Source organism: Crassostrea angulata, chromosome 3 (genome assembly GCF_025612915.1).
Source record: "Crassostrea angulata isolate pt1a10 chromosome 3, ASM2561291v2, whole genome shotgun sequence".
Lineage (NCBI taxonomy): Eukaryota > Metazoa > Mollusca > Bivalvia > Ostreida > Ostreidae > Magallana > Magallana angulata.
Window position 1 is genome coordinate 55,034,445 of NC_069113.1, and position 122,770 is coordinate 55,157,214.

At 33.4% G+C, this 122,770-nt stretch overlaps 4 protein-coding genes and 1 long non-coding RNA gene across 13 annotated transcripts; 3 read left to right on the forward strand and 2 right to left on the reverse strand.

The window, feature by feature from the left end:
• Positions 1-16,169: 16,169 nt before the first annotated feature.
• LOC128178068 (sulfotransferase 1 family member D1-like) lies at positions 16,170-31,595 on the forward strand. Of its 2 annotated transcripts, XM_052845065.1 has the most exons (7): positions 16,170-16,506; positions 17,096-17,311; positions 28,763-28,896; positions 29,000-29,186; positions 29,295-29,401; positions 29,971-30,151; positions 30,412-31,595. In XM_052845065.1, exons 2-7 carry the CDS (start codon positions 17,140-17,142, stop codon positions 30,522-30,524), a joined length of 894 nt encoding a protein of 297 aa, XP_052701025.1. In that variant the 5' UTR covers positions 16,170-16,506; positions 17,096-17,139; the 3' UTR covers positions 30,525-31,595. The 2 variants fall into 2 exon arrangements, with proteins under 2 accessions (XP_052701025.1, XP_052701024.1); XM_052845064.1 differs by lacking the exon at positions 16,170-16,506 and having other exon boundaries at positions 17,017-17,311.
• A 14,648-nt stretch (positions 31,596-46,243) lies between these two features.
• On the forward strand, positions 46,244-69,090 carry LOC128177238 (carbonic anhydrase 2-like). 8 transcript variants are annotated; one of them, XM_052843871.1, is made up of 9 exons: positions 46,244-46,338; positions 48,532-48,694; positions 65,195-65,308; positions 66,545-66,739; positions 66,891-67,009; positions 67,450-67,545; positions 67,649-67,763; positions 67,852-67,958; positions 68,081-69,090. In XM_052843871.1, exons 3-9 carry the CDS (start codon positions 65,281-65,283, stop codon positions 68,183-68,185), a joined length of 765 nt encoding a protein of 254 aa, XP_052699831.1. In that variant the 5' UTR covers positions 46,244-46,338; positions 48,532-48,694; positions 65,195-65,280; the 3' UTR covers positions 68,186-69,090. The 8 variants fall into 8 exon arrangements, with proteins under 8 accessions (XP_052699831.1, XP_052699830.1, XP_052699832.1 ...); XM_052843870.1 differs by lacking the exon at positions 46,244-46,338 and adding an exon at positions 48,061-48,137; XM_052843872.1 differs by lacking the exon at positions 46,244-46,338 and having other exon boundaries at positions 48,523-48,694.
• Positions 69,091-74,184: 5,094 nt separating this feature from the next.
• On the forward strand, positions 74,185-83,588 carry LOC128178458 (carbonic anhydrase 2-like). The gene is made up of 8 exons (XM_052845626.1): positions 74,185-74,377; positions 74,784-74,894; positions 76,323-76,517; positions 77,432-77,550; positions 78,077-78,169; positions 79,664-79,778; positions 81,310-81,419; positions 82,624-83,588. Exons 1-8 carry the CDS (start codon positions 74,293-74,295, stop codon positions 82,735-82,737), a joined length of 942 nt encoding a protein of 313 aa, XP_052701586.1. The 5' UTR covers positions 74,185-74,292; the 3' UTR covers positions 82,738-83,588.
• A 13,201-nt stretch (positions 83,589-96,789) lies between these two features.
• LOC128177864 (uncharacterized) lies at positions 96,790-106,855 on the reverse strand. The gene is made up of 4 exons (XM_052844761.1): positions 106,517-106,855; positions 99,147-99,575; positions 98,853-98,915; positions 96,790-97,144 (listed from the first exon to the last, which is right to left on the reverse strand). Exons 2-4 carry the CDS (start codon positions 99,283-99,285, stop codon positions 97,032-97,034), a joined length of 315 nt encoding a protein of 104 aa, XP_052700721.1. The 5' UTR covers positions 99,286-99,575; positions 106,517-106,855; the 3' UTR covers positions 96,790-97,031.
• A 3,126-nt stretch (positions 106,856-109,981) lies between these two features.
• LOC128176409 (uncharacterized) lies at positions 109,982-111,590 on the reverse strand. The gene is made up of 3 exons (XR_008242786.1): positions 111,477-111,590; positions 110,932-111,154; positions 109,982-110,048 (listed from the first exon to the last, which is right to left on the reverse strand). It is a non-coding gene; the product is annotated as an uncharacterized LOC128176409 (long non-coding RNA).
• Positions 111,591-122,770: the final 11,180 nt, after the last annotated feature.

Sequence of the window (122,770 nt, forward strand, 5' to 3'; positions counted from 1 at the left end):
GTTGGATGGAGTGTTCCATGCTACAAAAAAAATAACTTAGCTGGAACTGGTGAATGTTTTTTTTTTTTTTTCTAAGTGACCTAAGTCACCTGCCCCCCCCCCCCCCCCCCCCCCCCCCCCCCCCCCACACACTAACTTTCAAAAACGTTAAATGTTATTTCAACATTAGCAACCTCTGCAAAGAAAATGAACGGAAACTGTTGATAAACCGACAGACAGCAGCATATTCTCTTTTGAGAGGTGGACAGGCATAGCCTACATCCAGTGGATGTAGGCTATGCCTGTCCACTTCTCAAAAGAGAATAACAGCAGCAAAGCGTTATATCCGAAGGGGACAAAATTAAACATCATTTAATAGTATTTTAAAATACACGTATATTATGTTGTCACTTTATGAACTGAACGCTGTTGTGAACCGTATTTCCTTCGGAGTTAATGAACTAGTTAATCCGTGCAGTTCTATGTTTGGCCCCCCGCTGGGTAGTTCATCCACTGAGGAGGTAAGAAGCTTAGTCTGTCTGGGTCTCTGAAGAGGCTCTCTATAAATATCCTCTCAAAGAAAGGCCAGGGACACATTTAAAGATTCACGACGATCGTCCACGGGCACCTAACGTTATAAATTTGTCTCATAATGAAAATAAATACACTATACATATTATAACGTATATATTTATTGTGAGAGAAAATTATAACGTAAGGTGCCCGTGGATCAATGTGATCAAATAATGGCATCACCCATCAACAGTTTTGTCTCATAATGAAAATAAATACACTATACATATTATAACGTATATATTTATTGTGAGAGAAAATTATAACGTAAGGTGCCCGTGGATCAATGTGATCAAATAATGGCATCACCCATCAACAGTTGTAATCATATTTCTATCAAATATAAAAAAAAATATACTGAGCACGAAAAGTGTGAAATACATTGGAAAGTATTTGTTCAAATTAAGGTATATGTAAAACATCTTTTTAATATGCATCTTATATTGATTATTCGAATAACACTTCTATTTCGAAGTAATACGTGTGCATTTGAATTTAATCCGAATAAGTGATTCGTGTGTTTTGCCACCCCCCCCCCCCCCGAAAAAAAAAAACAACAACCCAAAAACATGGAACTTCTTTCAAAATTGATGTTTTAGAATATCCCATCTATACACGTGATTGTATACATTGTATAAAGTACTTGTCAAGAGTATCATTCAATGATGCCATTGGATTTTTACAGATGCATATCCATTAAATCTAAACACATGGCGAGAAATAAGATGAGGGCACTGACCAGCATTGGTCCCTCTCTTGCGAGACCGTGAGCCCGTTTCCGTCCACTCCGGGGGCAGAGGGGGGTCGACGGGAAGTGACCGGGCTATGTACTTAGTAAGTACTTGCAATCTGTAGGCATGGCCCCGAATTCTTGTGGCCGGGGGGGGGGGGGGGGGGCGAGGGGGAATGCCCCCGCGGACAGTGACCCGGCATTTTCCTCCCGATGTATTGATTAGTGTCGCGACCTCGGATGACTCGCCGCGCTAGTCCCGTCGTTCGATGCTTCTTACGATGATATAATAACGCCAATGAGAAACAATTAACATGCTGAAGGAATATACCTAGCTACGTTTAAGGTAGGACTATCTGTAATTAGTAAATGGAATTGAAACAGAAAATTGAAATTGAATTGAAAAGAATGATATGAATTATAAGTACATGTATAGATAAACAGTGATTACATTTAAAGAAGAGACAAGCAAAAAAGGAAAGCGATCACATAAAAACCCAAATTAAAACTTGTGAGAAAACAAATGCTGAAAATCCTGGACGCAATTGTGAAATTCATGCAATTTGTTATGTACAGTTGTTTTTGATATAGGGAAATCACAAATGACAACAATCTGTTGAATTCAAGGATTAAATTTCGAACAAAGTCAATGTCATAGTTATAGCTTGTTGACTGCTCGTGTTCCTCATTTAAATCCATTACTTTCAAAATAAAAGTACAAATTAAAACAAGACATTTTATAGCTACAAAGGCAATCGTGCCACACACGAATTTTACGCGTAAAGGACATTCATGTACAATTGAAGCGATTTTGTGTTTCGTACATATAAAAGTGCATTTGATACATGTATATATATTTGTTATATTTTGCACAAATACATTTTAAATGAAGTCCAGTTCGTTTTCGCCCCTCTGAAGTACATGTAGTTATTTACTATACTTTAAGGACGCTGGGTGGGCAATAGATTAACCATCAGATCGTCTTTGAATTCTTAGAAATAATTTATTTAGCTATATCCTTTTATTTAGTAAACAATTTTTTTAAAAAAAAATCATAGTTTTCAAATTTGATTTTTTTTCCAATCTCTTCTTCTTGGAGGGATTCCTATAGTCTGGAAGGCTTTGACCATCCAACCCTCTTAATAAAGTTGGCAGCTTACCGAGGACATCGCTCTTCACGTGACATTCACGTGATTTAATTGCAATATGACATGAAGAAAATCTAATAGTAGATTGATTAAATCGTAATTCTTTGTTTAGTGCTCCTGTCATCTTGTAAATTGTCATGTTGTAAATTGTGTATTTACTCCCCCTAAATTGGAAATAATACATGTATTTATGATCATTATGTAAATTTTGAATTTGTAAAATCAAAATTTACAACATGACAATTACTTAATCATTCATTTTTTTAAACATGCATTTAGTATTCTACTAGTAAACTACAAATATAATAATATTGTTTCAAAATATCTAGTTTTCATTTCATAAATACTGATGATTACGTTTGGTAAAAAACAACCCAAGTCGACATACATATTGTATAAATAGTGCCTGTTTACTGAGGTGAAATTGACACCCCGAGAAAACCAGAGGTTGAGAATGATTTTCGAGGGGTGTCAATTCCAACTCCTATCCTCTTAAACAAGTACTATTTGTTTTATTATATTGAATGTCTTAATTTTGAAGAAAACTTAATGCCTTTTTTATTACTAGCGCTCTCGAGCGCTCGCAACTACGTTAGTCTTTTTCACTGTAATACGCATGCTCGACTCAATAGTAAGGGATTCTGGGAATACTGTACTACTATAGATAAACTGTACCATTTGAATTTCGTTTTATAATCTTCACAAGAAGTTTTGTGTTCTATTGTAAATGTCAGAAAGTGACAGTAGCTTAAGTCTTATAATGCAAAGTTATTTTAAATATTATGATAAATAGCTAGCTTTATTCCTTCAAGCTCGGAAAACAACCTCGGATGTTTTCCGAGCTTGTCGGAAAGGCCCGAGAAGATACGATTCGTACAAAACAGTCTCAATATGGTTCTTAAAAATTTTCACATAGAAATTGAAATTACAGTAGATACATAATGATTAAGGCACAGTCAATGAGCTATGTCATTGCCGATGTAAAGCTCACTCTAGACTCAATTCTAAATTAAGACCCCACTCCAGCACAATTTCAGTACACCACTGTGCCTTCCTATTGTTAATTAATCGATTCAGAAATTTAAACCAATGTTTTATAAATCTACTTATGTGTTTTATGATGGCTACAGCGCTAGCTCACCAATCTTTTTAAAAGTTAAGCTTGTATGAATGAGTGTGAACTCTATCATGACGAACAGTACGCGCATGTAACATTTCGTTTTATTATACTTTCATGTTAAATACTGAAATCTGATTCAGACGCAGTTGATAATCAGACGCAGTTGATAATCCGTTCTATTACCCTCAGCGTTAGTAACACACTTGGCAACGGGTAACACAACGAATTGTTACATGCGCGTAAGTTATGCGCGTACGGTTCGCCGTAGAATTCACGTCATTTCTATATAAAAGCAGTAAAAAATTCTCTACAATTAAGACATTCAGTAAAATAAAATTAATAGTGCCTGTTTGGGAGGATAACATTTGAAATTGACACCCCTCGAAAACCATTGTCAACCTCCGCTTCGTGTCGGTTGACAATGGTTTTCTCGGGGTGTCAATTTCAACTGTTACCCTCCCAAAAAGGCACCATTTATATAGTGTTACCCGTTGCCTAGTGTGTTGCTAAGGCTGAGGGTAATAGAACGGATTATCAACTGCGTCTAAACCAATTAGATTTCAGTATTTAACATGAAAGTATAATAAATCATAATTGTCAATGATTCGCACATATTGCTGAGAGGTGATAACAAAAAGTACTAGCATGTAAACATAATTTCTTTAAATGTCTATAAATTGTTAAAATAAACATCCATCATTTAAAATCAAACTAATTTCAGTGATTGATTCATTATTGCCTCCAATTATTAAGTGACAAGTATAGGATTTCGCGAGATAATCAAAGTATTGAAGCACCGAGAAGTTTTATTCTTTTTCAAGCATTTTCAATGTTTAGAAAATAATACAACGAAAAGATGATTCGAAGGTTTTCACAATCAATCCAAAATAAATGATTTGCCAAATACATGTCATTCTGGTTGAATTCATTTGAATTGTAGCATACCGATGAAGAAAACAAAAACCCGTGTTTGTTTTTCTTACTTTATAGTTTTGGTTAACTTAGCTTTTCTTTGCTTTGTTTATTTTTTATCAGATTTAATATATTTGATTGAATCGATCAGATCTGTCAATTTTTGCGTGTAAAGTCAAACACAGTTTAGCTTTTATAGTACCTTTTGTCAGAGTACATGTATATGGTCTTAAATAATTCTCATAAAATCTTTTTAAGTATCATTCTCAAAATGCATTTTCCGCAGACACTTCTTAAAATGTCAAATGTTTGAACACAGCTGTAGTCTCATAGTATTTTTAACTTGGAGTGAACGATTTGTTCAAATATTTCGATACATTATTTAAATACAATTTAAATACGTACTCCTATGGAATTAATTGTGTGGAATAACTGTGGGTCTGGACTGGGATGACCGTGTAGAATACAAATTATAGTCCCACCCTTGCCCGTTGTTCTCCCCATAACCAATGATATGGGAATGGCATTGGATTTACTTTTCTCCTATATAACATGTATCAATTAACTCAGATCCAAGCCTGCTTTCTTCTTACATTTGGTTACACACATGTATAATTTCAATCATAAGGGGAGGTTAATAACGCTGACTGATTATGAAATATATTAAATGCAGTATTTTTTTTTTAGATGAAGAAAGTATTTACTTGATATATACATCAAAGAAAATCGAATAAATACATGCATAAAGAAATTTTTTTCTTAATTATTTTTTTCTCAAAAGGGTATGATCATATATATATATATCTAACACTTTAGAAAAAAATGATGTGGATAATGCAGGGAAGACGCATGGTATCGTCATCAGGCACATAGCATCGGTTGGAGGGGGGGGGGGGGGTTATCGTAGCAACTATAATTTTCTTAGATTCATATATAAAAAATTGAATAATCATGGAGTTGGCCCCCAATTTTTTTGTAAGCATGTAAAAATTGGAATGAAAATGAAGAGTGAAATTAAAGCTAAAGATATACTACGCCAGCCCCCCCCCCCCTTATGAGCAGAAATATACATCATTTAAACTGATTGGGGAACCAGTTTCATGGGTTTACGCACATAGCAAGGGCTATTGTGAATCTAATGTGCAGGGCTTACGTACATCATTGCAGGGGCTGCTACGCAGTGATTATAGTCAGCCCTCGGGCTGATTAATTAAGTTGTGAAGAAACATCAAATGCGCTTGCGTAAATTGGAATTCTGGGAAGGAATTACTAGACAGTCCGTGTTTGAGAAATTCGAAGAAGTTATATGAAACTCGTCAGTTTTAGGTCAAACTGCGCATCGTCGCATTGTATAGTGTACACTGCTACACACTTGTCTCCTCACATACAGTTATAAAAATATATGTGCATCCGCATATTATTATTCAAAATATTTTTATCTTGTGTTTTTATAGATTGTGTAGTCTCTTGTCACCTAAAATGTATATTCCAGTGGCAAAGTTTCTTAGCTTTTAAAAAAGCTAACCTTGTGAGTGCATAAACAGAAGCTGGAATGTAGTAAAATCAAAACGACCTGTAAATTGCCATATGTAGTTCACGGTGTTTGCCGCTTTCCTCACAGCACATATATAAGGAACTGACTAAACAATTTAAGTTTGTATCATAGATCTCATTTGTGTGGATGTATATATACCATAATATTTTACGTCGCTTACATTTGTTACTTAGACGCAACAACTTACCAGCTAAATGCAGTACATATGCACAAGTAAATTCAGAACATCAATTATAATGGTCAATGCAATGCATTTATTTAAAAAAAACGCGTAGAACGACAATACAAAAGTGCAAACATTAGACAAACAATATAGCATTGAATGATTTATTTTTGACGTTGTCGTGTCAATAACTGCCGCCAGGTGAGCAGACAAATTGAATAACGCGCGTTAGCGCGTTATGATAATTTGTCTGCTCACCTGACGGCAGTTATTGACACGACGACGTCAAAAATAAATCATTCAATGCTTATATTAACATTCCCTTACTGAAGAAATCAATTATTTACTTAAATAAATCGATATAAAGTGCAGATCACGGAGGGAGTGAATAAGTAACAGCAAGAACAGCTGTTTTGTAAAACCGGTTTAAACTGGTTTTCACATAGACTGTTGAGATGAGATCCACGAGCATGAAAATATAATCCACGATAAATAACTCTTGAAATGTTGCTTTTAACAATAAAGTCAAATTTTTTGTTGAATAATTATAAAACATGGTGTTTTGACAACATTTATGAAATACATTTTTTAACCGATAACATAGAAATCACTGTTTGAGAACTACTTATGTAAATTACTCGTATATTCATACGCAGTGAACAGGTGTTGCATTTACAGGCATTTAAACATCACAGAATTTAATGAAAAAACACAGTAGAATGTAGATATACGTATTTAACACGTCGCACACAAGGTACAGATGTAAAATAAAGTGTAACAAAATCAAAGGCTTTTATAGATCATGATTCAGGCAAGTGTTCATTTACAAGTCGTGTTCAGCTTTGATTTCAGTTAACTTTAGTGTATATGATAAATCATAATACACATGTATGTTTAAAAGAAACGTAATTTCGACCAAATTTTCTTAACCAAAATTAAATTAAATAAGGATAATTTTTGGAGAGTACATCTTCAACGCCATTTGGCACATCTGACATTGGATACTTTTAAATCATATTAATTAACATTATGTCAATAAGTCTAATTTCTAACTTAACTTGTACAAAGTAAATTTCCTCTAGAACCAAGCTAAGTTAGCGCTCTTCAGTACTTTGATGTTTGTTTTTGCTTGTCAAGATCTTTTGGATGAGTCTACTCCCCCTCCCCCACTTTGAGAATTCAGAAACGATGCCACGTGCCTGGTCATAGATATCTAGGTCATCATATTGTACATTGATAGATCAATGTTTGTATATTCAACTGCCGACTACGCCTAAAACACAAACTACCACATATGAGGGATAACTGTATCAATGGCCTAGATATGTACCATATAATCTTATCATGAACACTATAACAGTAAAATACTAGGGTTGATCCAAAAGTAATGTCACATTATGGACCAGTTTCACGCTGGCGCTGTATTGTATAAAATGATACATCAAAACTTTCCATATCAAAATTCTGATTTAAAGTAAAATTTTGATTAAATTTCGTTGTCACTTAACACTTGTTGATGTTTGTAGCATGATACCGGTATATACGTGACATCGCTGCGTCATGAATTAACGTCTTTCTAAAGGGGCATGGTCACGATTTTGGTCAAAAATTCTTTTCGAATTTGATGTTTACAATGCTTCAGTAGGGCATTTTTAATATACAACCAAAATTTGAGTGTCATCTGATAAGTTATAAGCGAGTTACAGAGCTTACAATTCTTCGCTATGTAAACAAAGCGTTTGTTTACATTTCAAATGTTGAAGTGAAACTTCTAGTTTTAGACCTAAAAGAAATGTGTTAATCGTTAGGAACTGTTTATTTATGCTTTAAATGAATAATAAGATAGACAAACCAGCTTTAAAAGGATTTTTCACTGGTATATTGAACCTATGTAAACAAAAACAGGGCACGAGCCTTGTTTACATGACGAAGAATTGTGAGCCCTGTATCTTGCTTAAAACTCAACGACTGGCACCCAAATTTCATTTGATCATTAGAAATGCATTCCTAAAGCATTGCAAATAATAAAAACAGAAAAATAAAATTTGACCAATATCGTGAACATGCCCCTTTAAAGGTCTGTACTTATGCATAAACAACATGCTTCCAAAATTTGAAAAAGACAAAAAAAAACCACGATATTTTAAAACAGATATATCATATACTTTATCTAACTGTTTTTAATAATTTAGGGACCGTTACCGTCCATTTCGGACATCTTCGCAATGCCTTTTGTCTCTAGATCAAGGAATAAAATACTGGACATGCGAATAGTAATACGAGGCATTTTTTGCCTCGATGGATAGAATATAATTATTTAATGCTTAAGCAGTCAATAGACCAGAATTTTTTTCTCGAGGTGCAGGGGATAGCTCAGTATGATCTATTTGCCCGAGGCCAACGGCCGAGGGCAATAGATCATACTGAGCTGTCCCCTGCACCAAGGGAAAAAATTTTGGTCTATTGTCTGTTCAAGTATTAGATAATTGTTTTATTACCTAATTCCTTTTTTAGTTTTCCGGGTTTACAATTTGCATATTGCAGATGGTTTTCGTGCTATTATGCAATATACTAAGATTTTTTTTTCATCTTTTGCATTCACCAAACCTGTTGCATGCATTACAACATCTCAATTTGATATTAGTTTACACAAAACCCATTGGATTTTAAATTCTTTTACTTTATATGAGGCTTTAAACTGTTGATTATTTGATACTCCATATTGATAACATTAAATTCGATTTCACCAAGTACTAAAAACAGCGTCTATGTAATGGAATATACATTCCCTGAGAAAGGATGTAACATTATAGCACACACGCGCTGATATACATTGCCGGTCCAATAGATCACAGTCTTGCATATTGCAGATGGTTTTCGTGCTATTATGCAATAAACTAAGATTTTTTTTCATCTTTTACATGCACCAAACCTGTTGCATGCATTACAACATCTCAATTTGATATTAGTTTACACAAAACCCATTGGATTTTAAATATTCTTTTACTTTATATGAGGCTTTAAAACTGTTGATTATTTGATACTCCATATTGATAACATTGAATTCGATTTCACCAAGTACTAAAAACAGCGTCTATGTAATGGAATATACATTCCCTGAGAAAGGATGTAACATTATAGCGGCAATCGGTTTTTAGAACGCAGTTCGCAGTTCGCAATTGAAAAGTGAACTGCGTTCTATCTAGAACGCAGTTCGCAATTCAAACTTTAGAATTCATATTCGCAGTTCGCAATTGAATAGTGAACGCAGTTCGCAATTCAAAATTTAGAATTCATATTTGGGGCCCGATTGCCTTATATGCAATTGAATAGTGAACTGCGTTCTATCTAGAACGCAGTTCGCAATTCAAAATCTAGAATTCATATTTGGGTTCGATTGCCTTATATGCAATTGAATAGTGAACTGCGTTCTATCTAGAACGCAGTTCGCAATTCAAAATTTAGAATTCATATTTGGGGCTCGATTGCCTTATATGCAATTGAATAGTGAACTGCGTTCTATCTAGAACGCAGTTCGCAATTCAAACTTTAGAATTCATATTCGCAGTTCGCAATTGAATAGTGAACTGCGTTCTATCTAGAACGCAGTTCGCAATTCAAAATTTAGAATTTATATTTGGGGCCCGATTGCCTTAAATGCAATTGAATAGTGAACTGCTAGAACGCAGTTCGCAATTCATTTTTGGGGCCCGAAATTTTCAGGGGCATCTACTAGTGGTATTTCACTACCACTGTGAAAATATGGTGATGCAGTTATCTATAGTTTTTGAGATTTGTATGGTGTCCGGATAGGGCCATTTGCATTAGCGCGACATCGCGTTCAAATAAACGAGACATCGCGCTAACACATGTACACAACACACCGTCGTGCTAACGCAACTTTGCATAACACGCCATCGCGCTAACACACAACACGCCGTCGCGCTTACACAACTTTGCACAACACGCCTTCGCGCTAACACAACTTTGCTTAACACGCCGTCGCGCTAACGCAACTTTGCAAATTTCACAGTCTAGTAGGAAGTCGTGTCCGGAAATATTAGACTGATCATGCTGAAATTTGTAGGCCTGCATGCAAGCATGGATGAAAAATAAATAATTTAATTCTGGTTGTAACGCGCTTTCTGATTGGCTAAAAAATTATTTTATATCGTATAAAGAATGTTGCCTACGTCATAGTAAGACTAACGTAAAAAACGTATCAATACGCCTGACGTTACGTTTGAATTCTGTACAATTTTACGTCATTTTAAAGGTCAAATGACCGTTTTTATCTACAATGAAGAGTAAAAAAATTAAATTATAAGCAATGAATTCAATATTTATTAGTTTTATACGATATAAAATGGTTTGAAACAGTGTTTATAAAGCGTAAACTGTCCCAAACCATTTTATATCGTATAAAACAAAAAAATATTGAATTCATTCCTTAAATAAAATGTACTTTGAAATACATATATTATTTTCAATTATTATCAATACATATGAATAAAAATACTATGAAACTTGCAAAGTTGCGTTAACGCGACGACGTGTTGTGCAAAGTTGCGTTAGCGCGACGGCGTGTTGTGTGTAAGCGCGACGGCGTGTTGTGCAAAGTAGCGTTAGCGCAACGGCGTGTTGTGTGTTAGCGCGACGTCTCGTTTATCTGAATGCGATGTCGCGCTAACGCAAATGGCCCTATCCGGACACCATACGATTCTCAAAAACTATTGATAACTCCATCACCACATTTTCACAGTGGTAGTGAAATACCACTAGTAGATGCCCCTGAAAATTTCGGGCCCCAAATATATGAATTGCGAACTGCGTTCTAGAACGCAGTTCACTATTCAATTGCATATAAGCCCGATTCTCAAAAAACTATAGATAACTGCATCACCATATTTTCACAGTGGTAATGAAATACCACTAGTAGATGCCCCTGAAAATTTCGGGCCCTAAATATGAATTCTAAATTTTGAATTGCGAACTGCGTTCTAGATAGAACACAGTTCACTATTCAATTGCATATAAGGCAATCGAGCCCAAATATGAATTCTAAATTTTGAATTGCGAACTGCGTTCTAGATAGAACGCAGTTCACTATTCAATTGCATATAGGGCAATCGGGCCCCAAATATGAATTCTAAATTTTGAATTGCGAACTGCGTTCTAGATAGAACACAGTTCACTATTCAATTGCATATAAGGCAATCGAGCCCAAATATGAATTCTAAATTTTGAATTGCGAACTGCGTTCTAGATAGAACGCAGTTCACTATTCAATTGCATATAGGGCAATCGGGCCCCAAATATGAATTCTAAATTTTGAATTGCGAACTGCGTTCTAGATAGAACGCAGTTCACTATTCAATTGCATATAAGGCAATCGGGCCCCAAATATGAATTCTAAATTTTGAATTGCGAACTGCGTTCTAGATAGAACGATTAAGTACAGCACTAGATACAGTTTAATTTTAAGAATACAAAACAATTATTATTTACCAGTTTACACCATTATATTTCAAATATTAAAGAGAAGTGGAATTTTATATACAAAATTTAGTGATAAAAAATGAATTATAAAAGAAATATGTCTTAGGGCAGAATTACAAAAAGTATAAGTGATGCTTACTTCAAACTAAAAAAAAACAAAAACAAAAACAAAACAAAAGAAAAGAAAGAAAAAAAACTACATTGTCTGATAGTTTGTGAGATGTCTCAGTGTCCGGTTTTATATTAAAAGCTAAAAATAAATGATATTTAAACTTACAATACATATACAAATACAAATGCAAATATTTTATTGGCACAAACACAATTACAATAATTGGCAAAGGCCCAATGGATATATAGGAACATCATTGTATGTTTACAATAATTGCATGTACAGTATATATATTTTTACTGATCTATATAGATCAGTTTAACATTTCATTAGACTAATTGACATCTGTGTACAAAGCAGTCATTAATGAATTTAACAGTAATTTTTAAAATAGTATGTATTTCACTATTTAAACATACATGTAAAATGTATCTTTCTTTGTCCAAGTTATTGGCAATATTTATTTTAATTATCTTATAAAAATTACTAAAATAGTTGTTCCTTAGATGAGAATATGCTTTACATGTACATGAAGTAAAAATTCGAATGAGAATTTTATACAAATTATCAGTCTGGGCGTCTATGAAAATGCATTATATATGCCCAAAATAACAAACGATTTTTCTATATGTAACATTTCAAAAATAAATTCTATGTATTTATATACAAGGGTTGATCCAAAAGTAATGTCACACAATGCACTGCATTTAACTCTGGCGCTGTATTGTATAAAATGATACATCAAAAATTTCCTTATCAAATTTCCAATTTTAAGTTATATTTTGATTAAATTTCGTTGATCACTTGACATTTATTGATGTTCATAGCATGATATTCGTCTTTTTTTAAGGTTTGTATTTATGTATACAAAACATAATTTCGAAATTCGAAAAAGACCCAAACAACACGATATTTTGAAACAGATATATTATAGACTTTTTTCTAACTGTTTTTAAAAATTAGGGAACGTTACCGGCCATTTTGGACATGCCTATCGATGGATAGAAATCACATGAAAATGTACTGAAATTGATATATTTACCTTAAATTGAGAGCGAGTGAACAAGATGCCCTTAACATGGCTCCAATATTTAATAAAAGCATATGTCATGTTTATAAATAAATTAAACAGACAGAAGATATACGCCCTGAAAGAAAGTTGAAACTAGGTTCTTACGTCATGAGCTGTATCATAAAGCTACGTTCATGACTTCTTGAAGAGACATCGACAAACTGATCGCACGTTAAATAATATCAAATATACTACCCTATCAATTACAAAAAGAGTATTTAGTTACTTTATTAAAATGAATAGGAAATAGAGCACCGTGGCCAATTTTTATTAAATACTAAATTACGAAATTCTAGCAGAACGCCAAAGATCCAAGAAATGACGTCGCTAGCGTTCGGCGACTATTCTTGCTTCACGCTCTGTAAAATATATTATCTTCAGAAATATTCATAATGCATTAAAATTTTTAGATCTGAATTGAAATAGATAGATATCTTAAAGCACAAGTTTTTGTCTTTTTACTCGGATTTTTCACGATTTTATCGTATCTGTGACATTACAACCCTCGTACATACGTACAGGAGCTTCTTTTGCTGACGTTAATCCTTTAGATTTTTCACTATTGTACGTGATTTATCATATATATCGCCATCACGAAGTGTTTTTGGTTTGTTTTATTTCTTTGCATGTGTTACTTTATTTTTTGCATTCATAAGAAAACACAGCAGTATCATTGTATCCAGCAATGAAATACATGTCGCATGGTTAAGAACTCTTCTTTGACAAATACAGATTAATAAATACAGTCGTCACTTTTATTATGAAAATTCACCTGATGAAGCGCCGATATTGGATATCAGTGCTTACCATTTATTTTAAAATCATTTACCTTAAAATTTTAGATATGATATTATTAGTCATCAGCTTTTACTTAGTAAAGGAAATTTGCCATTGTTTTAGCTTACATTTCAATATTTTTCTAACAGGTACTTTTATACAAGATCTTCTTTCAAAGGAGATTCATATAATTTAAAAATGATAGTGTCCATCCAGCCTTCTTAATACTCTTCTATGTTTATTCATTGCGGGATATCAGTTATTTTAACTTCAGTTCGAGGATTAGATCTAAACCTAGTCCAAGATTAACCTTGAACATAGAAACCCCAGGAACCCGTTGTCATTTTTGTTTTGGGTACGTTTTTTTTTTATAAATAAGAAATACGTCACCATTATATCCCCATTTTGATACCTAGTCTACCAAAATAGGGCCCCTAGGGTCTCTTCTTTCTGTTTGACCCCTGACCCTCCTGTTTATATGGATCTTTGTAAGCTCCCGGAGAGAGCGAGCAATCGACCTCGGTCTCGGCGTATACTGTCCCCATGTTTACCGAGTTCCGGCCGATCACTCCCTGTATCCTTGAAATTCTAGTCCACCCAATGACCGAATTAAACAAGTTGTTTACTTTGTCACTCTTCTGTTTAGTTCATTCCGCAATGCCAGAGAAGCTTGTAGCTGATGTCGAGTGTATCTGATGTCGAGTGTATCTGATGTAGAGTGTATCTGATGTAAGGTGTATCTGATGTCGAGTGTATCTGATGTCGAGTGTATCTGATGTAGAGTGTGTCTGATGTAGAGAGTGTATCTGATGTAGAGTGTATCTTATGTAGAGTGTATCTGATGTAGAGTGTGTCTTATGTAGAGTGTATCTGATGTAGAGTGTATCTGATGTAGAGTGTATCTGATGTAGAGTGTATCTTATGTAGAATGTTGCTGATGTGTAGTGTATCTGATGTAGAGTGTAGCCGATGTAGAGTGTATCTGATGTACAGTGTATCTGATGTAGAGTGTATCTAATGACATGGTCTGTGTTTTATATAAGTTTAAGCATTGCGTATGATTTTTCATTATTTTTTTTCTGGGGGGGGGGGGGGGTAACAAAGTTATTTAAATACTTCTATAGATCTAATTTCTTTTGTAGAGAACATATGAAATTTATTTCAGAGTTTGTGTTCCAATATTTACCTGTCGCTATAACCCATTTATTGCACTACATCTTGTGTATTTTCTGAGGTCCCACCCACACAGTGTATTGAGCTTTATAATGACCTTGACCTATGAGCAATGTTTCCTTGTTTACGTTTTTACCACTTTTTCTTATTTTTCATAACATAAAAGCAAATCTAAAGATTTGCTAATTCCATGAAAATTACTTTAAACAGACTGAATTCCCACAACACGGTGCGTCCGTTTTGTGAACTTGATGCACACATATTCAGAACACTTAGCGATTTCTTTTGATCTTAGGAAAAGCTTAGAAAAATTCCGAATAAAATTATGGATATTTATTTTCAAATAGAAACTAATCATTGAACCCCGGTACCAGTTTACATTAGCAAACGGTAACGATGAAAATGGCTAGTTACAATAAATGAACTTTTTCCTGAGTGACATTAAATGTTTGTATCAGTATGATAAAACAATACTGTATACCATTGAGGGACTTAGCGGGATTCCAGTTCTCCTCGAGCAAGCCTATTCCCTTAGACAATAGGCTCGCTCTTGAGGAACTCAGTCGAGTCTTGTTTTGACTCCCTCAATTGTATTCTTTGATTGTATATTAACATAACTAATAGCAATTTGTTTAAAAATTTGGCTGCCTAACCCGGGCGTTCCTGCTTCATTCCTGGAATATGGATGACATAAACAAGTTTTTCCTACTTCACTCCAATTTGTTCAAAAGACAAAGATGTATTTTCAACATTATGTTACTGTATATACTAGGCTCTTGGGTTTTCTATGAAATGCGTTTCATCAGTTATTGTTTCTGAGTGTGTGGTCTCAACTGTTACAGCACATTAACTGGTTCAAAATACATAAGCGTTTATAAATTGAATGCATCAGTCTCCAACTGTAAAATATCAAATTAACAATACATGTATCTACTGTAGAAAAAGCCGCAATTCGACCGGCAGGCCTTTCATTCCTTTGATTATTGTTATGTCACCCTGACCCGGCTATTAATAAGACTGTACAATTCCCTAAAGGAGCAAAGTGACATAAAATAATATTTTTTAGTAAATTCGTTGTTAACAATTACATACATAAATTCAAATAACAAATAAAAAATTATTAATGATAAAAATGTTTTGATCCAAATGTAGGTATACTGTTCGTATATATTAATTATCATATTGTATGTCATCATTTGATATATATATGATCCTGAAAGCTTCTCTTTGGACCCAGACAGCTTTTGTTTGTATTCGTGACCGCGATATTGCCATGCAGTTGACCCAGACCACACTGGGCTTGAAGGAGGTTACCAGAGAACGTTCACCACCTGTCATGCCGTATACAAACAACGCAGAGTGCGAAACCTGAAATTCCACTCATTGTTTTCATAATATTTATTTTACACATTGATGTTTTTAAAAATGTTGTGTAAATACATTTAACTATGTGAGAACGCACCGATTGTTAGCAGGAAGAGTAGCGCCGTATAAATGGACAATATTCATACATGTTTTAATCATTGTGTTTAGATTTTTTCCCGTATGAAATATATTTTTCCTCTTTGAAGATGTATAAATTTCACGTCATCAGTGTTTACCTTGGGAACTTTAGTAATTGTAGTGTGTTACAAATCTACCCAAATATCACAAGAATGGAGAAGACTGTTCATCTTTGGATTAACGTTTAACAGTAAGTAAAATGTTTTCTTATCTTTGAAAAATTCATTCATGCTAATAACATGTAATATATTTATGTCCGTAATTAATGGAAACGGTTGAAGTTCAGATGGAAGAAATTCCTTAATATATCAATATTTATTCATACCTAAAAATAAACGTATATTAAATCTATATATTATTGGTATGTAAAGATCAGAAATAGATAAAGTTTTATGTATCTGCATAACTAATGTGTAATATTTTTATTTAATTTTGTTTTCTATCTAGTTTTATACTGCACACTACTGGCACTAGTATATGTAAAGGCTTATGATAAATATGTGTATGCATGGGCACGTGTCCTTATTGAGTGTAGAATTCTTCTAATGATATGATCCGTTAAATATTGAGGTCAGAACTCTCATTATCCCATCCAATGAGATTCTTTTAATTTCCGATAGACACGCCCACTTACACACCATATATTTCATTCATATTTTTTATGCAAAGTGATATGCTTTTAAGAAGATTTAAGATAGGTTTCAATGACACATTTTTCATCAGTACATTTACTCGCCAAGGAAGAAAGTCATAAAAGGCACTGCATTCTGTATTACAAGGACTGTGTTTGCCGATGCTAGAGCCAGGGTACGCATAGAGAAGCATGGAAGTGTACGAGTTTAGCGTGGAGCCTGACCATTTGACCAGGGTCAAACTTTACGACCACTTCAGTTTTCCGTACGCTTTTCCCGGAAACGTCAAGGATCACCTGAAGAAGATCGCCACTGCTCGGATCAGGGACACCGACGTACTGCTGTCCACCTACCCCAAGTCAGGTAGGTAGATTTACCTTTGTACACCCCCCTCCCCGGTTCCCCGGTCAGGTCATTTTTCTTACCTGTAGACCCTATAGAGTCAAGTCAGTTAGCTCTCCCGTTTCATAACTTAATTGTCATTCCATATCCACGTATCCAAAAATATAAGTTGCGATACCTGTGTAACTACCCCCCCCCCCCCTCCCCCCGCGGTAAGGTGACTTGTGCTACCCGAGTACTACATGTATAAGTCAAGTCATCAAGTCATCTGACTTACCGTGAGTGCCCAAGTCGATCTGATATAATCTGGTAACGGGGATAATTTTATAACAAGGTTATGTTCTATTCAAAAAGCGAAATAAAAAAAATGAATATGATATTTTGGGATTTGTTTTTGGAACACTTTTAATTAAATTAAACTGTTTAGTATTACCATTATAAAGCTATACTTTTTTAAGTTCTCTGTCTTTTATTATTTGAAATACATTTAATATTTATATATATCAGGACTTCCGTAAAAAAAACATTATTAATTTTTAACAAGGATATTAAAGGTTAAAATGCATGCAAACAGTAATGGGACCCAGTATAGTGTCAGTGACTCTGTTTAATCAATCCATCGGCGGCCCGTGCGGTACGGACGTGCACTAGGTCTGGGGGTTGTGACACTGGCCACTGGCCGCTACAGCCACCGCTCCTGCAGGGGACACTAAGAGTTCACAGTGAACTGACCCCGCGGCCTGCCGGTGTATAGGTCAGTTACAAATAAATATTTTCTTCATTCCTGACGGGATTGGTCCTTCATAAGCAAGTAAACAAAAACAAGAGAAATACAACCCCGCGGGACGCCCCCTCCCCAGTCAATTATGATGAAATCGCTACAGGGGACAAACCTCAACTTACGACGCGGAATCACAATGGTAGTACAAGTAATGGTAGTACAAGTAATGGTAGTACAAGTAATGGTAGTACAAGTAATGGTAGTACAAGTAAGATCTCTACAGAAGCAGGTAGCAGTTTTATCAGTGTCCTTTACTTGTTCCCCCACCAAGCCTCCATGATAGTATTTCTCGTCTGAGTACCATGAACGCTATCTTACATTGATGGATTTTATATGACATTACATAAAGCAATATTTATGAGGAAAAATGAATTCCTTTTACATAGTCCATTTTATGATATTTGGACTTGATAGCGAATATTGCACTATATTAGATATTAATTTCATAATCAAAATCATGCGCGAATCGGGGGAGGGGGGGGGGTGTCCCGCTCCACCTCCTCTTATGAAAAAAAATCAAACTTTTTAAATTCATATCGTAAAATTACCAAACATTAATAGACATCGGGCCTCAATAGAATTATTCTTTGTAACCCTATTAAAAAAATAAATCAGGCTCCGCTCATATGATCAACGTGCAATCGTCCGTGAAGCATGCATTAGAGGTTATTTATCGTTTATTTAAAGTATTACGCAATTTGTTTGCTAATAATCCACGCGATGTCTGTATTACAAATGTAATTCTATTTTAATTGTCAATAAGTCAATGACTAAGGAAAGAAAAATTAATCTTAATTGGCAGACTTCTTAATATACTCCCACTTTTTACATTATACAGGATATATATTCACTTATATTAGAAATATATTGTACCTACAATGATACAGAATGTGTCTTGTTAACCGCTGTTAGATACCGGATATCACGCGTCATTGGCTTGAATAATGTATTGTATCTACACTGAAAAAATCATATTGTATCCTGTAAATTACTTTAAAATACCAGATATTTTGATATGTCTGTGTACTGCAAAAATATATTTGTTCATACGGATAATGTATTCACATGTCAGGCACGTAGCATCGTTTTTGAAAGTGGGGGTGGGGCAGACTCATCCAAAAAATCTTGACAAACAAACAAAAAAAAAGAAAGGGAAAAGAATTCAAAATAATTACTTTCCAAAATCCTGAAAATCCTAATCCTTCGGGGGTGGGGGGGGGGGGGGGGTGTGGGGGTTTACCTTTTCTCTTCAATTTCATTGTTTATTTCCTTATTTTCAATTCAAATTTTTAACATGGTCCCATAAAAGTGGGCGGGGGGGGGGGGGGGGGGGGGACTCAATTCAGTTCATTTTTTTGTATGTAAATTTAAGAAAAATCTTTGCTGCACAAAAAGTGGGGGGGGGCAGCCCCCCCCCCCCGCCCCCCTCGGATGCCTATAAACCATGTGGTTTTGAGCTAATAAACTATACTATACCTATCCCGTGATGCAGTGTCAATTATCTCTTTGATTATGTATTTACTATACTATACTGGTCATGAAACACGACCGCTTTTCTTACAAAACAAATCAAGTAAATACTTCTTAAAGCAATCATTGTTACAGTACAATGTACCTACTAAAGTATTTTTCTTCTTTGACGATGTTTGAATTTTTTGTTATTACGGGGTCAACTTTATCACAGTTCAGTTCATTTATTCTCTCAAAACCATATCAAACATATGGTACATAAGGACAAATCTACATGTAACATTAAAATAAACATATAAATTGGGTCAAAGGTACAGAAGTATAAACTTGTATAATTATAAGTTGGGAAAAGTTATTTAAGTTGAAATTCACGGAGGACAGACTACCTATCTTTGTTATGAACACATACACAATTTTCTCAACAATTTCAAATTACATGTTGTCATAAGGTAGGAAATTTAAGCACATTTGGTCTAGCCGAAAATGTTTTATGTATAAACTTTTTCCGGACTTGTGATATTGCATCACATTCTAAAATATAAAGAAATTTAATCGGCTCTACGTTTTGTGTTACAGAGAGGACAATATATAAATAGTGCCTATTTGGGAGGGTAACAGTTGAAATTGACACCCCGAGAAAACCATTGTCAACCGACGCGAAGCGGAGGTTGACAATGGTTTTCGAGGGGTGTCAATTTCAACTGTTATCCTCACAAACAGGCACTATTTATTTTGTTATACTGAATGTCTTTTTTAAAATTTTTATGAAAACTTTACTGCTTTTATATAGGAATAACGTGAATTCTACAGCGAACCGTACGCTCATAATTTTCGCGCATGTAACATTTTTTAATGTTACCCGTTGCCAAGTGCGTTGCTAACGCTGAGGGTAATAGTAAATATTATTAACTGCGTCTTAACCAATCAGATTTCAGTATTTAACATGAAAGTATAACAAAATCTTTTATTTAATGGGATACCTTCCCATCTTCCCAGTTCAACTAGTAGATAGTGATTTGAAGTAAGAAATTTCACAAGAATTTTTCTAAATTTCAGGGGTTAAATATTTAAGTATTTTTCATATCCAAAATTTGTTTTAAAATTTTTATATGTAACTCCTTTTGATGAATTATTTATATCAGCATGCCAATTTTGAATAAATTGATCTTGTAATCTCTGTTTAACTGCCGTTAAACCCATTTTTGGTTAACAATATTTAAGAACTGACTATGCCAAACATTTTATAAAACACATGAGTTAAAAATATGACGTATACAATCAATCCAAGGGTTAGTACTGGTTGTATTTTCAGTCTGATCTAACAAGTACCGGTATAATATATTTGTAATTATAGTATTAGTACTAGAAATTAATTTACACCAGTGTGATACCATTCTAGTAAATACAATTACAGATATAAGGAAAACGACCTGTTTCTCCGTAAATCATATAATTTGGAGTACAACTTTTTTAAAAACATAAATTGTGCTTTAAAAACCTTAAGTAAACTCGTTCAATACTATCAAGTTTTTCAAAACCCACATACTTCGCAACCATATAGATATACAGGTACAACCATATTATCAAAGATTTCTAACTGACATGTAACTGGCAGATTAAATTGTCTATTTTTTTTACGACACCATACATTGCCTTCTTGGCTTGGTTACATAAATGTTTTTTGGCTTTTAAAAAAGAGCCAGATCTTGAAAATATAATGCCAAGGTACTTAAATTCTTTAACAATTTCTAAAACTCTGTTGTTTAAATAAAAAAAAACTCTTTTACACATAGGTCCTTTGGAAAAAATCAATACTTTTGTTTTATTTCTATTAACATTTAATTTCCACTCTTTACAATAACTTTCAAACTCATTCAGTGCGTACTGCAAATCATCGCCAGACTCCGCCAAGATAACAGTATCGTCTGCATAAAGAACTACAAGCAGTTATATATATACATGTATACACAAAATTCATTTTCTTTTAATGTGAAAAGCTTTGCAGACCAGTAACATTTTTTTTTCAACAAGGCTACTTTCTAAGTCATTGATGTACAATGAAAACAAAAATGGTGATAAATTTTCTCCTTGGCGGACTCCACATTACAAGAAAAAAAGTCGGATACCGTGCCCTTCATCTTGATGAGTGATTTAATTCCTTTATACAGAAACAAGGGCCTGTGATTTATTGGTAGATATTTCCCTGTACTATAATAATAACCTATTAAATATTTTTAACGTCAATTGCCTGTTATTATTACAACTTGATTCGCATTTTGTAATTATGTAATTCGTATATATATTAAAAATGAGCAAAAAAGTTATGTTATGATTTATGTATGAAAAAAAATAAAAGATTAGAAGGAAAACTGAATTATTAATTATTTTAATTTACCATATCTCTTTTATCACGTACAAAGATACTAAAAAAGGAATATATTAACAGCCACTACGTATTTCCTCCTCTATTTCTATAAAAATCGATTGTAATATTTGCATATATTAGGCTATATAGAAATTGACAAGACTGAAATCTTCACGATTTAGTAAAACGATTTGTCCGCGTATAAATAAAACACATTCATTAAACGGATGAAAACTGCTCTCAGCTGCTTTGAACTTTTTTCGAACCAAAAGACATTAATCTTATACTGTATGTAAAGCTGTGCATAAAAATAAAGACCATGAGACAGTCACATTTGCATCCCACTCGTATTAATTATGGTAAACAGAAAAATTATCAATTCCTTACCACATAACTTTCAAGGTTGTATCAATTAATATCCATTGGGGCAAAAGGAAAAGTCATTGTTATAACCCAACGTTGTATTAGACATTTATGTACATATCTTATAAATCAACAAAAGATACACATGATTACTTGCCTTTGTATAGTCATATTTGAGATAGAACATTTTCAATATTTCTATCAATCTCAGCTGGAAATCTTCATGATTTACAATAAATCATATGATAACAAGTGCTGTGTCGAACCTACATATGCGATATGATTTCACCTTGCAACACACCGCAATGAAAAAAAACGATTTGACAATCCTGCAGTAATGCATATTGATTTCTATTCGCGTATGTACTACACGTATTTTATAGCAATTCAAATAATTTTACCTGCATACCTTGTTGAATTAATTTATAGCAAACTATATCAATTAAATTTACACAATCAAATGCTCTCTGATAGCTATTTAAACTTTCTTTTATCTTTTAATATGATATTGTAAGTCACTGTAGACCCAAAATGGAATGAGCTGTATTGGCGTCTAATTTGAAACCAGTTTGTGCATCATTATAATAATGTCGATGTTATCCTAACGATATCGTGTTTATCTATTACTCAAATACTAGTTGAAACTTTGGCCAAATACCTTTAAAAAAATTATAATATAATACCTTGTCATTAGAGTTCATTTTTGTCAAGACTTACATGTAGTTTGGACAATACCGCCGTTTGGCTTTCTTTGGAATAAAAAAAGTTATTGAAAAGATTAAAAAATAAATACCCACAATTCTTTATAAGTTAAACCATTTATCTTACTAATACTTTCTTGCTTACACTTTAACATATAATGAGAACATTAGGAGAAGGCAAAAACAGGCTATGCCTGCTGCCCAATCATTTAATATGTTATGCTGAATAAGATATTGTTAAAATTAATAAAAATAAAGTAAACATGATAATGTGATATAACTGACACACACAATACCTTTTATAGTTGAAACCAAAAGCGAAATTAACAAATACAAAATAAATCTTAAAAAAAAAATGGTATGAAAATTAGCTGCAGGTCTGTAGCTCCCGGTCTGAAAAAGTTCGGATGGACGACAATGGAGCTACAGTGCCGCCCATTGAAAAAAACTGTATATTTTTTGCGCACAAAAACGTGCACTAGTTTTGGACTGATTAACCTTATTTATACGCAAATTCCAGGTCGTCCATCCGAATTTTTTTTAGACCGGGAGCTAAAGACCTGCAGCTACTTGAAAAATGTGATTTATTGCTTCACTTCATGAGCTCTATTGAGTTTTTAGTTTAGAAATTCACGCGACGAAAACAAAAACACATGAGAATGACGTCATTTCTCACCTGACATGGCAGCCCAAGCGGCCCCGGCCGTTGTGAAGCCCGGGGGTCAAGAGCACTGTGCGCCTACAGCCCTCGTGTAGATCGTGTCGTTAAAATTGTCTTGTTCTTTCATATCTAGGAATAAGTTAGGGCGTCTTTATATATAAATAAAACGCACATCTTCGTCGACTTCCTGTAAAAATAAAACTTAATAAAATGATTTATTTTGAGTTTTGATTTAATCTTACTTTTGTAAAATTTATTGATTAGGTACATTTCACGTAACTTCTTTTTACGTGTTTATATAACACTGAATAAGTAGCAATCGCTGTACACTGTGTATCAATCGCTGAAGTCGCCTGATTATGATTATTTTAAAATTATTTCCATGAAATGAAATAAATGTATGTTAAAACGTACTACCAGTAAGAAAAATATCACAACCTTTTAAAACGAAGGCAAAACTGCCTGGTTTTTTAGGCCTTTATTATTCTGTTATGAAACTTATTTTTATCTGAAAAAAAAACTCTATTCAGGAAAGCAATGATTTGTAAACTGACACAAATTACTAGAATTAAATAAAATGATAGTCCAATTTTATTATTATTTTAAGCATTTCTTTGCATTGAATGCTTTACCACAAAAATGTTACATTACATTTCGTGGGTAAACACTGAAATAAAACTATTTTAAATTCCTAGTGCGAAACGTGTACTTTAAAACTAACCATGCATATCGAACATGTACTTTTGAAATAGAAAACAACAAAATAAAATGCAAAACAATTAAAACGTAAATGTTTCACAAACAAAATGTTGTATTTTGGTTCGTGTTTTTTTGGCTGATACAATGCGCAGGTAATCGATTGTCTCTTTCCCTATATCCTACAGATTATGTGATTATGAAGAGGCCCAGCAAACTGCTTAATCCTATTTCTACTACATGATGTATTTATCAAATGTTTAGATTTGATACTATGGGGGCAGAATTAGTGTACATCAACATGGTGTCACATAGCAAGTGGTTGATGTCCTCTGTATATTTGTTGGAATTTAAAAGAAAATGGGCGAATAAAATGCAACAGACGCCTTTTAAATCATTTCCATTTATGGTAGGTCTGACACTACATGTGCCAAAGTGGACGCTGACATATTTGAAGGCGTTAACCACAGACGTAATGTACGCTACTAACTACATTTCCGGAATAGGCCAGCGGTCTACACGGCGCGTATGATAACATTCCTTAAGGATAAAGAAATATCCGTTTCCTTGTGTGTTTTTTTAACCTAAACGCGAAGGTGCACAACGGAACGCTAAAATCAACGTAGCTCTGAGAGATGCGTGTACAATATTTTATTGAGTCCGAAAACTTCTGGCCTAAAGGGATCTCCTGCAGACCCTGGCGTAGCAACAAACAGTGGCAGGACAGAATTGCGCGTTCGGACGATGCCGAACCTGTCGACGAAGACAAGGGTTGATTAAAGAACGTTTTTGAGTCTGTTTTTCTGTGTATTTTATCAACTGTTTTACCCATGTCTCATAACCCCAGCATCTTCGCACGGAATGTAAGAGGGACTATGTTCTCTTCATTATGTTTGCCAAATATGCATGAATATATTAAATGTGATATTGCTATAGTGTCTGAGCATAATCTTAAGTACATCAATGTTTCATATTTGGACTCCGTCCACCCTGACTATCTTAGTTGTAGAACCTACTGGTACCAACACATCTATACAGTGCTTATGCTATTTGGACTCCGTCTACCCTGACTATATTAGTTGTAGAACCTACTGGTACCAACACATCTATACAGTGCTTATGCTATTTGGACTCCGTCTACCCTGACTATATTAGTTGTAGAACCTACTGGTACCAACACATCTATACAGTGCTTATGCTATTTGGGTAAAGAGGGCATTGCTATTATGTTAAAAAGGAGCTTGAACTGTCTATATGTTTGTAAATAAATTTAGATTCTACTCGCATCATCGGAATAGAACTCAGACAGTCATGTGACCGATCTGTGTTCATTTTTGGGGCTTTTCCCCCTCTGATAATATTATTTAGCCATTTGTATCAGAACTGAATATTGGGGGTGATTTTAACGCTAGCTTTTATGAAGAGGACCTTCAACGTACAAATTTGTACAAATCAAAATTGTGACATTGAAATTTTTTTTCTGATCTTCATTTTATGTTACATGACGCTGCATCCACAACAAATCCAATTTCAAAATATAAACTATACTTGAAAACCGAACAGACACTAGAAGTTAAGCATTTCCACGATTTCAAACGTCAGTACGTCAAAAACGCAGAATGTGGATAAGCGAAGGACGGCCCCGTGGAATGTGTCATGAACCGTATAAAAACTACAAGCGTGCTTGAACAGATTTTAGGAATTAATTTCAATCTGCACACGACTAATTCATGACCAAAGTCTTCAAGGACATGGACGAAGCTTCTGAATGCAACGTTTGACTCTTCTGGAAGTTGATCAAGCGCCAGGTAGAGATATAATTCGCTGGTGACATATTTACATATTCTAGTGATATTGCTAACGCATTTGCACAACATTTTAAAGATGTTTACAACCCTAAGAACAACGACTCATTCAACCCTATTTCCCCCAATCTGTTGAAACATCGTACAAATCCTTAAAAACCGAAATGATGCTAAGTAACTGTTTTCAGGAGGTGACATCAGTATGGACGAAATATTCACACTTAATTGAGATCTGCAACGCAGAAAAGCTCCTGGATTTTTTAAAATCCAAAATGAACACATCATTTAGGGCGTCTAAGAACTAAAACTCTGTCTGCTTCATTTATTTAACTCTACTATATCAAAATTGGCAAGATCCAAGATTCTTAGAAAAAAGGACATTATTGTTCCCATACACAAAGGAAGCAACAAACCAAAGAAATCATCAGACAGCTATAAACCGATAGCTTTACTCCCTTGTCTTTTAAAACTGTTTAGAAAGAATTTGCTTACTAGAATCCAAACCCATGTTCTATCCTCAACCGACTTTTCTAACACTTAACAACAGCGATTTCAACCCAAACTCGGCTGTCTCACTGCCTGTTTTAACCTAAAACAAACTGTTTTTCACAACGGTTTACGTTGCATTTCGCGATACTCAAAAGGCATTTGATACTGTCCGGGAGCACCATGACGGTCTTATGTACAAGCTTCATCGTCTTGGACGGTTATGGATTCGAATTGACGACCGCCATACTGGTACATCATGTTCTGTCGTGGTAAACTACACCAACTCTGTTTGGTTCCCAGTCTCATGGGGAGTTCGCCAAGGAGGTAAACTCTTAACTTCTCTCTACCTTGTGTCGTCAATGTCCTGCTCTAAGAAATCCAAAGTCAATGTTCAAGTACGCGAATCTACAACATCGTAAACTCCAACCCTACACCTGCAGACGATATATCATGCATCGCTTTGACTCATGTAGCCATCCAAATCATCTTTACTACCGCCTTATGGGTACTCAACAATTTGGAGATACAAATTCAATGAAAATAATCCAAGCGTTCCTGGATTCTCCTCTTTATCAATGCGAAACATATCAAATCCCTTAATGACTTTTTGGAAATGAACCTATCGTGTTATCGAAATCATACAATCCCTCAGGAATTCTCCTGCAATTTGTCCAATATAAAAAAAATCGAAAAGACAATCGTATTTCGGTATCAAAATACAGGAACATACCAATCCCGACACTATATCTCGACTATATAAAAAAGTTGTCACTCTATCTATTCTATACGGATGAAAACTCTGGTGTGACCTACAGCAACGAGATCTCCAAGCACTCAGCACGCTCCAACACTTCATTTGCAAAACCGTTATGGACCTCCACAGACTACAAGATCCGACATTTGTGAATCTCTCTTCGAACTTCTTCCCATATCATCCGAAAAAGAAAAACTGCTCTACTTCGATCGGTTACGTGATCTTGATACTAAAACCCTTACCATACAGATATTTCTACATCGGCTGCTTTCCTACGTACAGTCCCCCAAAAGCAAATAACTTTGCTTTATTCACGACATCATTACTCTCATGCTAAAGTACAATCTCCTTCCCCACCTCACACCTTCAAGCTGGCAACTTTTCCCCGAAACTTCTTAGGATCTTCGACATTGACCAGAGACGCCAGCGAATGCTTTTTACCAAGATTTTTACGTTTTCAGTAAAATAAACGCAAGTAGGCCACCTTCTGCTATCAAGAAAATCCCATCCAATATTTTCAAAATTAAACTTAATAAATTTAATGTTGAATTATTCGTGTGTAGCAACCACCTTAGCGACGTCTTTGATCACATCTCTAACGCTTGTCCAGGGATGGCTGCATTCCGAGAAGCTTAGTGGGTTACAGTCATCGAAGACTTTGACATCTGTCTTAGTGCTGAACTCAGTGGTCTCTCTCCATGTGACATCTACCTTTTTCTGCTCGGGCCGATGCTTATCTTAAACGTTACAGCTAACTTTGATTTACGCACCTTGCCCATCCTCAACTTCCGCTTCCTGAGGGACACTGCAGCATGGTATAACAGATACCTGCGTTCTATTCAAAACACCATGTAAAAATACCCGTACAATAGTCAAGAAATTTGCTACACTGCGCACGTTGTTATAGCTGTACGTTATATCAATGTATCCTCAAATGGAGACACCTATAAATGTATATATGTTTTTGTTTGATTCCCCCCTCTCTTTTCTTTGGGCCCCTTTTCCCTTCTCCATTTATTGTAATTTTTCATCTGCCAAGTAACGATAGGGTAATATAGCTTTTGTGTATTGATGTTTATATTTTTTCGTTGTAAAATTTCATACTACAATCTTCTATGTGGGAAATAAATAAAGAATGAATGAATGTCAACGAGTATACAGATTATGACCATTACAACATTAAAAACAAGACAACACAACAAAATAGTATTTCATAAAAACAGCACAAGAGTCTATCTAACGTTACATGACTTGTTTTAAAAATAAAATCAAACAAAATCATCTTGGAAGATTCTGCAAGGTATCACTATATACGTGCCTTGGTTGTTGTGTTATCGACAATACAGCCATGTAAAAGACTTTAAGTTTGGCAATATTTTGCTTGCAGGGACGCACTGGGTCCGGGAAATCGTGTCCATGTTGCTCCGAGGGAAAGCCGAGTACTCTAGCGATCCCCTACACTCTATCGACTTCTACGACTCCAGTTACATAGAAAAACTACAATCCCCAAGAATTCTACAGGTTTGATAGAAAAACTACAGGTGTCATACTTACATCTCATCTGAAGACGCAAAAGGTATTTTAGTTTTGTTGAAGATTTGACTCGATTTTTCTTAACTTGCAGTCGCACCTACCGTTTCGCTACCTTCCGAACGAGATCAAACGACAAGGGCGGATAATCCACGTGTCAAGGAATCCGAAGGACACGGCGGTGTCACTTTACTGCATGCTGAAGAAACTCACCTACATGTCCGGTAGTTTCTCGGGATCCTTCCATGCCCTATTACAATGTATATTCTACAGCGACAAATGTAAGCTTTTCCATTTGCGATTAAATATTTTTGAAAAATTGAAATTGGATTTTTTTAAAAAGAGAAACACTCCAGTCGTCTGATTTATATAGAAAATTTATTTTTTAGTTTCGTATGGAAATTGGTTCGACTTTGTCAAAGAGTGGGATAAAGTTATGCGCCAAGAAAACAGAGGTTGTAAAATACTTCACTTGGAGTTTGAGGAAATGAAGAAGGTAACTTCAATCCCAAGAAGGTGTTGTAATACACAAACTCCCTGCAAGGAAAGGAAATAAATCAATAACATAATTGAAGAAAAAAGAAAAGTATAAAGTAAATAATTTCATCGACAATGGATTAAAATGGAACAACGACTGCATGTAATTCTAGAGAATAAAAAATAATCGGGTGGATTTTTCAAGTGTTACAATTTGAAACTAAAATTAACTTTAACACACAAATTGAAATTCATGAGTTGGGTGTGACTTCCTTTTAACATAAATTGAGACTTAAAAGAGCAACATAAGCAATATTAAGACTTTTAAAGCGCTTTCATGAAGCAGACTTATCGGCTTTGCGTAGAATTCTGTACAGTCGTTGATCTTTGTTAATTCTTGACTTCTGCTTAGAACTCGGTGAAGAACACTTGCACTAGCCTCTAAAATACCACATCTACAGACATCTCAACCTGTCGATGAACTCATGTTTACAACTCCCCGATTTAAATTACTTACTTTTGCAAAGGTTTTGTACCAAGCTTCCGGGGTTATGTGCATAAATGTTTATTTTACATTTCATTATTTAGGACTTAAAATCCAACGTGAGAAAGGTAGCGGACTTTTTGAGCGTCGACTGCGATGAAGAATTTATTAATATGGTAGCTGAGAAGTGTACTTTTAAAAACATGAAAAATGGCAAAGAGGCAAATCCCCAACCTTACTGGAAAGACTGCACCTTTGATGGAAGGATGCCCATATTCAGGAGAGGTACGGCAACAGGTTTAATATTTAGCTAAAATTAGTTAAATATATGATACTCAAGCGTGTACCTCATGAAAATTTCCCTAATAAATAGTAGACTGAAAGCTGTTTTACAATCAATTTAAACTGTTATACGGATATTTTCCAAGAAAGCAAAATCTGCGTCATATCCTTTTTTTTAACGACGAAAGTTTCAAAGAAGTCTCTGATCACATCCAATGCAACACTAAGTAGATAATGAATACCTATGTCTATTACCTGCGCAGGTGATGTGGGTGACTGGAGGTCCTGGTTCTCCGACAAAGAGAACGACAGGTTCGACAAGGAGTACGCTCGCCAGATGAAGGACCAACAGATTAGCTTCCGCTATTACATTTGACGGACGAGCTTCCGGTATTTCATTTGACCCCCCTCCCCTGGTCACACTAGTTGACTATATTTGACTATATTAATTATTGTTTGCAGAAGACTTCCTGAATTCTGTTCAGAAGTAGAAATTTTATTTTGTTTGACGGTAGAGCTTCTGGAATTCTATCTGACTTTCAAAATACTGCAGTCTGTTTCTAGCAGGTTTACAGGTCTATTGTGTTAAATGAAGATTTGTCAGACTAGGTCACTATTATACGTACCTTGTTAATTGTAATTTATTTATGTATATCAATTACCGAATATACATGTATATTTTTTAACATTTTCTAAAAACTGTTTGTAACCTTTTCAAACTTGGAGTGGCCTGTACTTCAGGAGGAGGCATTGTTTGGGTTTTGAATAGACTTCATATTTATTATAGAAAGCCTTTTCCTAACATCTGTTCTGTCCAAATCTAATCATTCATACCTCGGTTTAATTTCCTTTGATGTTAATGTAAATCATCAAAGTTAATTAAATCCAGTTGAATAAGAATGACTCCGGTGACAGATTCCGTAATGATATGGTTATATTTGCGTTGAGCCCTCCGCACTAGGTGTTGTGATCTAAAGTCTTCAGTGGATTGTTGTTACTCTGAATAAATATTTTTTTTTTAGCATTTACCTTAAATCTACGTAGAAAACGATTTTTTTAACCTTGCAATTACTATTAATTACTTGATTAATGAGGTAAAATACGTCAATTTCCTGACAGAAATACAATATTACATCACAGAGTAACACCTTTTGATTATATTTCATCTCTATCAAAGCTAATGTTTTGTCCAGTCGCGTATATTCACTGCGAAAGATTATAAACATGATCATGTTTCATATTGTTATACATGCACACACTTATCATAACAGAGAGATGGACAACTAGACAATCAAATGCATTCATGAAGATTTGTTATGTTGATTTGTTGAATAGATTTTATTACATGTACTGCGTTACTTTATAGTGACCTTATTAAATGTTATTGGTTATTTGTGACGGTAATATGAGATTTTGTGCAATATTAAATAAATCGAGAATATTTTTCTCTGTTAATTTTTTTTAGATTGATATATGTTATATCAGGAAATATTTTTCATAATCATCAAAATATCAATAGCCGAAAGTTTACTGCATGCCCCAGTATTCATGGAATCGTGAGATTTTGATTGTTTACGAAAAAAGTTTTGGATTTCTTGGATTTCTTGGTCAAGTGCATTGTAATAGTAAAGTCATACCTTTTCAAATTTGGGTGGCGATAAAGCACCATGAGAATAGGGAAACCACGCCCCCTTTTTAATAATAAAAAAATAAAATCTGGTTGAACAATTTGCAAAAATGTTTTTTGAAAGCAGAGTTTGGATCATTGTCTTCTGATCAATCAAAAAGGTTTAAACGAGTTTGACATCTAATCCAAAGACTGGTACGTGTATTTACAATTTGCTAAATATAAGGTTTCACATATTTTTAGTGCAGAAACCATCAGAAATTTTACTCTGGTATTGAAAATTATAATAAATATTCCAGAGAGAGAGAGAGAGAGAGAGAGATGGAGAAGTTTATACTTACCACAGGCAGCTAGCAAGTTGTAGGAATAAATTAGACGATTGTTTATATCTAGATATGACAAAAATACGACTTGCGTTTGCCTCCTTGAAATCTTTCAAGACAGCTTTCTGTAAAACAAACCGTGAATAGAAGATCCATGTAAGTAATCATTGAGAGATGAAATGCTTTTGTTCTTTGCTTTTTAACGTAAAGTTATATTTTCTTCGAAAGATTAAAAATATCGATGAGGACCCGGAAAATAACTACGAATGTGACAATGTTCTTCAAGCTACTTCAGTCGTATTATTGAGTCTGAGTTTTTTGTTTTCTGTCAACTCACACGAGGTGAAACAAACTTACGGAGATATAAAAAGGAAAAATGTTTAATTCTTTTGGCATTCAACCTAATAAAAGAGAGGAAAAATATTAAGATATTTTTTATTCTATCCAAAAAATATTGTTTTATATAAGACACCATTCTAGATCAGATTATCACAAGACCCCAACCGTCATACGTCAACTAAAATATTCACCGAATGCAGTATACTATCCAGCAGGACCTTCCAATGTGAAATATCGACCAGAGAAACCTTCAGTGTCAAAAATCGACCAGCAAAGCATTCAGTGTCAGATATCGACCAGAAAAGCCTACAGAGTCAGATATCGACCAGAGAAACCTACAGGCTCAGATATCGACCAGAGAAGCCTACAGTGTTAGATATCGACCAGAGAAGCCTTCAGTGTCAGATATCGACCAGAGAAGCCTTCAGTGTCAGATATCAAACTCCCCGCAAGCGGCCTCCCGAAAGGAATAGATCAGTAACATAATTTAAGAAAAAAGAAAAGTAAAAAGTAAATAATTTCATCGACAATTGATTAAACTGAAATGAAGACTACCTGTAATTATAGTGAATAAAAAAATAATCGGGTGGAAATTTGAAACTAAAATGAACTTTAACACAAATTGAAATTCATGAGCTGGGTGCGACTTCCTTTTAACATAAACTGAGACTTAAAACAGCAACATAAGCAATATTAAGACTTTTAAAGCGCTTTCGTGAAGCAGACCTATCGGCTTTGCGTAGAATTCTGTACAGTCGTTGATCTTTATTAATTCTCGACTTCTGCTGAGAACTCGGTGAAGAAAATTTGCACTAGCCTCTATAATACTGCATCTACAGACATCTCAACCTGTCGATGAACTCATGTTTACAACTCCCCGATCTAAATTACTTACTTTTGCAAAGGTTTTGTACCAAGCTTCCGGGGTTATGTGCATTATTGTTTTTTTTTTTAATTTTCATTATTTAGGACTTAAAATCCAACGTGAGAAAGGTAGCGGACTTTTTGAGCGTCGACTGCGATGAAGAATTTATTAATATGGTAGCTGAGAAGTGTACTTTTAAAAACATGAAAAATGGCAAAGAGGCAAATCCCCAACCTTACTGGAAAGACTGCACCTTTGATGAAAGGATGCCCATATTCAGGAGAGGTACGGCAACGGGTTTAATATTTAGTTAAGATTAATAAAATATATGATACTCAAGCGTGTACCTCATGAAAATTTCCCTAATTAATAATAGACTGAAAGCTGTTTTATAATCAATTTTAACTTTTATAAGGATATTTTCCAAGAAAGCAAACTTCCTCTGCGTCATATTCTTTTTTAAAACGATAAAAGTTTCAAAGAAGTCTTTGATCAACTCCAATGCAACACTAAGTAGATAATGAATACCTATGTCTATTACCTGCGCAGGTGATGTGGGTGACTGGAGGTCCTGGTTCTCCGACAAAGAGAACGACAGGTTCGACAAGGAGTACGCTCGCCAGATGAAGGACCACCAGATTAGCTTCCGCTATTACATTTGACAGACGAGCTTTCGGTATTTCATTTGATCCCCCCCTCCTCTGGTCACGCTAATTGACTATATTTGACTATATTAATTATTGTTTACAGAAGACTTCCTGAATTGTTTGATTGTAGAGCTTCTGGAATTCTATCTGACTTTCAAAATACTGCAGTCGTTTCTAGCAGGTTTACAGGGCTATTGTGTTAAATGAAGATTTGTCAGACTAGGTCACTATTATACGTACCTTGTTAATTGTAATTTATTTATGTATATCAATTACCGAATATACATGTATATTTTTTAACATTTTTTTAAAAACTGTTTGTAACCTTGTCAAACTTCGAGTGGCCTGTACTTCAGGAGAAGGCATTGTTTGGGTTTTGAATAGACTTCATATTTATTATAGAAAGCCTTTTCCTAACATCTGTTCTGTCCAAATCTAATCATTCATACCTCGGTTTAATTTCCTTTGATGTTAATGTAAATCATCAATGTTAATTAAATCCAGTTGAATTAGAATAACTTCGGTGACAGATTCCGTAATGATATGGTTATATTTGCGTTGAGCCCTCCGCACTAGGTGTTGTGATCTAAAGTCTTCAGTGGATTGTTGTTACTCGGAATAAATATTTTGTTAGCATTTACATTAAATCTACGAAGAAAAAGATGTTTTTAACTTTGCAATTACTATTAAAAGGTTATCTTGATTGATGAGGTAAACTACGTAAATTTCCTCAGAGAGATACCATATTACATCGCAGAGTGACACCTGTTGATTGTATTATATCTCTATGAAAGCTGTTGTTTTGTCCAGTCGCGTCTAATTCACCGCGAAAGATTATAAACATGATCATATTTTATATTGTTATTCATGCACACACTTATCATAACAGAGAGATGGACAACCAGACAATCAAATGCATATATGAAGATTTGTTTTGTTGATTTGTTGAATAGATTATATTACATGTACTGTGTTACTTATAGGGACCTTATTAAATGTTATTGGTTATTTGTGACGGTAATATGAGATTTTGTGCAATATTAAATAAATTTGAGAGCATTTTTCTCTGTGGCTTCTTTTTAGTTTAATATATGTTATATCAAGAAATATTTTTCATACTCCTGAAAATATAAATTGCCAAAAATTTACTGCATGCCCCAGTATATATGGAGTCGTGACATTTTGATTGTCCACGAAAAAAAGTTTTGGATTTTTTTGTCAAGTACATTGAAATAGTAACGTCATACCTTTTCAAATTTGGGTGACGATATAGCACCGTGAGAAGAGAGAAACCACGCCCCCTTTTTAATAATAAATAATATAATAGATTGACTTACATGTAACAAGTATGTTCGATGTCATCAGAAACCAATTTTTATAATCTTTATCAAATCTAAATAGAATTTTCCTTTTAATTATTTGTCAATAAATATTTGATTTTTATCCAATATTAAATTTTTTTTTTTTAAAATGTCTTCCTAAAAACAGGATTGAATAATTCAATGAAGGGGGCACGTAAAAAAATCATACATCATAAGTTGCTGATTTGATAAAAAAAAAAAAGTTTTTAAATGCTCTACATTTGTATTAAATTGGTTGAACAATTTGTAAAAATGTTTTTGAAAGTGGAGTTCATTTGATCATTGTGTTCTGATCAATCAAAAAGGTTAAAACGAGTTTGACATCTAATCCAAAGGCTAGTACATGTATTTGAAATTTGCGAAATATAATGTCTAACATATTTTCAGTGCAGAACCCATCAGAAATTTTACTCTGGTATTGGAATTTGTAATAAATATTTCAGAGAGAGAGAGAGAGAGAGAGAGAGAGAGAGAGAGAGAGAGAGAGAGAGAGAAGGGGGGTTATACTTACCACAGACGGCAAGCAAGTTGTAGGATTGAATTAGACAAATGTTTATATCTAGATATACGTTTGCCTCCTTGTAATATTCCAAGACAGCTCAGTGTAAAACAAACCTTGAATAGGAGACGACGTAAGTAATCATTGATAGATTAAATGCTTTCGTTCTTTGCTTCTTATCGCAAAGTTAGATTTTCTTTGAAAGAAAAAAAAATATTGACGAAGACCCGGAAAAATTACTATAAAGATGACAATGTTCTTCAAGCTACTTCAGTCGTATAATTGAGTCTGAGTTTTTTTTTCTGTCAATTCACACGAGCCGAAACAAACTTGCAGTGATATAAAAAGGAAAAATGTTGAATTCTTTTGGTATTCAACCTAATAAGAGAGAGAAACTATAACACTGTGCCGGATAATTATGCCAGTGGCAAGGTGGCATTTTTGCACCCGTTTAAGCTGCATATGCCATATGATAGACCATAATTGCTTACAGAGTTAACAACCACCTTTGTTATCATTGTATCTCACCTTTCAAAACAAATTAACCTTTAGGAAAATAATTTTTCCCATAGGAAAAACAATATTCCTATAGGTAATTTGAAATCTCCTATCACAATACAAGAACTTCCTATATAAATTTTAATTCCGATAGGATTTGATAAAATCCAATAGGAAAACTTAATATCTTATAGGAAAACTACATGTCTGAATCAAATTCCTACAGGAAATACCATTCTCCTACAGGAAATATAATTCCTATAGGACTTTTTAAAAATCCTATAGGATTGTCAATATTTCCTGTAGCAGAATCAATTCTCCTATGGGAATTATCATTTTCCTATGGGATATTAATTTTAAAAGGTAAATATCTTACCTGTCATGTTAAATACACTAAAAACAAAAGTGGTTATATACTCTCCAGACAATGGTCTATCATTTGGTATAAATGGATTTTTTCAAAACTGCATCTTAAGCGGGTGCAAAAATGCCACCTTGGCACTGGCATAATTATCCGGCACAGTGTTCTATACAAAGGAGAAATATTGAGATATTTTTTATTCTATCCAAAAAATATTGTTTTTATCCAAAGATATCATTGTAGATCATAAATCAACTAAAAGATTCATCGAATGCAGTATATTATCCAGCAGGACCTTTTAATGTCAAATTTCGACCAGCAAAGCCTTCAGTGTCAGATATCGACCTGAGAAGCCTTCAGTGTCAGATATCGACCAGAGAAGCATTCAGTCTCAGATATCGACCAGAGAAGCGTTCAGTCTTATGTCATGTTGTAAATTTTGAATTTACCGGGTGGCAGTAAATACAAAATTTACAACATGACAACGTTGTCATGTTGTAAATTTTGTATTTACTGCCACCCGGTATATTCAAAATTTACAACATGGCACTTAGATAACGACCAACAAAACCTTCCAATGTCAGATATCATCCAAAATGACTTAAAATGCCAGATATCAAAGTGACATCATATCTTATTTCTGCAATAAGATAAGTACATATCATTTTTAATAAAAAAAATTCTTAATCTTTCAGAAATATCTCTAAATGTAAAAGATGCATTTCTGAAAAAGAAGTATTTTTAAATCAAAGAAATAAACATTAAATTATAGTGAAGTTATTGATTTAATTTAAAATAATACATGTACTTTGAGATATGCAGAGGCATTTCATTATTATTAAAGTGATTTTTATTACGTATTTTGTGACTGACATTTTAAAAAGAGTATTCCTCGAATGTTATATCAAAATTTAATATACTTTAGTAGCAGAAATATAGATATAACAGATTTAGCACAATCAACGAAACATTGCATAAAAAAATTGCAAGAGATTTTCATTTTGACAAACAATTTAACCCTAGAATCTGGACATGTACTTATTCACTTATGACGTGGTTTCCTGGTTTCCAGACTCATTTTGAGGTCACTGAGTTAATGGTTACCGACCTCGTTGGTATTATGATCAGCATTGATTATTTTGTAATGTAAAAAAAAATACTCCATCATTTCGTACGTTCCTTATTTAACTCGAAAATTTGATTAAATTTGGAATAAAGAACTAATTTGGGTGAATTAGTAATGTGACAGCTTTGTTAAATTCATGTCGTTATATTTACATCCACTCAGTATATGTTTCGCTCTATTTCTAACGTAAACTTCATTGTAATTCAAGTACGCATGACAAGACAGAAGTCCACGAAATCAAAAAACACGACCTATAGTTGTCAGCGTAAAAATATAAGTATTCTTCTAATTAAAAAAAAAGAAAACCCTGTTATATATAGATGCGTTGTTAAGCTTTTAAAATTTGAACTTTAATTCAAGTGGCTATAATTGATAATTTTGATAATTTTTGCATCGTTCATTGTATATTCTCTATACATTTGCAGCTTATTTGCGTTGACTGTATAACGAAAGTTTTATTGAGATGACAAACTCTACAGACATGCGCGGACTGACTTTCAGTAGCCTGTAGTGGTCATAGCAACCTTTACACACATGGAAAACTGGTTGTTCCTTCTTATAAACGTTTTTAAACGACAATAATAATAATTAACCTACTTTTACTCATTTTCTTTGGATATTTGTCAAAAGGCAAATTTAAGTATAACAAAGAAATGCTTTCTTTGGTGTTTCGTTCGGGTTATGTATTTGTTTCTGCAATGCACAGGCACGTAGCATCGTTTGTGAAAGGGGGGCCGACTCATCAAAAAATCTCGACAAGCAAAGTGGGGCGAGGAGGGGGGGGGGGGGGGGGCTGGCGTAGTATATCTATAAATTCAATTTCACCCTTCATTTCCTGAATTTCATTCCAATTTCTTACATCCTCCCAAAAAGTGGGGGGGGGGGGGGAACTCCATAATAAATCATTTTTTTTTTTTAGAAAATTCGATGAAAAAGTGATGGTACGTGCCTGATGCAAGCTAACTTCATACCTGCAAGGAGCAAAAACAAAGATTTTATTGTTTAAACATGGATGATAAACAGCTAGCTAGTTATGATGATGAATGGTTGACCACAAACTAGGGTGACAGTGGCAATGCCCCAATATTCAGATCCCAATAATTGTAAGGTAAATTAATTGACACAGATAGATTCATTTGTATTTTTATAATACTGTAGGATGACACCGGACGAATATAAATTTTACAGCAACAAATTCTTGGGCTGGTCCCATTCCACTACTATAAAATTATGGCTTTAACACTTTATTATTAGCTGACCTATGGTATAAAGTAACTTGCTTGACATTGAAATTTTGCGCAAATTAACAGGTTTTTTTTTTATTGAATATAACGCATCTTTTTTTTCTGAACATGGTAGTGGTTTATAAACCAAAAGATGTCCCAAATTGTGTTACAGCGTATAACACAAATAGGAATTAAATTCATTCCTTAAGAATCGTGTTGAGAGTAAACAACTGACGACTTGATGGAATAATAAGAGAAGTCAAAAACAAAATATCATTAACAAAACGAACTCTTTTCGCTTATGTTGAAAAAAGTTTAATATTTGTACATTGGACGTATTATTCAATAAAACCCTAGATTCAAGTATCATCCAACAAAACCTCTCATGTCAGTTATCATCCGGTAGATTCTTTATCTAACAGAAACTTCCAATGTCAGATATCTTTCAGCAGGACCTTCCATTGCCAAATGTCGTTCAACAGGGTCTCGTAATGTCAGCAGGACCTTTAATTGTCAAATATAAACCACAGAGCCTTTCATTGTCATATATCATTCAACAGGACCTTCATTTGTCAGATAATGATTAACGGAACCTTCCAATGTCAGATATCATTCAGCAGGAGCTTCCTTTGTCAGATAATGATTAACGGAACCTTTCAATGTCAGATATCATTCAGCAGGAGCTTCCTTTGTCAGATAATGCTTAACGGAACCTTTCAATGTCAGATATCATTCAGCAGAATCATCAGTTGTCAGATAATGATTAACGGAACCTTTCAATGTCAGATATCATTCAGCAGGATCATCAGTTGTCAGATAATGATTAACGGAACCTTTCAATGTCAGATATTATTCAGCAGGATCTTCAGTTGTCAGATATTAGTCAACAGAACATTTTAATACCTTTTTAATACCGGATATCAATCAGTAGGACCCTATAATATCAGGTATTATTCAAAATGGCCTTTTAATGTCAGATATTATTCAGCAGGACCCTGAATTGTCAGACATTAATCAACGGAACCTTTCCATGCCATATAAGATTCAGTAGGACCTAATAATATCAGATATCATTCATCAGGACCTTGCAATGCTATATATCATTCCGCAGAACCTTCCAATGTCAGATATCATTAAGTGGAAATTTACAATGTCAGATATCATTCAACTGGATCTTCTAATATCATTTATCATTCATTAGAACCTTACAATTGCAGATATCATTCAGTTGGACAGAACAATATCAGATATTCAGCAGGACCTTCCAGTGTCAGTTATCACTCAGCAACATGTTACAACGTCAGATATCAAACAGGACCTACTTTTGTCAGATATTATAAACCACGATCTCCCAACGTTAGATATTATCCAGAAAAAAGCAAATGTTTTGACAGATCTCTTGCAGCAAAACTTGCCAATTTTAGATATTTTTTAAGTAACAACACCACTTGGTGCTGCATTCACATATTACTTTCTATATAAAAAAACATCTTTCACACATAAATTTAAATTAAAGCGATGCATCGTTATTATATCAATGTATCTCTATAGTATTTGATAATACATCTTTCGTAAACTCTGAGATTTGCAGATTTAAGTATGTTTTAGTACTTAAAACTACTTAAAACTTTTCCCTAAATCCGTCTTTGGCGGGACTGAGTTCCAAATAAGAATGCAATATAAAATATTTTTCTTTTAAGTCAGTGCGACTATTTCTAGCTCAGCCAGGTTAAAAAAGCGCAAAAAATTATGGTTTGTAAATGTGTTTACATGGTTTATTCTGACAAAGATTCCTGTTTTCTAGAAAATTGTTAAAGTCACCAAGTTCATACTTGCCGAACGTTCTGTAATGTAAATAATGTTTTATTATTGCGTTAATTACTGGAATATTTCTACAAATCTTTTTGTAGAGCCAACATCATGTGACTGCTTTGTTTAATTTATGTCGTTACATTGGTGATAAATAGCTAGCCCCAATAATGTATGGGTGACCACAAAATAAAGTCACAGCGCTCCAATATTCACATCACACAATATTTGTAAGGTTACTGAAATGTGATTGGCACAAATAGTTTTGTACTTTCTTACAATACGGAAGCGTGATACGAAACAAATATATGATACAGCAAGAAATACCTGAAGTGATCCCTGCGTCCCAGTGCCGACATGATGGAATAATTGATTTTAAATTTAAAAGAAAGAACTATGCAACCACTCTAAACTTAAAACAAGAGGCTTAATGCCACTTCGCTCACCTGAACAAGAGTGCATGTATCATTCTTTTTTGAAATTAAGGGAAAAAATTGTAAAGCTCACAGCAATTCTCATATATTCCAAGAATTGACCATACATTAAACAATGCATAAAAAGTGGTATAATTGTTTGGACATCACATCCTTAGATCTAAATTGCAGCAACTGACCTATCTCATTATCCTCTGCCTCAACGTATCAAAGAAAACAACTCGAAAACTGTATAAGAAACCATGAATGATTATTAAAAGTCTGGGAAAATCACTGTGACCTTAATATGAGGATATGAAAATATCTAAGCATAACATTGTATTTCTTGAGAGGATGATTTTAAAACCCTTTTCCTCTATAATTCTATATTCAACTTTGAACCCATCTTGGGATCCAAGTATTGATTCAGGGGTCATGGATTTTACGATTTAGAATCTTCACTTTATACACGTCAAGCTTTGGTGTATATTTGGCATTTTTAGAGCATTGATTCTTGAGAAGAAGATTTTTAAAGACACACCCTATTTTCACTGTTTCGAGATTATCTCCGCTTTAAATGGCTTTCGTCCTTTATATCAAGATTTTGGAATCCCCATAACATAAAGATGTTGTCTACTAGAGAAGTATGTCTGTCAAAAATGTGAACAGTTTACAAACAGACGGACGAACGACGCACAACATATGCCTTGAACCTTCGGTTCAGGCCAGCTAATAAATCAAAATTGAAATAGAACAATTTTTGATCGCTGAGAGGATCTCACGTGAACATTTTCACCGTGACACTAAAATACACCTGCAATTTATGTGTAAAATCATGTTAAACTTTCATGAATACCATTACTGTCTGCATTACTAGTAAATAATATTCATTACTGGACGGCCGCATAAGCTTATCTTTTAACAGGTTTGGGTTTATTTTCTTTGCTTTCAATGCAATAAAAGCTATAATAAACATCTTGACATTACAAGGCAATAAAATACTATTGAATAGATATAAACTTCTGAATAAAGAATTGTGAAAGAGTTGCACCCCCATACTTTTTTTTGGGGGGGGGGGGGGGGAGGGGGGGGGGCAAATTGTAGTGAGAAAAACAAAAGGAACGTAAACATAGAATTTTATTTTAGAAGTTCTAATCCCTTCTCCTCCCCGGAATTAGTTTTTATTCCTTACTTTAAATTTTGTTTTTCTTTTGCTCGTTAAGATTTCCAGATTTTGTATAAGTTTGGAACCAACCTCCAAGATTTAGAAAAAAAAACGATTGTATGTGCTTGTATGATAATATTTGCTTGTCTACATTAACAACAATAGTTTAATGCTGTTCTGTGGCATGCTCACATAAATCTAAAAAATCTGGGAAACATTAAAAAAAAAACCAACTTTTGTACAACATTAGAATGGGTCAGGTCCCAGTAGACATTTCACGGCATCACACGGCATTGACTAATTAAATGTATTCTTTAATTTAGTCAAGTGTAGTTCGAGCTTTTGATTCAACAATTTACTCTTTTCACTCAAGTCAAATGGTTTATTAAATTTCCCTTTTATATTTTACTTTGTGTATTTCTGACAATGATGTTCCATATTTATACTTTATATTCAAAATTGAATATTATTTCATTTAATGGACAAAAAAAATCCTTTTTAGATTCTTGCATCGAAAGAAAACGGCTTTTAGTATTTTTTTCTTACAACAAATAGATAAATTTTATTTTTCCGGAAGGTTTGTCCAATTAAAACAAACTTGTATAAATTTATATCGTTTGTTTCCTTGTTTTTGTTTATAAGTTTATGAATGAATAAAAAATCAATCAAATAAAGCGGTATTCAGTAGAGAGACACTGGTTCACGTTCACGTATGCAACACTGAGACTCAGGAAAGCTAACTCGACTTTCTCCTTTTTCGTTATGTACAATGTTATGGATGATCACTAGCCATATTGACAAAACGATCTGAAACAGTTTAATTGTGCTTTGTCATTTCTTCAGAGAAAGCAATGCAAGATCACAGGTCAGGTCCACTTTTTATAAGAACTATTTGCACTGGTTGATAACCACGTGTATTCTAAAACTGACTAAGAGTTATTGGTCTTTCTACGTATGGCCAAATTGAATTGAGCTTAATGCATTAAGAACCTGGGAGAATAAGCCGTGGCATATGCCCACTAGTGGTCACAACCCAATCACTACTATGTTTCAAATAACGATCACGCATTCAGCAGAATAAGTGTATTAATTTCAAATATTTTTATTCCTGTGTCTACATATTTTCAGAGAATTTATTTGTGCGTGTACGTAGATTAAAGAATTCCAATCTTTTGTCCTAAAGTCCATAATTTGTACCCCTTCAATTTAAAAAAATAATACCAAAGATAACTTATTTAGCAGTTAACTAAAAAACCATAAAATGATTAAGTGCATGTAATTCATAATAACGCAATTTTTACTTTCTTTACGTCAAATGAATTTTTCGAATCTAAACAAAGTAAACAAAGACATAAAAATATTACGATACATTGGAATCGAACACCTATTTCATCATACTTATGTTACATGAACTCCTCGCTAACCTCTACATCAATGAATCACATGTTTGAATCCATTTAAATAACAAACTCAATTTATTATTGTGCAAACATAATTTTGTTATATTTTATGAAAGCATTTGCATTCAATATTTCCTAAAACTTCAAAAATTGACTTCAAATTTAATAATTATTTGAAAAATAAGCATTCAGTACTTATATTTATATTCATACTGATGTCTGTTTGTAAGAAATATATGTTTATCGGAGCTGTAAAGCCAATATTTACGCGCTTAGCCAGGCATATGAAACATACATGGAACAGCCAATTAACATGTTATTTAGTTCGCTTCCGCGACTAAAAATATAGCGCCGGAAACCGGCTTGATGGAGAAAAATATTTTTTATTAACGACCGGATATGATTTAATGATTATTTTTCATAAGTACTTATCAAACTGTTTATGTAAGATTGAAAATTTTATTTAATCTTACAAAAATAAATATACTCAAACGCGGGATGACGTCTACATTTGTGCTCATAGCGCATGAATTAGCTAAGTGCATTCAAAGAAAATCAATTGTCGCAGATTTCCAATGCAAACATAAGGAGAAATATACACACTAGACAAAATCGATAATGCACGATTTAAAATAAAATACTTACATCCTAAAATTTCTTAAATATGTATCTAATATTTAAATAAGTGACCTTAATGCCCAAACGGATAAATGGATACAATGTTAACTGAAGCGTAACTGTTCTTTAGAAATGCTCAAATCGTGCTCACACTTTTTTTGGAAAAATAAATCTTTACTTTCTTTTTGTGTTCTTATTATTGATGCATGCATTACTAAAACCCCACAAAAAGCCGACGGGGTATGCCGCGTTTGACCACAGAAGAGGGGACAGGGCAGTTGGTATGGTCTCTGCAGGGTGCTCCTTTACAGAGGCTAACAAAAAGTTAATAATTCAACAAATACCGGTGATTTTGGCTAAAAAATGATGCAGCATGCTTATCTAGTAAAACAATTGCAAGGTTTTACCGGAAATATGAACAAACCGGAAGTGTGAGGGACACAGCAAGATTTCAAAAGCTTCGCGTAACTACTAGGCGACAAGACAGACACATCGCATTTACCCGAGCAAATGGAGGCCACGCCCGATCTTGATATGTGAATCACATAATGGTACCAATGTTTCATAAACAGGGTTCAAAGCAACTGGTCAATACGTTTGCAACAAATGATGTATTTCCCTATTATAATTAACTAAAATAATATACTAATCAGTCTTTTTGCGTTCAGATCTAAAACAATCAAAGAAATAGTAAGTGGTGCGTTAGGAATTTTGCCTAGTGTACACTGAATGTAAATATATAATATTGAAATTTAGTTCAGTTATAGTCTGCCCGAAGTTATTGCTTCCGCGCTTTTGATGATTTAAAAAAAAACATACCTGTCAATGGAGTACATTTCAAATCGATAAAAGGGGGAAAATCCAAGATTTCTTCAGTGATACATCATCTGGTTTTACCCAGCGAATTTGACAGGAATGAAAACAAGCTTCGTTCAGAGATTCAAAATAGGAAATGTTTACATCTTTTCTCCATTCGGAAGTACTCGGGGCACCTCACACAATTTTAACGTTATCATCCGGGAAACTATCTTGTCATTTGCAATACAAAATCCCCGTAGCCTTTAAAATTTGGAAAATGTACATCTGCATCTATTCCTTCTTATATGAACCCACCTTCAGAATAGCAAGAACGTTCAATTTTGTGTTACTGTAAACGTAAAAACACAGTTATATGAACGATTTGCCTTTACCAAACCTAAGTATACGTAATTAACGGCAATTTAAAAATTTCATCGGGATATGAAGTTGTTTGGTACGTGACCAAATCTCCGAAGAAGCCCTCGTGCTTCACAGGATTTGATCACGCCACCAAACAAGTTCATATCCCAGTGAATTTTTTAACATTGCTGTTTACGTTATTTCTAAACTGTGTCATCAAACCTATAATAAAGCAGTAGACGGAGCGTTTCAAAACAGATGATCTAGACTTTTTTTCATTCTAGTGAATGGTGTTTTTTGAGCACAAAGGTATTCATGATAGTCAAGATATTAACAAAAATAGGTGGAGGAAAAAACTTGGGACAGCTAGAGTATAGTCGATGCTTTCTGTCTGAAATGACGTCATTTTGCCATAGTGACGTTGAAAAATAACGTCATTATTTCGTTCAGTTGTTGGTGTTTTATACATCGAAGTCTAACCATGTGGTAAGTCGTGACTGAAGTTTAAAATTTTAATATATATATTGTTCATTATAAAGATAAAATGTACCGAAAACTGATATTTCATTTCATTGTACGGCGCATTAAATCCGATAAATAAGATTTCCCCGATCCTTGAGCGCTCTGTTATCTCAATACACTACACACACACATGCATTACTTTCCGCTATATAGCAGAGACTTGGGGATGAAGAAGATTGTATTGACCGTGCTGACTGGGGAGTTATGAGGGACACATGCACTGGTCATCTCACGTAAGTTCTTACTAATCGTAGGTAGTAGATTGTACACATCACGTGGTCTGATACAGCGTTTGTATGACGTGGCTGGTACATCCTATTCAGAATACCGCTGGAATGGTTTCAGTAGAACGGATAATGACCCCCTAGACTGAAAATCTATGGCCAGTCTATGAACACTGTATTGAGTATCTGTATAGATCAACCCCTCACCGCAGTGTGTGTGTGTGTGTGTGTGTGTGTGATTGGATACACAAGCAATAACGATCGGCTGCTGATTGATGTGTTGGCGCTAACCGTGATAAATTCAGTGTCTGTAAACAATTAGCAAAATAACAGAGCTAGGGTGTGCCAATGCAGACCATACTATTTGATCGGTTCAAAACTCGAATACTTTGTAATATATTCAGATATACAATGCAAGGTCAATTCAATAACATTGTCTAAATCTCATTATTTTTATCCCTTTTTCAAGAATTTGAATGATTCTTGTTTATGACTCAATTTCTATAAGCTTGAAAGTTCATAAAATTGGAGAAAACACCATTTATAGTCGATAATGCGGCTCTATACGTGTACTCGACTTCTTCCTTAGCTCACTGTAAACGCATCTCTAAGCATTCACATATACATGTAGCTTGTAAATACATTATGTAGTATTTGTAACAGCTGAAATTTCAGCAAGCAGTAAATAGTTTACCAACCGGAATTGGAGTCAATTTAAATCTAAGACACACAGCTGTTTTCAGTGAACATGAATAGCTTTCTTACTGCATTCAGTCGTGGCAGAAATTGTTTGTATCGAGAGACCAACTTTTGGTGTATGTTCAATATCATAGAATGATGCAATTTATTCTTGTAGACCGGGAAAAAAACTTTGTTCCAGCCATTATATTCCGTCGTCGATTTAATTCATAATTACGACAAAAATGGTCGATTGTTTGTTACTTAGATGTTATTCATGCAGTGTCTGCTCTGTACGGAAATCAATATGCTGCTGGAACCGAAAGGTTTCCGAACGAGGAGCGATACAAAGGAAGGAAAAGTTCTAATCGCCGCAAGGTCTCTCGATTAAAGTACCTTGTAGCATAATTGTCTACAAGCTTTGTTGACACAAGTGTAATTCAAACAAAGGAAATTAATATAATAAAAATAGGTTGACAACTGAAAGCGAATTATAGAATTATTTGCTTAGTAATAATCTAAACTAATACAATATTATATACGTTCAATGTGACCCTCTCAATATGGTGTGTATCGATCCAATTGTTTTATCAAAATCCGATTCAGGTGTTTTTAACAAGCTCAGCATTCTTCTACAGCAACATAATGTGCTTTGCAACATCTGTTGTTTTTATACTTTCAATTATCGAATGGACCAAGAGAAGCTGATTTATAATTGTCGAATGTTATTTGTGTGGATTACTTCTGATCCCCTCGTTACAAGTAAACCGACACGACTTCACCGTTCATCATTTTTTCCCCGTATGTCGATTTTAGGGTATATCATCTTGGCTTAAAAAGCTTTCATTTGTTAGTTTACTTCCCTGGTGAATTTTAAAGAATTCGGTTTTAGACATTAAATCAGCACGTGTGTGGTATATCTGATTAAATTACCCATTGTGGCCTGCTGTAGCTAGCGTAACACTTACAATACGTTTGTTAATTTCTTCCTGTAAAGAGAGATTGAAATAATAGCTGTAGTTATTTGGAAAATGACGGGAAAAGGCCCTTGAAACACTATACGACCATCATGATTTGACAAAATAAGTTTTTGTATGACGTCTGGGGCACCACGACAGAACAGAAACAATGTATGTTGCTTTCCTAAAAGTTTCTAAAAATATTTACTCGTTTTATTTTTTAAAGAGTTGTAAGTTGTATTTGTAAAAATGCAAGTACTTGATGGTTAACATATAAACGTACAAACTCGTACGCTTTAGTTTCATTTCAATCTCTCCCCCCCCCCCCCAAAAAAAAAACATCTCAAAAGGAGTGAAGTGAACCAATAAGCCCATGGTTAGCATGTACTTTCTGTATGTATATTGTGTAAACTAAAAATAAGTATACCAAAGTCTGTAAAGGTGAGGGATATGCAATTGGATGAATATTGTAAATTGGTGGCTTTGGAGATTTTCTATTACTTGGTCCGGACATGCAATGACAATTTAATATTTGGTTGGTGAAATCACAGTTTCCTTTTTGCAGGTGGTGCTTCTAGAGTAGCCTTCACCTTTGAGCACTGGGTGGGGTTACATGGATGTGGGAACAGTTTAGCGGTATGCCGATACTCTTAGCTGTTATATAAGAGACACGCCATTGTTGCCAAGCACTGTCGTCATCAGCCGAAGCAACTCGAACACTGTCTTACGTGAGTACTATATATACTTTAGTAATAATGTTTGAACTTTAGTTAATGTATGAACGGATGACGGTCTCAATGATAATGAACTTTATAAACTGTTTGAATAAAAGCATAGTTTAAGGTATAACGATGATAATTTTTCTCATCAACCGTTCTCGTATGAAGAGAGTGCTTAGAAATGGATGTACACCATTCACTAATGTCTATGGCGCTGGTGATATATAGGATTTGTCTTCTTCTAATCTTTTTCACTTAATTATTGATGTGTTAGAGTTGTATTACAAAAGATAATTTCTCTCTTTATTCGATATTTTATGAGAAAGTTACATAAGAAATGATGTACTCAACACACCATGTCAATTTTTATCAATGGTTTTATCGCCAAATAATTAGTGTATGACTGAGAAATATCGATTAAAGTTTTTTTCTGTTCTATGTGAGTTGGGAGGTAATGAGCAGAAAAGATTTATTTGTCTGCAATGGATATGAAGCAAAGATTTGTTCAACCAAGTGAATGCATGATCAGCAATAAACATTTCGGGATTTTTTAAAGGAATGTTTTTACCAGTGGCCGCTCTGTTCGTATCCTGTGAGATCAGATCGCCTCCATTACGATATCTCCATCGTACATGTACATGCAACAGATCATACATTGAGCAGTGTTTGGCACCAGGCGCGCTAATCTTTTCTTTTTACTCGGCGTATAAAGTTATCCTGATTTTCGAAGTTTTTTCTGGGTTAATATTAATGGTGAGGTGCAGGGCCACTGAACGTTGGGTTCCAAACCTAACCGAACATTCGGTTTGGAAACTGTGCATTGAACTTGTGTTACCTATCAGTTTTTTACTATGATCATTTCTTCATCCCATGTTAGCCTTCCATCTTTACGGCTTATTACGGAGTTAATGCGAGAGTAATCTCCCGTGATGTGCTTATCGCCACTTCATAAAATACATTCTTCATCTGAAATATTCACTTGCTCTACAGGCAGAGATCCTTCAAACTAAGTGTTTAACACGACTTACCCACTCGAGCTTTTCATTTCTAGAGAAGATCCGGCCCCACGTATTCCTTTAAACTCTCTATTAAATTATTCTAGATTAATTAATGTTACATTTAAAAGTTTAATGATATTATGTATGCATCTAAATAGAAATGTCTCTAGTTACATGTAATCTGGATGCGGTCGTATATTGCAGCGTAAACTATGTGTGTGTTTTCATTTGATGCAAAGAAGAAGTTGGATGGATCGAGATATCGTAAGGAGTCGATCTGATCTCACAGCATACGAACAGATCGGCCACTTGTAAAACATTAGTTAAAAAATCACAAACTGTTTATTGCTGAGCATGCATTCACTTGGTTGAACAAATCTTTGCTTCATACCCATTGCAGACAAATGAATCTTTTCTGCTCACTACCTTCCAACTCACATAGAACAGAATTTTTTAAATCGATCTTTCCTACTGATACACCAATTAATAATGTATATAATGATAGAATATTGATTGAAGAGAAAAATAATCTTGGTAATCGACAAATAAGATATAAAAGAAACCGATCATTTAATTCAAAATAAGAAAATTTATGAAAAAAATGATATGATCCAATCTGCCAAGAGCAGATTCATTGTTTGAATTCCTTTATAAAGAAATTCCGGTCCTCAAATAATTAAAAAAAAATAAAATTATGGAGCATTGAGATTATTTCTGTTTGGCGGTGAAAAGTTAGCTGCTGTCCAGTAGGCTGATCCTAGGACACGCGGTGACCGTGGGTCTGTGGGAGTACACTTATAGAGTATGCTTTGTACGGGTGTTAGACACAGCCAGGATCAATACAGGGTGATACCTGCTCTCTACCACAGTCTGCAAACATGTCAGTGTTGACCTGAGACGACCGGTCACGGCACTGACCCAGTGACCCAGTGACACTGATAAAGACCATATGACGGGGCAGACTGCAGTGTATTGGGGGTTTATGGGTGAATGTTGATGATGTGAGAGGAAATAGTAATTCAGTATACGTGGAGTACTGTATAGAAATATCGTTATTCATATTACGTGATAAATTTTAACAGTCATCGACGAATTATTTTTGGCTAAAGCTCCTTTGAAATGAACGAAAATGGTCAAACTAAGACACCATGCATTTGCATAGCCAAGGACGTAAGCTTGCTGTTATATTATATATATACTGATAAAAGCACAAAGGTACTAAAAATAATGTCATTTCCAAATAACGTACCCCACCATATATATATGTATAACACAGAAGCAGAACAAATTAAACCTTTAAACGACACCCCGCCAAACAATCGGAAAGAACTCATTGCATTACAGATTAAACTTGTTTAAAGGTGAACATTACAGGATAAGGTACCACGGCTATCTCAAAAACACGGGGGGATACCGCGGGATATATATTTCATGTAATTAAAGATGCACATCATCTAGTAACCTTGAGTGGCGATAACATACCCAAGGTCAAATGATTATGTATGTGCATTGTGTCTTTATACCGACGCCGGATATAGGATAGGAGTAACGACCTAATTACAATTACTTGCACAAGGCCGTGAAAATAATATGGCAGTGCTGCTGGCCCCATTAATGGACTACAAGCTAGCAGAAACAGTGGTTAAACTCTAGAAAGAGTAGGATTCACCGATTGTATTCAAGATCTGCACTTTCATCGTTAGACTGGTGGCCTTGATCTTAAATGGTCTTTTATTTACAATAGGTCATAAATCATTTTTTAAGGAACAAAGTAAACCGGCTTTACTCTCTTCCTTTTCTCATATAAAGATAAAAAGTATACGTTCTTACGGAGTGAAAATAAGCCTATCTGTGGATAAAAGAAGTATTTTGATAGACAGACATGATGTAACCTTTCGTCCCATTCGTTTGACATTCAGACAGGAGTTGGATTGAACAGTTTGACTGTTGCGAAGAGCAAGGATAAGCTGCTTGGAATTTTACAATTGTTCTGTCGTAAATCTTGTCACAGTGGGCTATTTACTTGTAACGACCTGTCGGGTGGTTTTAAAGGGTTTAATGGCGCCCTCTTGCTGTGTGCACCAATCTGACAATGGCAGTTATCCGGCAGCCTGCGATGTAAGCACTCTTGTACGTATAGAATGACATTTCTAATCTACAAAAAAGTAGTCTCTGTTTTAAACAGAGTCGACGATACACGGCAGTTTTTTGCACTTCCTACACTTGAAGTTGAACTGGAAGGTCTTGCAGAATTGAGCAATCAGCGATAAATTATCACAAACGACGTCTACTGCATATATACACTCTAAGCCCGCAAACAAATATTTAGTTTATTCAAAATTTCAGTTACAAAATTTCTTTGAGATGCAATGGTTTTGTTTGTGTTATCATTCTAGGACCAGTCAATACATTTGCTTTATTAGGATGCAGCCAGAAGGTTCAAACACGTGCGTAGCTAATTTTAACAACAGCCTAGACTAGCCGAAGAAAGGTATAGTGTGAGTCATTGCCAGGGAACAAAATCCAATTAAAGGAACTAGTTTCAGTATGTCAATTAACGATGTGTGCCAAGACTGGCTACTTATTTTTTTGTAGTAGTCATTACCTTTGATAAACTGCAGCAATCTGATTGGGTTATTGATCTTGCTAACCATTTATTCAATTTTTGATTACGATCGTTTTCTTTTAACATTTAAGCGTTACAACATTAGGATTTCAAGGGGTATTCTGCACATCCCTATTACAAAATTTCTTTTAAAGATCTATGCTTTTAATAGTGGATTCCTACAGTTAGAAACAATTATCAAGTAACAAATATCACTGATATCTCTAAATAAATTATGGATACTTTTTTCAAGTTTTGGGTAGTATTTATTTTCCTGGATTTTCCCTGGATTTTGCCAGCCTTACTTTGACTTATATAGAACACCCAAAGCTATGTCAGATTAATCATAGTTGAAGACAGGAAGCACTAAAGCTGTGTTGAATGATTTTAGACATCTTTTCATTGCGTTTTGGTAGCGTTTGGCACTGACTTACAAATCCAACCCTTGTTAAATGACGGAAGGGGGGGGGGGGGGGGAGTGTTGGTGTTGGTAGTCTTCTCCAGAAGTGGATGATACACAATTTTTACTGACTGAATTTGTTAAAACTTTAATGAGGCCCCATAAATATGTCATTTCAATTTAATATTTAATATTTATCTTTTTAGACAGCGACAAGACAAGAATAATACGTAACTATGTATTACGGTGCTAAAACCACATTTGAGACATTACGTAATTCTTTGCAATGAATTACTGGCGCTCTTCAAAATCTCTTTTATTTCTGGTAATGAATTACAGGGGCTCTCAAAATCTGCTTAACGTAATTCTGTGTAATGATTTTGAAGCATTCAAATATTTACCTTGATGTAAAAGTGTGAGAAAGAAAACTTTATCCTGATTTGATCGAAGAATACGTTATTTATATCCGTATAAGGGGGTGTAATAGTCCATGTTATGCGTTTTAAAATAACCATCAGTCAATATCATACAGGGCTCAAAATCATCTTGAAAGCATTTTAAGTCTGTAAAAGTCTTATCAGTATTTCTATAGTACCGCCACGTTGCAGTTTTTTGAGTGCGCCGTTTATCCGAGGTCTCATTTCGTCGCTGTGGGTCGTACGGGGTTCAACAGTGATACTCAGGTCAATGACGTCACTCCCTACATCCGGGCCTATCTTAGATTAAAGAGTTTTGAATTCAAATAGAAATTTGACCAAGCGTAAATCAAATGTAATGCATTAAAATTGTATATATGTTGAACGTCTGTCTGCATAACCTGAGGGCTATCAAATAAATGCTAATCAAGTGGAAAACTACGAAACTTCAATTAATTTTTCTCCTATCTGTGCATAAATGTTCAAATTACGTGGCTCTCTTCCTTATAACATGCATAGCATTGACATTTAATGTCTGCGCATGCATATAGAATGGATTAAACTGTCGACGTTCTATAGTAGCAATCATTCTTGAAAAAACTCACAATGCTCGAAAATTCACGTTTTGTTTTGTGCGACTATAATCATAATATTTCAAAGATTTACTTTTATTGCTAAATGGTTCAACGCAGTCTTAATCTGATGATTAAGTTAATATAATTATACTTATGCATGCATGTTTGATTTCCTCATGCTTGTGTTGAACTATCTCAGTATCTGTGACGCCTTTACAAATGTTATCAATATAATAATAACTTGATGATCACTTTAATCTCAAACTCTTTCTCGTCGGTTTTTAGTACTTGCTGTTCTTGTTTATGAAAGATAAAATATGAAATCAAAACACCCCATAAATATATATTTTGTACACACGGCTGATATGGTTACGATACTGCTACAATGAAGACCGTTAGTTTTCAATTGCGATCTCGTCATTTTGTCAAAACAACCAACCAGAATTATGCAATCGGTATAAATGGACAGGTAGATGTAGATGGCGCATCAGTTGTGGCCACGGCGGGATTTAATGTCACTCACCAGTACTGCAATGTTCCGTGCGCTACTGGGCATTGCAGCAAACACGGGACGAGTTGTGTGTCGTGTTGATGGAACAGCCAGAGCCACTGCCGTCCACTACACTGTGAACCAGACCGGTAAGACAAGCTTTTGTTGCTGACCCTCCTCACGGACACACTCAAACCCCGGTAGAACGCCTTGCCCACGTAATCTCATTGTTATGAAAGTTTAGGAAGTTATGAGAAAGAATAAATTGTAGATGTGATCACTCTATTTTTTTTTGTTTACTTTTAATTAATCTACAGATGGGTTTTTTTTTTTCAAACAAAATATTTTTCACGAAGAACAAATCACTATAAGATCATCGGTGATTGGTTCAATTTTTATTAAAATTTCGTTAACAGTTGAATATACTTAATACATACTAGTTCTCAAGTAACATTATTCTTGAGCGTAGTTTTGGCATAAAATTTTGACTCAGAATTTAAAAATGAGTATGGTAAAGTTTCTTGTTTTTCAAATGTTTGAAAAGTTTTTATAATTTTAAATAAATGTTAATAAATAAAGATTATTTTACCAAAGGATGTTTCTTTTTAGAAAAATAAAATTTAAAAAAGACAGTCAAGTATATTCTCAGTTTAGAGTCAATGTGGCATGATTTTTTCGGTTAATTAATATATGCCATTTGTATATCGCGCCTTAACCCTGTCCTGACGAGGAGCACTTGAGCAGACGTTGTAAAAACTTGCACTCATCCTAATTGTTCACGGACATTCTAAATCTCTAATGGTGACAGAGTTACAATGCAATTACACTCAGCGCCCCGACTTAAACAGCCAAATTATGAGCAGTCTCAATTTGTCAGGTCTACAGAGAATGGTTTATATGTCAGAGCCTTACTCTTTCTCTATCCATGTGTCGTTTATTGATTTTGATAGTGTGTCGATTTTAAAACAATTTTGACAATATCCTATTCAAATACAGTATGAAAGCGTCTATAGGTTTGCCACCTAGTGTCGGTAATCAGAAGATTGCAGGTAGCAATCGAATGAGGCGATGAATTAATTGAGTGTCAAATCCACGCAAGGACCCATGAAGTGCTGATTCAACAGATCGCTCTCCCTAACGAGGAGATAACGGAGATTTTGTAACAAGATAACCCAAGTATACAGAGTATACCGTCACATGTGTGTGTTAAGACTTCATGTGTTAAGACTTCTTTTTGGTAGTCCTTTTAGGATGTCATTGCAAGTTTCTACCAAAAAGAAAAATCCAAAACCAAGACAAAAACCACAAAACAAAAATCAGAACCAAAATACCATATATATAGGTACATGTATCGGTGATAGCTCCGAGAAAGACGTCATACAAATGTACATAACTACGAGTACTTATAGTTAGGTTAAGATGACCATTACAGTGTGTATTCATTAGTACCCCCCCCCCCTTTCTGTTTGCTGAGGTTACTGAGGTATTGTCATTGGTTCTGTTGTCCGAAGCTGAGTAAACTCACGTCCATAGATCGGTTCCGTAGCTTCGTTTCTGTTTTACTAATGATATTGACAAGTTCTATGTATTGAGTGTAGAAATGTAACTTGGTCCGAGCGAGTGTTTTATCTCAGTATTTGGAGAGTCAATACTAGCAGGCACGGCGGGGTCAGGTCAAGGTGAGAATTGTAAACTTTATCAACGTCTGGCCCCCTCCTTACCTAAAGCAAGGTAAATACCCGCCTGCCCCTCGCAATACACTAGTCCTCATTTGTCTGCCGGAAGCTATTTACTCAGGTAAGGAAGGGCTAATATACTAGGGTTTTAATACTTAATTTAAAGTGTTTTTTTTTTTTTTTTAAACTTTAATGTTTTTGGATTATACCGTTTGAATATTTCATTTGAATATTTCCTAAATCATGATTAATCATTTTAATAATATCCATCATGCTTTACACCTTTATTAAAAAAAGTTTTTCCCTAATGCCTTTTTTAAAGAAAAAAAACCACACGCACAAGCAAAACAAATAGAAAAAAAAACCCCAAACGACGATAAAGATAAAAGAAAAATTCTATTATTGATTTATATAAAGACAAGTTTAGTATCACAACCCATACATCGGATAGTATGTAAATCTGTTATGCTTGCTAATATCAGACAAAGGTTCAAATAAAGGGTGAAACGTTCAGGAAATATTTTTAGATGTAGACCCCTTATTTGTTCTCTAAATGCAGCAGATGTCTGAAATTGAGTTCATTACTGGAGCCGATTTCATTTTGCCAATTCAGTGTCAAACACCAGGTTTGTGTAGGAAACATCATTGCTAAAAACGCAATTTGGGACTTTTTGTACCTGTATCTTCTGAAATCGGAAGTATCAAATATCGCCATTATTGTGAAAGAAACCATCGTTATTATCATTCAGAATTCTTTATCAATATTACTTAACCTGTTCAGGCCAAGTACTCGTGGCTTATACATAACAGTCAACGACCTACGAAACGTCTATATTAGCAAGAAATCTAAGACTTTTAATTGTTGCGAATTTTTTTATGTCATTTGTGAATATGCAGATATATTCCTAAGTGTCAAATTTGTGCATGCGATTAAGTACAGGTTCTGTCTGTATATATTGCGAAAGGTTTGTCAAAACGCATTATACGGCGATGAGTATAAGGTGCAGACGTCTTGCAAAAAGCTGTCAGCGACGGCCGCATACAACTGTTGTTTCCGTCTCTGGCTTTAATTAACAGCAGATAATGACAGAATGTGCGTTACAAAAGCATGCAACACTTTTTTTTATAAATTTAAATCCAGGTTAAAGAATCAGGGGAAATCAGAAACACAGGAACACATCACATTGAACTTGATAGCGCAAGCTGTTTTAAAATTTTGTTAAAATTTCAAAGGCAGATATTTTTAGGTAATGCTGACTAGGTGACCGTCAAAAAGGCAACACGATGTTTTTTCATAACGTGTGTTTTGCTGAATCAGATGACAGGTACCCGGTCCATTTGACCCCTGTCTCTTTAAACACCGTGGTTAACCCTTCACCGTAAGATAAAGGTGACATCAGGGGTTCCATTCAAATTGGTCTCAATGTCCTGATTCTCCCAGACTCCTTCAAGTGACTGTTTATGTAAGTTACGTTTTATACCCTTTAGTTCAAACAATGACGTTTCTCCCATTCAGGCTTTGGTTTAAAAATTCATTTATAACTATCATAATTTTCAATGTGTAATCGCGAGGTGCTAGCTGATTGGTTGGCTCCGATCTTGTAAGAGGTTTAAAACATCCCTCGTATAGCGCCCTTGTACTGCCACTGCTTCGACAGCTTGCATTTCATCTCCTCGGGTAAGCACAACACGCTTTTTTCATCGCTAACTTGTATTTATTACTTCATCGTATGAAAAATAATATATTAATTTTCGTGTAAAAAGTAAATGAAAACAACATCTAAAGAAACAATAATAAAAGAATGTAAAACATATCAAAATGGTTAGATATTCATTTTCTTTAAATTCCTATTTTTAAAAAAGTATTTTAATAGCATTTAATAACTAATTTTATTTACATGATTTTTAATTTTAAAGATTTTTTTTCAATTTCTTAATGTGTATCATTAAGATTTATCGAGCAAAATTAAACAGTTTAACATCAGTTTAAACTTTGAATATACTTGGCTGTATGCAGCTGTTTGTGCCTGTGCAAAACGTTTTGTACAGTGTTTAGGGTACAAAGACAATAAAGTTTTTAAAACACCGCAATGGTAAATGACCTCGTAGATCAGGGGGAACCCGATAACTAAAGTCTCTTTAAAAACCAAAATAAATCAGCTGATAAAGAATTTAAAAAAAAAATGGATATCCTTGCTTGTTTCGAGATTTGCAAGTAAGTTTAAATGTTTATCTCTAAAATTAAAAAGATTCTAAAGCAACCACATGGTCCAGTGATATATAATTTTCGAATAGAAATAATTCTTTGCCAAAAAAAAAAAAATATGAAAATTTTTCTCTGGATGCCCAAAGCGAACTTCCTGTTGCGCATGTGCAGCAATTGTTGTACTTATTGAAACCTTTTGTAAAAATTGCCGAAGTTAGACTGAGTCAAATAAAATGAATGGCGTGATTCACATTGTAATGGTCTTTGGCGTTTCAGTCAAGAAGCTAATCACACATATGTGTGTGCAATTTCTTGTGTCGAAACAATTTCGAATTCGTGTCAAACACGCCGGTTTGTTTATTAATGTTTTCAAAGTGGCGAAGTCCTTGTACTAAATTAGAGGACATCAGTTTCGTCCGCTCTCAGACAAAAGAGGCGCACACAAGGTACACACAATATCGGCAATATGGGTTGAACAACATATCGCGCTTGTATACCATACTTCTGAACTACAGGGGCTTTCTTTTTAAAGTAAAAAAGTATGTATATTTAATAGTTCAATGAGGGTTTCTTATCAGCCTAATATTTTTGCGGTGTGCTCAAGTCGAAAAGAATTAGATTTTATCTTTCTTATTCTTCCAGGTCTGCAGTCAGTAAGCAAAGATAAATTAGAAATAGATTTACCTTACTAGAACTGCTTTATTCGAGAACTTCAGACTTGAAATCAGTGGTTTTACCACCGATAAAATGTTTAAAATTACACTTATATTTCCGTTAAAAAATTGTCATTACCAGTCTGAACACTTTTGAAGCATAATTTATTGTCGTGAATGATTGAAAAATTGCTTCTTAATTTTTTTACTCTAAAAACGCAATAATTTCTATTTCGCGCATGTTTTCTGCGCATTAATTAAGAGAGAGCCAACGAAAAGACGACAGAGGCGGGGCTGATGATATTACAATGCTAGACTCGTCTCTTAATTAAATAATGCTTCTCCTGCACATTTTCCTTTGACATTTTCGTTCATTTGCATGTTAATTTGGATTACATTAGCATTTCTGTAAAGTTTCTTAGACTTGATAGACATCACAGAGTGCTCAGTGAGTCACCGACATGCTTGTTCTATACATGTAGCTGTAAGAAGAAAGCTTTAAATTGTGTCATTTGCATAAATGGCCACAGCACTACGAAAGTTTTGGGGTCTCCTTCAAACGGACATGTTACATAGCAACCCTGCATCATTTACATAACTTCACATTAGAATTTGTTTAATGCAAGTCATTCCAAACAAAGTTTATTGATTGTTTTGAGAACAAGAAATATTTTATAAAGATTGACCCATTGATTGATAAATTTAAAGTACAGCCTCTATATGTGTGTCATGATTCCAGTAAATAGCCATTGTGTTCTTCTTGGGTGGTGGTCGCAATTTTCATTGACAGAAATATATGTTTTAACATTTTTTTGAATTTGTGCAATAGGTTGTACCTTTCTAATTTACTTGAAGACAGATGGTAGAGGGAGTTGAACACTCACGATATACAATATAGAACAATAGCCCTCCATATTCATTCTACACTTCATACACCACTTTTACTATGTATTTTTTCTGGTTCTTTGCAAATCAGCATCGCTTAAAAAAGATCATAGCCTATTGTTTGTACATGGATATGAGGTGCATGAGTTATCTTTCATGGACGCTATTGTATATACTGAAATAGTATTTGTAGTTTAGGAGTGAACATTTTTAAATTGCTGTCTGATTAAAGTAGTACACGCGATGACTTAAAGACACCTGTAGACCGAGATGTTCTCGCCATGCAGACATAGGTCATCGACCTCTCCCCCGCGTCTATGGATGGAACAGTCTGAGTTAATTATAGCTATCTAAATATACAGCAGCATGTACATTTTTTTAATCATATACACATGTCACCTTAACTGCTCTTATTGTATGTGGAAGTGTGTAGGAGGGTTGATTGGGGGTGGGGTGTTAATCAAACTGGTTCTTTTTCAACGTCAAGAATTCTAGATACATGTATAAAGTATTCTTCAATGAATTTTTGGTGCACTACCGGTCGTTAAGGATCGAGTCTTTTCCATTCATTTCATGTTTAGTTTCAATCAAAATCAAAGCATATAATGACACAGTTTATAAAAGATTAAAGAACACTATAAATCTTTCATAAGATAATGCAAAGTGCAAAGTTAGGTCCATTGACTTCATAATGATAATATTAAATTTTTAAACATAAATGATAGTAAAGGTTAGTATTTGGTTGGTAGACAGCTTCTGTCGATCCACTCTGGGGTTTTTCTATACATGTACATATTGTACATGTATGTGGTAACTTCATTCAGATGTTGACAACCAGGACTGACCCACCGTGGGAACTATTCAAACACGTGAACTTTTGTACAATGGTCGAAACCGGGGTCAAACCAGACGGGGGGGGGGGGGGGGGGGGGAGGGGGATGATACCCCAACCTCCCAGGGCGCTATCAGGTACAGGTACACGAAGATTATGATCATGGTCTTGGGGATTTTCGAGTGTTTCCTGACCCTTGCATGTCCTGTTGTCTGCAATTGGAAATGAATTACTTCTCAGTCCACCGCATGATAAATGAGAGAAAGACAATCCGTGATGACTAAGATGTGCGGTTTATTTTTTTTTTACACACTTTATCTTCAGTTTTAATGCTTAGGTTTAATTTGGAAACAGCACTTACACTTCATCAAAATTATTATACAGAATACCCAAATCATCTTATGAACATTTTTAGTTGACATTACTTGATTTGTATGTCTATAATTCCATAAAAAATGAAGACTTTTGCACGTGCAAGTGCACGTATGCAAATTACGCATTATGCATGTTTCTAAAAAAAAAGTTTAAAAGTCACTGCGTGAACACGACAGTCAATGCTTTGGGCAATATATCTCCCCCCGTGACGTTTGACGGGACCTTTTAGTGTACCGAAAATTTGATACGTACATTTTTTACGTCCATCTTGTTATGAATTTGTCGATCAACAAATGTCGTCGGTCTATCTTCCCTCCTAGCCCAATTCACCGTCCTGGTAAAACGGAATTCATTAAGCGTTTCTAATTAGTGTTATGCGATGACGTTTTATTGATGCAATCGTTTATGCATATGAATCATTTGTATTAAATGTTAATGCATTTAGGGAATGTCTATATTGATTAAAAAAGATGTGTCAAGCATAAGACATAACTCCTGCAGATTCTGTTTGTGTTCCTAATTTCAAAGATATAATATATTTTTTTTAATTTATAGAGGAAGCAACTTTTGAAATTTAGCTTCACCTTTACAATATGTCAAACTGCGCTCTCAATATGTATTTATATGGAATTATTAATTGACCAAGCACACCACGGCAAATACACAACCCTAAATTAATCCATGCTCTTTTGACAAATTAACAAGTGACAGTAGCCTGTCAACTTTTGTCAGCGTGCACACTTAATGAGACAGGATTATTGCTCAGCTCATGAAAACTCTTAGAAGAAGAAGAAGATATATAGCTTGTTAATTATTCACACTCATCCCTCTCATTATAGTTCTAATCTGCAATAAATCCCCCAACTCGGAATGTTGACCATTTCGGATTTCCGTCAATTCTCTCTTGTATTTTTACATTTGACATTCTATGTACAGTATCTTGTTTAAGTATATATGAATATAATATATCTGCTATTTTACGATTAATTGCTAAATTCTATGGCACTCACAGACTGTTCCTTGCTTTAAGTCCTCACAGAAGATTAACCCTATTGGGGAACACCCTCGTCTCCAAGGTTTCGAGTGCAAGAAGGATTAGATTCACGCGTCAGTGGCATCTTGACTGATGTCACCATTTCTTTTTGTGTCGATCAAATGTCAAGTAGTCATAAATAAGATCTCTTTTTTATATGCCAAATTGGGGAAGTTATGGAATAAATTATTAGAGCAGTTAATAACTAATCACTAATTAAATATCAAGTTGCTGCTGGGGAGCAGCTTTTGATGAATTTTTTTTAAAAAAGTAGTACCTAGTGACATCATTATTTGACAAAACATTTGCATTTGAGTCTAAAATTGACACCTAGCATTTATGTAGGCTACAGTGCCATCATACTGACAATACAATAAATAAGCTAATTTCGTCATGAATAAAAAAATTAATAGTTTAAATTCCATACCTTGAGGTTAGAAAGGTGTCGTAATTCAATGATATTGAAAGGAAAATTAAAACCTGTAGTTAACCCTTTACAAACACGAATGTGTGCTTGGTAACATTCTGGTCTGATGAAGAAAAATGTTGGCGTCAGAAAATGTATATACAGGAAAAATTATAATCTGAGAAAGCATACTCGAGTCTTTATTATAGGACAAAATCAATCCATTACCACACACTAGAGGACAGATATTTCAGGAGGGGAGGGGTGATATGAATCATATGAATCAACTGAGACACAAATACGTAAATAAAAAATATATCATTAACTTCTCAAACTTCTTTTCACTAAGACAACAAGTAACGGATCGAAATAAACAAACAAACAAACAAATAAATGAGTCACAGAGTTACAGCGGTATAAACCGCTTCTTGTTAATTAATAGATGAAACAGTTCAAATAGAGCGATTTCTCTGGGTCAGTTAGAGATTTCCAGTCAAAAAATTGTCAAAAAAATATTGTGAATGAAAACAATCGTTTTGTAAAAAAAAAAAAGAAAAAAAAAAAATTACGTACGAGTTCATTACATTCAGTTAATAAACATCTCCTTTCTACAGTGTATACATCCTAAATTTTGAAAAAAAATATCACTTGTTGAGATATTTTTAAAACGCCGTGTTGACTGACCAAATTTAAATTTATTTTTGCAAAGCACTTGTTACCTTCACCGCCGGTGGTGAAAAAACATCTCTCTCTCTGTATAATTAGAACTCATGGCTGATTGTGATTGGTCAAAAGTTCTAAAGTCCCTGTCAATCAAAGCAGCGACGTTTTGTTGGTTGATCTGAACTAGTGCTCACCTTTAAATATGAGTAGTTTTCTCACTTGACCTTCAATCGATACCTGGACAACTGACCGACTGGACGCTTGTCCCTGCATTCTACTTTTTTCTTCGTCTTTGGTGACTCTGTCAAATCGTCAAGATGGGAATCGGGAATAAGAACGAAAAATACACCATGGTGGTGGATATTAAAGGTATATATAAGAAAATTAATAGACATAAGCTGATGTCGGTCAAAATTTGAATATGCGCTGAAATGCCATTTCTTCAAAAACACATTATTTCCTCAAAATTAAAGATTAGTTCTATATAATTGCCTATCTGTGTATATCATTTCTATAAAAAGCACTGCAAATGAAGGATTGTTGTATTTCTTTGAAAAAATGTTTCAAATCTAAATATTACCTAAATTCTGAAAGCATTGACTTTGAATTAAAGAAATGACCGAATAAACTTGTAGAATCGCTATCGATCAAAGATTTCTAAGAAACATATCTCTTGAAATGAGTATTTAATTTTCCTGTATGATTTCATAGGATCGATCGCTTTATAAATATTTACCCAAAGAAGTGCTTATTCTAAGCTTTCAAATGAATGCAACTTTAAAACATATATGTCTGCACTTAAATATTCGACATTGAAGCGCATGATAAAGCAATCTAATATATAAACGATTCAAAATTGTTCATAGAATGATCTTTTTATCTTTTGTCAGTAATTTTAAAATCCAAATTTCTTTTATTATGAAATTACAATAATGCCACGAAAAAGACGTAAAAAATAAATTATTTATTTTTACGCAGTGCAGTTCTCATCTATCTCGAAACTTAAACTCATTAGTAACTGTCAAATGGCATTAAAAACATGCATGAGCGCATTTAATTATCTCTTGTTATTCAGATTAAGAATCACCCGTAACATTCTATCACTAAATCGGGGATTAGTTGTGATGGGCTCGATTATTTCAATTATTTCAAGATTAAGACTGCTGGAGTTCCCCTTAAAAATAAATGTCGTTATTTTCCCCCTCCCCCTTTTGCGGGATGAACTAGGATTATCACAATAGGAAATAATCTGCTAACGATAATCCCTACAAAAAATATAATATTTCATATAATTATGCAATACCTTGAATCTGCAATTGATTAATTAGAATTGGTGTAAATACAAATTAACTGTGACTATAGAAGTAGTTAAGATTCCTTTAATTAGCATGCTATCAATATATTTTAATTCATTACAAACTCCGGAAGTAATTGCTCTAGGCGATGTTAATATCATGTAAAATTCGATAGCGGCGACCGCGCTCTGCAGACAGCGTTTGCAACATAAATTTGTGTTTGGCTGTTGTCACCGTATTTAATGTCAAAGAAAAGTTTTAAAAAAACACCGACACAAAAGCTTGAACATCGTCACACATAGAGCACAATATGATGCAAATATCTTAAGAATACGTCAATCTCACGTCTTTTTAAAAAAAATGGGATAACCAAATAATAGAATTTTTTAAACTTTTTTAATTAAAACACATTTCTCATCATTTTTTGTTGGCTTCAGAAAATAAACAAAAACTTGTTTGGCTAGTCCACTATTAAGATAAAGAAATTATTCCTGAATATTAATTTTATTTCATTTATTGATGTATTTCCTTTACACAGCAAAAATTCAATATTTATTTTAAACTTCGCATCATAAAAAAGAATTTGATCTGTTTCGCACTTCATACAAAAGTTATAATAATACACATAAATGTATTAATCTGCAAAGGCTTAAGAATTTAAATACTCCAAGACCAAGTACCGATCTCTCAGTGTGATTTTGAATCGATCAGACGTTCCACTGTCGATTTTAAAACATGGAGAGGTACAACTACGAAGTAGGTAAAATATCAGCAAAAAACCTTCAAACTGCAACGTTATGCAACAATAACTTCTTACAAACATCCGTATTCCGATACGAGTGTATAATGGCTGGAATTTCGACATTGAAAACTCTAAAAGTGTGCGTTCCAAAGGTGTGCGTCTCTGCACCCGGCGTGGGTCGATGTGGCCTCGGAGTAGAGCTATGGAGTCCGATGTGTTTTCCATGTGTCTCATCGTTATGTTTTCCTGTTTTTTGTAGAACGGCGGAACTTTGGAAGTATCCGCAAACTCATCGACCAATTTCAGAGGTACTCTGTGTCGGAACCCACCCCTCAACCAACCAAAATGAGCTGGGGATACGAGAAGAACAACGGTACGGTATTTCAGCCTGACCCCCACACATCTTACCCCACCCCAACGCTCACTCCCACCTGTAGGTCTGGTAGCTATGATGAGTCAGTACAACTAGCTTTCTATCAAAAGATGCTTTGTAATACATTTAACATGTATCATATATTACTGTATACTGGAAATTGAGGACAGTCAAAATTTAACTATACAGTAAAGGGAGGGGGTATCACTTCTTACAATTAACTTTTCGTGTAAATCTGCTTCAAAAATGAATGACTGGAAAATCTATAAAAGCTTCACGCATGACATTGAAGAAGTCAAATATGGATTTAAAAATGAAAAATGTATATTCATAACATGGCCGTTTAAGGTGAACAATTTGTTTACTATAGGAATCGCTGGTTATTTAAATTCTGAATACACGGCTTTCAGTTCAGTCAGTAGGCTAATGTGAACTGTTACCCAACCATAACGCAACTGTGTAATTTTATAAGAATAACATTGAGATCATATTGAGATACGCACAATCTGTGTGGCAAAGACATTGATTATATATGCACATTTACATGTAATAAATCGGTCAGATCAAGATAGGTGCTTTTTTCTTTCGAAATTATCCTCAGCCAATGTAAGTAAACATAAAACAACACACAACGTAAAATTCATCGTTTTAGTATTCATATATGAGATATGCGTTAAAGGGAGACAGTACATGAATTTATGGTACAATGTCTTATGAGATACACAAAAGAATTGAAGTGAAATATGGACCTCTTAAAATATCTAACAAGAGTTGTTTAGCGGAAAAAAGTAAATTTTACATAAGGAAAGAGGGTTGTACATGGAAGAAATGCAGCGCAGCATAAACCCCTGCTGGGGAATCCCCGCTCACATTTCGTCTTTATATGTATAAAGGGACCAAATTTATGGTAATTTATGGCAATTGTGATTGATTTTTAAGAGAATTTGATTTAATTATCAACATTGGCTGTTGTTTACTATGCAAGACAAATTGGGTCCTTTGATGAATGACACATGGAGAACCTGCATGTGGATCTAACGGAAGTGATTGAAAGCTTTTAGTTTTGGACTTGTATATTGATTCAAGAATGCTCTTCTTAGAAAAAAAAAGTGTTAACCTTAGTTGATGTATTTTAGCTCTTTTTAGAAAATCAACTTTATAAAAAGTAAATTCTTATCAATTAGCCTCTACCCTTCAATGATCTCGCATTGACTTTGGTTGCTTTTTATCCCACAGGACCCGCCCTCTGGCACGAGAACTTCCCCGTCGCCAAGGGAAACCGCCAGTCGCCTATCGACATCAGTACCAAGGCCTGTCAAGTGGACAACCAGCTCTGCTCCAAGCCTTTCCAGATTAACTACTCCACCGAGAAAAACGCAGAGGTGTCCAACACCGGCAGTTCCATCAAGGTGCAGATCAAGGAAGTCTCAGGTAAACAAAGCCCCTTAATCCATACTTCTTAATGTGACTCTGTAGTTAAAAAGTCAATTCATTGATAAATTACGAACGATAATGTACATAAAATGGTAAGTTCAAATTATATGAACGATTTGAGTCACGTATTCTATTGGTTGGATTACAGAGATTAAAGGGGGTCCCCTGGAGGGCACCTGGCGCCTGGAACAGTTTCATCTGCACTGGGGCTCCAGCAACGACCGCGGCTCCGAGCACACTATTGACGGCAAGACTTATGCTGCCGAGGTAAGCAACGCTTTGTCTGCAACGATCGAGAACCTGACATCGACGGAAACCCATGACCAGTCTCGCCTATTAATTCTGTGGGACAACTCACTGAACTTTTCTCGTTCTACTGAATAATTCAAGTCCCATCCCATTGGCTCGTTCACAATATTATGAAGGGAAACCCACCAATCGCGGTAATGCTTATGCATACATTTATTAATAGCATCATGTTTTCAAAACAAGATTTTTTTAGCCTCCAAAAACTAGTTATGTTCATTGGAAGATTGAAAATTTCTTAATGAGTTGGCACTCTGCAAATAAGCTTAAGGGAAACTGGCCATGGGTTTCCGACGATGACATTACTTAATTCAATACAAGTAAACTTACTCCTAACGTTCAGCACTCCCAAATGACGTGTATATTTATACTCATACATGTAAGTTTTTCTCTTTCCTCAGCTTCACTTGGTTCACTGGAATGCCAAGAAATACGCAAGCTTTGGCGAGGCAGCGGACAAACCCGACGGTTTGGCCGTTCTCGGCTTCATGGTCAATGTAAGAACCGCCATTTTTCTCGCACTATATGAAATGTTGGAATCATAGACACACAAACCTTGTTGTAATTGTTTGTTCTTATATCATGGTTTTATTCTGACAGGTAGGAAAAGAGCACGCAGGATTCAAAACCATCACCGATGTCTGCTCTAAAATCCAGGAGGCTGGTTCATCAGTCAAACTAGACAAGGACTTCAACCCGTCCTGCATGCTCGGGAGTAAGCAATTTTAACACTTTTAAACTCAATTTCAATTTTTTTTTATATATATATTGATTTTAATCTTTGGAACATTGAATTTTTACAGAGCTTGACCATTACTGGACCTATCTCGGTTCATTGACCACACCCCCTCTCTTTGAAAGTGTGACGTGGACACTCTTTAGTGACGTCATCGAAATCTCACAAGCTCAGGTGCGTGATTTCACACAGTCAACTAAATTGGTTAAAATACTAATAATAATAGCACTTTTAAGTACAGTTACGCAATTATATCATTACATTGTTGATAGTATTTTAATGTGTTTTGCTTTTAGATGGACGCACTTAGATCACTCAAATTCAACAATGGGAAATGTATGATGGACAACTATCGACCCCCATGTGCTCTGTGTGGCCGTTCCGTCAAAGCCTCCAAGTAAACGGCGGCAGCTCTCTCCTCCCTCATCACCCCGTATTCATCGAGTAGTGCAATTATTACTGACTTGCCTTTAGCAATTCCAACTACTGAACCATCAGTACCATGGGAAGATATTGGTTTTAAGATTTTCTACATATATATCTATATTTTTTTTCTATTTATAAATGAATAATTTTTAACACATTATTTTTAATGATATCATATAATTTATTATGATAAGATTAATGTATATTAACATCCTACTATGGTTATATTATACCGTCTTTGAGGTGTCCTATTGCACTAAACACTGTTATTCTTTTTTGTTTGAAATGTATTTGGTCTAAAATATTTAAACTTTATTCAATATTACATAGTTGGTAGCGTGCAATGAAACTTTCTTACTGAAAAATTAAAAACTGAGCTTATTGAAAATAAAATTAATTTCACCAGATTTTTAAAAGTAACATCAGAAAGTTGGATTCATGTCATTTAATTCGTCACTCCTCGAATGAAGTCATCACCATCATCATCATCATCATCGTTGTATTTTTAGTATTACAAAGTGATCTAGAAAACCAGATTTTAAAAAAAAGTTTTATGTATATTATGTTGTAAATCCTCATTTGTATCTTACAAAGACTTCAGTGTGACTTTTGACAAATTTGTATATACATATATAATTGCTTCACTTAGTGCTAATGACGTCAACACACCGTCAGCGGATGTGTTGATTGTTTTTGAATATGCATTGCGCATGCTTAGCTTTATTAGCACTTAAATGACACCACTTCTTGCTGTTGGTTAGAAATGATCACAGAGTGTATAGATGAAGGTTTTCGTCCCGAATTCTGTTAGTATTTTGTATATATCACCTTTGTTGTCACAAGTTTGATAGAACAAATAAAATGTTTTAGTTTCAATAAACTCTTTGTGATTCTTTCAATCTGCTTATTCCCGAATACGGCAACTAAACCAAAATCCAACGCTTTCCAGAAAGAGTTAATCTGCCAAGGTATTGCAGAAATGGATTTTCTTGGACATCGTTCCAATGCTGTATGTATACATGTACCGGCGGACCGAAAGGTCGTTAGGATACAGCCCCATCAACGCCTGCAGTTTGCGGCGCACTTAACATTTTTTAAATATAGTTTTAATTTTCTATTTCCCAGCAAAATCTGTGAAAATATCTGATACCAAATTTAAGATACCAATACTTTTTTTGACATTTTATCCATGTGTCGTATATCTTATTGCTTAAGTTCTTTAAAACAACCTCACAAACGAACTGAATTGGGGTTGGTTTTGTTTACAATTAGAACAAATGCGCAGTCAAATTTTTATTAGATAGAAACTGCTTACAAAAAAATATACTTCTCTTTTATTAGACCAGCCTTAGAATACGCTGATGTAATATGGGATAATTTACCGGAATATCTTAGTCTAAAAAATAGAAAATATTCAGTTAGAAGCGGCACGAATAGTGACGGGGGGGGGGGGGGGGGTAATAGAATGGCGTCCAATGCATTTTTATACAGAGAAACAGGTTGGGTGTTACTTTCAAAGCGTATGGAAAACCATCGACTCGTTCAGTTCTTTAAAATGTTCCATGGCAAAACTCCAGAATATCTTTCCAATATTTTAGAAACACAAACTTCTAAAGATGGAAAACATAATACAAGAAGTAATGTTTCCGTACGAGAAATTTTCTTACGAACAAAACTATATTATGAGTCATTCTTTCCAAGTACAATAACTTAAAGGCTCTGGAATATACTACAGGTCTAATGAAATACAATACAAGCCTTCTTTAAGCAATTTCAGAAAATATTCAAATCGTAGCAATATAAACATTCCCGAATATTATAATTTTGGATCCAGAAAAGGACAAATTCTACATACCCAGTTAAGATTAGAGTGCAGCGGCCTGAAACTTTATATGTTCCGCAGAAACCTCTGCCCCTCCCCATTATGTACATGTGGTTCAATTGAAAGTAATGACCACTATCTTTTATATTGCCCAAATTATAATGTAATACGTTGTGAAACAATTAACAAAATTTCGAGATTCAACAAATGTCAACCTATTACTCTTTGGGTCTCCCAATCTTAGCGATAATGACAATAAATACATTTTTTATATGGTTCAAAAATTTATCATCGACAGTAAACGATTTTAGGGTACCTAGTGTAACCTCGACACTTTTTGTACTTAATTATATTCTCTAAATATGTAAAAGCATCTAGGATATATTTATACAGAGATGTATTTCATACATTTATTTCCTTTGGTGTTTTACTTCAAATTGTTCTGAACATAATTGTATTGTTTTCCTTATAGTATAACATGTAGTTATACGTTCGTGGGTCGATTAGCTCACTAGTTTGAAAATAAATGCACTTGTAATTCCAACTCTCAAACTCATGCATATGTCAAAATGTCTACTCTTGATTGTTATGTATATTGGATGTCTTTTTCTCCTCTTTTATATAAGCTTTCTGATTCTTCATTTAATCATACATACATGTAATTTGCACCTCTCACATTTTTTCTTATCTAAGAGAGGGATTTGTATAAGCCTTTTGGCTTGTTTCCCAATCTTATTGTACTTTATGCCAAATACATGTACCTACTATTGTAAAATATCAATAAATTTTGTTTAAACTACAATTAGAAAAATTCGCGAAATACGCGAAAACTTTCCGAGATTGATGGGGGTATTTTATAGTATAAATCAGATGATGACATCGGTACACAGTCTAGAATACAATATTTGAATTTTCGTGAACAAACATATGTTAAAGATGCTGAATAGTATACTAAAAAATATGTCATCACACATTTAGTTTGAACTACATCAAGGAGATAGCTTTCTATATATATCATAAGTGAGAACCTTAATTTTTAGAATATTTTTTTGAATAATATACGATGCATTGTGGCTAAATGTAAAAGTAGATAAATCGCACTAGGTTGTCACCACTATAAAACAATGGAGAATATATAGCAAGTTAGCACGTCAGAACCAGTTTAGGAAGGCTTAAACTTTCACATACGATATTTTTGGCAATGATTTAACATTGAATCTAATAAAAAAAAAATCTAAAAATCAAAATATTTTTTCTCAAAAATGATAAGTATTTTCCTATATTTTGATAAAGGAGTTTTCTTTATAAGAAGGTAAATAATAACAAAAAAATGGCAACTTCGAATTCCATCCAACGCTCTTAAAATCTAAAGTATAGAATGTATTAATTTTACAACAATTGATTAAAAAGCCCTCAATTTCTATTAAATTTCGACTGTTAGCACGGGTGTCGGGGGGGGGGTGTCACTGAAGTGGGGGAACAAATTTGAAATTAAAACAAAAAAATGATTCTTGACTGATGGATTTTTTTCATTGGACGCGTCAAAAAGGTCCATTAAAAAGCCACGGTTCATTCTTCAAAATGTCAAAAAGCCGCGAAAGCGATACCGTGGACTGATGTGTCTGGCCGGGGGTCGGGCATCGAAAGGACTCCCCCGGTCCTCTCCTCGTCCCCTGACAGACAAGCGTGAAGCACACATGATGGGAGGGGTGGTAATACTTTATAATCCTTGAAATAAACCCAGTTCCCTTTGAAGATGCGACTAAGTTCGTGTTTTAATTAATAGCAGTTGTCTCCAGTTGAGGTTTTAGGAAAAACTGAACAATATTTAACCCATTCATAAACTGTCAAAATCTTTTCAGCCAGCATTTCCTTATACATAAGTTATAGCAAACGAGCAAAAGACGTGCATGTATATATACGTACAGTTATATTCAATGGTCCATTTGAAAAAAAAAAAAAACAACCCTTTTCTGAATTCGCTATTTTAAGGATGGAGTGACCGAGCTACGGCCGTGATTGTGTGCCGCTCTGACAATCCGTTGTCATGGAATTTAAGCTATGGCTGGAGAATGTTCGGACATAATGTAAAGAGAGAGGACAATCTAAAGTGTTGAAGGATGAAGTTGAGGACACCGTTTTACAAAATATATGTGGCCAAACGTCGAATACGTTCTAATTCTATATAAAATGTACGAACAAATATATTGTAAAATTTGCATTTACTTGGTGGGTGTAAATACAAATTTTACAAAATGTAACAGTAAAAACAACATTTAAAATGTGAAAATTATCAAATTGTTCATAGAAATTCAAAATGTGTTTTCATTCCATTAACAGTACTAAATCAGAGTCTGAAAAAATGTTGAAATTAATTGTTTTATATAAATGAAATGGGCAAATGAAATTCCGCAAATGCCTTTTGGTATAATCCTTTTGATAATATACAATTTAAAATTAAAATACATTTCCATGCATTTTAACAATTCCAATTTATATGAATTGAAAATATAATTTTAAAAAAACCCCGATCACACTGTATAACTTGCAATGCTCAAAAGCAAGCGAGATTGACTCGAGACTAATTGTATTCAACAGGAATTTTCGGTCAACTATGAAAATTTACGGACTCTTCCAAACACTAAATACGGAAAAGTTTCGATAACATTTTCAAATCAAATTAATTTCGCACCATTAAAAAATCAGCGAGAGCCAAATCTGGTATATGTTGGGGGTGTTGGTGAGGCGTTCCTCACGTGTGACAGACACAGGGTCCAGCCCCCATGTGACAGACAGACTGGACTTAATGCGGATCAAGTAACTGTTACCCTGCAAAGTCATGCCCGCTACTGAACCAAGGAATGACCGCCACAGGTCTCCAGCCATCCACACATTGAACACATTTATCTCACCTCGGACGACGTCTCTCAAGCCCCATTCATAAATTGCACAAAGTATTCTTGAGTATAAACATTTCAATAAACATGTATATTTCTAACCCTTATATTTAAATGATATGGAGCTCTTAAAATTTTGTTGAAACATTTGAAAAGAAAAGGGTTGAGAGGTGAAATATTAAATGTATATAAAGTAAAATAGATCGTAATATTGATAAAATAAAATTCTATAAAGTAATCATTCAACATTTAATTTTATCAAAGAATATTTACTTTTACCTCCAGCATTTCTCAGCAGTCCCTATTGGGACCATCTTCGATAGCCGAGGGTTTACGATCCACTCTGCTCCTCTCTGTAGAGGAGCAGAGTGGATCGTAAACCCTTGGCTAGCGAAGATGTATTGGGACTAAATTGAGAAAAAAGAAGAGAAGCCTGATTCGAACGGATATTGAACAACTTTAGGGTTCTCCACACCACAGGCACCTAGCTGATGTTATATATTTTTCTCATAATAAAAAAATACTCTGCTTTGAGGGGTTATTTTTTTTAATGACAGGTGTAATGGACCGTTTTGGTTGAATTGGTTGTAAGTTTAGATGTTGAGGGACCGATCAGGAGACGGAGAGGATCGCCAGATAATTTTACGGTTGATTTTCAAGCAGAACTTCCAGCTGATGTGCCAGTTTGAAATAAATCCTAGATGGCGGCGATGGGTACCTTGTGTATTATTAGGAAAGCGGAGTATTTTTTTTATCATGAGAAAAATATATAAAGTAAGGTGCCTGTGCACAAACCTGAACGTCTAAATTACTTAAACATATGGATTTCTAGCATGTTCAACTTGAAAATGACACTGAGAAAAAATGCAATTTTGGGGGAAAATCAGTTTCTTAAATCATCCAAAAACTCTTGACATGCAAAAAAGGAAAGAAAAAACGAAAAGAAGAAAAAAAAGTCAACTTCTCAAAATCATGAAAATCCTTAGCGGGGGGTGGGGGGCATTCATTTAATTTCAATATTTTACATGCTCCCAAAAAAGTGGGGGGGGGGGGGCGCTCCATGTTGATAAAACGTTATACTTTTTTAATATGTTCATGTATAAAAAAAAATGTTTGCTGCAAGAAAAAGTGGAGGGGGGGGGGGGGGAGATCAGGCCCTCGGATCCCCCTGATGCTACGTGTCTGACGTTGTAAAAATGTTAAAACAACGTTAACTCCAGAGTAGACTGGTTCCCTTTTAAAAATGCTCTTCTCAAAAAGGAGATACGTTTCAACGCTTAGAGCTACAGAACGGCTCAGAAGTCGTGTCAAAATTGTTTTCCAACGTGAAGAGGAATTTTGAAGCAGTAACAAAAAGTCCGCAATGAGGAAATTAGGATCCAGTCTTTTGAATGCAGTGGCATCGTTATCAATCCATAGTCCAAAATACCATTCCAAGAGGTTAACAAGTAAGATCCTTTGATTGGAAGAGGGTGACATAGCTGTATTTCAATGTTTTCTACCCCTGATTAACAAATTAATGGCGGTACCGTAAGACTTTCAGTAGAAGGTCACCATCAACTTTATGCATTGTACCAACACAAATAAACTGCACCGTGCAGGACAAACATTTCTTTATAATTCTAGATCTGTTTGCTTGCTCCATTAGTTAATTTAATTAAATAGGGCTATTTAATATCATTATATACTGTTTAAAATATCAGTGACATGTAGCATACGTCGCTCATAATACATGTAATATGCAGACGATACATGGACACGATCCATAAAAATGCAAAGAAAAAAAGGACCGAAATATATATTGAATTTATATTTAAAATTTATTACATAAACTTCTGTGTGTTTTTTTTTTAGGTAAAAACTTGATTGTTTTTGCGCGCTGTATTCATGATTCTGGCAACAATCAAAAGCGACAACCATGGAATTATGATAAACTGTCCAATTGGGGATATGATAACAAAAGAGGTACATATATCCAAACATAGTCACAGGTGCCTGATCGACCTATGGATTTCTATCAATAGGTTGCTTTATATTTTATATTTAATTTAAACGATTAAGTATGTATTATATGTTCTGCATAAGGTATTAAGCTATGATGTTTTCTGAAGACTGTGCATCTTATTGAAAACTTTGAACCAAATTCTTTACCAGCATTGGCTATGCCTTTTATTACTTAACATGTAAGACTTGAGTTGCACTTGTTTTCTTTAATCTTTCTTTCCCAAACTTGTAAACTACCAAATTCCTATATTCAGCATATTCATGATAATCATGTGCAGACATTTTAATGTTATATTTGTCATTATATATATCTACCGTTAAAGCTTACCAAACAGTCAGAGGTAGATGGCCCAGGTCCTCAGTCCCAAAGAAACACATCTGTACGGCTCCAGAACTAGGGTATAAAGGTGCTGATGAGTGTTAACTGTAATTGAGCTGTATTGAGACGGGCGTAAATACCACATCCCCCCCCCCCCCCCCCCCCCCAGTCGTGTTGAAGAAAATTATTATTTTGTTTAAAAAGTAATTCCAAAATTTATAATATTTTGTATTTGCATGTATATAGTGATATATAGATCTGATGTGTCGTAAGTTTATTTCTTTTGATATTATAAAGATACCTTGGTAATTGTTTATGAACACATGTCATTATAATTTATCATTTACTTACTTAGTTACTTATACATGTAATACGATTGTCGTTTTTTTTATTTTAAAGAGGCATGGTCACGATTTTGGTCAAATTTTATTTTTCTGTTTTTATTATTTACAATGCTTTATGAATGCATTTCTAATGATCAAATGAAATTTCGGTGCAAGTTGATGAGTTTTAAGCAAGATACAGGGCTCACAATTCTTTGTCATGTAAACAAGGCTCGTGCCCTGTTTTTGTTTACGTAGGTTCAATATACCAATAAGAAATCTTTTTCAAGCTGATTTGTGTATATTCTTATTCATTTTAAGCATAAATAAACAGTTCCTAAGGATTAACACATTCTAAAACTGGAATTTTCATTTCAACATTCAAAATGTGAACAAAAGCTTTGTTTACATAGCGAGAAATTGTAAGCTCTGTAACTCGCTTATAACTCAACAAATGGCACTCAAATTTTGGTTGCCTATTAAAAATGCCTTACTGAAGCATTGTAAACATTAAAATTGAAAAAATAATTTTTGACCAAAATCGTGACCATGCCCCTTTAATTGCAAATGAGTAAATTTGTCATTTTGATGGATTATTGGAAATCAAAAGCACACATATATTACATGAAAGTTTGATTGAATTGATAATATTTGATAGACATTAATTACCATAGATTGTACTTTTCTAAAATTTGATTTTAAAGCAAAGATCATAACTCAACCTTTATTGCAATTTGTGTTGATAAGGACCAGATACATGGCATAAGAATTTTCCTGAGGGACTCGGACGCCAACAGTCTCCTATTGACATCCAGACAGACAAAGTCTGCTATGACCCAGAACTTGCCAGCAACCCTCTACAGTTCAGCTATGGTGTGTGTCAGGGAGCCAAGGTACACAACACAGGGCGGTCCCTGAAAATTGACATCAACCAGCAGTCAGGTATGGGGGAGGGGCTCTATTGTTCAGTTTGAGACTCAAGTAATAGAAATATTACATATACCAAAAGGACTGCGAACGATAGCATTGTCTAGCCGCCTAACTAAAAGTCATTTTTTGAAAGTTGTTTAATCAAACTTATTTTTTTTATTATAATGTAAACATTTAAATATATTTTCATTAAATATAAATGATTTGGTCAAACAAAGAGAGATAACTTTGTATTTTGAGTTAAAATAGCTCATTTCATAATAGAAAATGACGGAAAACAGAAATGTTTTTTAAAACATCTTTCCCCCCCGTGAAACAAAAATTCCTTTTGAGGGGATTTAATTATTGTTATTTAGCATATTTTTACCAAAGGGTTTGTTGTTTCACGTGGGGGAACATAAGTCTACAGACCGAAATACATTTCACAAAAAGAATTTTGCTTTGTAAACTTTCGAAAAATAATAAACAAATATGAATTAAAATGAAATTTTACTTTAATATATATCGTAAATATGTTATTATTAAGTTTTTATGCACATATTGGCCGCTAAAAAATATTTTCCTCACTCATAGAGACCGATTTCAATGAAATTTTTTAAGACCCCGCATTAGCAAAACCTTTGTTTTAAGATAATTAATTTGATTACAAATTTTATTTTGATATAAATTGATTTGGACTTGATTATATTTTTTAGTAGAAAACTTAGTTGTTGAATATCTGTCAGAAATTCCGAAATATTTGGATGTAAAATGTAGGCGGGAAACGGGCGTTAGCGTTCGCAGTTCTTTAAACAACTATTTGCTTACCATGAAAAAATTTTCATTCTAAGGTTTTTGCTATTGTTTGGAAAAAATTCAAAGCAATGTTTTAGTGTTGAATAAAATGAAGTTCTACAAATACCGTTAATTGCTTTTCTTCTTTTCAGAAGTAACTGGAGGTCCACTGAGGGATAGGTTTCATTTTGAACAGTTTCATCTTCACTGGGGCTCCACTAATAACAAAGGATCAGAACATACAATCGATGGCCAACTGTATGCAGCAGAGGTAAGAAAGATGACAGATTTCACACAGCCAAATGGGCTTTGTGTTGAAAGAGCTTCCCCAGTTATACACATGTAACATAATGGCTGTGTTCAGTAAATATGAATGGGTGTTTGCATTAAGTGTGAATTCGCCAACATAGCTCAAACAACAGTGTACACAAGACTCACTGAGCATAGGTCAGTTTGCAAGTTAGATGCGTAAGATGAACGAAATTGTAGCCGATAAAACCAATTGCACACAAGAAGGCAATCCAAGGAAAACGATAGGAATATGGCTTTAATTCACTGCATTTGGATAATAAAATCTGTTCATCATTTGTGTTTTGTATGAATTATTGATTATTAATGCTTAATTGTGAAGATTAAATCTCGACTAGATTACCAGGGACTATGAAGTATTGTATAAAATTGTCTTGCATGCTGTAGACTTTATGTTATAATTTTCTTTTGTCTGTCATTTGATTTCATTTTGACTGTATGCCAACATATGGTGATGTCAATAAACCATTGAATTGATTTATTAACAGTGGCACTTGGTCCATTGGAATCTGAAGTACGGCAATTTTTTGGAGGCGGCGTATCACCCTGATGGTCTCTCCGTTGTGACCTACATGGTGAAAGTAAGTACAATTCTTTGTATTTCGCAGTAAAACTTTATTTTTATTGATATATTAATCTTATATGTTTTATAAATACAATTAGAATTTTTAAAAAATGTAATGCTTGCTTGCATTTGCTTAATTTTTATAATGTACATGCACTATTACTAGAGTTAGAGCCATTTTTGAACTAAATTTTACATCTATGAAAGATTATGAATTGATCTGTGAAATCTATCAATGATAATGAATGATAGTGAAAATGAATTATCTTTCCTTGCCTGAATGTTTCATCATTTTCATTATTGATCATTTTCTTTCTTAATGATACATAATATGTAAAACCATACAGTCAAAAGGTAGGCAGTCACATTTTATCCAAATATTTACTCATAATTTCCATTCATGTTCAGTAAGCCCATATTTGTAAATAACCATCAGATTTTTTCAGGAATCTTAAAGAGGTATTCAAACTTATTTCAATTCTTGAAAGTTTCTGTATCTTGTTTAGCATAAAATGATTAATTATCATTCAATTATTATTTGTTTGATAAAGGTTATAGACAAGATTTGGACAAGACATGAGTTTATAGCATTTAAAATCAAATTATAGTTATGGAGGCTGATATTGGTTTTTTTTTGCGAAAAAACTAAAAGAGCAAAACCCTTTAATTTTGAACCATATTTAATATACACTAGCTCTAGTATATTTCCAAAGTTTCAAGAAAATTTTCTGTCTTGCTTTTTAAAGGGGCCATCTCAAAATACAGGTACATTTACTTTAAGATATATATATAATGGGAAATTGTCATTTTTGCCCTTCAAAGCAGATTTAAAAAAAAGCACTTTGATAGCAATTTTCCTCAAATTGTAATATGTGATTAGTATATGCAAAAAATACTAAATTTGATCATCTGTTTTTTTAACAGGGGTCATCTCAAAACATAAAAATGCACCAAATTTTGCTAATAATTTGGTGCATTACAAATGTAGATTCGTATAATGGATTCATTAAAAAATTAAGAAAAATAATCCTGAAGATGGCAAAATGCTGTGTGTCAAATTTTCAAGGCGTACACTTTTTACTTTTTTTATGTTATTTCTTTAAACGTACTCAAACAGAGCTTCTTTAATCATAATGTCACAAAAGCGTAATGCCAACACTCACCAACAAAATGGAATAACCATTTAAAAAATTAAATTTACCTTAAAACTATATCTCCATGATTTTATGTTAAGTATGTTCATTATGTTCAGTGTTCAATATCACATCAAAAAAGTATAAATACACTGTATTTTACGAAAATGTGCAAAAACATGCGCAGTGAAAACTTAAGTCGACCACCTTAAAGTGGGTACTGGTTGACTCTAATATAACATAAAGTCTGTCAAGCCAATTTTTTTTATTTGCAAAAAAAAATTTTGAATTCATGTTCCCAAGCACATATAAATCAGAATTTGTAATTGTACAACCTTTATTATAATTTGATATGTTGGGAAAAATTACTGCTTCAGGTTGGTTCTGAACATGCTGAGTTTAAGAAGCTGACAGACGCTTGCTCTCGACTGGTGGAGGCTCATACATCAGTAGCACTGGAGGAGCCATTTGATGCCGCCAAGTTATTGAAAGGTATGTTTGGTGTCTAGACATTTAATCTGTATTGAGGGGAATGTCTGGAGTCTAGCCATTGTTTCTGTATTGAGGGGAATGTCTGGAGTCTAGCCATTGTCTCTGTATTGGAGGAATGTCTGGAGTCTAGCCATTGTCTCTGTATTGAGGGGAATGTCTGGAGTCTAGCCATTGTCTCTGTATTGAGGGGCATGTCTGGAGTCTAGCCATTGTCTCTGTATTGAGGGGAATGTCTGGAGTCTAGCCATTGTCTCTGTATTGAGGGGAATGTCTGGAGTCTAGCCATTGTCTCTGTATTGAGGGGAATGTCTGGAGTCTAGCCATTGTCTCTGTATTGAGGGGCATGTCTGGTGTCTAGCCATTGTCTCTGTATTGAGGGGAATGTCTGGAGTCTAGCCATTGTCTCTGTATTGAGGGGCATGTCTGGAGTCTAGCCATTGTCTCTGTATTGAGGGGCATGTCTGGAGTCTAGCCATTGTCTCTGTATTGAGGGGAATGTCTGGAGTCTAGCCATTGTCTCTGTATTGAGGGGAATGTCTGGAGTCTAGCCATTGTCTCTGTATTGAGGGGAATGTCTGGAGTCTAGCCATTGTCTCTGTATTGAGGGGAATGTCTGGAGTCTAGCCATTGTCTCTGTATTGAGGGGAATGTCTGGAGTCTAGCCATTGTCTCTGTATTGAGGGGAATGTCTGGAGTCTAGCCATTGTCTCTGTATTGAGGGGTATGTCTGGTGTCTAGCTACTGTGTCTGTAATGAGGGGTATGTCTTGTATCAAGACAATATCTGGTGTCTAGCCATTGTCTCTGTATGCAGGGGTATGTCTGGTGTGTAGCTGGTGTGTCTGTACTGAGGGGTATGTCTAGTATCTAGACACTATGTCTAGCCATTGTTTAGGTAATGTTCAAATTAATTGAAGTGTTATGTAGTACAAAAATAAAGGATTAACAATTAAGGGAAATATCTGTATGAAGCAAGTAACTTAGATTTCAATATTTAAAAACTATATACATGTGATATTTGTAGTTACTATGTCATTTCAAAATAAATATATACATGTATCTGCTGTACTTATACTGTCTATTGTAAAGCTGAAATATGTGTACTTATCAATGTTCCTAATGTGATATGAATATGAAACCAATGAGGCGATTCTATTATCATGGTAAGAACTTGTGTATTAGTGAAACATGGTCTTGACGTGGATTATGGTTCCCTTCATTCTCTGTAAACATAGTTTTGTTAAGAGTGATTTAGTGGTTAGGATTTGTTACTTGGCAAAGAAAGATATTTTCAATTGTCAGCAGATAATCTTTTCAATTTATGTAGAAAAATATTCAAAAGTAAGTATTAGAAATATGAAATCCTCCAAGGTACCTGACTAACTAACTCATATCCTGGTAAAAAATGAAAAAATAGATGAAGTATACACATTATAAATGTTTGTATAACAGGAGATAAAATAATATACAATGTGAGTTAAAATAACCATGTTCATCTGGTGAGAACTAACAGACGTAGCTTTCTCCAACAGATGACCTCACTAGATACTGGACGTACCCAGGATCACTGACCACACCCCCTCTGCTGGAAAGTGTCACTTGGATCATATTCCAAGAGCCTGTGGAAATCTCACAACAACAGGTATTTCTGTACCAACATTGCTATAGGGTGTTGACTATCCTCACTGTGAAGAGAGTTCAATATTGGGAATTAGATTTATATAATTTGTAAATCAAAAATGATTAAAACATACCAAGGACGTGATGCATGTGTGAATGAACAAAACTAGGTACCGGTAGGTGTACAGGGACTTTATGTAACATTGAAATGATGTACAGGTTAGGCATCATTTATAGATTCTAAAGGAGTTTGACAGCTTAGGTTCTGTAGTATTTGATTTATGGATTAAAAGCATAGGTACTGGGGTATTAAACATGTAGTATAAAAATTGATATGGTAGTTTCTTAGATATTCAGCATTTTGCATAAAATAAACAGTGTAAATGCACCTGAGAACACAATAAATAGACAAGACTGAAGACCCTCAGGTTTTATGAATATTCAACCTGTTTTATCATTTTAGCCAATGTAAGTTTGCACTGCCTAATGATAGGCCTTTGATATTTCATGAGTGTTGAATTAGTACCTTGGAACTTGTGCCTGATCTGTTCATTCATGGACATGTACAGCGTACAAAGTAAACGGAAGATTTCTGTGAAGCTCTTATTATTGCACAGTCTGTCGAGTGTCTATGAGAAGAAATTAAATTATTGGGTATCTAAAAACTAAATTCAGCATATATTAACGATAGAAAAACAATTTGATTAAAATAAGACTTGTAAAATTGCTCCTCTACAATACAAGATGTAACAACATCTCGTACAGGGTCATCTCAGAGTGACCTTTCAAATAGCCAATAAAATTGCTGCTGTCGAAATATTGGTTGGTATTTTTTATATGTGTTTCTTTATCAATGATGGACCTAAATTTCAATGTGTCTTGGGTAATAAACAAATGGTGAAGTGCATGAGTCAATTCTAAGTTAACTTTTTGGTTTTGTTGTTTGCAAGATCTGTGGCAAGTATAGCAGATCAGTTTGATATTATTTAAAATTTTGGCAAGAAAAAAAATTGTATGAAATATAAACCAACCAAACTTGATAATTTAATCTTGAATGTGATATTGGTAAACATATGAATATATATATCTATTCTTACATGTAAGGTTGCTAAGAGATGACCAATTACGCAATGTTTTTAGATCTTGAATAGAGTATACATTACAGAAGAACAGCTTTTTGAAGCATACTTCAGAAGTGCTAATTGTTATGTTATCCTGTATTCCAGATGGATGCTTTGAGGAAGCTGAAATTCCCCGAGGGTCAGTGTATGATGGACAACTACAGACCCCCTACCCCGATCCATCAGCGAACTGTGAGGGCCTCCTTTACAGGGCCATAGACCCCTCTCTACTACGTGTGACCTTTCCCACAATCAGTGCAGACACTAGTATTGACCTATTACCTCAGTATATGGTCAACTGCTCAGAAATCCAGTAAAAAACAACACCTCTTTTTTACATATGACAGAACTCTTGTTGTTTTGTGGGGATATGGATACCATTCCTCGATGGTTTGCCTCAGTCTGTCACCATTTTTTATCACCACTAGCCCTGCTCCTACTGATTGTTAAAAAGAATCAAGCCATTTATTATGCACAACTTTCTATTTTGTTTTGGTATTTACACAGACTTACTGGTAAGCATTGGTATTTAGGGTATAGGGTATTGATATTAAGCTTTGCAATGTTTTTAAGTTGATGTTGTTTTTCTCAGTTAGGAAATACTCCCTCATAATTCCTGCTGGGTATGTTGTAACAAGCACTTTGCAATATTTATCTACTTGCGGGTATCCTGATGGTGTGTTTGCACCAATGGCGTACAATGATTTAATATGAATTTCACGGGAAATACATTGATATTGCATAATAGGTTCATTATATTTTTAAGGATATCCCTGCTTAGCATACATGTTACTTGTTCATCAAATCATTTATCTTTTAATAGGACACATAACCTTTCATTGAATTGTTTTTCGAAGTGTGTTTTTGATATGCTTTATTGTGCTATGTAATTATGCTTTATTGTGTTTTGTAATTAAAACAAACAAGGTATATATCTATATAGATCCAAGTAAAAGTGTACATGTCCAAGTGTGTAGAAATGTCTAAAACAAATACATTGTACTTTCTGACTCTCCCACAAATATTTTTTAAAGAAAATTGTAAAAAAGAATAAATACAATATAATGCAGCTTTCCCATTGTTGTTTAATTTGAGAAACTAAGGATTACGTTTGTACACAGATCATAGCATATGGAGACTACAATGTAAATGAAGTTATGGAAAGCTAAACATGACCATGGGATATTGTATAGAAAATATTATTTCATCATAATTTAAGGTGGAAAAAGTGTTCTCCCAATTTCAATTGTGTTTTAAAAAATGATTCTGCTCTTTGTCACGCATATCAGCGATGTCTAGAATGAACAAATAGGACGAGGGTGTAATTGAAAAATAGTGTAGAAATGATCGAGGTGAAGAAACTGGAATACGTATTGCAAAAAGAAAACCCATTTCTGTGGGCGTTCTGTTTGAGACAGAATAAGCTGGCCTAAATGTTAGCAGGCTAGTTAAAAATTACAAGAAGGCGAATTATACTTTTAGTCTCTTTTGGCAAATTAGAATGCGGCATAAATTTTAACAAGCATCTGTAAAAGATTATCGTTTAAATTTTTTAGGGTCTACTTAGTCTAGAGCTTATATCATAAAAAAGTAGTCCGTCAACATATTTCATTTTATATCAGATCCGTTTCCTACGATACCATGCTTTATAAATATATGATTTTATATAAAACTGTGAATATCATAAGAGATTGCGATTGACCATTAAAGGTCTGCAGGTCTCTATTTACCAAACGTTTACAATTTTTGGCTTCTATCTCAAGATAGACTATAAATAATCCGAGACTCCTCTGACTCTTGCCCCATTTCCACATTATCTTTAAATGGATTTGCTGTTTGCAAACAACAAAGAATAAAAGTGGGTGAAAACAGTCTGAGGAATCTCGAATTAGGGTTTAGACTGTAAAATAAAGCTTTAAATGCAAACAGGTCGACTTAAAGGCTATGGTACTCAGGTGGCCGTCAAGGCCTGTTGGCCTCTTGTTCACAAAACATATTTGATCATAATTATTTCCGCAAAAATGTAATTCAATGTTTCAGTCAGTTGCATATACTATATTTTGTGTATCAAATTTCAATTTTCCTGAAAAACAGTAATCAATTACAGAAAAAAAATGGAGCTGTTGTATTTTTCACAAAAATAATCGATTAGCAGAGAGGAGGCGTATTGCTGAGGGTGAGAATCAAAACATATAATATTTCTTATGTTCATCTATTTGTAGTGACTTTCACTTTATCATTTGCAATCAATTGCTTTAAAGATCTTGTCCTTTAGTGCTATAACCAGGTCCCCTTTAATCTATAAAACTGTTCTTTATTATTATTACTGAATACTCCACTTAGTTTTGAACCTAGAGTTCTTCTTAACTTTTATTTTGTAAACATATTCCCATTTTACTTGTCCATTTCTTAACATGTTGACAAGAACGACGTACGTAAAAATCGTTATCGAAAATTCAAAACGCTATGGATGAAAAATTGAATATTGTTACAGTGACGTTATTTATTTATCGGACTTGATTGATAATTTTTTTAGTTGCACAATGACACTTCGAGGTGATACAACTTATCCCTATATTATCTTGAATTTGTGACAAACGTAAATTGAGATCATTATGTCTCCCACCCTTTCTGACGTAAATTTGATCAAAAGGTGACGTTAGCAGTGTGAATTTTGTTAAATGGTAAACAAGAATTAGTACCGCACTTGTTAAATTCTGTTTTTTTGCTTGTTTTTCTTTTTTCTGCACATTTTGCTTACTAAATTTTGAAGTCTCATTCTGTTAATGTTTTTGAACTTTTCCTCATTTTGTATGTAAATATGAAACAAGTATATATATATATATATATATTATATATATATATATATATATATATATATATATATATATATATATATATATATATATATGTGTGTGTTATAAAAAGTTTTTCTCAACAGCTAGTGCCTATACATATAATGTTAGCAAATGTTTTAAGGAAAATGGGCAAATAGGAAAAGATTTGGATTATGTAAAGATACATTACATTGGAACAAGTCCTTACTGGAAAATAAGAAAAAAAACTGCTTGCCATTTCTATCTTACTAATCTTCATAAAAATATCATCAGTCAGAGCAGAGCAGATCACAGTTTTTTCAGTATGTTTCATTTTTATTTATTTATACAACACTATTATTTGGTTTTCTTGTTTCTGTTAGCAAGCCATAATACCTAACTAAATACAGTCATTGATATAACATGCTTTGTGGTCATTAAACTATCTTCGTCATGTTTTACACACAAAAAAAAAATACACGTACCTATGTGAATCAGCTATTAAGAGAGGAATTCCATCAACAGATTCTCTGGCCTAAAACATTAAACACGTATTGTTCATGTACTGTACTAGTACCTACATACGATATACACTGTAGTTATAACTCAAGAAAAAGTCCTGGGGGGGGGGGGGGGGGAGTAAAGATCCCACCTCATAAAAATTTCGTCAGTTTTGTTAGTTTCTTGTATTTTTTCGTAAATCTTGTCGTTATTGTTTTGCCTCTTACTTACAGTTTGGGTTCAGTCCTTTCAGTTCAAATTATTTTTCTATATGTGAATTTAAATAGATGTCGCCTTTCAACATAAGTTTGGGCCCAGCACCTCCTCCCTTGATACATGCCTTAATAATTTTGGGTTAACAGAAACCAAGTGAAATCATTTATTATTATTAGTTATCTCTCTTATCAAGGGAACATTCCACCTTAACTCAAACTTTAGAAAGTATAAAATTGAAAGCGTATCTATCTGAGAATAATTGAACATATTTTGTTGAAATAAGACACATAAGTGTTCTCCAGAATGCTTGTTCCAGAAAAAGTTGAAGTACATAATTTTCTAACTTCAGTATCTAAATGAGCCATACCTAGACAACAATTTCTCTATCAATGAATGACTTCAATGAAAAAAAGATTGATATTAACAAATGATACAAAACCAATGTAGTACTGCAAATATCTTATTTCCGTTTAATATTTAGCAATAATTGGAAATGCATTTTATAAAATCTTGGTTGAAAATGGTGGAAAGAATTGAAGCAGTGTTTCTTTAAAGACCTTTTAAGGTTATGGCGTTAGTTAAATTCAGAATTTCGCGTGTCGAACCACGTGATAAAATGGTTAAGGTATACATTGTTTTAGTTGCAGAATGCCTATACAGTTAAACACGGTTATAGCGAACACGCTTAAAATGAATTGACGCTTACAGGGAAGTGAATTTCATTCCCCAAGGCTGTATTACAAGTGTAAACATGACAGATATAACAAATTTCGCTTATATCGAAGTAAAATCATCCCTCCCCGGCACTTCGTTATAAGCGTGTTTTACTGTATAAGTATTATCATCATTTCGTGCTTCGACACGCGATATTCTGTAGACAAAAGCACACCTGTTTAAACATTAGCATGGATAGCACCTGTTGTGGTTGGTACATTGGGCTTTGACAGTTAAAGGTGCTGAATGACACATCATATTTCACTGCCACGTCATCGGTACATTATTCTATTTGAATTGATTTATTTCTCTTCAATCAAATGCTTTACTGACTTTACCTACCTTTATGTTTAAACTTCTTATTGAGAATGATTTAGAAATGATTTAATAAATTTTTACTCAAAAATGGTAAATTGTACATTACGTATGTCATAGTCAGTAGAATGTACTCGGATTTTCCAAGGTCATTGGATCTCAATTCTTTGTGAACAATTCTATTCTGTTCTGTCAACTTTCTGTAAATTAAATATCGCATATAAAGGTGGTAAAGAGAACTCAGTGATGTCTAAAAAGAATTTGCTTTTGCCTTGCACTGTGTATGTAAACCTAGCTGAGTACAATGTGTCTATGTTATCCAGTTAAAATTTCCTTATTAATAAAATACATTATTGATTGATAAATCATGCTGTATATATATAGTTATAGACTTTTGATGTTTGAAGTAGATTGACGCCCCAAATAAAAAAAACCTATGCTTTGTGCATGTTTATGGATATATGCAGCGAATCTTAACGCGTAATTAGGTGAAAAGTCAAGATTTTTTATTTGACGTTTTTTCTCAATCAATTTGAATTTTAATTCTGATTTATACCTGATGTTTTTTGTTTCTAAATAAGGAAACATTGCCTATTTATAATCAGCCGTTGGATAAATGGGAAACTTAATCCCCCTTTGTAAAGAACCTTTGCTTTTGAATAATTAATGAAAACAAAACAGATGTTGTTATAAGATATACTGGGAATGTTTGGAAACGATTGTTACGGAGAGTACATATTTAATAGTACTCTTGAATGACCCATTCAGCAAATATTGGTAGGTATGCAATTCAATATCAAACAAATGTTATCGGCCAATATATGACAAATAGTTAAAAAAAAAACGAATTTACACAGAAACTTTAAGGTTTTCATTGAAAAGGCACTAGTTCTACATTTCCCAATGCGACTATCACAGGGGACACTTAATCAGGGGATACATCATACTGATTTATTATTCTCCCTTATCCTACATCGCTAAAAGTGCATTTTGACTTAGGGAGACAAACATACCCAAAGCAAATCTAAACAGTACAACACGATGCATTATTGATGACTGAATGTGAGGCAGTCTCCCCAAGGCAGGAGACATTTTACCTCAACAAAGAAAGGGTAAACCTGAAGACAAACCTGGCGAGAAAAACTGCATTAATTATTCAGTTCTCGTTCATCATCACTCAAAGGTAATGAAATCTCCAAATGCCACCCCTTGTTGCCATCTTAACTGTCAATCTATACTTTGTTCATGTACTATATCAATGAATGTGTTAGAAAAGCATTTCCATCGCACAAAAATATATTGAATATATGAGTATTGTAAAAGTTGTCGATAAGATATACCGTATATTTGACGACCATAAGGTACTAGTATATAGAGTTCATACCAGAATATTAGTATGATAATGTCTACTAAACATAAATGGTTTGGAGTGATCAAATTAAAACGCATATAAAAAAATTAGTAGTGATGCCAACTTTGCCTACAAATAGACATACATTTAATGTCTTATATAAAAGTAAAAAAAAGTAGGGGCCACATCTAAAAAAAAAAAAAGAGATATGGCACGAGCGAATTTTTTCTTCACTTCTATGAAATATAATCTAAATATGCCAAAATATATCCGTAGAAATATCAAAATATTGTTCAATTTTTTTTCCCCAGAACAACATAAATATATCGTAATAAACAAACTATCTGGAAGTTTAGTTTGCGCTGAAAATTAGAGTGCTAAAGTAACAGTACTCTGAAACGATTGAGTCATGAAAACTGTTCATTTTCATCCTGAAAACCTTCCGCCACAAAATATAGTCCCTTACTAAACTTTTAACCATTTTATTCAATATGTTTTATAATATATATGTAAAATATAAATATACAAACAGAATCAACATTTGATGCAAAACTTCTAGATAAGAGTTGACATGAAATAGTAACCCCAAAATATAGGAACGAACCTCTTTAATATATTTTGATATATTTACATCGACTAAGTTTGATTCTTTATATACCTTACGGAAGTTAATTGTAATAAATGGAAACTGACAGGACTGAAATCTACACGATCCAGTTCCAACCATATATCGATAGGTCGAATCCTTCAGCAACTAAATGAAAATTACGGACCGCACGAATTTATCATGATCATACCAGACTTTAAAAGTCTCCATATAAGACGATTTGATTATTTCTGTCTAAAACACTTATGTATATTAACATTAATTTAGTTACTTTTACTTACTTTTTAAGATCAATCCAATAATTTTTAAAACAGATATAAGTATAAACTATAAAATGCTTTCTTTGATGATTCATGCGGGTTATAAAGTTAGTGATCATTTGTAGAAAACAATTACATACCCCGCTAACACGAGTTATGTATTTTTTCTGCAATGTCGTCACCTTTATATCTGCATGAAGCACCAATGAAAGCATAACAATTTATTTTTTAAATAATTACATTATTTTGAATATATAATTTTGTGAAAGCTAATATGAAATGTTCACCTTATAAATACAGAGATTCTGATTCAGATTCTGAACATATCTGAATTCCAGCTTATTTAACATTCATACAGTACAAATAATCTTAATCAAAATAAGTGTGTGATATTTGTGCTTTTAGAATTAAAATTATTTTAATTTTAAATTAATATGGAATTACAACAATGGATTATATTAAAAAATCAAATCTTTGGTACTTAATGAACTTCAAGATGAAAATAATGATAGAATCCTACAATCAGTGTCTGAAATGCCAAAAGTAATCTGAAAAAAAACCCCAATATCCCCAGTACGTTGCATTATTAATTTCCAGCTTAATTTAATTTAGACTGTCAACGGATTACACTATAATAATAAAACAGTGAGCTTTCAATAAGTATTAATCGTATGGAATGTGTTATAAACCCAGAGGTGCACATAGACTAGCTGTTGTGATCAAAACTAGTTGTTTATGTGTTGATGGCAGTGTTAGTGTTAAAAGTTTGAGCTTCCCTAGAACAACTTAACATATTTCAACCAAATTTTTCCACGCCCAGTTTTTAATTTGGCTGACCAGTCCAAATGTACCTGTTTTTAATTTGAATTGTTAAGAGGTCAGGAGCACCTTTACTAAAGTTTACCTGTGTCTGACTGAAAATAAAAATGTTTGTATTGCGTGTAGTTTTAAATTTTTTGTTAAAACTGTAAAAAAAAAAAAGAGAGAAAGAAATCAAAGTCTCCATCAATTCATATAACGTTGTTTTGGCCAGAGATCAATTTATGTTTGTAAATCATTTTAGAAAGGACTGTATTAGTTGGTGTAGCTTATACGGCTGTAAGAATTTGTAATCGATTGCATTAAAAAAACTTACTTAATCCACATCAGTATATATGTCATTTTATTCCTCACTTGTTGCAGCTTTCTGACAAACCAACTTATATTGTATGTATCTTTCTTTGTATTATTGTTCATTAATTGTACATACCTATCGGTGTATTATTGTCTATATCTAGCTGTGTATTATCGTTTATTTATTGTATGTATCTATCTGTGTATTATTGTATATCTATTGTATGTACCTATCTGTGTATTATTTTACATTTATAGTATTTATCTATCAGTGTATTATTTTACATTTATTGTATTTATCTATCCGTGTATTATTGTACATTTGTTGTATTTATCTATCTCTGTATTATTGTACATTTATTGTACGTATCTATTTGTGTATTATTGTACATCTTTTAAACGAAGGTAGTAATGAAGTATTATTATGACGTTTTATCTTTCAGCATGTTATGTACATGCAGTAACCAGTAATTTTCAGTCAGTAAGAGTAACTCATAAGTTGTACGATATAGATGTATATGTTTTATACAGTTAAACATGTTCAATTCAATTCATTTCAATTCTTTCAGTATATAGTCATACAACGTTAACATTTTCAAATTCATATTAATCTATTCTAAATAGTTCATGTTCATACCACACCATTCATAAAATATGTATTTTTATGAACTAGTGTTTCACTGGTGATTATAAATGTAAATATCTCTAGAAGTCCACATTAAACTATCAGAATTTATTGCAAAGCGTAAATAGGTACCTTTGGCTTCATAAAGAATTAAAAAACGGCATGATTTTGATTTGGTTAAACGAATTATTTTGTTTTTCATATTATATAGTTATTTCTATTTGCAAAGTTTCCTTATTTGTTTTCTAATCCACAATGTATTTTGTACTATGTTATATATTACAAGCATTGCGGGAACTTAAGCCGTTTATTCAAATGTTAGTTTATTTGTAAACATTGAACAAAAGTGTAATTCAATCTAATCGAATAGAGAGAAAAAAGTAGAAAGAAAATATTTTACATTACAATACCAATGCCTGCAAAGTTACGATGAACACATATTTTTATTTGGACGTCCTGATGTCTTGCGATTGATTCTGTTTTATCAACTTCTCTCCTAAACAGTTGAAACCACACGAGTGCAATAGTTGCTGGAATAAAAGTTATAATAAAATTCAAATAGCACGTCAGAGTAAAACTTTGTGGGAATTATTTGTTACAGATTAGAGTCAGGATGTATTCGCTATTCAGTCGCACATAAAAGGAACATTTACTTGTAGTTTTTAAAGTTTAACTAGCACATTGGATCGCAAATCCCGTTTAAACATCAAAACAAAATAGTTCAGATGATGAATTCGTACCTCGGTGATGTCATCGCTGTGTTGAATGTGTCATAAACAGATTGAGCTAAACCGAAAACCTACATGAAGAAGGCGGAAACCGCCAAGTCTGTCATTCTCCGGGTAAGCTACGAGATTATCGGACATCGTGCGGGGATCCATTAACATTAGAAGACAAAAGGTGTCAATTTCCAGTGAGTGTGTTTACTACTTTTTAAAATGTCAGATATCTGCGGATAAATTCCGAGAGGCTGCCAATTTCAATGAAGTTCTTACATCAAAACGATCAGTCAATTTAAAAAAAAAAGGCAGTGGTACCGATAGACGTACTTATATGTACATGTACGTCACTGTACTCGCTTTATATTACGTAAACTCGGTATCATTTGAGTTCAGTTTATTTAACAAAAAGAAATAACATCTGAAATTGCCAATGCTTATACATTATATAATAAATTAATAGATTAATGTTATTTGTTGGCTCATCTCTCCGGATGAAGATGCCCCTAAAACTATTTTCATGTGACGTCATAACAGCAATATGCCATCACAGTAACGGAAGAGAGTATAAGTTCTGTAAATTTATAACATCATCTCAGGCGACAAATTGAAAGAATCCATTTAACTGGAAGGAGGAAATCACATATTTTGACCATGGTTTACTACAATAAGATAGTATACTGATGATTCTAGGCGTAGAATTTCAAACAAAGCTAATTTATTTTAAGGCCAGTTGGCCAAAAGTTTGTCTAGTACACCATTAAAACGTGACCTTTCCACTGAGCGTTGCTCTGGAGAATTTGTATGTCAACATCAAACGAAATTTTCAAATCAGTAAACGGGGATAACACTCAGGAAAAAACCTAAATGTATGTTTTATTTGATGTTGAATCTACTGGTTCTCACAATTTACTGATTAGGTTCGTCATTTATAACCTTCAGTTTGTGTAGAAGACAAGCCCTATATCCACACAAACGTTGGCGGAAATTCTGATAGCAATCACTAATTACCGAACGAGGAAGATGTGCATTCTGGCAGAGGAGAATGAGAAAAGTCGGTGCAAAATAAAAAAAAAAAATCCGGTATACCCAATCATTGGGATAAAACCATTTACGTCGCATGTTGCTTGATAGTATGAAACTGCAATGTGGGTTTCTGGTGTAGTGACCTGAATATTGCCTCGTGGTAATCAAGACTATCGCAGCGAGAGAAGCATTTCCCATTGAACTAATTAGTATCGGTAATCTACGTACGTTCTACCTTCAAAATAAGCAAAGTATAAACTCAAACTGAAAATTTTTAATAAAAGTATGCCCAGTTATACCTCTAATTGTTTTCGATGACAAATTGAATTATATGTATCAGCTACCGTGGTACCGTAATATCTGTATTTGATATATAAAATATGTTCATGGAATAAGATTTTTATAAGAGTTTTATTCGATGACCAAAACTAGTTTGTTGATAAATATTCCACTGAGTATTGAACGTTAGCATCATTGCGCGTGTCTGTACGACAGTAGTCTCATCGTGGTTTTAATAGTCTCATCATGACGTCTGTACCAGGTTCATGAATCTGTTCTAGAATCCAATCAAATTTTGAATTATTCATAATATAAATACATGCGCTCTAAAAAACACCAAATCATGTTATTGACAAACACTTCAAAAGTTCTGACTTTTTTGGTTATAAAGCATGACATATGACTATGCCTGAAACTGTCTCATCACGTGACCTCGCCACGATGGGATACTTTAATGGCCAGGGCAAGAAAAAAACTTCTTTACCCCTTGTTAACTCAGCGATAATTTAATAACTGTTTATTAATTTTAAAAAAAAAAACCATTAACAGCAAATATCTTATGCAATGAGAACGAAATTCGAAACTTTGACAAAAATGTGCATTTTTATTCACGTAAAAATGATATCCTATATGTATCTATCAAGAGGACACATCAATTGTTTACATTAATTTGCGTAACTTGTCACTATACCCTCCAACACGATACTCTAATGTCGTCATATTACAATGATGAATACAGGAATCACCTCTACAAACTATTCCTCTCTTGTTTGTTTGAATCACGTTTTCGGATATCATTCTTGGCCAGTGGCGTCACCCATAAAAAGGCGCAGCTTATGGACCATCGACCAAGCGGCAATGACCGCCAATACTAGTGCTGGAGCACTGGCATAATTGTCAGCACCCTGTTTTCTTAATCAAAAATAAAATACATATCTCTCTTTTACAATAAATATTCTGAGTCGTCAACGAAAGAGTTACGTTTACTTTGTTAACAAAAACATTGCTTCCAATATAGAGTTATTATTCGCCGTTAAAACATTCCCTAATATATATATATATATATATATATATATATATATATATATATATATATATATATATATATATATATATATATATATATATATATATATATATATGGTAAGTAAAAAGTTGTAAACAAATATTGATGACGCGGAATATAAGACACAATTTAGTCATTAATTTTACATATATAAAATCAAAAGGATGGTTGTAGCCATGTTGAAAATACAACCAGGATGCAATGATTAACACCTGAAATGCATTCTGTACAAACGTGGGAACTACACATTGAATATAATTGCCGTTTTCACAATGTTACAAGATGCACGAGAATAGTTGCTCACAGGACAGCTTCCGATGACCAGTGATGACAACTGACCTTTGGCCTATCATTTGAAAAAATTTTATGAACACACTTGTTTCATAAAGAAAAAAAAATTGCATTTTAATACTGATTTCGTAAAGTATGTAATCCGTTTTATTTATTTTCCAGTGTTTATTGAGGTTTTTTTTATGTTTTTCATCCTATATTTATTGATACAACTATTATTCGGATTAACTTTCTGCTTTTTTTGCAATAGTTTAATCCGTTACAAGAACCAATTTACAAAATTCAACCAGTTTGTTCCCTTGTTAACAAAGAAATGTAAAGGTAAGTTGTAACCTGGTATAGTTGTAGTTGTCTCAGAAATTGCATGTATCAAAAGTTTACATCAATTTACTTAATGGCGAATAGTAAAATAATTCTCGAAAAAACTCTAAAACTCGTAATCTTGAATGACTTTGGTATTAGAATCATTCTTTTTTAATCATTTTATTATTTGCAACCTTAATAATACAGATGAAATAATTTGTTAATTTGTTTAAACTTTACATAAATGCACGAATAAGTGTAATCTACATTACAGTAGTGACATCAGTTGTTACAGCTGGGTATAACAGTGCATGACGGTATTGGATAACTTTATTGTTTACATTTATAATGATTATCTATGATACAAAACCTAAAAAATTCACTGCGGTGTATTAGAGGCATGGTCGCGATAAAACTGAAATTTATTAACGCGTTCATTTCCATTTTTTGTTGTTTACCAAGCTTTTGATGGTACGTCATGTTAAATATATAACTAAGATTTGAATGCTACACAGCGTCATTAAATGAAGATCTCAATGTCTATTTGCAACTTAAAATGTTTCCTGATATAAGAGTGTGTCACATTTGAATTAAGCATACAAAATGAAGATCAAAATATGGTCCATTGTTTTACTTTTTATTTAACTTATTGATAATTGACAATCACATTTTGATGGAATGTTGAAAGATAATTTTGTTAAACATTTAACAATTAAACTAGAACACATTCTTGAACAATTGACACAGAAAACATGACCAAGTCCTTTTATCAACGATTATCTTTTTACAATGCTTTCCTCTGAATGTTTCCTCAAAACCAAAGTAGTTTTTTAGATACCTGTTAGATAATTTCCTGATTGCCGCTGATACAAGTGAAAAATTCGTGAGTGTCTTTTTGATTTTGTACACTATTAAAAATTAATTGAACCGTAGAGACTAACATATTGTAGCATGTACTCACAGAACTCTATAGAGCACGCAAACGTTCTGCCACAGAAACTCGTTAATCTCACCTTTTGTTTTCACAGTTTTCTTTTCAGTAATTGAAAGTCGGAAAATCAATCGACGTTCTTCATTAAACATTCATGTATAATGCGTCTTCAAAACGTATATTGTACTTTAATCAACTCGGAGTATGGTTCTCAAATTTCTCGATTCTGGATGTGCATTTCGGTTATACGGCAGTTTAGGAGGATATCAAATGTATATGCTATAACAATCACATGCATATACATTTTTTAATATAATCAAACATACCTTTTTAATATGCCTCAATGTACTGTTATTCATGCGTTTCTAATCTAGCTAAATTTTATGAAAGGTATTTTTGATAATTTCTTTATCTTCAATCAATATATTCTGTAATACATAATGTTATATTATATATAGGATACCATATTATACATACGTACTATAAGTTCAATACAATACCTATTTTCTAAATTTTATCATATACTTTATTCCACAGTGTTTCATGTTTCTAGGTTCTATAAATGTTTGAGTCTTATACATGATTTGTTTTTGTTATTTGGATGATTAAGTAACATGCCCCTAGACTGTGCTACACATTCTCTATACTTTAATCGCATGCCTCCTGATAATGATCAGTTACTTAACTTCATATTCATAAGATATAAGTCTGGTAACATGTACATGCCTCTGTCGTAAACTGAATTAAAGAATATACTCATCGCTATTGATGTTCTGAAAATATGGAAACAATTATTTAAACGTACTTGGTCAGATTTATTTTTTTGCTATTACAATATCGAAAAAATTTTCATATAAACCAATTACCTTAAAAAGTTAAAGACTTTAACAGACACGGTCTTGTTATATACTTTTAGAATAGCACGCCTTTTAACTCAACTATCGAATCACAATATTTTACATTTGTTTGTATTGTTTGTTATATGGTAACTATTGCATACATTGGGTTGTTGCTAAATATAAATTTTACAATAACTAGTAAATTATTTATACATACCCAACGGGTACAATTCAAAATGTACAATGTGACATTTACCTACTATTTAAAACCAAAATAAATTCACAAAAAATACAATGAATTAACTGAAAATAAAACAGCTTTATTCAAATAAACATATAATATTTTGTTGAAATGACTGAATAAAAATAACAAATTTGATTAAAATTGTTCCGAGAACGATTTTGCCGACAAAATCACTCAAGTTTGAAAATCAGATATTGACACTGCGTATTATCATGGAGCAATTTGAGAACCGGAATGAAGACAAGTCCACACCCCTTGTACCACAGCTACAGATTGAGATCCGCCCCAGGTCTCTCGCTAACCTCCGGCACCCCATCTGACGTAAGTGGAGCGACCAGTGTGGTAAATTTCGTCACTTCCGACCATGCCTTTCAGATAAGCAATCAAATCATTAATGCTGTATCTGTCCCCTGAAATAACAAATGAAATAAACTGTTATTCTCTTTGAATCTTTCTGATGCGGGGACAAAAAACAATATAGACGACTGATTTGGTCAATTGAACAGATATCGAGACGATGGGATGGCAACCTATTAAGCCTGGAGATATTTTTAATCAAAGCCGATAAAAGGTTAAAAAAGAGAAATAAAACTGAAAACTAGTTCATTTCTACGATAAAGGTGTAGCATCAAAATATCTATTAGCAACGGCTGCTTCTAGTTATTTGAAATTTCTAGATTAAACAGCATTTTTAAAGTTTGCTTTGATTAGACTTAGTGTTTCTTATTCTCCTTTTCCGTTTAAATGTTATCCAATGATAAACATCGATTCTATTATCTCTATTAAACTCGAATCTAAAAAAGCCCATAGACAGAGTACATTTCAAAGTGTTCTTGCTTAAGAAAGATGTGGTAAAATAAAAAAAAGTTCACAGCTTTTCTTGTAAATCTATCATTAAATATTGATGATATGAACAAAAGACAATGGCACATTTTGAAGCCACCCTCTCCCGACAAAAGTAGGATGAAAAAAAAATCAGCAATGCTATGTAACAATAATAACAATTGTTTCATCTTAAGAGGGTTCGATGGTAGTGACCATTTTTAAACTGTCTTGATCTCCTTAAAAAGAAGAGCACCTTTAAAAATGTAGGAAAATACCAAAATAAAAATGGTAAAATATAAAAATATTTTCTTTACAAGATAAAAGTTTATAGCTAAACAAACAAATATCGTAAAATTTTTTGAGCAGATCAAATGCTTAATACAATGACCATAAAGTCTCCTTAGAGCTCCTTTATAAAAGAAGACTTTCACTGAAAAAGGATCTCCGTTCCGATCAATTTACTATTAACTTTATTACAGGGATATACGTAATAGCTATAGAATTTATTTGAGTATAAACATTGTTAGGCGGTTTAAGATTGATATTTCAGGTAATAAAATGTTACTCAGATCTGATAATCAAGGGCATAAGGAAACATTTCTCTGTGAAGAGTATACTCAGCCATTGAACATATCTCGCCGCAGCTTGGTTTGTGTTTTTTCTCGAGATTTTATGGACACCGAGATCTCATGTTCAGACGCCGCAAATTAAAAATCTTAGCGAAGAAGAGACACTTTATCCGGCGGATCGGCGTCAATTTTCCCCCAACGTCAATAAAGATGTGCAAGGTGTGTCCATAAGTCAATGCCCATACTTGACATTTGTGATAAAAACAAAAAACAAAAAAAACGGGCTTCTTTACGTAAAAAGTTTCACTTGATAAAAATATTAAAACGATTTAAATATTTACACTTGTGACGATCAGATGTGACGTATTTGGTGTCATTATTGAGTGGTAATTATTTCTATCACTACATCACTTCCCGTCTCACAAAAAGGAACATAAAAAAACCAACAACATTAAAAATAATTCCAATGTTAACATAAACTCGTATATGCTGTCTTAAAAACTTTAATGAATGAAAATACAAATTGCGAAACAGGAAAAAAAAATCTGAAAATAATCATTAAGGTTGAATTGGTTCTTAGTTTAAATAATTCTGAATGTTCGATGTTTGTAAGTATATCAAACAAAACAATATCGTGTGAACCAGACTAATAATTTTTCACCTGATTTTGCTTAAATTTTACTTGTTTTTGAAATTATTGCTTTTAATCAAAGATATCACTTACCACGTTTTACTGTTGCAATATGCCGATTTGGAGGAAGGTTCTGGGAATGTTTGTGATATAATTCTGTAACAACATAGTTTTTGTCATCATCAAGGTAAGAGGATAATAATTCACATATACATTAATATATTTACAATCGAAAACCAAATACATGTACATGGTAACACTACTTTTCCTAACAAGCACAGGTAATACCAAATATACTCTGCCTTTTATAGCAAAAAAAATTATCGTCAATGAATACATCAGGTGGTTTAGAATAATTCTTTGACATCCAGTGTTATTTTGACTAACCTCGTAATATGTCGGGTAATCCACGGAATGGTGGCCGTTCATTTCTTCTATCCATGTACTCATAGTCCCAAATCCTGGCAAGAAATCCGGGTAATGTTAATATAAAAACGAGGCACTTAACGGTTGCAAAATTCCACATCCTCGCTTTATAATTCTTGTTTTAATTTGGAAAAAAATCGCCTCCCTTCAGAATAAAAATTGTCATTGCCTTGGACCAAGGGACATCATTTCGTTCGCAATTCTCTAGTAAGACTTCAGTTCAGCCGAGTTGTGAATCGTTTTATATATCAAATACTACGCGCCTACCCTACGATGAAGGCGAACTGGGCAGGCCAGAAAACGTGATTGGATTAAAAACTCACCCTGACGTAGTTGTACAGCTTAAACCGACAGGTGTTGTTAGAAAACGGTATAACAAACTATTTAGAACTGCAATCAAATACAGAAACATGTTTGAAATATAGAATCTAATGAACATCGACGTATTTCTTATTAAAACATTGCAAACAGTCTGGCACCCAATGTTAATGTACGTACATTAGCTAATCTTAAACTGTGCCAATGAACGACACTAGTTTAATAAATATATGACTTAAAATACTTAAATATTGTAACATTTGGTACATAGCAACAAAGCTACCAAAATAATTATTCATGTCTTCTTATAGGTGTCAATATTTTTAGAACCATTTTAACAAGGTCTTGGACTTTCAGTAGTATGTAACTTGCGTCAAAACAAAATGACACTTGTTTCAATCAAAATATACACCGATTGCGTACACTTTACTCAAAAGCCAGACAAATTTTGTTGATTTCAAAGAGCCATGGCTTAATAGCCAGCAATGAAATAAACAGGCCTACGTCACATTGCTGTTTGACACAACTACCCAAAGTCCAAGCTCCTGAAAAATGGTTCTATATACGAATCATGCGATATGCTGGTACCATCGCAATTCATTCAATGTATAAAGAACGATGTTTTATTACAATGTACTATATTCGAATAATGATGATGACGACGACGACAACGATGACAACGATGATGATGATGATGATGGAATATGACATAACTTGATATTGTTACGACATAAGAAAATAAATAAATATCAATAGCAAAGACAACCACTTTTTATAAGTGTATTCTATTGTTGGACATAACACACATCTATTTCGTTCTACCACTATGCGTCAATATGATATTGGCAGAAATTTGCAGAAAAAACTATATAATATGATATTATGTATTTTATTATACTCTGATGACAAATTCTGTATTATAATACAATAATGTCGAGAAATACAGGGAAATACCACAAAATGTAGCATCAGAAAAGTCTTAGAGGGTTCGATTATCATGACAATTTTTAGACTGTGTTGCTATCCTTAAGAAGCTGTACATTAAATTGTAGGAAAATACCAAAATTTAAATGGTTAAGTAGTTTAAAGCTTACGAAAAATATCTTAAAATTTTAAGCAGATTTGTTAGTTAATTCGTTGATCTTCCAGACCTCTTATATAATTCTCAGAGGGGACACATGGAGTGTCACCATCCATTGAAAAGACTGTGATTCTAACTTTTCCGGGTCTGGTCTTACAAATTAATGGTAATAATCACGCGGTACCTTCTGGGGATAGGACTCACGCATTGATGTCCTCAATCAAAACTCGATCTCATCACCATGAGGCACGTAGCAAGCATGAAGGCACGTATTTAACACCCCGACTACCTACTCAAAACCCCACACAAATCATTTTACATTATACATACATGACATTTGCTACAATGTCTTTACAGTAGAATATAATTAAGATGCCGGTTAATTAATTACTCATGAAATAGCTAATATTTAATTTACACAGGGAAGAGTTATTAGCACTTACGAAACGTAACATATACATATATGTACATAACTGGAGCAAATGTGCATCGAACGTTTTTAACATTATAATTACTATACTATGTATACATTTTTCAAAAAGGTTTTCACTTTTAATGTATATGTAGGCCTATATATTACTACCAAAGAGCCCTGCTCTAATTCTGTAGCTGTAAATGAAAATACAGAAAGTAAGGATGACAAAGTGTTAAGTTTTAAATTTTTTTTTTAGCAATTTCACTTCTTGAGGGGGACAGCGGGTCAGAAACCCTTGGTTGGCAATGATGCTGAATAGTGTATGAAATTGGTTAGTGACGAGATCAAACCTTTTGGAAATCTGATCATGTATCAATAAAAATTATTATCATAAACAGTAAAAATTTAACAATGTATCGAATAAAAAATGACACTAGATTGCTTATTGATTTTGCTTTGAACAATTAAACGAATAAATTAACGCTGGTGGGGGGGGGGGGGGGCTCTTCTTTATGTGTCAACGGAATTTTTCAATTTTTTTAATTACGAATTTTAATGCTGAGGTGTTTTACATCGAGATCTTGAAATAAAAAAAATTTCTTTAGTCTTAATAATATTTGAATCCATTTAACTGTTTCTACTTTCAATTCATTTTGGGTAGAACCGACGTTTTTGTAAATTTATAATGTCTAGTCGAGCTTTGAAAGATAAGGCACTAAATTAATTTATCAACCTACATTTTGAATCTACGAAAAAACCTCCAAATGATTTAAGTTGACATAAAAGCCGGAATAATATCGATGACAAAACCAGGAGCATTATCAATGAAACCACAATAGTTATACTAATGCCTACAACGCATTTCTGCGTAGGAAATTTGAGAGAAATATATAGAAATAAATATTGACGTCGCATATTGGCAGAATTAGTTTTTATTTGTCACATCCACTCAATCGTAGAGCGTGTTAAAGTACAAAGAGTGGTGTAAAACAATACGACCAATGCTGTGAATGATTCCTTTTTTATGTGAACAAAGCTCATTCCGTTTGTTATATTCAAGCTTCTTATAAATTTGTCCATCTTGAACTTTTACATGACGATATTTTAGCAATCTCGATGGATTTTACTCCAAAATTTGCTTCATAAAAGTATTTTCTCTCCAACATAATTGTGAGCTTTTGACTCGTCAACTGATATAGTAAATTTTTGTCTGGCCCTTGGAATTATCTAGTATGGTAAGCATTGTAAATGTTATAATTGGAAAAGTCATAATAGTGATCATGCTCCTTTAACATGTAATAAACTATTGTGTTTCATATTAGCTTTAAATGATTTGCTGTTTTAAATTTGAATAACAAGCAATGGATCGTTATAAGGATAATTTGCTGCTCATCTATCGATCGAACATGTTCGCTAAATCCACCAGTTACTATTGAAGTACTCCGTCAAAAATTAATCTTTTAATGCAAATATTCAAATCAATCTCCGTAAGTTTGATATTTTTCCTGCAATCTGATAAATGTCTGCGAAAAGAAGGAAAATACATGTATCAGTAACAATGGGGTCAGTGAACAACAGATTTATATCGATATTATAGCAAAACATTGGCGAGCTTTAAAAGATGTTGCGGTAAAAATACTTCATGGTAAACGAAGAACAATTGACATTGTTTATTAAACATATGAATACCTTCATTGCAATAACTTTTAAAAACAAGAACCAAAACTTTAAATTTTGTTTAGATAAAATTTTATGCAACCTGATTGGAATGCAGCATTAACAAACGTTTGAAAATAATAAAGAATTCATCCGAATTTATTCATAACTGATGTACATGTACTTGTTTTAACCGTATGTTGCCCCTACTTATCACCCTTAATTAGGAAACTCAACTGCTGTAGAATTGTGGGTAAAAAAACCTTCTCATGTCTGTCAAATTAATTTAAAGATTGTCTATTTTTGAAGATCTTCGCATCATTAAAACAAACTCACAAGCTCATTTCTGAATAATTACAGCGCTTAATCAGTTGTAATGAAATTTAATTTGCAGTTGTAATTTCAGAAAATATATCTTCAAAAAACCTAAATTTATTTATTCTGAACGATCCTGCAGACAGTCATGTTAATTAACTTTAAACTCCTAGCTTCATTAAGATCTTGACTATCAACAAATAGCATTTTAACATAACATAAAAGGCACCTCTCTCATATGCAATCTCTATAGCAATTTCTGTAGAGGCCTAGTTGCCTATATTAACATCCTTATTTTATTTAAGGAATATCCAGTAGTATGGAAAAGGATTTCAAAAACATTTAGGAAGCACACAATATTTATGGAACTTTGAGGATGACTGTTATATTTTCATAACCTATTTCTACCCATCCTTAAGATTCTAAAGACCAATTTGTTAAAGAAAATCCTTGTAACGTCAGGCTAGAATTGTAAATGAATGTGATAATTAACATATGACGATTGACAATGGACAAAAACTGAGAGAGAGAGAAATGTCACATGGGTGACTCAGAATAGATAAAGGAAAAAGACTAAGATAGTTGACAAAAAAATAGAAAAATAAGACAATTTAATTTACCAGTCGATTGTCAGTTTGACTTATTTGATAAAATTGTAGTCCCAGTGTTATTGTATGGGTGCGAAATTTGGGGTTACGAAAATATAGAAGTTATTGAACTTGTACATTTAAAATTTTTAAAATATGTTTTTAACTTAAAAAGTAGTACACCATCCTATATGGTTTACGGGGAAACAGGTCGTTTCCCTTTATGTATCAATGTATATACCAGAATGATTTCCTATTGGTCAAAGTTATTTACAAACTCTGAAAGCAAAATTGTATCTGTTTTATATAAGTTTTTGGTCTTGCAATATCAAAGGGGAAATATGTCAAACTCTTGGATGGTAGGTGTTAAAAATATTTTAGATATGTGTGGTTTTTCAAATATTTGGTATTTCTACAATTGTAAAACAAAGGTTACAAGACCAATATATCCAAAAATGGTCTAGTGACATTAATGACTCGTCAAAAGGGCAAATTTACAAGATTTTTAAGAAAAATTTTAATTATGAAAATTACATTAATATATTGCCACTTAGGCTCAGAAAGGTTTTTATGAAATTTAGAACCTCAAATTACCATCTCCCAGTGGAGACTGGGAGATGGTACAATACACCTTTAAACCAAAGAGTGTGTAAACTGTTTAATTCTGGTCAAATTGCTGACGAATTTCATTATATTCTGGAATGTAAAGAACTATTGAGATTTCGACGTAAATATCTTGATGAAAAATACTGGTCAGCGCCAGATACTATTAAGTTTTGTGAACTTATGTCTTGTTCAAATGCTACAAACTTGAAAAAAATATGTTATTTTATTATCAAAATATACAGTTTGATATAATAGTCTGTCCTCCATTATTATACTTTTTCCTATCTTCATTGTATATATTGTATATTTATGCTTATTTACTATTTATTTACTACTTATCTATTCATTAATACAATGTACCTCTGACTTTTGAACTGTATATATTGATTGACCTCATGTACTATTCCATGGTGTGAGCGAAATAAACTGAATTGGAATTGGACAAAGTTTCGGGACGACCTGCCCCTTCTTTAAAACATGAAGGTTAAACCGTGAAAATAATGAAAGGAAAAAAAAACCCTACATTATATGACCTCGTCAATCACAGTGTCTGTGCAATTAGTAATTTTATGAATTTCATAAGATTGGTCTCGCATTGCTTCAACTTCTATCTTACAAAAAAAGGTCATCATACTGTGAATTTTTGTGTAATTTTGCATAATGTTGGACCACATTATGTATATCTCTTGTGGCTTATGCTTTAAAAGTCTTAAATATAGCTTATTCCGTAATCTTCTTGATATTTTTACTTGAAATCAGCGCTTAATCAGAAATTTAATTTGTGGTTGTAATTAAAGAGGAAAAAATCTTCAAAGAACCCAAATTTATATATTCTAGACGATCCTAAAGACAGCCATGTTGATTAACCCAAAACTTCAAGCTTCATTAAGATCATGTATTGTGTATTTTAACATAATATAAAAGGCACCTCTCTCGTATGCAATGTCTTACAAATTATGTAGAGGCCTATTTGCTTGTATTTACATTATCCATATTTTATTTAGTGATTATCCAGTGGTATAGAAAAGGATTTCAAAAACATTTAATGTAGAACGCAATATCAATGGAACTTCGAGGGTAACTCATACTTTAGATTTTAAAGACCTATTTGTTGAAAATCCTTGTATTGTCAGGCTGGTAGTGTTAATGAATGAAATGTGATAATTAACACATGACGATCGAGAATGGACAAAAACTGAGAGAGAGAGAGAGAGGTCACATGGGTGACCCAGAAAAGATAAACAACAAAAAGTAAGACAATGACAAAGTTTCGGGACGACCTGTCTCTTCTTTAGGACTAAGAAATCAATAACATTGAAGAATAACATGCAGGTTAAACCGTTAATGTAATGAAATGAAAATTTTAAAAAAATAAATCCCTTCTTCAATCACATCTGTCATCTGTGTGTTCATATGCAAATAGCAATTCTATGAATCTCATAGAAGTGGTGTCGCATTGCATTATCATCTATCTTGGAATAAAAAGGTAATCATATTATGAATGTTTTGAGTATTTGGCATAATCTTGGACCACATTATGTATATCTTTTGTGGCTTTCGCTTTAAAAGTCTTAAATATGTTTATTCCGTAATCTTCTTGAATTTTTTGTTTGAAATCTTTCGCACATTCTTTTCTTTCAACAAAGATAGGAATTCTGCATTTTAGCCTTCTTCTGTGACATATGGCACTTTCAAGGACTTTGGTTCAACATGTGTTCAGTATAAGAGGTGGCTTGACATGACTAAGAATACTATCTATACAATTCGAATCTAACTAAGGGACCATTGTTTAAACAAAAATTTAGATTTCCATTAGAATTTATATAGTTTACGTACATTTAGAATACTCTCATTTTTGATTGGAGCACGGTGTTTTTGCATTATAATTTTCTCAAATTCTTTTCACACACTAAATTGCCCCTACCTAACAAGAATTTGGCTTGACAACTTTTATTAAAACAGTAGAATTTTGTGAATATCGATCGTATTGTTGTGATATTAATGTATTTAGCTGAATGTTATAAGAAAAGGACACATGCAACTTACATTATTAATATTTTCTCGTAAAGAAAAATATATCCACTATCTAATAATAAACTGTGTTTACAAAAAAAAAAAACAAAACAAAAAAACAAACAAACAAAGCCATATGCATGTGATGCCAATGATTATCATTTATTAGGCTTATAAACAAACCTGATGGCATGAATTTATAAGTACGCATTATTTCCCTTTTATTTCCGACTACCGCCTTACTAGTAGGCGATATCTATAGGGAAAAGAGTACCAATTCATTTCCCATAGGGCTCAATGTTAACCTAAACCCACCTGGCTAGTTTGATATTATACTTACAGACATATCCTTGGTCACATTTGAAAGTTCATTCCAAGCACTAACACAAAATCAATAGAAATACATAGGGTCCCGTGGCGTTTATAGGTCAAAATTGAGCTTGTTTACAACTTACAGCGATCCGCAGCAAATAAATCCAAGTCCCAAAATTGACACCCACCCCCTATTTCAACCCCTCTTATTTCTTCACTTTTTGCAGTACTTCTTCAATCCATCATTCATTTTAAACAGTGATAAATTTACTTTGAAATAATCATTATTTCAGCAATTAATTCAGCCAATCACCTTAGCCATACCTTTTTCTGCGCGGCTCAATCTTGTATGAACACTTCTCTGATGTCAACATTCGGTGCATTGGTACTCTCATTCCTATATTGTTCATCGCTACACATCCATTTAAAAGGCCGAGAACACCACTGGTGTCTCACCGCATTCAGGTATTTCATTCACCCAATCACGTTACACTGGACGGAGAGCTTTGAATAAACGCCAATTGAACCAGAAATAGTAAGATGCGTATGAAGAATAGGCGGAACGAAGCGAAGCGTAGTCCATTCTCCATGACGAAGATTACTTTTCATTTAATCTTACTGTCTTAAAACAGAACCCAGGCCAATTAAATCAAAGATTAGAAGAAAATACACCGCCCTTATTGTGCCCAAAGGAAAAATTTCCGAAACCCCCTTTTTCGAAGTTTCCAATAATCAAAAACTCCTCAATATCTTTACAACGAAGAATGCATTCTTTGCGAGAATTTGGGACATTTGATGGGCTGAATATCTGGGTTATGTTCTAAAAACAATAAGACAACCACTGCACTTGTAAGGAATGTCCAATAAGAAGAATCAGAACAGGCACAAATATTTCAAAAAATCCCTATCATTGTAGAACGTGTTCCTGTCTCATACAGTTAAACTATCGCACATGCGCAAACCACACACTGCAGCAGATCAAGCAGTAACAGCAAGGACTTTAGAAAAAGGAGTGTTTTTTTAGAAACTGATAAAAGCGATGTTACGTTTTTTTTTATACATTCTTGGATATACTAACACTTATCGACTGTGTGGATGTAGTTTGGCCGTGGTCTACAAAAAGGCGCAGACGTTGTGCACTTTGTATGAACGACACACGTGTTCGATGTGTATGCGAAGTAAGACAGCACAGAACTGTCTGTGCAAGTTATTACGGATACATTTGAATTTCTAAGAATAAACCATATTTCATATTTTATTGATTGTAGTTTCCTTTATTCATGTTTACAAGCATATTACTAATTAAGGTAGATCTATCATCTAGAAGTCCTGGCAACCTGAATGCGTCGTTTGGATAGCAACCGACTGTAACTTTTTCGACCGGTATATATACTCCAGTGACAGCCGAGGAGTGATCGAATATGACGACTAAATACTTTTATTAATTCATGTCCGATTTTAGATGGTACTCATTCTAGTTATGTGAACATGATATACGCATGTATATTTTGTAACTGAGGCACAGTTATAATATTTTAAACAAATCATTGCAAAAAAGTTGATATTGCTTTAAAGGCTACGTTTAAACTCCATGTTTTTTTAAAAGAATTTCTTTAGAAATTAGACAAAAATATCCCAGATTGTTGCTTCTCTTCGACTCAAATGGTTTATGGTTTAAGTAAATTGAAATGATGCTAAAATGTTCAAAAACGCATGTCTTAATTTACAAAAATATTTTCACCTATCCCCTTTCCAAATATCAGAGGCAAGATAATTTGTTTTGTATATCTACCTATCTCTCTGTGACACCCGTTCTACTCTTTAATTGTTTTGCTGTACACGTAACAGGATAACTCTTCAAGTTTAGCAAGCATGTTCAATATTTTTTTTATTTTCAATCATACTTTGTTAAAAAGTTTTTATTTGTCTGTTTGATCAAAATTAGTTTATTTAGAACTATCAGTATTAGTCTTTAGTGATTTTTTAAAATCGCAATTTGGTCTAAATTTGGGCCATTGTTTTTAACTTTATTTAACTTATAAAAATTATAATATGACATATGTGCATTTGTTCCCATCTAATGCATGTTAAATGTGTACTACTTTATTACGCTAAATTCCTATACATCCGATCTTTTATTGCTTTCCAGATATTCAACAGTATAAAGACACCTACAGAGTGTCACAGAATATTGTATACTTTTTAATAAAAAGTTCAAATATATTAAACAAATTTGGTCAAGACATGTAAATTGTGGCTCAAATAGAAAAAAAGTTTAATTATTCCGAACATAGAAGTTTGTGAAAAGGGCATGTCTTTCTTTTCATTATGATGTCACCAAACTGTACTCTTTTTAGGTTTAATTTAAATTCATACAGGATGAATTTGACAAAAGAACAGGAATCTTCCATTTCATAACTGTATCACGAACACAGTTTCCAGTTATAGTTATACAAATTATATAAAAAAGAATACCGCGGGGAAAACAACTCAACAAACCACAGCGTCAGCGAATATTGAGAAGATTTGATAATCAGGATATATACAGTTCCTGTTGTGAGAAACTCAACAACTTGACGTTGTCATGATTTATCAGGACGCCATTTAAATGCACTTTCTCTGAATTGATTGTGCTTTTATGAGCAGTGCTCAATTTGTTAAATACTTCTGAATGTTGGTGAAATTGGTTGAGTTTACATTTATTATTTTGTTTGAATAGTTTTATTAAAACTTGTTCAAAGAATAATAATAGTATTTTCTTTTTTATTTAAGGATACCCAGTAAATGAATTGTTTAATTAATTCATTTTACAAATAATAGCTTATAATGGGGAACGTTTTTTGTCAACATGTGTTTTCATGTAAATGGAGACACCCAAGTTTTGACCCTTTTTTCCCTAAGGAAATTTTTAAAATGTAGATTGTTTTTATAACAAAAAAACCCGCCTATAATAGTGCAAGTACTTTGTCAGTAAAACTTATATGTAAAGAATTAAATATTTCTACAAAAATTACAAGTGGTATTCTTTATTTTCTTTTAGAAGATTCATAAAGGTTATGCTGGTTTTATTCTAAAGTTAACCTTGAACCATCATGTGCCCTACTGACCCTAAGGGACATGGTATGACAAACTTGTATTTTAAGATAACTTGTATGAAAAGAACTGATTTAAAAATTCTTTTATTACAGTTTGATCTTGAGAAGATTTTGAATAATCACTAAAAAAAATCCTTAAATCATTTGCTTTTGGCAATGAACTTCGTGAATTATTCTTCAATATTGACTCAGCCTGTCGATAAGATGACCTGTGCCATTTCTAAGGGTTCCAATGAAAAGATTTGAATAAGAAGAATGTTATCATAAAGCATTGTAAATGATAAAAATATATAATATTAAATTTACAAAAATCGGGACCATGCCCCTTAAACACATTTAATTTAGTTTGGATTAATTTTAATCATGTGATTCCGAATGCAAAAAACCGGAATATAACACAAAGTCAAATCATTTTAATTTCTGTTCAGCTGACAATGTTCACATGGTCCCCGCAATGTCACCAACCTACAAACATTACAATATGAGTTTTAAAACAAAAGAATTAGGGTATTTTTCATAACTATGTTTTTCATAACGAATTTTTAATACAAGACAGGAAAAACTTAAACGTGATACTACTTATGCACGATGGTATTTGAGAGTAAAAATTTAGTTTTTATGCACCATTCACAATGTATATTTATACGGTATAGTGTATGCAGGGATATCATAAGTGTCATATTTTACATTTTATACGCTATGTCCGCATTGATCACTTCAAAAATACATACAAAGTATACCCTAAAACACGATTATTACAGGCCGTAGAAGGCAGTATTGCTTCAATGTGTCAGTACAACTGTGTGATAGCAATATCATTTTTATAAAACCTGCATAGTCTGATCAGTAGTGTGAATAAGGAGAGACTTTAACTTATATCGTGATCATTTTTACTTAAAAATGTATATTGGTTAAAATTTAAATAGAGAATTTGTTTGAGTGTATTGCAAACACCATACACACCAGCTAGATGAATTTGTGTTCTATGGATTAATAAAAACAGAAGATAAAATAGGACATGATATGCGACGGTGGACTTCATCTTTCAAATGATAAACGATAGCGCATTGATTCTTTTTGGTTTTGATGGTACCACCCATACGTACATGTATAGAAAACACAAGTCGATTTGTATATTACCATTTATACTTCAGAGCCAGTGCTAGAATATGCATCGATTCAACCAAAAATTTCTTTGCAATAAGAAGTAATGTTAAGGTATTAAGAACACTTTAATACTAATATGCTCCAAAATCTTTAATTTTATAAATTTGTAATTTTTACAAAGAAGGTAAACTGTAGTCAACAATGTTTGATAACTCTCTGAATTTTCGAAAAAACAACAAACCTTTGAATAACAGAACCAGGGCCACTGTGCCATACACACACACTGCACTAGTCCAGGTCATGCGGAAGGATGCGTCTCCGGCAGACACTTCAATCGGGCCGAATTCCCCGTAGGGTCCCTCGGTGTAGCCATTGCCCCGGTCCTGGAAGGATCTTCCTTCCGAGTTCATGGTCTGCAGGCAGCTCAACACAAAGAGCAAGATAAAAAACTTCACACTTGTCATCTAAATACAAAAAACTAACATCAGAGAGTAACAAATGTTTATTTTATCATTATGTTATCATGCTCTTGGTCAATATAAATAATAGAAGGCTTTTTTCAGAGGAAAGCTGTGTTTGAAAATGAAGGATAATTTAACATTATAAAGCTAAAAAATTATTTCATTCCTTACTTAATAAGGTTATGCCTAGAACCTATTTAAAATAGACTACATGTAACCAATGTATGCAGACCGTCTACAAAGTTATGAGTTTACAAACTCTAAAGCAAGAAAATATTTTTGATTTATTTCTGAAAATTTCTTCAAATCAAAGAAAAAAACCAACCTTTTCTTTTTGTACGGATGGTCTGAAAAATACTTCCAAGCGGATATACAGAATTTTAGCAATGAATAACGACTCATTGATGTGAACGAAGAAATTCCATCAATTGGAAAATAATGATGGGTCCATTATATACCAAATCATCGACAATTTGGTATAATATACCAATTTAATACATTTGGTTGGCAATTGCTACAGAACCTCAAACAATGTAACCTTTGAAATAGAGTACGTGACTTTTAAAACTATTTCATTCCTTACTTAATAAGGTTATGCCTAGAACCTATTTAAAATAGACTACATGTAACCAATGTATGCAGACCGTCTACAAAGTTATGAGTTTACAAACTCTAAAGCAAGAAAATATTTTTGATTTATTTCTGAAAATTTCTTCAAATCAAAGAAAAAAACCAACCTTTTCTTTTTGTACGGATGGTCTGAAAAATACTTCCAAGCGGATATACAGAATTTTAGCAATGAATAACGACTCATTGATGTGAACGAAGAAATTCCATCAATTGGAAAATAATGATGGGTCCATTATATACCAAATCATCGACAATTTGGTATAATATACCAATTTAATACATTTGGTTGGCAATTGCTACAGAACCTCAAACAATGTAACCTTTGAAATAGAGTACGTGACTTTTAAAACTATTTCATTCCTTACTTAATAAGGTTATGCCTAGAACCTATTTAAAATAGACTACATGTAACCAATGTATGCAGACCGTCTACAAAGCTATGAGTTTACAAACTCTAAAGCAAGAAAATATTTTTGATTTATTTCTAAAAATTTCTTCAAATCAAAGAAAAAAACCAACCTTTTCTTTTTGTACGGATGGTCTGAAAAATACTTCCAAGCGGATATACAGAATTTTAGCAATGAATAACGACTCATTGATGTGAACGAAGAAATTCCATCAATTGGAAAATAATGATGGGTCCATTATATACCAAATCATCGACAATTTGGTATAATATACCAATTTAATACATTTGGTTGGCAATTGCTACAGAACCTCAAACAATGTAACCTTTGAAATAGAGTACGTGACTTTTAAAAATATTTTAAGTTACACAATCGTCCACGATTGTTGATAATCTACATGTGAATTTATATATTATTAGACGTAATACTAGTATTCATTTGAAAATCTTATAACAAGGACACCAAATCTATGGCATGACAAACTTCAAAACACTCTTTTATTAATTGCATGTAAACAATATCTTAAATACATTTTGGAAATTAACAATAGTATCATATTGACTCAAGTATTAGTACCATATCAATTCACTTGAGAGTATAAAAAAAGTCTTCAAAATCTTTGCTATCTTCCCACTCCCATTGATCTTTTGCCAATTTTAATGACAATCATTTACAGCAAGTTTACTCTCTGTCATTAATCCATTTGTGGATAATATTAATGTTCGAACAACGCATAACAAAAAAAATGACATTTTTATACGCATATTTCATATTGTATTGTCACATATGAACAATATAAACTTTAGCCCAAAAACTTTACTATTAGCCTTTCATGCCAAAATGTTTAAGTGTTTCTAAAGCCAAGAAGTCTTTGTCCAATGCATTACATAGATAAAGTGCGAAAAAAGTTTATTTTTGTTGAAACACGTTGACATTGCAACAATGACTGTTTAAATTGTGTATGACATGTCAAACGTTGAAATAGATGATTTTTACCATTTAAATTGTATAATTTTTATTTGTATTCTGTAATATTTCCATTTGCATTGCATTAATTTCATTTGTATTGTATGCTTTTTTTATTTGCATTGTTTTATTTCAATTTGTATTCAGTAATTTTTCATTGTCATTGTATTAATTTCATTTTTATTGTATATTACTTATTTGTATTGTATATATTTCATTTGCATTGTATATATTTCATTGTATTGTATTAATTTCATTTGTATTGTATTAATTTCATTTGTATTGTATATTTTTCTTATTTGCATTGTATCTTCGTGATCATTTATTTTGGTTTGTTATGAAGAGCTTCATTTATTTAAAATCATTCTCTAATACATTCGGTAATACTAAGATTGTTCTTTTTGGCAACATAAATGTCGCCATGAATTTTTTCTCAAATTGCGTGTTTGAAAAGCAAGATTATATATTTTTTTGCATATATACAATTCATATGAATTTCCATAAACTTACAAAGTATTGGCATTTGGCTGCACATCGAAAGTATTGGGGATTAATATCATAACACTTTTTCCAAATTCACTTAATTCAAAATTCAATTCACTGTTGATTGTTTTAAGACTTGACAGACATAGTTTTGTTAATAGCCGCTTACAAAATTCAGTCGCCTATTGGGACTTCCCTAACACTAAAAACATGAGAGAGAGAGAGAGAGAGAGAGAGAGAGAGAGAGAGAGAGAGAGAGACAGACAGACAGACAGACAGACAGAGAGATGTTGTTACACGTGTAGTTTTCTGTTTTCGTAGAGTATATAGAAATTAACTTTCACACACAGAGTGTATAAGAATCATATTATACATTTAAAACACGAGAGAGAGAGAGAGAGAGAGAGAGAGAGAGAGAGAGAGAGAGAGAGAGAGAGAGGTGTCTGATGGAGCGGGCATGTAAGCAATATTTCTTTGAGTAAAATGATTACAGACAAACTTTACTGAAAATGGTTACATGAATCATGCACAATACATGTCATCTTCGTGACTTACGTGTGACCTAAAAAGGGCCCATTACAATTTACTAAATTTCGTTAAATGATGGCAGTAATATAGCAATTAATCTGCCTGATCTTTAATATAACGAGTTTCAATATGTCAGATTCCCAGAACAAACTACAAGTAAAATTACATATAAATGCTTCTTGATGATAACTAGTTACATAATAACAACCACAATTTCTATAATAATAACAAAAACAATAGGTTCCTTTACCTTCAATGACTATTTGATTCGAAGGAATCAGATCCAGTGCAAAGTGTACTTTTGTCAGAATCAAAAGTAAAAATCGCATCAGAAAATCAAGCATGACCAATTAGTTATAAAAATGGTTATCAAAGTTGCAGACTAAATTTTTTAGATTACATATGATAGAGTTTTTTGTGAAAAACGAGTTTGTTTCTAAATAAAACGTTTCGTGTGGCTTCTCATTACCAAAACAAACAACTAACGCAACGTCTCGTCATAAAACTAGATTTATAAAGTCTTCCTTTTTTCAGTTTTTGTTGATGCCGATGTAACCAAAAGTTATGAGCTTATATCATCGTAAGTAAAATTCAGAAATAATATTATCAAAACCGATTTGGTTTGACTTTTTCTATAGCGTCACGATCATTTCTGTCAGCTACGTCATGCATAAATTATACACGCCGCCATTGTGAAAACTTTATGATTGGTTGAGTTAGGCGGAGTTATCAGTACATGCTTATGCAATGCCAGAGCTGAAGGATTTCTCAGAACAATTCAATCCCCCCCCCCAATATTATTCATTCAAAATCGACTATCCCCTATGTTTAAATTCTGTGCAAAACTCTCTCTCTCTCTGTCTCTGTAAACGGGCGTTAAACCATAGCCTCAACTCAAGCTACGGTCCAGAGTACGGCGTTATAAAAAATAGAATATTTAGAAGTTGCATGTGCTAAGCGTTCAATTCATGTAAATACCGTAAATGTGTAATATGCACATGTATTACCTACTAACTTGCCAGTCGAAGTGATAGATATGAATTCCTCGATTTCTACACCTTTCGATCGGCAATCGACATTCAATAAAAGAATTGAACGATGGTGTGAAAGAACGAGACGGAAGTGGAGAGTGCAAGGGGGTTTGTACATGTGCGTCTTCATTAGACAAGTGTCCGATTCGTTTCTCTTCTGTTGCCCTATCACTTTCGGTGTAATAGTAATATATATATACTAAAATATCCACAAACCATTTACTGCAGATTTCTTTATTTTACCTGTCTCTGAACCGCCGATCACCAGCTCCATACATGAACAATTGTTTGTTTACATACATTAAAAATACAGTTCTTGATCCGCCTTCCGAGTACGGAAGAAGGTTGTTTAAAAGGAAAAAGCTTGGGGCAAGTAAAATACAATTATTAACAGTAGTAAACTAAATGAAGAATTATTATTTTTTTCAAAAATAGCGTTATTTTTATATGCGGCGAATTGCCGTAAAGTTTTTTTGTATATGTAAGTAAATTGTATGCACTGTAGCTTTATATTTTCTAACCCAAAATTTATACACAGAGCTACAGCTATATATGTTATGTATTGTTTTATCACAAGTGTACACTTTCGAAAATTAGCCCAATTTCGACAGTCACGAGTACCCATGTGAATTTTTCATTCTCAGATATGTTGTTGTTCTGTCCGTGCATAATTTAGTCTTAGTTAACCAGCAGCCAATCAGCGGTAAGCTGAATCCACCAATAAAAAAATTGTGGTTAAGGTGCGGGTATTGTTTATGTATGACGTAGCTGAAAGAGTTGAATGCGACGCGATCGGTAAAGTCAAACCAAATCGGTTTAAGTAATATAATCATTACTGCTAAAGTAGATTTTATATATGTGCAGGAAAATCAACAAGAACTCTAAAAACTTGATCTATAAAACGTATAATTACGTACCTGCAAAAGCTGCTTGAAACGAAAAATTCGAATATGCTCCATGATAGAAAATCATTTAAAGACATTATAACCATCTTTGTTGTTTATGTATCTCACCTGTGAGGTTAAAAATTTACCTTTTAAAATAATTCCTACAGGAAAACAATTTATATTAGGATATTTGGAATCTCCTACCGGAATAAAAGACCTCCCTATAGAAAGGTAAATTCCGAAAGGATATGAACAAAATTCCCTTAATCCGATAGAAAATCTTAAATTTTCTTTAGGAAAACTACCCATCTGAATCAAATTCCTACAGGAAAACTTTACCCAATAGGAAATATAATTTCAGTAGGATATTAAGAAAATCCTTCAGTATACATACTTCCAATATTTCCTGTAGGAAATATTTTTTTGCCGTCGGAATTTTTAATTTCCTATGGAATGTTAATTTCCAAAAGTAAATACGTCACATGTCAGGTGTAACACTTTAAAGACTCTATAGACAATGGTCTTTTATCTTGTGTATGTGAGTTTTTATGAAACTACTTTTTAAGCGGGTGCAAAAATGCCACCTTGGCACTGGCATAATCATCCGACAGAGTGTTAATTATTCGACAGTGATGAACTCGACGTATTCAGTGTAAATACAAATAAAGAGACTCCGTTAAGCTAACTTTTTAGTTTTTCCCCATTCATTAATGTTTAAATTATTGCGAATGATTGACCAAAACCTATGATTTTTTCTTGTACAATAAGATTATTTTTACTTAACCTATATCTGATTGGTGACTCCATATCCAATACACACAAGATTCTAACAGAAAGGTTTTTTCTAGACTTTTTAACATTTACAAATTTATCCTATTGTATTTTTCTTAACATTAATTTTGTTTAACATATCTTATAAGTTAGTTTTATACATGTAGTTAAAGAGAAGCAGATATAAATATTTATTTTTGTATTAAAGAAATATCATAGACCTTGTTTAAGGGCTAGGTAAAATTTATGTACATTTATCAGGCACTTGCTGAAAGCAAAAACTCAAATACATGATTTTTTTTATACATTTGTATTTGGTTTACCATCACAATGATATTACATTTGTCAGAAGAATTTTCAAGTATTTAAATGATAAAGTCAGATTATGTCTTGAGATCTTAATAGTATTTCATATTTACTTATAGTAGAAAGATTATATCTGAAAGCTCTAAAAGGATGCCCTTTGATATTTGCTTTCTTTTTAAATTTTGGAAATAAGCTATAAAATGGTAGGCATCAGAAGTACTATCTAACGCCTAAGTTTGGAACATCGTACAGAGGTTATATGAGCCAACATTTTGTAAATCATCTATACTTATGAAGTAAGACATTTTGCCACCGGCGTAACTGCTTACACGTTTGGTATTTCCACACGTGTAATATGATGTATGTAAGCTATTTTTGAACTTTATCTGATAAGTAATTATTATCAAAACACATGTCCTTAATGATGGCTTTCATAATATGGCTTCGTTGCGTAGTAGAGATACTGTAGTGAAATATTACGACATGATTTCAACCTTTTCAATAAGGTCACTCATTATACCATTCGGTACCATTGTGTATACGAAAGAAGGACACAATACAACCGTTCTTATACCAATGTCTACGACATCCTGATGGTGCTGAAGAAAACACAATGCTAAAAGCCGTTTACACATATCATTTCTTCAACCAGTTATCACCTATTCACTCAATCCGTTATCAACCAGGGACGGAAAAAACCCCCACAGATATATAAATAACGAAATGTTTCTTACTCCCGAGAGCCTTAATTTGTCGCAATAACAGGTAACGTGATGTAAAAACAAACATGATCAGGACAGTTCTATTTATTTTGATCAAAAACTATAACCACGGGTTCAAACTTAAATTTTATCATACTAGACAGTATTTGCATGAAAACTCGGCATTTGGTCCTTATATGTCTGTTTCTTCCAACATTTTGTGAAATATTACCACTTATAAATAGGTATACGCCTTTTTTATGCTGTTTTGATTACATATATCGTAGCATAGCATAGCGATTTTAAAAGTCAATTTATGATATATCTGACAGATTGTAACTTCATCTATTTGGAACTATAATTTTCATAATCTCTCTATTTGACACAAAACAACGTAACTGCGGATACAAGTTTTGCGTAAAATTAAGAATCTGCGGTAAATTATCAGCCAGTGGTTGCATTTTAAGTTTTAATACATACTGCGTAACTTAGTGTGAATCCCACAACTTCAAATTTTGAGGTCACATAAGATGGGTTTATTGGGTTAGGAGCCAATTATGGGAAAATTCAAATTGCCTTGGGTTATGTCAAAATTATAACAGAGTGTGATCATTATTGATACTCTATACGAGACAGTGTTTTACTTCTAACACCGATAACTTCATAGATCACGAGCCTCCTTTTATATATAATCATTTCAATAGTTATGCATATTATTTTAATAGTTATGCAGTTTTTTAAATTCCTTTTTTTATAGCAAGAACCGTGGAAAACAATGTTTCAAAATCATACTTTCATTTATTGATTTGAGGAAATGAACTAATTAAACTGAAAATTTTACTGAAAACATGAATAAACGTGTTTATCGATTTCAACTTTTTAAATCAATAAAAACAAATCTAGATTTAAAACTAGGAGAAAAATTTTTAAAACAACTTGTCAATATCAAATATATTTCTTTCGGCACCTGCGCTTTTCTAAATTAAAACCAACCACGTATAATTGCACGCTTTTTAAAAAATAGATTATTAATTACAGTGTACTTATGTACACTAGTATAATATTCTCATATTACAATTCGATTTTTTCTATCCTCAAAATATTTTAACTTATTCTTAAAATTTTAGGTAGTCGTACTTTAAAATTAGTACTTTAACAATAGCTACAGAATCGAATAAATTAACAATCTTTTCAAAAATTAATATTGAAGTTTGCAAATCTTTCCACTCTAATTGCCACAGGAGTAAAACAAAACTGCTACATTAGCTTTTTGTCCCTTCAGTTGAATTGATATTAAAATAAGAGAATTGATTTGTACGATCAAAATTGATTCAATTTTATTTTTAGTTGAGGGTTTCATGAAATGTGTTAGAGTAAACAAAAAAACGTAACACAAACGTAAATGTAAATGAATATATGTGTGGCAAATGCATGAATATTCGACACCGTGTGTTAAATTTGTTTTATGCTATCGTCATGAAACTATCATAAAAAGGAAGTTATTCAACAAGTAATATAATACGTATGAAGTTTCAACATTGAAAACATCTATATGAGACTTTTTAACCAAACCTGCATAAGACGCAATATTGACAATTATTTCACTTTTACTTTTTGATGATTTCTTCTTGTATTCACCTGCAAGATAGGTTCAGTGCATTACACCAATCTTTTGGAAAACATAAATAATATTTAAGTTTTTCCCCATGCATTTATAAAATTGATTTTGTCTTTAAAATCAGAAATGTTACATAAAGAAGAAACTAAGTTACACAATGTATGGCCAATTTTGCAAATTAACATACATTGACTTTGTATTCTATTGCTTTTTTTTCCTTCTCGTGTTGAGAATCAGTATTTTGACTCATAAGGGTGTGGATATGTAAAACAATACCTGGCTGATTTGGATCATTTTCTCCCACTCTTCCAATAATACCACTCCAGCATTATTTAACACTATGTCTATGGCGCCAAAGGTGTCGGCAGTTTCTCTGAACAGATTTAAAATATTCAAATCACGAATGCAGGTTTAAACTTTCTTTTGAACAGATCTTAAATGTTTTAGTCACGAATGCAGGATTAAACTGGTAGACAAAATGTACTTTTAACAATTCTTGATTTATATGTCATGTCAAACGTTGCAATATTCGATCTTTTCTATTTGTATTATATAAATATTCATTTGTATTGTATAATTTTCCATTTGTATTGTATAATTTTCCATTTGTATTGTATAATTTTCAATTTTTATTGTATAAAGTACATTTGAATTGTATAATTTTCTATTTGTATTGTATAATCTTCCATTTGTATTGTATAATTTTCTATTTGTATTGTATAATTTTCCATTTGTATTGTATAAGTTTCATTTGTTTTGTATAATTTTTTATTTGTATTGTATAATTTCCATTTGTATTGTACAATTTTCAATTTGTATTCTATAATTTTCCATTTGTATTGTACAATTTTCAATTTGAATTCTATAAATTTCAATTTGTATTCTATAATTTTCAATTTGTATTGTATCCGAGGGATCGTTTATTTGTTTTGTTACGAAGGTTTTCATTGGTTAAAAGTTCTATACTTTATTGTGGGGAAACCAGCGAAATGTTCCGGATGCTGAACGCAAACTGGTCCCCTTAACATGTTTTAAACACGTGGTGATCTCATTTAACGGCAGTGACGCCATTGTGATGCTTGCCGTGTTGGACAACTTGGGACTTTTTGGGGTTTTTAAGGTAAAAAGATAGGGCCATCGATATCATGATTAAAGATATACCAAGGCATTATACATATATAATGACTGTATAAGGTGTCTCGATCTGCCCCTGTCCCTTCATTGACAATAAGTCTATCGAGAGCCGTACATGTATGTACGTCCCTACTGGTCTATACCAGGTTTGAAAAATCTGGTTCGGTTAACCAGCTACATGTGTATAATGTCTTGGTATATCTTTTATCACAATAACCTGTTTACCTGAAAAAACCAGAACAGTCCCAAGTTGTCCAATACGGCGAGCCTCACACTAGCATCACTAGCATCACTGCCGCTAAATAGACCACCAAGTCAAGCAGTGGCGTCGGAAGCAAATTGAAAGTGGGGGGGGGGGGGGCTAGACTAATCCTCAGAAATCTTGACAAAACCTAATTCACAAATTTCAGTTCAATTATGTTTGCTGCGAGAAAAAGTGGGGGGGGGGGGGGAGGGGGGCTGAACCCTCTAAGATGCTATGTGCCTAATGGTTAGGTCTAACTTTGCAATAAAAGGGGGTACAATACAAATAAAATATTATACAATACAAATGAAACTTATAAAATACAAATAAAATATTATAGAATACAAACGAAATTTATACAATACAAATGGAAAATTATACAATACAAATAGAAAATTACAGAATACAAATTGTCACAATTTACGTCCCTAATTACTTTCCATACATTTTGTGCTACATTTATAATGTTACTAATTTATTGTTAGAGTTGCTTTCCATAGTTTAAAGCTCACTCAGCCGGTTTTACTAGGTGGGTTCTAATCCCGTGCATTTAAGAATTCAGTTTGGGCGTAGCAATTGGAGAGAGCGGACGTTTTCTACCAGCTCCCTCATTTCCTCCTACTGTTACGTATAAGTATAACTGACCAGAGTCCAACTATTCTGGGTAAGTTTGTTTTTATTTTAATGAAACGGATTTAATGCCGTATTTATTCCTAAAATGGCCAGATAATCTTGTTTTATATTTTCCGTGAGAAATTTGGAAGTATTTTGAAGTAATGTGTGATAATGAGTATTTGCTCGTACGAAAACTATAAAGTATAAAGTAAAAGTATGTATATTGTTGTGATTTAAACATATGTTGTATGTATTTCAGAGTAAGGCGCGTAGTAGTTGCCGTAAAATAAATGTATTTATGTAGTACACAAGTATATGAACGTGAAGTACGTGTACGAGTCTAGTGATTGTGTAAAGTAAAGTATATGTAGTGGAGAAGTAAAGTTATGTACAGCAAAATGTGCAAATGTAAGTGTAAATACAAGAAAATGTATTGAGTAAAGTAATGCGCAGTAAAATGCAAGTACGAGTAAAATAATGTTATCTGTGTATTTATCATTTCATTTATATTTCAGATCCCTTTTTGCACCTTAATCTCAAGTCTGTTGAAGAATTGGAAATTTATCTGTAAATTATCACCTGAATAAAAGCTACGTAAACCTATTGAACGTTATTATTTTGGAGCCGCAACGCCACCCGGCGACAAATGGTGTCAGAAGTGGGATGCTGCAGTGCCTATCCAGAAATACTTCTTCAAGGATCCAGCAATATCTTTACAAAGATACCTATCCAGTGATCTTACATCATTTTGTATAAGATACCTTCACCAGAGAGATACCTATCCAGGGATACGTCTCCAAGGATACCAAATCAAAAATGTCAAGACCTACATCAGATCTCTATTCAACTGACTCAGGATCCTACGGGAACAACTACTCATATCAACTATCTTTGAAGTTATCCTCCAAGAGAAAATATCTCCGCAGACCAGATACCTACAGAATTACTACACTCCTCAACGATATCCTGATTAAAACCCAGGAACGTGATACAATTCCTCAAACAAGTTTTACTGTTTCTAAATCAAAACTGATTGTGTCTTGAAAAATAATCTGAAACAGAATTTTGACTTAAAAAGTTTTCTTTTGAAACAAAGCAGATGAATTAGTTTGTACAATATTTATCTAAATTTGCTGTGTGTTATGTCATTGTTTATGAATGTATGCACATTTGTTAATCTATTTGGTTGTCTTGTATGTCTTTGTAGGAGACACGGTCATTTGGTCATTTGGGATCCAGATCTCTAGAAAGGGTGTTGGTTGGACTTCCTCAGAGTGTGTGGAAACTGGTCAGGGTAA

What these genes read in the sequence shown, in the direction of transcription:
- LOC128178068 (XM_052845065.1), top strand. Translation starts at nt 17,140, where the DNA reads ATGGAAGTGTACGAGTTTAGCGTGGAGCCTGACCATTTGACCAGGGTC. An exon ending in TATATTCTACAGCGACAAAT is followed by an intron (nt 29,187 to 29,294) that starts GTAAGCTTTTCC and finishes TTTATTTTTTAG; the next exon opens with TTTCGTATGGAAATTGGTTC. An exon ending in AGTTTGAGGAAATGAAGAAG is followed by an intron (nt 29,402 to 29,970) that starts GTAACTTCAATC and finishes TTCATTATTTAG; the next exon opens with GACTTAAAATCCAACGTGAG.
- LOC128177238 (XM_052843866.1), top strand. Translation starts at nt 54,159, where the DNA reads ATGGCGCATCAGTTGTGGCCACGGCGGGATTTAATGTCACTCACCAGT. An exon ending in CTACACTGTGAACCAGACCG is followed by an intron (nt 54,319 to 65,194) that starts GTAAGACAAGCT and finishes TGTTTTTTGTAG; the next exon opens with AACGGCGGAACTTTGGAAGT. An exon ending in TTCTCGGCTTCATGGTCAAT is followed by an intron (nt 67,546 to 67,648) that starts GTAAGAACCGCC and finishes TTATTCTGACAG; the next exon opens with GTAGGAAAAGAGCACGCAGG.
- LOC128178458 (XM_052845626.1), top strand. Translation starts at nt 74,293, where the DNA reads ATGAGGAAATTAGGATCCAGTCTTTTGAATGCAGTGGCATCGTTATCA. An exon ending in GGGATATGATAACAAAAGAG is followed by an intron (nt 74,895 to 76,322) that starts GTACATATATCC and finishes TGTGTTGATAAG; the next exon opens with GACCAGATACATGGCATAAG. An exon ending in GCCAACTGTATGCAGCAGAG is followed by an intron (nt 77,551 to 78,076) that starts GTAAGAAAGATG and finishes ATTTATTAACAG; the next exon opens with TGGCACTTGGTCCATTGGAA.
- LOC128177864 (XM_052844761.1), bottom strand. Translation starts at nt 99,285, where the DNA reads ATGTGGAATTTTGCAACCGTTAAGTGCCTCGTTTTTATATTAACATTA. An exon ending in ATTACCCGACATATTACGAG is followed by an intron (nt 98,916 to 99,146) that starts GTTAGTCAAAAT and finishes ATGTTGTTACAG; the next exon opens with AATTATATCACAAACATTCC. An exon ending in TATTGCAACAGTAAAACGTG is followed by an intron (nt 97,145 to 98,852) that starts GTAAGTGATATC and finishes TTGTTATTTCAG; the next exon opens with GGGACAGATACAGCATTAAT.